The sequence below is a fragment of the Phacochoerus africanus genome, chromosome 12 (assembly GCF_016906955.1).
Source record: "Phacochoerus africanus isolate WHEZ1 chromosome 12, ROS_Pafr_v1, whole genome shotgun sequence".
Taxonomy (NCBI): domain Eukaryota; kingdom Metazoa; phylum Chordata; class Mammalia; order Artiodactyla; family Suidae; genus Phacochoerus; species Phacochoerus africanus.
Window position 1 is genome coordinate 46,273,256 of NC_062555.1, and position 144,179 is coordinate 46,417,434.

The window sequence follows — 144,179 nt, forward strand, 5'->3', positions numbered from 1 at the left end:
GGAGACTTCTTGCAGTTTGGGCTAAAAGGAAAGTATACGAGTTTCCTAGAATTAGGTACGTTTGTGGGAGGAGACAGAAGAAACTGAACTTCTTGCTCCTAATTTCTGAAGGAAATTTTTTCCTGGGGCTATTTCTAACCGCAAGCTCTTAATGAAATGCTGCTACTTCTAGTTTGACTACCAGTGGGAATGTGAATACCAGCAAGCCAACTTCTCACGTGCCAGGCTCTACACTAAATCCCATACACACATCAAAAAACTGTAATCCTCCAACTGCCCTCTAAGGTCCTATGATCTGGCCCTTTTTGCAGGCTCCCCTTCCTAAAAGTAGCGAGTCTACTCTGGCCCAGGAATCATCATGCAGACAGTGAGATGTGGCCAATGAGAAGCCTGCCCAGCAGGTGATAAGACCCCATTTCAGAGAAAACATTGACCTAGAGAGAGGACAGGCATGGAGCTATGTGCTGCCAAAGCTGCTGCAGGGGGCTCAGACAAGGCCCCAAGACTGAACAAGGAAGAGGCACCTGCAGCCATTGAGGAGCCTGGTTTTGTTTTTGCTTTTATAATACATTGACTTTATTTTGGACCATAATTCTGCCTATTAAAATATATGAAACATGAATCAATTAAGTCATATGACACTGAGGATTCACTCCAAAGTCATCATGTGGAAGATAAGGGGAGGAAATAGATGACCTAAAATTGAACTTGAACTAAAGGTTGTTGAAAGGACTCTGGTTCTGATCAGCCACCATGTTTTTAAAAATTAGAGTATAGTTGACACACAGTGTTGTGTCAATTTCTGCTATACAGCAAAGTGACCTAGTCATACCTATATATACATTCCTTTTCTTATATTATCTTTCATCATGTTCCATCCCAAGAGACTGGATATAGTTTCCTGTGCTGTACAGCAGGACGTCATTGCTTATCCATTATAAATATAATAGTTTTTATTTATTAACCCCAAACTTCCAGTCCATCTCACTCCCTCCCAATTGTTTATAGGCAACCATGGTGCCGAGGCCAGTGAGCTGGACTCAGAGTACAGGAAGACGTTTCCCGTGTGTGACCTTGCAGGTCTCATACCTCTTTGCTCCAGCTTCTGCATCTTTCAACAGTGGCAGGAAGGGAGCTCCCCATTTCCTCTGTAGATCCCATGGGAATGAAGGTGAAAAATGAAAGCTACTGTCTGTTATTTAGCACCAATGTAAAATTCTTTGTGCTCTTGTTTTTACATGGGCCCTAAGAATCACTACGATTTGGTATGACTGGGTCCTTGGTATTATCTTATTCTTCTTAATACTCTTTACTACTTCCAAGCCCCTGTTCCTGTCATCATTTAGTATTACATGACCTTAAATAGGAAGAGGGAGTATATTTATAGTTGTGGAAACATCTGTCATTTTCAAATTTCATTTTCATTTCCTTATTTATTGCATTTTTAAAATTGAAGTATAGTTGATTTACAATGATTCAGGGGAACAGCAAAGTGATTCAATTATTTATATATGTGTAAATACATATATGTGTATATTCTTTTTCAGATTATTTTCCATTCTAGTTATTATAAGATATTGAATACAGTTCCCTGTGCTATACAGTAAATCCTTGTTATCAAACATCCTTATTTTTTTTTAATGGCCATACCCAAGGCATATTGAAATTCTCGGGCCAGGGATGGAATCCAAGCTACAGCTGCTGGCCTACAATCCTTTAACCCACTGCACAGGGCTGGGGATCAAATGGTCACCTCCCCAGCAAACCAAGCCTCTGCAATCAGATTCTTAACCCACTGCACCACAGCAGGAACTCCCTTATTTTTTAGGAAAGGCAATTTTTTTTTGTCTTTTGTCTTTTTCTAGGGCTGCCCCTGCGGCATATGGAGGTTCCCAGGCTATGGGTCTAATCAGAGCTACAGCCACAGCAATGCCAGATCCGAGCCGAGTCTGCGACCTACACCATAGCTCATGGCAATGCCAGATCTTTAACCCACTAAGCAAGGCCAGAGATTGAACCCACAACCTCATAGTTCCTAGTTGGATTTGTTAACCACTGAGCCACAACTGGAATTCCAAGAAAGGCAATTTTGTAAAGAAAAACCTACCTGTCCTGGTATCTCCTTAGCATATTGACTTCCATACCACACCACATTCCCCTACACTACTTGTAGCCTGTCTCTATGCATTTACGATTTTCACATGGCTGTGACCGCAGAGGAGATACATTATCTGGTTCTGCTAATTCTATTTATTTAACACTGCTATAAACTTTTCCCAAGTTGCTACATTACCTTCATAATTGTTTTGGCTACTGGTTGAAAACTATTCCACAGGGTAACATGTCTTGCGATGAAACATAATTTAATTACTGTAGGACATTTAGATTATTTTAATAAATAATGCCAGAATGACTATCATGGGTTTATAGCCCTTTTCCCCCACATGAATTGGAAGGAGAAGTCTTTGCACATTTTTTTTCTAAAAGCCAGGCACAATTTTCTAAATCCCCTATGCATTTATCAGCCTTCGCTGACCCATCTCTGCTTCATTTGTTTTATCCTCGTGGGATGTTCTCGTCTGTGAGGCAAGGATTTAGTGCTGTTTCTAATCATGATTTTTTTCCATCAACAAGCCTCTTCGAATGCTGTTTCTTATTCTCTGAAAAGGCCAGAAGAGTTACGTAGCTGATAACACTTGCCTCATGGTCATCCACTTTAGAGACATGATCTTGTCCAAAGCAACAGGGAGAATTCAACGCAACGGGGTGAAGGTGCCGCCCAGGGAGTCCTACTCCAGCCCCAGGGGGTTGATGGTTCTTTGATCGGAAATGGAAGTGGTGCGGATAGCTGTATCAATCAGGGTCTGAGTAGGGAAATGAGAGCCAGTCTAAGCATTAAAATAGAGGACCTGGAGTTCTCTTGTAAAGCAGCAGGTTAAGGATCTGGTGTTGACACTGTAGCAGCCCAGGTCACTGCTGTGGCTTGGGTTTGATCCCTGGTCTGGGAACGTCCACATGCTTCAGGAGCAGCCAAAAATAAACAAACAAACAAACAAACAAACAAATGAAACAGAGGACTTGTAATGCAGTGAGGTGGTGACACAGATGATGGAAAAGTGGAGAAGCCCAGCAGAGATGTGAGGCCATCAAGAGATGAGAGGTAGCAGGAGGTCATTGCTACCAGGGGCTGAAGCCAGAGGCAGAATCACCCGGTAGGAGCTGGACTTGCCGAGCTGAAGCCACAGAGGGGAGACGCAGCCCTGCTGGAGATGCTACCTAAGGCAGGGATGGGGAGAAACACCCCCTCTGCTCCCTCCCTCCTGATGACCTGTCTCCCACTGGTACCTCTCCTGGGTTGAGCCAAGGTGTCACAAGAGCCTGTGACACACAACTTGCAGGGCTAACACACCCCGCTGAACACACACACATACACACACGCACACTTCCTATGATAGAAAGTGATGGAAGAAAAGGATAAGGAATGAGCCCAAAAGCAAACAAGCCAAGAACCACTACAAAGTCACATTCCTAAGACTCATTGCAAATAGCACTGGGGCAAGAGAGAAAAATCCTCTGGAGCATCCGGCCCAAGAAGCAAATGAGAGGAACTCAGTGGTTTAGTTTCAAGCATTCACACATACATCTGTGTTCTTCCTTGCAACTGTTATGTCTAGTTAGTTTGAGCCAAAAGACGATTTACTGAAAACTATGGCTAGATAAAGAGCATCTCTGAGAGATGGAAGTCAGACGTGGAAGCTGCAGGGCCAGGAGCACAAGACAAGTGAGGCAGTGGTGGTGGGGGATTCGGGGGAGGTCAGCTGTCCCCACAGAGGTTGGGCTGGGACCCTGGACTTGCCCAGCAGAAAATCTGTACCAGACATGTGACTGGCCCTTCCAGGGCTGCCTCTGAGAGTTGATGTCTCTCTGTCAAGTGGATTCAACCCCTTTCCTGGTTTTTACTGAATTGAAGGTGTCTGACTGCGCAGCCTGTGACATATGCCTGTAGCCCAGCTGCAAAGGAGGCTGGAACAGAGGGTTTGACTTCTACTTCAGGGAAGCGCAACTGTTCTGGGATGAACTGTGTCTCTCCCTACCCCACACCCCCAAATTCATAGGTGGAAGCCCTATCCTCGCAATGGAACTGTATTTGAACTAGAACCCTAGGTTCTAAGGGTGAGGTCCTAATATGACAGGATGGGTGGCCTTGTAAGGGGATGAAGAGAGAGAGCAATGTGTCCCTACACTAGCACCAAGGAAAGGCCATGTGAGGACACAGCGAGAAGGTGGCCTGTCTGCAAGTTGGGAAGAGTGTCTCAGCAGAACCTGGCCAAGTGGCTCCCTGACCTTGGACTTGTAGCCTCTAGAACTGTGAAAAAAATACGCTTCTGTTGCTTAAGGCACCCAGTCCGTGGCTCAACATGGGGGGAAGAGGGGTCCACATTCAGCAAAGGAATTCTGCTCACCAGACATGGGCGGCCATGCAGGTGATAAATATGACAAATGCTTCGAACCCCCAGATCGAGGTTCACTACAAAATGTTATCAGGTCTTATGACACTTGCCCCGATTGAAAAGGATATAAGTGAGGGCAGTCGTGGCCTGGCTGCCAAATGGTACAGTGCCAGGGCCACTTAGCACATGAAAGAGATGCTTCCCATCATGCTCCAGACTGGACAGGGGTGTGTCTGCATCCTTGGTCACGTGACAGCGCTATCTTCTGATGGGGCCACATCACAGAGGCTAAGATATCACCTGAGCATGAGAAGGACTTGGAAAAAATCCCGCCTCCTTCCCACCCAAGGCCAGACCCTTTCAAGCCTTCCAATAGCCCAGGCTGTCACAAAGATTATCATTAGGGGTGTTGTTGGCATTGATTCCTACAATGAGGAGCTTCTTCCGCAAGTTCAAAATGAGATGATTGAGGATAAACTACAAGGTCCTACCGTCTAGCATGGGGAACTCTATTCAATACCCTGAGGTTAAACATAATGGAAAAGAGTATGAAAAAGAAGGTATATATGTATAACAGAGTCACTCTGCTGTGCCGCAGAAATTAACACAACATTGTCGATCAACTCTACTTCAATTAAAAAAATGAGATGATCAACTAACAAAAAATGTGTAAAAGTCAACCCCACTCAGGGACAGGGACTAGAAGGCTCAGGCCAAGGTCATCCTTGAGGAAGGCTATTTTTTCTTCTTTTTTTGGGGGGGGGCTGCACCCTTCGCATATGGAAGTTCCCAGGTTAGGGGTCAAATCAGAGCTGCAGCTGTGACCTGCACCACAGCCACAGCAACACCAGATCCGAGCCGAGTCTGTGACCTACATCACAGCTCGTGGCAACACCGGATCCTTAACCCACTGAACAAGGCCAGGGACAGAACCCACATCCTCATGAATACTAGTCAGGTTCTTAACCCACTGAGCCACAACAGGAACTCCCGTTCTTTCTTCCAGGGCTCTTCTGGTCCCGTCCTCCTGTTCAAATTCAGCCCTGAACTGACTGGCCACATCCTGGCTGGCAGCTGCTAGGTCATTTTTTGTCCCCGAGGTGACTGCACGGGATAATTTATATTTTGGTATAAACGCACCTCAAGCTCCTTTGAGATGAGAGACTCCCTGTAAAGATGAGTTATGAGCCTGCTTAATGGGAGCACTGCTGAGTTTTTCCAAAAGTGGAGTTAAACCACTTTGGCACCTGTGAAGGGCTGGCTGTCAAGGACCACTGGCCATTTCAGCGACTCCGGGTTTTGCAGTGGATTGTGTGTGTGAGAAACCACGCTCCTTCTCCAGCCAGAGGCCGCCTCCATCCAAAAGCAGCCTTTGTTATTTGCCAAAACGCTAAGAAGAGTCTCCAACTGAGGTCCAAGCTGGGCTGGATCTGTGCTTTTTAAAAGTTGTTTGAGGAGTGAGGGTCACACACACACACACATAAGATATGCACACACACTCACACTCACCCTTACACACACACTCACTCACACATTAATCTTACATAACAATGAGTAAGATAATCCCCAAGAGTAATTCCCTTCCCCTATAACTTCCTTTGGATTCTCAAGACACTGCTTATTATTATTATTGTTATTATGCTTTACTGCAGGCCAAAAAAAATAAATACGTAGAGTGCAAAATTTAAAAGCACGAGACACTTCAATTTCACAATTCCACCATGTTTCTGTTTAAAAACAAAAATTAGTTCACTTTAACTAAGCATATGGTTAGTTAGTTACTTGGATTATTTCTAGAAGTTATGAAATTATACATGTATGTATATATGTGTGTATATATATATCATTCAAGGTATGCGTATGTATATTTATACACACACGTATATATATTAGCCATTTTTTTTATGGCCACACACACAGCATATGGAAGTTCTCCCAGGCTAGGGGTCGAATTGGAGCTACAGCTGCCGGCCTATGCCACAGCCACAGCAACGTGGGATCCCAGCTGTGTCTGCAACCTACACCACAGCTCATGGCAACACCGGATCCTTAACACACTGAGCGAGGCCAGGGATTGAACCTGCATCTTCCTTCCTTTCTGTCCGACATCTTAGCGAGGTGGCTGTTCTAGAAGTTGCTCCCCCCGGCTTTGCTCTGCTGCCCAAGGACAACAAGAAAAAGAAAGATCCCAGAAAGTCAGCCAAGGAAGACAAAGACCCAGTGAACAAATCTGGGGGCAGGGCCAAAAAAAAGTGGTCCAAAGGCAAAATTCAGGACAAGGTCAATTGCCTAGTCTTGTTTGACAAAGTGACGTATGATAAACTCTGTAAAGAAATTCCCAACTATAAGCTTATAACCCCAGCTGTTGTCTCTGAGAGACAGAAGATTCATGGTTCTCTGGCCAGGGCAGCCCTTCAGGAGCTCCTGAGCAAAGGACTTTTTAAACTGGTTTCAAAGCACAGAGCCCAAGTAATTTACACCTGAAACACCAAGGGTGGAGATGCCCTGGTTGCTGGAGAAGATGTATAAACAGGTCCCACCAACTGTACACTTTACATTTTGAAAAATAAAACTTTATTAAATCAAAACCAACCAACCAAACAAAAAAACCACCTGCATCCTCATAGAGACTAGTCGGGTTTGTTTCTTCTAAGCCACAACGGGAATTCCTATCAGCCATTTTTAAACTGCACTATACCTTCCATTTCATGTTTTCCTATAAAATCTAGACAACTAATTTCTAGGTTTTCATTAGAATGACTGGGTTAATGTAGGATAAAAGAACAAGTAGGAACCAGCATTAAGATCACCAAGGGTGCCCAGAAACCCATCTTGGTTCAGGAAAATAGGTGCAACAAGCAGGAAATAAGAAACACTGTTTTTCAGGACTCTGGTTTTGTTTTCTCACAAAAGACTGAACTCGGTCACGCCCCTGGGTCATTCTGTCCTGGAACCCCAGAAGGCACCTTTCTGTATGGAGCACAGATGTTCCCAGGTGTAACTTTCTCCCGCCCGAGGTCCAGGGCTCCCCAGGCCAGCTCTGAGCGGGGCTTCCCTTCGGACCATATCAGACAGGGCAGACCAACATGTCTTTTTTTAGAAAAGATCGTAAGTGCCTTATCTTACCCCTCTGGAATTTTCCACAGTTGTTTAACCTCTAAGTTTAGGAAAAGTTGGTTTGAGGGTTCTTCGAGCGTCCCCTGAGCTGTTACATCAGATCCGAGCTCCTTCCACTTGAGGTGGATGGTGCCTCTGCTTGCCAACCAACGTACCTCATTTCCATCTCTCCTCCTCCTGACTTGTGGTTAAAATAACACACAGCCTCTATTCAGAGCTCAAACTCAGAGCCGCTATTGGAGGCAGACGGGGGATTGCAAGGAACCCTCGGAAGATGCATCGGGTTGCTTTCTAAATATTCCATTTTAGACTTTCACGAAGAGATCAGGGCTCTCAGGTAAATGCTTTTTTTCTTTCCTTTCTCATTGTTTTGTTGAGAAAATGATTAGGGAAAGTGTGCCAGAGGGTGTTGGGGGAAGCCAGCTGCTTCCTAGCTTTTGACTGTTGAACGGGGCTCGTGTCTGTTTCTCCGAAAGAGGAATAAAGGGGTGAAACAAGGATCTTGGGGAGAGAAAACTGCGAGGCAATTCTCTCTGTTTGTTGCAGAAAGGGCTGGGGGTTTGAGCATTACTCATGCCACCCAAATGCCTTTTGATGCATGTGCTGGTCACAGATGCTGGAGGCTTCAGTCCCTTGGTCTTATTCACTCCCTGGTGCAGCTGCCTGGGGGTTGGTCATGTGACCAGCTTACACAGGAGCGGGTCCCAGCCCTCCCTTGGTATCGCCTTTTCTTGTGGAAGGAAACTGAACTGGTTCTGTCCCTGCTGATTCTTCCTCAAGCACGTGGGGGCCATTCTTTCTTCCTATCTATCCACCTATCATCTATCAATCTATCCATCATCTATCTATCTAATCTTCATACAGTTTGTTTTTGGTTTTTGTGAACATTTGTGCCTATGAATTTTTCAATACAGCTCACCTGGGCAGAACCAGGTGTTTGTTTGCCAATTCTAAGTCTCTCTCTCTCCTCTCCCTCCCTCCATCCCTCTCCATTTCTCTCTTTCTCTCCCTCTCTCTCTCTCTGTTCCCCCTCACCCCAGAGATAATTATTTTCTTTAAAGTTTGGGGTTTTTTGCTTCTGTTTCTGCTGAGATATGCAGTGGCTTGAAGTGGGATCTCAGTTCCCCGACCAGGGATTGATCCCTGGCTGCATGTTAGTACCAAATCCTAACCATTAGGCTACAGGGAACACCTTCCTTTAAAGAATTAATTTAAAAAACATTTCATTCTTATTTGATGATAGAGCCAAACCAATCCATCAATAATCAATCAGTCATCGGTCAGTCAAGCATCAAATCAAGTGCATTGTCTCAAATCTGTATTGGAAGGGTCACCAGGCCTGGGAGAAGGTTAGCTCAATAAATATAAATACCATCATTGATGTTTATCATAAATTTTGAATCCTACCTACATTCGTTAAATAATTAGCAAATGGGATCAGAGAGTACCAAATGAGGTGCTCAGTTTCTAGCTTCAGACTGTAGGCAAGGTTGAAGCCATAAGGTGACTCTCATGCCCAAGAGCTCACCAGGCATCAGGTACTAAGCTAAGCACCTGGCCATCACCTCCTCTTTCTCTTTCAACAGTACTCCTTTCACCTATGAGGGAAGAGCTCCTAAGAGAGGAGCTAAGTCCCTGCATCCCAGGGCTGATGTGTGAGCCAGGGCTCCCATCCTCCATCTGGGGCCAGTGCTCAGGGTCTGGCCGGCCTCAGAAAGCACGCCCATCAGAGGTGGTCTCTGGGCTGCGCCAGGAAGTGCTGTCTGGCATCCAGTGGGCAGAAGGTTGTGAGTAAGGGGCAGGGTGGGAGGGACCTCGGGCAGAGTCGTGATTTGTACTCTGATGAGAGGCAAGCAGGGACCTGCTGGTTGGGGGGTATGGGGCAGCGGGGGCAGGTGCAGGAGGAGCCATTTGTGGCATCTGGACCAAACCATGAAATAAGGAGTCTGATGATGGAGGCTGCTGCTCAGAGCCGTTGCTGCCCCCAGCCTGGAAGGCTCTCTGCCCCAGTAACTATAAACCCTCCAGCGTCAGGTACCTGCCTAAACCACGCCTCCCAGAGAGGCTTCCTTGACCCTCCTATTCAAGGGGCAGCCCTGGACTACCCCATTCACTTTATTTTATACTGCAGTAAAATTTCACCATTTTTGAAATGTACAACGAAGCAGTATTTAGTACATTCGCAAAGTTGTACAACCATCATTACCATCTAATTCTGAACATTCTTATCGTCCCCAGAGGAAATCCCATGCCCATCAAGTGGCTGCTCCCATTCCCCCAGGGCCCCAGCCTGTAGCGACCACTGATCTGCTCTCTGTCTCCATGGACTTGCCTATTCTGGACATTTCCTACAGGTGGAATCATAGAATGGGTGGACTTTTGTGTCTGGCTTCTTGCTCTCAGCATGATGTTTTGAAGGGTCTTCCATGATGTGGTGCGAATCAATATTTCTTTCCTTTTCATGGCTGAATGATATTCCCCTGTACATATAGAACCCATTTGCTCATCACTTGATGGCCAGTGGAATTGTTCCCCCTTTCTGCCTACTGTGGATGGTGCTGCTATGGACATTCACGTACAAATTTTTGTTGGCACACATGTTTCACTGCTCTTGGGTGACTCTGCAGGAGCAAAATGGCTCCATCACGTGGTACTTTGACAGTTAATTTTCTGAGGAACTGCCCAACTCTTCCACAGCAGGTACACGATTTTGCATTCCCAACAGCAATGGATGAGCAATTCAATTTCTTCACCTCCTTGAACACATGTCTTATTTTCTATGCTTTTTATGATAGCCATCCTAGCTGGTGTGAAGTGGTTGGTCATTATGGCTTTGATTTGCATTTCCCTAACAACATTGAGTATTTTTTTTATTGGTCATTGGTCCCATTTGCTTTTTATTCCCTTTATTTGACTCCCTTTCTCTTTATATGGAAGTGCTACTATGGTTTCATCACATACCCTCTTTATTTATTTACTATAATCGCCTTCTGTGAGTAATTAAGCTCCATGAAGACAGGAATTCTGTCTGTTTTGTTCATTATTTTACCTCCCTGCCTAGGTCAAGGTCTGGCATTGTAGGGATGCAATGTATATCTGTAGAATAATTGAAGATCAAATTATGGTTATTCCCCCAGCCCTGCACCTAGAGTGTCCTCTTCCTGAAGGTGGATCTACAGTGTGCAAACATTGTTGGGAGAGACCTGCAGGTGGTCCTTACACCAGTCCCTGACCTCATTCCCCACCTTCCTTAACCCCAGCCGATGTTGCTAAGGCCAAAGCATTGTTTTTTGTTTTTTTTTAAGAACAAGGCATTTGCCCTCTGCCATACACCCACGTCTTGGCTTGCTGGGAGAGAGGCTGGAACGGCAAAGAACTCAGAGAGATAATCAAGGTTTGAGGTCATAAAAGCCCGAGCCAAGGCAGCAGTGAGGAGAGCAGAACAGGAGGAGGAGATTTGAGGGGGATATTTAATGTCAAGTCAGTTAGACTCCATGACTGACTGGGTGTCAATCATGGTAGCTTCAGATTTCGAACTTGGGAGGTTGGGCAAGGGATGGCACCGTGAACTATAAAAGAAAGTGGGAGAAAGAGTTTACTGGGGAGCAGGGGGAGGTGGGGGCTTGTTTTATATTGAGTTTGAGACAACTAGAGATCTGAGCATACAAAGTCAGGATGCAGAGAGGCAAGGACAGTCCTGGAGCTTAAGTGGGAGCGCAGGATGTGCAGCGGTGAGCGCAGAGAGCCTGGTTTGAAAGGTAAAATTGGTAGAATTCAGAAATCAGTCAAAGTTTCTGAGATAGAGAGAAGGAGATGGAGAGAGAGAGGAATCAAGAGGGGAGAGGGAGAGAGAGAGAGAGAGGGAAGGGGAGAGAGAGAAAAAGAGAGATGGAGGGAGAGATGAAGGATAGGGATGGAGAGATGGATGAAGAGAGATGGGAAGAGAGAGAGAGGTATAACATAGAAACATTTGTCTGGTGAGGGGTTTGGGAGAAGAGGAGTGAGTGAAGGCAGGAGGGGTGAGTGGAACGGGATATAGGGAGAAACCCAGAATAGGGAGATGTTGGAGCACAAGGAAGGATGGGAGGGGAAGTAGGACACAGACAAGAGAGAGGAGCAAGAAGGAAAAGAGATGAGAGAGCAAAAAAGGGAGCAGGGTGCTGGGAAGAGAGGGGGGAGTGGTGGGTGGGGGATGCTCTCTCCACCTGCTCAGAAGAAAACAAGAGAAGGGAAGGAGGGTAGGTGGGAGGGAGGTGCTTGGTATCAAGCCTGGAAAACTGTGACCCAAGGAAGAGCATTTAGTGGCTGAAATCTCCCATGACCCCCGGGAAACTCTGGTGAGGGGACTCAGGCTGCCACCCTTCCCTCTGGCTGCAGACACTGGGCAGGATGCTCGTGTGTGAGGACCAGGTGCTGGGATGATGGGGGACCTTCCTGTGATCCTCTCACTTTGCATATTGATATGGCTTCATCCCTAGAGTCTTTCTGTCTGATAATAATTTCATAGCCAAGCAATGTTCCCCACTCATAAGGCTGGATGCCTACACTTCTCCAGCTCTGTGCCTGAATACAGAGAAAAATTCTGAGCCAAAAACACCGAAAGGATTCCATAACCATCCCCCTACCACCCCTGATACAGGCCACTCTTATCACAAGATAAGGCTCTTGACATAGTTCTAGAACATAAACTACTGACTACAGTGTCTGAGGCAGAAGGAGGGCATATTTTTCTTAAAAGGTATGGCCAAAACAAAAAAAGCTTTCAGGGGAGTTCCTACTGAGGTGCAGTGGGTTACTGATCCAGCTTGTCTCTGTAGTGGGGAGGGTTCAATCTCCAGCCTGGTGCAGTGGGTTAAAGGATCCAGTGTTGTGGATGCTGCTGTGGCATAGGTCGAAGCTGTGGCTCAGATTCGACCCCTGGCCTGGGAACTCCCATATGCCGTGGATATGGCCTAAAAAGGAAAAAAAAAAAAAAAACCTTTCATAAAGTGGCTTATGCAATGAAAAGCAGGTAAGAGTTGTATATCCATTGGGAAATGATGGGGATTCGGGACTATTCTTTGAGCAAAGTGTTTTCTTTTTTTGGGGGGGGGTCTTTTTTTATATCACGGCATATGGAAAGTTTCCAAGCTAGGGGTCAAATTGGAGCTGTAGCCACCGGCCTACGCCACAGCAACACAGGATCTGAGCCACGTCTGCAACCTATGCCACAACTCATAGCAACGCTGGATCCTTAACCCACTGAGCAAGGCCAGGGATCAAACCTTCATCCTCATGGATACTAGTTGGGTTTGTTAGCGCTGAGCCAAAATGGGAACTCCAACAAAGCATTTTCTTACTTGATTTGGTCACTGAGTCATTTATACACATATTACCTAACACGTCTTTGTGTAAACTCACTGTAAGCCCACTGACAGCCCCACTTGTGGGGGAGACACGAGACCTGTCCCCATTCTCCAGTCTTAACAGTCAGGTCTAACACAGAGGAAAAGAGCTACAAGCCCCTGTGCTGACCCAGCTTAACCTTTTGTGCTCCTGCAGGCTTCACAGTGACAAAATCCAACCCAGTGTGCATTCACTTTTTCAAGACACACCTTTTCCTGTTGTAAAACATCTCTTTAAAATGCTAGAGGATGTTGATGTTCCCGTCATGGCGCAGTGGTTAACGAATCCAACTAGGAACCATGAGATTGCAGGTTTGATCCCTAGCCTTGCTCAATGAGTTAAGGATCTGGCGCTGCCATGAGCTGTGGTGTAGGTTGCAGACGCGGCTCACATCCCAAGTTGCTGTGGCTGTGCTGTAGGCCGGTGGCTACAGCTCCGATTAGACCCCTAGCCTGGGAAGCTCCATATGCCATGGGAGCAACTCAAGAAAAGGCCAAAAAAAGACAAAAAATAAAACATAAAAAATAAAAACAAAAGTGCTAAAGGATGTTTAAAGCATTGTCTATAATAACGGTTCTATTGTTTGGGAATGGGAGTGAGACATGTATAAAGATTGGGGTCTTGGAGTCATATGATGTTTTTTGTTTGGTTGGTTTTTGTTTTTTTTTGGGGGGGGGTTCTTTTAGGGTTGCACATGCAGCATATGGAAGTTCCCAGGCTAGGGGTTAAATTGGAGCTGTAGCTGCCAGTCTACGCCACGGCCACAGCAACTTGGGATCCGAGCCATGTCTGCGACCTACACCACAGCTCATGGCAATGCTGGATCCTTAACTCACTGAGCGAGGCCAGGGATCAAACCCGCATCCTCAAGGATACTAGTTGGGTTCGTAACTGGCTGAGGAACAACAAGAACGCCCACAGGATGTTTTGTCCTGAAGGGAGAGGTGTGTTTCTTCCTAGATGTTGCCCCTAGGAAATAAATGATTAGAAAAGTTAGCATAAGGTTAATGCTAACGCCAAACCAATTCAGGATATAGGATGATGTAAAATCGCCATTCTGATTCTCACACATAAATGGTCAAATCAGCCTCTGAGCTTTTATATTTATCAAGAGTACTGATGTTAATTAATGTCAAGGCTAATCTACAACAGCAGATATCACAAAACAACTACCCTACTGGCCTTAGGCTCTGAAAAATATGATATGGGCTTATTCTATGAAAGCCTTGATTTCCCGATTCTTAATTTTCTTAAGTTAATATTAAAATTATGCTCCCGATGTGGCTCAGCATGTTGAGAACCCAACATAGTGTCCCTGAGAATGTAGGTTCAATCCCTGTCCTTGCTCATTGGGTTAAGGATCTGGCATTGCCACAAGCTGTGGTGTAGGTCACAGATGTGGCTTGGATCCTGTGTTGCCATGGCTGTGGTATAGGCCTGCAGCTGCAACTCTGATCTGAACCCTAGCCTTGGAACTTCAATATGCCACCAGTGGGACCCTAAAAAGAAAAAAAAATGTTTTAAAGAAGTAAAATTATGCTGTATGATTTCAGCATGGACAAACTGAAGGAGAGGAATTGGGCCAGAAAATAGGCAGAAGCGGCCCCTTAGGGGTTACATGTCACCCACAGTGCAGGGATGGTGACAAGCACAGTCAGGCTCAACTTTTGTCTTTGAATCATCCTTTTCAATGCCAGCCAGAATAGGGGTGTCTAATAATTATTTTTGCCTCTCCCCTCTGTATCCCCTTAACAAAATCACTGCCAAGTGGAGTTAGCATTAAAGGGCAGTATAGCAATGCAGGAAGGAGGGTGGGTTTAGGATAACACTGACCTGGCTGGTTCTCCAGTCCACCTCTTTCTAGTATATAACTTCTCTAAGCTTCAGTTTCCCCCATCCTAAAATCAAAATAGAAAAGCTCCCAGTCCACAGGGATGTTTTGACAATTAAGGGAGCTAATGTATGCAAAGCTCTTAGCACATTCAATCGACGTGAACTATTATTATCACGGGGAACACGTGAATCACAGAGCGGAGCTGTCGTTTTCCAGCCAACCTGCCTCTCTTCTCTCTCCTGGGAGTTTAATCACGAAGCACGGTTTGTGATGAAATGACTCCTCAGCTCAAAACCTTGATGGAGTCAAGTTCCAAGTCCCTTCCTGGGGCCTGGGAAGCCCCTCGTGAAGGAGCTTCCCTCCCCTCGTGAAGGAGCTTCCCTCCCCTCCTCCAACCCTATGCGCTCAGCACCCCAGGACCAGCCTCTGTGAACCGGCTTCTGATCCCCCACCCCCATCACAGGGGCTGGCTCAGGGGCTGGCTCCCAGCAGAACTATCAAGCCAGAGTGCGTGACTTTCACGGCTTGTTTTGTGCCTTGACATGGTGCCCCCCCACTGTGAACTCGATCTCCCGGCTTACAGAGCAAACTCCTCGAAAGTGGAAAGAAGCCCTTGTTGACTGTTATGTCTCCTGTAGTGCTTTGCAAGCAGTTTTGCCCATAACCCACCAGAAAATGTTGCTTGAGTTGAATTGCGAAGTTGACTCCGAATGTGTATTGTTAAGTCATTACAGTAAAGGAAGTCAAAGAGTTTGGGATCAAAAGAACTGGATATTTATGTGGCTGTCTATCTATCTATCATATCATATGTATCCATCATATTTATCTATCTTTCTATCATATCTACCATATCTATCTTTCTATCATATCTATCTAGCTCTCATATCTATATATCTATCTCTCCTATCTATCTATATCTATCATATCTATTTATTTATCATATCTATCATATCTATCTATCCATCCATCTATCTATCTATGTGTGTGTGTTTAAGCACATGTGTCTGTTTATATATGTGTAACAGATCAATAGATAGATTTCCTCATGTGAACCAGAGACGGGCACTTGCCATCTGGCTCTACACAGATTGAATCATGAGCCACCACAGCTGCCGACCCTCAATACCCCTGAAAGGAGCTCAGGGTGGGGATCAGGAGTGAGGCACTCTGTGCCAACTGGCAGAATAGGCCTTCAGATAGTTAGATATTTTGAGAAGAAGATTTGATGAGCCCAATTCTTACAACTCCTTGCATCCTGGAAAGCACTAAAATCCTTCATGGTGATGTCTGCGCCTCGTGACTAGCAGTAACCTTTGTGAGACTAGCACCAACTTTTTGTAAAATCTCTGATTGGTTGCATGTACCTCCCCCTTCCCCCAAATCACATACATACTGACTTTCCCCCCTTCCTCTTTGGAGTGGTTTTTCAGAGCTCTCTGAAATGCTGTCTCCCCAGCTCTAGTCCTCATTTTGCCCCCATTAAAACTTGACTCACAACTCTCATGTTGTGAATGTTTTTTAAGAAGTCAATACTCATCTGTGAAACAGACATCTGACATAAGTTTCCTGCCAACTCTAAGCCTGTGAATCTGAGTTACCGGTCTTCCTGTCCTTATAATACACCTCTGAACATTCTAGCAGCAGAGTAACCTGGGCTCCATCATCCAGAGGCACAGAAAGTTGGCCAGGCAGGGGATAAATCTCCAAGTGGGGTCTGAGGGTAACTACCGGCTCTCCCTCTGCCCCCAGTGGCCTTTCCCAGACAAAGGCCACTGTGAGTCTGCTGGTTATTTTTATTCTTTGAAGTCAAAATGTCCAGGTTTTCTCTTTATGGCAACACTTTGCATGTATGTTAGTACCTTGCCTGCAGAAGACACCCTATAAAAATCTCTTGAGTGGAGAGTTCCCATCCTGGCTAGTGGTCAACAAACCCAACTAGTATCCATGAGGATGTGGGTTTGATCCCTGGCCTCCTTCAGTGGCTTAAGGATCCAGTGTTGCTGTGAGCTGTGGTGTAGGTTGCAGACACAGCTCAGATCCAGCGCTGCAGTGGGTGTGGTGTAGGCCATCGGCTACAGCTCCAATTAGACCCCCAGCCTGGGAACCTCCTTATGCCATGGGTGTGGCCCTAAAAAGACCAAAAAAAAAAAAAATCTCTTGAGTGAATGAGTGGATCATCTTCCTTTTCATTAAAAAATAACAATGACAAGATTTTTTTTAAAAAAAATACATTTACCAGGAGTTCCCATCGTGGCTCAGCAGAAACAAATCTGACTAGCATCTGTGAAGACACAGGTTCACTCCCTGGCCTTGCTCAGTGGAGTTAAGAATCTGGCGTTGCCGTGGCTGTGGCGTAGGCCAGCAGCTACAGCTCCAATTCAACCCCTGGCCTGGGAACCTCCATGTGCCACAGGTGTGGCCCTAAAAAAGACCAAAAAAAAAAAAAATTTATGACAGGATACTGTGCTTAAAAAAAAGTCACCATCTCCACCAAGAATAATGACCTGTCCTGTTACATTATGTGTGCATTAGCTCACATAATTGTCACAACAGTCCTGTGAGCTAGGACTTATAAATTCAAATTTTTTTCATTGTAGATAGCATTTATCATACAGCATTATTTGTAGGGTTTATCACTATCTAAAATTAAATTATATGTCATTATGTTTATTATACATCTCCCTGTGAAATGCAATCTCCATTATGACATAGGGATTTTTTTTTCTTTCTTCTTATTTATTACTATTTCCCTAACACAGTGCCTGGTACATAATAGGGGCTCAATTAAAAAAAAAAAAAAAAACCCTGCTAAAGAGAATTGAAATGTATATCAAGAATCTGGTCTAATAAGGTCTGTGAGGAAGGGAAACATTTAAGCAGTTAAGAAATCTCATTCTAAAAAGGAGATTCAGGAGTTCCCGTTGTGGCACAGCAGAAACGAATCTGACTAGGAACCATGAGGCTGCAGGTTCGATCCCTGGCCTGGATCAGTGGGTTAAGGATCTGTCGTTGCCGTGAGCTGTGGTGTAGCTCACAGACACAACTTGGACCTGGCATTGCTGTGGCTCTGGTGCACCCAGCAGCTACAGCTCTGATTGGACCCCTAGCCTGGGAACCTTCATATGGTGCAGATGCGGCCCTAAAAAGATAAAAAATAAAAATAAAAAAATAAAAAGGAGATTCAATTCTGAGGCATAACTACTTGATTGGGTTTAGGGGGCACAGGACTAATGGGAGATTTTGACCCTGATTTGTTTTGGAAAAAAAAAAAAGGAATAAGGCAGAAAATGCAAAGGTGGGAATACCCTGGAGAGTTTGGAAATGATTAACTAAGACCCTTCCTCTGCAATGTTTCACAGGTAAGACGAATTGGGAATAAATGTAGGTTTCATTTCCCCCACTTTGGAATCCTTTTATTTAAAAGGGAAAGAAAAAGGGATAGAACGATGGCAACTTTAGAGCAAGTTCAAGGAAGAGATGAGAGAAAAAGATCACGTGGAGGATACGTGAAAAAAATCTCAAAAGACAATGCCGCTACCCTGATGGAGAGAAAGCAAGCGAGGGGTTGAGAGGCAATCAGGGGAATCAAGGGAAGGAAACAGTGGGACAAAGTCAAGAAAATTGCACTGCTGAGGAAAGAGCCACAGATGGCAAGAACCATCCGGCTTGCCAATAGGAGATCTAAGGGTTTAAAGGAAACGGGAAGTTTGGGGGTGATGGTAGTTACCAGAGAAAATGAGGGAGAAGTGGGTGGAATTTTAAGGTTGAAGATTTCATGACAAAAACGTAATTGGACAGTAAGAACTTTAAAATGGCACTTAAAGAGAAGATGAGTCATCCCAGAGACTAAAGAGACTTTAGAAAAAGATGTGAAAGTGTTAGGAAGTGGAGGACACTTGTCATCCTGGAAACAGGCTTAGAAACACACCAGAACTCATTCATCCTTTCATTCAGCCTTTCCTGAAGATTCCCCACTAGGCACTGGGGACACACAAGAGAATGAATCAGGCCCAACACAAACCCGGCTTTCCTAGAGTGTACATGTGAATAAAGCAGGTGAATCTCACTGATGAAGATATATTCAAGCAGGTGTGGGACCGAGATGTCCAGACAGAAGAGTGAATCCCAAGAACCGCTCTGGATTGGGGAAGAGGGAGTGGAAGCAGGTTTTCTGGGCAGTGGCGATTGAGCTGGGATCCAAGGGGGAGAGGGATGAGGATGGGTGAAAGAATCCCTCTAGGAGGAGGAATGGAGCAAGCACAGTCCTGTGGAGGAAAGATGGTGGCACCTGCTGGAAACAGATGGAAGGTGAGCACAGCTGGAGAACAGCGAGTTGAGAGAAGTGGGGTAAACAGGGCCAGGTGCCGTGGCAAGAGCTCCCTCAGGCTGTCCAGAGGGTCATGGTCATTATTGAGGGTTTCATTGTAAGAGCAGTAGGACTTCATAGGGAACTACAATTTCTTGCCTAGAGGAGGAATGGCACGTTACTAGTAGCTGGTCCCTCCAGATAACCGACACTCACGAATGCCTGTGCCCAAACCTTTTCTATTATCACCAGCTTTGATGGACAAAGGTCTGGAGGAAGCTTGCTTTTATTCTTTGTCCTTTCTTATGTCCTTAAACGCTTAACATTTTCTCGATAGCTGCAGGCACAAAATACCACACGTCTGAGGCTTAAAGGCTGTTTGTCCTATGTTCAGTGATCTTAGGATTATTTTTTGCTTTTGAAATCCTGGTCTGTTTTCAACCTTTTCCATCCCAGTTGTTGCCATTGTGTCTGCTTCCCTCTCTAACTGGAGAAGCAATCTCCCAATATATTGCGGGACGAAAAACTAGGGAGCCAAATGAAGAGGCTTCAGTTGAGCTGGAGGTCATGGGCTTTGTGGCTCCCTGGACACTAGGTGGGTCTCCTCCTCTGCCCCGTGGGTGCTCCAGATGGCAGTGCGCTTACAGGGACCTCTATCTGGTGCCTCTGAGCTGCAGAGTCCAATATGGTAGCCACTGGCCACAGGCAGCTATTTAAATTTCAATTCATCAAAATGAAATAAAGTTAAAAATTCAGCACTATATACAACAGCCAAGACATGGAAGCTGTTGATAGAGAAATACATATATACATGGAATATTTCTCAGCCATAAAAAGAACGAAATAATCCCATTTGCAGCAACATAGATGGACCTAGAAATTATCATGCTAAGTGAAGTTAGAAAGTGAGAGACAAACATCATATATCATTTACATAAAAAGGATACACATGAACCTATTTGTGGAATAGAAACAGACTCACAGATTTTAAAAAACTTAGGGTTACCAAAGGGGAGAGGTAGGGAGGGAGGGATGGATTGGGGGTTTGCGATGGAAATGTTCTAAAATTAGGTTGTAATGATGGTTGTACAACTATAAATATAATAAAATTCATTGATTTTTTTCTAAATAAATAAAAAATAAAAGCTGACCTGATCAGGTCAGGTTCACGCAAAAAAAAAAAAAAAAAAAAATTCAGACCTTAGTCACACTAGCCACATTGCAAGTGCTTCATGGCCACATGTGGCCAGTGGCCACTATATAAGGCAGCAGAATCTGAACCTTTGTATTGTCCCAGAAAGTTCCATGGTCTTCGAGTGATGGCAGAGACCACGGACCAAATGGTGTACACTATTGTCATTAATGATATTTTCAACATCCATCTTACAGTCACCCCAGACATGCCCCAGCCTTTCTCCTTCCTCTAAGTGTACAGAAATACATTCTGTGAGTTAGTCTTTCAGAATTGTCATAATTACTGTAACACTACTGAAGAAATGCTCAGGGATCTGCTCTTTCCAGCAGAGAAATGGCTTCCAAGCTAATTAAAATTCTGCAGTTGCTTCTTGGAAAATCTGAGCTCTTGATGGATTCACCTTCCCACAGTGGCTCCAAATAGATACCCGTCACTTATGTGCCATGCAGCCTTAATAATCTATTCGAGAAATTCCAAGACACCACCTGAGCTTTCTTTAGTTTGTATCTCAACCCCAGGAAACCAGGCACTTCAGGAACCTGAGGCCTTGGCACAAACAGATGCTCATTTTCTGGGGGAAAAAAAAAAATCAGCTCGTTGAACTGATGAGCTAGTTAACCTGTCTCCTGAGCTCAGAAGGGCAAATGAAAGAAGAAACAGATCGAAGATATTCCAGCTGAATGTTACATAAAAGTCATGTCAAGGTGTGATGAATAATGCATTTAGCGATTCCTTGATTTTCATTATGTGCCAGCTTGAGCATATGGTCTGAGCCTAGAGGTTTCCATAATAATCACAATAATAATAACACTCAGACATCACTCATCCCTGTAATAACTCTGTACGGTGGGAAGTATTTCCCACGTCTCTCAGATGAGGAAACCAAGACACAGCTGGGAATCTAGCACTAGGTCATGTGACTCTGCATCCCCCAGGGCAGGCCCCCCAGCTCTCTGCTCTCAGGTGCACATGCCTCTGTCTCCTGGCATCTCTGGAGGTGCGGAAGGCTGGGGAAGTGGCTCAGGAAAACACAGTAAGGCACAGAGAGGGGAGAGGAGGCCGTAGAGGTCCAAGCTAACTGTGTCTTTCTGGAAGCTCCTATGCCGGTTAGCTCCTTTGGTGATGGTGTGGTTTGTGTGCTCCAAACTTTGACTTTAACTGACAATGAAAAAAAAGTGGGATGCAGCAACTTTTTTTTTTTTTTGACTGTTGTGGTCAGCCAACTTAACATGACCCGAGTTTGAGAGAGAAGTTTTACTTTATTTAAAAAGGAACAGGAGTTCCCATGTGGCCCAGCAGTAAGGAACCCAACTAGGATGCATGAGGATGTGGGTTCAATCCCTGGTCTTGCTCAGTGGGTTAAGGATCTGGCATTGCCATGAGCAGTGGTGTAGGTCACAGACATGGCTCAGAACAGGCATTGCTGTGGCTGTGGTATAGGCTGGAAGCTGCAGCTCTGATTTCCCTTAGCCTAGGAACTTCCATATGCCATGGGTGCGGCCCTCAAAAGCCAAAAAAAAAAAAAAATGGAACAAATAAAACAGAAACAAACAAACATAACTACAGTAAGTCTCCAGGATGGGGAGTTCCTGCTGTAGCGAAGTGAGTTAAGAATCTGACTGTAGCGTCTGTGGAGGTGAGCATTTGATCCCCAGCCCAGTGCGGTGGGTTAAAGATCTGGTGTTGCCACAGGGCTGGCATAGGTTGAAGTTATGGCTTAGATTCAATCCCTGGCTCCAAGAAACTTCCACATGCCGCAGGTGCGGCCAAAAATAAAAACAAAAAGAAAGTCTCCAGGATGAAAGTCTCTCGCAGCCTGTCTCTTGCTAATTTGGTCATTTGTTCTTACCACTGCTTCTGGGGTAAAGTACTGTTGTTGGCCAGGCTGAGGTTTGAGGATTCTGTAAGGTCTCTCCCTTTGACCACCTCAGCCGCTAACTTGAGTGGGTCATAAATATTTTCTGAGCACTGTCTTGTTATTCAGAGGTGAGTGACATGCAGTTTTTTCTCAAGAGGAGCGTGTGGTCTGGCCTAGGATACGAACGGGTAAGCAAATACAAGCCTACTCATATTGTGCACTGCAGATACTGCATTTTTTACAAATTGAAGGTTCATGGAAATCTTGCATTGAGAAAGTCTATCAGTGCCATTTTCCCAACAGCAGTAACTCACTTCATGTCTCTGTCTCCCATTTTGATGATGTTCACAATTTTTCAAACCAGCAAAAAGGTTATAATTCGCCAAAGGCTCAGATGACGGTTAGCATAAAGTATTTTAAAATTAAGGTATGTCCATTTTTTTAAAACATAATGCTATTGCACACTTAATAGATGACTGTATAGTGTAAACATGACTTTTACATGCACTGAGAAACCAAAATTTCCTGTGACTTGCTTTAGTGCTACATTCGCTTTATTGCTATGCTCTGGAACCCAACCCACATTATCTCTGAGGCCTGCCTGTAATTATAACACAGAAGGATAAATGCTATGAAGCCAGGAAATGTGAGGTGTAAATGAGCTGAGAACTAAATGCAGACTTCCAAGCAAAAACTCCGAGTTATGGTGGGTCAGATGAGGATGTAAACTTGGGTTTGGGATGAAATGGAGAACAGGCTACAGGCTCAGATTAGAGCAGAAGCAATGCCGACAAGGTACCTGGAACACTGATAGTCATTATTGAGGCTACAGGGTCACTGGTAAGTCTGGCCCAGGGCTGAATTTAGAACAAGAGTTTTATGAGCCATGATTCATTCAGGGTTAGAATCAGTTTTAATCAATGACTAGTAAATATCCACCGGCAATACTGAACTAGAAGTGAAGAGATAGGTCAGGCATCAGAAAAAAACTTTGAGAGATGAGAGCTATGGACTATCTATCGGGGACAAAATTGGGAAGTGCAAGTTCAAGGCATGAGAGAAAAATGGGAACCTGGACCACAGAGGGACCCAGAGTTCCAGGGCACAGAGAATGGATGTCAAGTTTGTTTCAGGGCCACAGGTAATAGTAGGGAAAAGGATGAAGTGATCAAAGGGACTCAGCCAGACCAGCCTAAACCCACTGAGAGCTGCATTCCAGAGTCCAACATCCCACTCAGAATGTTTGAATGGAACTAATTTCTGGTAAGAACAGGATGTTCCCCTTTGCTCTCTTGAGTGGGGGCTCAGTCTGCTTGTTTCAGATGGAGTGTGGGAGGAGGAAATGGTGGGCAACTATATCACACCTCATGGGGATCAGGAAGAGAGAAAGCCGCGTAGGGTATCAGGTGATGAAGACGATAGAGAATTGGCAGGTGGTGTCTGTGAGGTGCGTGGGCAAGAAAAAAAAAGGTAGGAGTGGGTGGCTGGCCTTGGCAAAGGCAAGAACGGTGCTTTAGTTTTGAGCAGTGAGAACAGAGAGCTCTTCCCATAAGACCACCACCCACCTCCCCCAGGCTGCAAAGGGGAGCCAGGCAGTGGTGAAGGTCCTCTGCCTTCAATGAGCTAGACAGCCTTGCATGCAGTGAGAGCAACCTGTGGCAACTGGCATCTGACTCAGTCCTTTGTATCCCTTGTATTTCACAGTAAACTCTAGGACTCAGTTCCTGAATTTCCCTCTTGAGTTCAGTATGAGACATGACAAAGCAGGGAGGTGGGGTCTGGATGACTTCCTAGAGCATTCCCAAAACAAGTATCACCCTCCTTCTTTTTCTGTGGCAGCAACCATGTCACACTCAGCAAGTCCTTGGGGGCCTAGCAAAGTGCTGGGCAAGAAACACAGAATTCTACAGGGTCCCCAGCTCTTATGACAAGATGTCCAAGCTCTCAGGTGGGGGCTTCCTTACTGCAAGTGATATCAATAAACCAATATTCTACAAAACCAAAGCTTTTGGAGTTTACTTTGGAGGTACCTGGTTTTTTAAAAAAACTTTATGGCCACATTTGTGACATATGGAAGTTCCCAGGCCAGGGATTAAATCTGAGCCAAAGCTGTGACCTATGCCGAAGGTGCAGCAATGCTGGATCCTTTAACCCATTGTGCTGGGCCAGGGATCAAACCTTCACTTCTGCAGTCAGATTCTTAACCCACTGTGCCACCATGAGAACACCCTGGGGGTGCCTACTAAAGAAACTTGACTTCCAGGGAGTTCCTGATGTGGCTCAGCAGGTTGAAAAACCTGACTAGTATCCATGAGGATACAGGTTCAATCCCTGGCCTTGTTCCATGTGGTAAGGATCCCGCATTGCCACGGGTTGTTGTGTAGGTCGCAGTCGTGGCTTGGATCCCAAGTTGCTATGGCTGTAGTGTCAGCTGGCAGCTGTAGCTCCAATTCGACCCCTAGCCTGGGAAATTCCATATGCCACAGGTGTGACCTTAAAGAGCAAGCAAGCAAGCAAGCAAGGAAGAAAGAAAGAAAGAGAAAGTAGAAAGAAAGAAAAGAAAAGAAAAGTAAAAAGAAGGAAACTTGACCTCTAAAAATGTGCTGAATCTCTAAGCTATGCTCTATCCTGGGGGATCCCCTTGGCTTCCATGCTGCCAATTCTCTAGTTAAGGCTTGACTCTCAGAGTTATGCCCTGGTAATACAAGGTGCTGGAGTTCAGTATGTAGTTGCAGGGACTCAGGGATGCAAGGCATGGAGCAGTCCTATAAGCAAATACTCATCATTGGCTCAGCAGCAAATCCTCAGCCTCTTTCTGTTTGTTCTGCAGTGCTGAAGGGGGACAGCTGCAGGCCTTCTGTTTTGCCCACTTATCCAGGACAACTTGAATGCACCACCGATTTCACTGATGTGCCAATTCCAAATTACCCAAACAAACGTAGGTGCCCAGATGTGGGAAACAATGGGCTTGTAAGTGACTCTAATATGTGGACACCAGAAAGTTATCATAGAAAGATATAAGATAAAAAATATCATATTAGATATACGATCATTGGGATCCACATGGGAAACCTAGAAGATTGGGTGTTATTGACATTGAAAGCACACCCAACTTGAGTGATACTTAGTTTTGGCTGAAGACAGAGTGCTTTTCTTACTTGGTCTCAGGATCTACACGGAGAGCAAAGCTCCTTCACATCTCCAAATAGGAAGGTACCACAGATTCAACATCCAGGACTCTGGCATATCTGCAGATTTTGAACTCCATTTATAGTATAGCCTTGTCATTATTTTCTAATTTATCCCAAATTTCTATTTCCTGGCTAAAACTTTATGTAGTCGCCTCTCTTTGTGAACACCTTCCCAAAAAGAACATTTTCTTTTTCTGGCATCTCACAAGAGTTGCTGAGCAGACAAACAGTAAAACATGCATTGAAAGGTAAACACTAAGCAGTAAGCTAAGCTAAGCTCCTTCACCAGCTATATGGCTCACTCTCATGTGTCATAGGCTTTGGGGTTGTTCATAAATAGTCCAGCCAGAAACCTTCAAACTGCAAATGCCTAGCATGCAATGTGGTGGCTCACGTGCTGCTACTAAGGCCATGTGCAGAAGGAAAACGCTTCTTTGTCCAAGTTACTAAGCCGCTTACTATGGGGACCGTGTGATTTGTAGCCCTGGGGTATGAACTGGGAGGGGAGGCTTATGCCTGGGCTGTGGTCCACGAGAGCGGACATCCTTGAGAGAGCTCAGGTTCTTCTTCCCCAAGTTTGGTAAGCTAGGACCTTTTGGCCTGCTGGCTCTTGTTTGGATGGATGGGGGAGGGAGTGGTTCTGGCAACTATGGAAGCTCCCAGCTGCCCAGCTTGGCCTGGCACCCATATGCCAGCAGCTGCAGCCAGGCACTCCACCCATGTGTGTCTCCCCACTGCTACAGCCCTACTTGGACCCCCACATATGACAACCCATGGCACAACCCCCTCCCTGCCCCCATCCCCTACCTCCATTTCCATTCTCCACTCTTTCTTCTTCTAGAGAATCCCCATGTGTCTGAGGAAACATATCTTTGATTTTAGCCCTAAAGTGGATTACATTAAAGAACCTGCACAGACTTTAAAATACAGTTATTGGAGTTCTCTGGTGGCTCTGTGGGTTAAAGATCCAGCATTGTCACTGCTATGGCTCAGGTTGCTACTGGGGCATGGGTTTGATCCCTGGCCCGAGATCTTCTGCATGCCATTGAGTGCGAAAAAAAATTTATATGTATGTATATATAGTTTTTGCCACCCCGAGGAAACTCAAATAGCTGATAGAGTCATCTTTACACGTCTTTCTCCCTTCCTAACTCCCACGTCCCTCCCAGAAAATCTGATGCCAGTCACCGTGTGTTCCTGCTGCCAACTTTAACCACCGACTCAGCCCTGCTTCTGACAGGAACTTCCTTTAAAGATAAATTTAAACCGAAAGTCCATTATGCCATTAGAATCTCATCCAGAATTCCATCTATTTTGGTGACGTTTTTTCTTAGCTCTGTTTAGCGATCTTTTCATTACACCAAACGACTGTCAGAAATCCCACTGCAGACAGAGCTTCTCACAGACGTACCAGTCAGTTGCCTTGAAGTCACCATCTTGTGCCTCCCCCAGAGTTTTAAGGGTTTTGTTTAGCCATGAGGATGGAGAGAAGCCTCTGCACCTGCAGTTGGGATATGTCAGACCCAAAGGGGGATTAATGAGTGTGGCTGGCCATGGCTGTGTGAAGCCGGGCCAGGGCTCTCTGCGTTTTCTGAGGCTGGGTCTGCATCAGGCTGCCGTTTCTAATCTCGCTGTGGAGTTGGCTCCCATTCCCTCCCTCGACCCTGATAAATCAATAGCCTGTGAATTAGAGCAGAAGTCAACAGACGTTGAGCCAGCCAAGGCCCAGGCCTCTGCCTTGCGAAGACAGCCCTGTCCCAGAGGCCCCCATGGGCCGCCTTCCCTGCAGTGCCTTGACCTTGATTTACGGTTTCTGGGTTCTTGCAGCTCATGGTTCGAGAGGACCTTTGACTGAGTGTGACAAGGGATTTAGGAGTAGATGGGGAAAGATCTAGAAGGCTCACATTTTCCTTCTCTGGACCACCTCTTCTATCCACCGTCCCCTCCCAGTGGCTGCCCATCGTTGGTGCAAATATCTCTCCTAACAAGTGCCTCAAGCAGCCCGCAAGTAAGTAGGTAGGGAGTGTCCACAATGAGGTTGGGACCTTGATGTCCTCGAAGTTTTTTTAGTCAAACTGGCTTTGGACACAAAGGAATGTACAGAACACCATTATCCCGTAGCTGGGCTCAGCAGCTTTTGGGGTGAGGGCCCCCTAAACGAAAGATGAGTGTGATCACCTCACTAAGTGTTCTTAGTTAAATAGGCACCCATTAGATAGAGAAGGGGAAAGTCAACCGGGTTGTAGATCACCAGTGTTAACTACTGCAACACAAACATGCTTTGGGCCATTTTCATAAACATAATTGGGAACACAACACCCCAGTCATTTTGAATTTCTTTGGGTACAATTGTACTTCCATGAATTGTGAATAATTTTTACACAGCAGAGCTGATGAGCGTATGTGTGCATGTGCACTTTAAATGCCTCAAAATACAGAAAAGCCTGCTGTTCGCTAGACAGCTGGCGTCTGCTCCGGGCTTCCAGGTGATTAACTCCCACACAGTGACTCTCAGCCCCCTAGATAAATCAGATGGCGTCACCGGCTACAAAAATGGCAGTGGCCATCCCACCTTCTAGAAAACGACTGTCCGGTGCACACGAGATATTTTGTGTATTTCAGAAGAGGCTTCTGAAAAGGTCTTCCAACGTTCCAGTCCCTAGATAGCAACTGAAAAGCTGTGGAAGAAGATTCACAGTTCACACCCGCATCCCTGATGTCCCGCTGAGCTGCCCCAGATGGAGACGCAGCAGTAGTTTGGCAAGTGTCTGCCAAACAGGGCAGCCAGACGGGGCTGGGAGTGAAGTGCCAAGTGCCAAGTGCCATTCAAGATCCTGGGGACAGACGCTCCTTCCTGAGCCCTGCTCTCTCTCAAGTGGCCACACACGGCTACCTGGAAGGTCAGTTGCCAGGTAGAGGCAACAGGAGGCCGAAACCTCACCCTCACCATCAAGGGCTTCTCAAGTTTTCTCTGAAAAGGGAAAATAAAGCCTCTCCAAGTTTAAAGGGAAAAAAAGGTTATACAATTAGAAGGAAGGACACCAGTGACAGCAGAATACCCACTAGCATTTTAGAACTGAGATTCTAGTATGCTGCTAGGTCTCATATCAGGGAGGGGAAGGACAAACTGATCTGAAAACTATAGAAAACTGGAAAACAGAAGGAACATGGATTGGGTGACTGTGATGATTTTCAGAGTGCAAATAATTGCTATGTTTTTACATTAAGTTAATTTAATTTGCTCTTCCATCTCATGAATCATAGATGTTTTCAGATTCTTTAAATCTGCTTTGTTTATTTGTAGGTTTTCTTTCCCTTTTGGTTTAAAAGCCTGTATTTCTGTTCTGATTCTTGATTGACATGAGTTAGGGCTGATAGACATTTCATTCCATTCATGGACTGAGTTATTCAAACACAGATTTAATGGCTTAGTAAATAGCCATTTAAGCTTCCACTATTAAACCGAACTTCTCCTAGGTACATGTAGACCCTCATATTCTGGGATGTGCAAAGAACTCTGCTATATTCATTGAGGAGAGCGGGACACCCACGAATATATTTATCTTGAAAACTATTTCTGGTCATGTAAAATGTTGTCTACACCATTGTGGTGCAGCAGGTTAAGGACCCAGCATTGTCACTACAGCAGCTTGGGTCACTGATGTGGCATGGGTTTGATCCCTGGCTCGGGAACTTCTGCATGCTGCAGGCATAGCCCGGAAAAAACAAAGTTGTCTAAAAATCTTTTATTGAATCATTTATAGATCCACGTGACTAATCATAAACAGAAAATCTGATATGAGAAATGATATGTAGAAATAGCGCTCTAGGAATTAAGAGCATGTGATGGAGGTAGTAGAAAGACACTGGAGGAGATGCCTGGTTTCCAGTGCCTGCTCTGACTCTCAACTGTTGTCTGACCTTGGGCAAGTTATTTGCCTCATCTGGAATGACTTCTAAGGTTTCTTCAGTTCTAGAAAACTACTACTTTTTATGTAGGTATTATTATTTTTCTTTTTTTAATTTTAATTTTAATTTTTGGTCTTTTCAGGGCCACACTGACAGCATATGGCAGTTTCCAGGCTAGGGGTCATATAGGAGTTGCAGCTGCTGGTCACAGCCATAGTCACAGCAATGCCAGATCAGAGCCTCATCTGCAATCTACACCACAGCTCACAGCAACCCCGGATTCTTAACCCACTGAGTCGGGCCAGGGAGCGAACCCACATCCTCATCGATACTAGTTGGGTTTGTTTCTGCTGAGCCACAATGGGAACTCCCTTTTTTCTTTTAAATTGAAGTGCAGTTATTATATCTCTTAGTGATTCATTATTTTAAAGATTATACTCCATTTACAGTTACTGCAAAATATTGGTTATATTCCCTGTGTTGTACAATATATCCCCGCAGCCTATTTTATTTTATTTTTTATTTTTATTTTTTGCTTTTTAGGGCCACATCCATGGCATATGAAGGTTTCCAGGCTAGGGGCTGAATTGGAGCTACAGCCACAGGCCTACACCACAGCCACAGCAACGCATGATCCAAGCCATGTCTGTGACCTACACCACAGCTCAGAGAAAGGCCAGATCCTTAACCCACTGATTGAAGCCAGGGGTTGAACCCATGTCCTCATAGACAATAGTCGGATTGTTTCCACTGCACCACGACGGGAACTCCCCTATAGCCTATGTTATACCTAATAGTTTGTACCTTTTTATCTCCTATCCTTGTATTTATTGCCCCTCCCCAATTTCCTCCCCCCACCCCCAGTAACCACTAGTTGGTTCTCTACATCTGTGAAGCAAACTCTACTTTTGTCAACTAGGAGATTGGTTCTTCCTCCTTCTGACAGTTAACACGAAGGTAAAGAGATAAAATATTTCTACAGTAGGAACAGGAAAACAACGCATATTTGGAAAACCCTGGAAATTTGCAACATTTGATTTGGAATCAACAGCATCGTCTTTGAAAAATACGTTTTGAATTAGTTTCATTTAATCAGAGAAACCTTTTTTTTTTCCCTTTCCAGTTTGTGACCTTCATTAACAGGGAGCTGTTAGTCTTCCCACTGCAACATTTTTACAAAAGAATTCATATCCTGCAGTATTAGAATAAGTGAGAGCTTTTCTCAGCACTACCTGAGGACTGATTCTATTTTTCATCCTACGGGAAGCTGGATTTGACAGCTAATGGATCTGTTTTGTTCTAAAACTACCATCTGTTCCAAGGCACTTTTAAAGCTTTCTATCATCACCATTATGTGTGAGATGTATAAATATGTACTCATAATTACTCATTTCTAAGAAAAAGGTAAAAACAATTACACTTAGGCTTCAAGGATATAATATTTATACAAATGCAGCTAAGTTTAAATTGCAGCAAAGAAAGAAATTTGATATGCCCGCAGACCCTCTCGTTATATCCATTGATATTGCTAAAAACTAAAGGAATATCTCATTACACCAGAATTGCAGACAATGCTGGAGGTAGGAGTATTATATACAGCTTCCAAACAAGTGTCTCCTAATTCCAGGACCAGCTCTGCAGCAGCTGTTGGGAGGTCCTCAGGGGCATGTCTGGGTGACACTGGTTTCTGTTCTAGTGCTAAGGTGGTCGTCGTACCTTCTGTCATTTGAACTCCGGGTGTGACTTCAACTCCCTGCTTTAACTTACGCAATGTGTTTGTTCTACCCTTTCTTCCATTCTGTGATCCAATTAAAGCTTCCTGTTTAACCAAGCTAGTTCTAAGTTTTTGTCATTTCAGAAAAAAAAAAAATCCTGATATATAAAATATCAACATAGAGTAGCCCTTTTTCTAGCCCTTTATTCCTTATTCTCTAGCTAATATGGTTAACTAGTCCAAGGTATGAGTTCACTAGGTGCCCATAACCTCTTGTCCCTCCCATGCAAGACAGATGCCTCTTAAACTTGACCTTGGGAGGCAGGTGCCTTCATCTGGGGCACCACAGGTGGTCAGCAGTAAGGAGATTTGGGCCAGAGTAAGGATTGGTTCCATTGTTATTCAGTGAATTTGGAAAACAAAGATTACCTGGTATAACTCTACAATAGGGCTGCCCTGGCAAAAAGAGAATTGGTTTTCCTCTTTCTGGAACCCAAGAGCAAGTCTTGGTAGACTCCTAGTCCCAAGTGGGCAGCAGGCAACGTGGACAAGACGACGCAGGTTGAGCCACAAGGAGGACAGTTAAGAGAAGGTATAGGGGTATTAAGCCTGCAGTTCAAGCTGGGAGCTTGAGGCTGGACTTGCACCTGCACAGGGCCCTGGGGGTGATGATAGAGAGCATTCTAGAGGAGGTGATGGTCTTAGAAAGACTGGGAGGGGGAGTGGTGAGAGATGGGGTCATCCTGCAGACTGGGAGTGGGTTGACAATCCATGAAGCATTTGATTAGGATGCATGTGATATAGCATTTGAATTTGACAGATGCTGTGGCATAGGTTTGCAAACCAAGGAGTGGGGTGACCCAAATGAGATGTATATGGATTGTGCTCCAGGCTGTGTAGAAAGTCTGAGGGAGCAGAGGAAGGCCAAGGGCAGAATCCCAGATGGGACACCTGCCAAACTTGCAGGAGTATATTGGAAGGGATGGGTTGAGAGACTAGGATGACAGGACTCAGTAATGATTTACAGTTGAGGAAAGTGAGGAGAGGGGGGAAGGACTAAGCTGACTCAAAGCATGAGACCTAGAGACCAAGACAAGAGCACCCTGAAATCAGTTGTTTGCAGGTGGGGAGAGGAAAGAGGGAAAAACACCATGAATTTTTAAAAAGTAGGAGGCAAGCGAGGCTTTGACACTTGGTGGTTCTTCTAGGATAAAAATTTCAAAAAGGGAAACGAATTTCTTCTTTCATTCAATCACTGTTAAATAAAACTACAGGATAGTAGGAGAATTAATTCCATCTGGACTTTGGGAGACATCTAAACTACCCAAACTCAGATAACTCATTAAGGAAAGCTTCTTAAAGATTCTCCTTTCCTGCTAAGGGATGTATATGAATACTACTTTTTTTTTATGGCTGTATCTATAGCGTACAGAAGTTCCTGAGCCAGAGACTGAACCTGAGCCTCAGCTGTGACCTACACCACAGCTGCAGCAATGCTGGATCCTTTAACCCACTGCCCCAGGTCAGTGATGAAACCCAAGTCTCCTCAGAGACCTGAGCGGCTGCAGTCGGATTCTTAATCCACTGTGCCATAGTGGGAACTCCTGAATATTCTTTTTTATTCTTGTTCCCTCTTTGGGAAGGAGGTGTTGTTTGAGAAATTAAATAAATGATGAATAATGACAGAAATAATTGTGCAAGACCTGAGCTATATTTTTTTAAAATATAACTTATTCTCATAATCTGCAGAAACTGTTCCAAGCAGGGGAGAGAAAGGTAAAATCCTAATGTCTGGTTTCCATAAGTGCAGACTTAGGTAGGAATGTATTAGACCCAGCAGCCGGGTGCAAGTCAAGGCCCCCCGCTCCTGAAACTTTATTGCCCACTGAATTCTAGTATCTGAATGGGAGCAGCCATGTTGTGTGTCACGTGACTCGACCCCCAGCCACAGCTGACTGGAGCCTAGTTAATGGACTGACACAAGTTTAGCCAATCCACGGCCAGAAATCCTGGAAAAAGTTTGCTTAAAAAAAAAAAAAAAAAAAGGCCTTGCCTAGAGATAATGGAATTAAGCACACTCATCAGTTTCTATCTCTTGGAAATGTTGCCCCTTCGAAACTCAAAGAGCCCACCCAGAATAGCAATATCTCCATCACTCAGAAGTTCGATGTACCTTTCTGCACTCTGCTGCCAGTTAGCCAGGAGCTCCTAAGAGAATAAGTCAGATGCCTGGACTAGCATCACCTGCAGGGGTGAATTTCATTGGTATTGGCTGGAAGAGCCTCACTAGAGCCCAGAGCCTGACTTGTGGAGCCCTTACCTGCATCTCCACAACGTGAAATAAAGTTTCCCGCTTCAAGGACAGACAAAAGAGGATGACAGTGACCTCTGGCCATCCCATTCCCGAGGTGTGTTTAGGAACGCCGGCCACCATTTGCTGCAACATGGATGGACCTAGAGATGATCCTACTAAGTGAAGTAAGTCAGACAGAGAAAGACAAATCCCATATGATATCACTTCTATGTGCAATCTAAAATACAACACAAATGAACTTTCTGTGGAACAGAAACAGACTCACAGATATAGAGAACAGATGTGTGGTTGCCAAGGGGGCCCATGAGTGATGGAGGGAAGCATTGGGAGTTTGGGGTTAGCAGATGCAAACTAGTATATATATAGGATGGGAAAATAACAAGGTCCTACTGTAAAGCACAGAGAACTATATTCAATATCCTGTGATAAACCAGGATATTGAATATTATGGAAAAGATTATGGAAAGAATGCGTGTGTGTATGTATACACACACACACACACACATATATATACATATACATATACCTATATGTATATACACATATATACATACACATATGTATATATATAAAATATATACATATATGCATTATATATATGTATAAATGAGTCACTTAGCTGTACAGCATAATTTAACACAACACTGTAAATCAACTATACTTCAATTAAAAGACAAACTGGACACTGACCAAACCCCTTCCCTCCTGATTGTTGCCAGCATCCCTATCCCTGTGGCACTGTCCTCCTAAGTGTCATCAAGGAGGAGCGCCTGCGGCAGCTCTGCTATATTCAGTTCTGATGAGAAACGCCCTATCGTCCTGTGGACTTTTCATGTAGTGGTGTAAAAGGGCCCGCTGCCCTCAGCCAATCATTAGAGAAGGGATTTCTCTGACTGATCCTTTGAGATCCAGCTCTTTTCCATCACCACAGGTCCAGTTCACTCATCGTGTTGTTGGGTTAGAGCCATCACCTTTCTCCGCCACAGCAGCCCTTTGTCTAGCCTCTAGAGACTCGATTGCAACCATCTCCACAGGCTTGATGGGTGAAGTACCTGGTTTGCGTTTAACAGCTGATCTCTGATGATGCGGCATTAAAAGAAAAAAAAAAAAAAAGAAGGAAAGAAACCCTCCTCTGGCCCACTGGGAACACAAAGTGCCCTTTCTGATGCACACGTTTGCCTTCCTACAATTGCCATCAGTCTCTCTGTGCTATGTGGTTGTGACAGTTACAAGATGAAATCCCTGCAGAGCAGCTCTGAGATGTGTCAAGAAATGGACTTCATTCACACCCTGTTTGGTCGACAAGGGCAAGCTACTAGAATTTCAAAGGATAAGCCATCCTTGTCCTTAGTGACTAAATTATTAAGAACTTGGGGAGTTCCCATCGTGGCTCAATAGAAACGAATCTGACTAGTATCCATGAGGATGCAGGTTCGATCCCTGGCCTTGCTCAGTGGGTTAAGGATCTGGCATTGCCATGAGCTGTGGTGTAAGTTGCAGACTCGGCTCAGATTTGGCGTTGCTGTGGCTCTGGCGTAGGCCGGCAGCTGTAGCTCTGATTAGACCTCTAGCCTGGGAACCACCATATGCCGCAGGTGCGGCCCAAAAAGCTTTAAAAAATAGTATAGAAAAGTACATTTCTTTGTTCACTTCCTTGCCAAGGATGTAGGCAACTCAGTTCCACACCTGTGTGTTACTTTACCGCAGAGAACCCTAGAAGCGCTCGCTCTGGAAGCAGGTGGCCCTGGACCCTTCTCGCTGCCTTGCAGCCACACAGTTCTCCGCGATTTCAAAATGTCTTCTTCCATCTTCCCAAGTTCAATCAAATGCACATCCAGTCTTTCTGCCTGTCATTCTGGGCAAGTGAGTTCTGCTGGGGAATGTCCCTTTTCTTCTTCCTGAGAAACCCTCTTCAAATGAATAAAACATGGGCCTGAGCAATTCAGCCTTCACAGCTGGTTCTCACCAGCTTCTTATCTGTCTTTGTTTCCTTCCATTCTGGACAAGCACGATGACTCTGCTGTCACACTGACTTTGATTCCCAGGAAGCTGAGGCTGGCAGGGGATCTGTCGGTCCCATCACCCGAGAGTTCAATTTAGACTAATGATTAGCAATGCTATGCTGCCCGGGGCTACATGCATGTCCTGTTGTCCTAACTGCACAGAGATGGCCCTTCGTGACTCCACTGCATAATTAAAGAAGGGCTACCTGGGCCTTGCTGAACCAGGCAGCCCTGCTTCTATATCTGGCTGAGTGAGCCTGCCAGTCTTGGAGGACTTGACTTCGAAGCTCAGCCCCAGCTGTGGTTTCTGCCATCCACAACCACAGTTGTCACTATGTTGATACAATATACACACGGGTGTGCGAACTCTAGAAAGAAATCACTCTGTTGGATTCCTGGGTTGGGTACCAAATGCTCAAAACGTATCCGCATGAACCATATTTATAAATTAGAAGTGAAAACTCGTATGCCCCAGGAAGCATCGGGCTAACTCTGTTTGTCATCTGAGACAGTGCTAGGAAACACGTGTTATAATGTCATGCAGATGCAGGAGTGGCAGGCTGAGCAAACAAAGATGTGACAGCTCTTTGCTTTTTATTCCAATTCTTCCAAGGGACTTCTTCCCCCTTTAGCAGATATTAGTGAAACAAAGACAAACTGCCCTCGTTTCAAGTGCATTTTTTTTTTCCTTTCCACACACTCTGGCTTTTTCCACTGCACTGCTCTGCAATCTGATGGCATGTTTCTGACAGGTTGGCATCTGCCAGTGTTTGGTGTTTGGCGTTTGGCTTCCTCTGATGTAAGAATTTTTTAGCCAGAATAAATGTCAGTTTCTAGAGAGGGTTAAGGGGGCAGCTTGGCTTCAAAATCCAACAGAGTTGGAGCCAAAGCTTAGGCACTCTTGTCTCCTTAGCTGGTGGTCTGCTCATTTATTATATAACAATTACCCAGTGTCATCACTACTGACAGGAAGGTTAGATCAATTAGGCCATTCCCTGGAGCTGGGATAAAGCTGTGTGAAATGTCAGCAGGCTAACGGGTTGAATGAGGAGAGTGTGTTATTCTAAGGAATCCTACAAAAAGCATGAGGAAACCAGCATGTAACAGAGTTGGTTTTGCAGGCTTTTTCTTGGTGTGGAGGGAACTACGATTGCATCATAGCCTACATCCCCAAAACACACTTATTCCCTTCACAAAGTAGGACCATGGGAGTTTCCATTGTGGCTCAGTGGGTTAAAAATCCAACATAGTCTCTGTAAGGATGTGAGTTTGATCCCTGGCCTCACTCAGTGGGTTAAGGATCCAGTGTTGCTGTGGCTATGGCATAGGTTGCAGCTGCAGCTCTGATGTGACCCTCAGCCCTAGAATTTCCATATGCTGCAGGTGCAGCCACAAAAAGAAAAACAAAACAAAACAAAATGAAGTAGGACCAGCTTGACTCATTCCACTCTGGACTCCAAGACCTTTTCCCCCAGGGAGGAAGAAGATGGTGCTTAGAAGTCCATAGAGAGTTCCTGTGTGTATAATCAAATTTTAAATAAAATAGTTAGATCCTTTAAAGACTAGTTGGGTGGGGAAAATGGGAAAAAAGGGAGTATGCCTTCTAAGAATCAGCAGGGCATGGGATGGGTACATATAGGGACTGGTGGGTGTGACCTAGGTGACATACACCTTGTCGTCTTCCACTCCAGCCCTGCTCTGAGGACTGTGGCCATGACTTCTACATCCTTTCTGGATTCTTCTTCCCTGTGGGGATCATGGCAGCTGCAGATCCTTGGAAATCATGGCTGTCGTGTGTTTGGATGGGCGCAGAGGCATGCCCATCCTTGGTATCCCTGCTGTGACGCAACTGCATGTGAGATGGGACGTTATCCACCTGGGAAGGTTTCAAAGCTGGGCCAGATAGCCAAGCTGGGTCTTCTAAATGTCCAGACCAGATTCTTCAAGAGTATTTCCACTTGAAACTTTCCATGAGTTTATAGCATGGTTACCCTATTTTCATCTTGGTTGGGTACCCACTTGGCGCCCTCCTATTAAATTTGGAAGAAAAGGGTGAAACTGCAGTGATGTCCTAGCCACAGGCACAATACGTAGTGATATCCACAGGAAGAGTCATGTGAATTTACCCTGTTCTGGGGTGCTTCAGAGTAAACCTGATTTAGTATAATGGCAATTTGGTCCAATGTAAGTATGTCAGGATTTCTAACAGATTTCTTCATTCTCTTGTCATTGGGCTAAAAGAACTCTTCTGAGGGAGTTCCCATTGTGGCTCAGTGGGTTAAGAGCCCATCACAGTGTCTATGAAGATGTGGGTTCAATCCCTGGCCTCACTCAGTGGGTTAAGGATCTGGTGTTACTGTGGCCGTGGGGTAGGTCACAACTACAGTTCCAATTCCATCCCTAGTCTGCAAACTTCCATATGCTGCAGGTGTGGCCCCAAAAGCCAAAAGCCAAAAAAAAAAAAAAAAAAGATGGGAGGAAGTACTCTTCTGAATCCTGAAAGTAAGTTCGTTCACTGTCCTCTTCACACACATGTGTGCGCGCGCGGCACCACATGCTCTGATGAAGCTCTGAGACTTCTCATTTCACATTCAATAGGAGTCCTTTCATTAAAGTGTTCTCTTGGGATCCTATGATACCTGGGCTCCCCAGCAGCATGGAAGTAGCTCTAAGCATTCTGCCTTACACGGTCTTTTAACTGAATTCATTATGCTATTCCAGTAGCTTTAAAGAGCTCCAACCCTGTGTTTTAACTTGAAAAGGCACAGGCTCTTTGCGATCTCACCCTCTGGTCTGCAAAGAAGGAAGGAAGGAAGGAAACCACAGTCTTGCTTTTCAATTAAGAGCCTAAGTGGAACAGTACCGCCTTACAATTTGGTAATCATCTAATATCTCTGTATAGTCTTTCCAACAAAAAGCAAATAAATACAGGCAAGCCTCGGAGATACTGTGGGTTCCCTTCCAGACCACCTCAATAAAGTGAAGCTGGAAATAAAGTGAGTCACACACATTTTTTGGTTTCCCAGTACATATAAAAGTCACTTTTTCACTATGGTGTAGTCTATTAAGTGTGCAATAGCTTTACGTCTAGAAAAGGTAGATATCCCCCCCCCCCTTTTTAGGGCCACACCCCTGGCATACAGAGGTTCCCAGGCTAGGGGTCGAATCAGAGCTGTAGCCGCTGGCCTACACCACAGCCACAGCAACATGAGATCTGAGCCACGTCTGCGACCTACACCACAGCTCACAGCAACGCCAGATCCTTAACCCACTGAGCAAGGCCAGGGATCAAACCTGCATTCTCATGGATGCTAGTCAGATTCGTTTCCACTGAGCCACGATGGGAACTCCTAGAAAAGGTACATCCCTTAATTTTAAAACATTTTGCTGCGCAAAATACTATCATATGAACCTTCAGTGAGTTGTGGCAACACAGATCACCAAATAAATAATATAATAATGAAAACATTGGAAATATCGTGAGAATTATCCAAATGTGACAGAGACGCAAAGGGAGAAAATGCTGCTGGAAAAAAACAGCGCTCACAGACGTGCTCAACTGCAGGGTCTCCACCAACCTTCAACTTGTAAAAAAAGAAACACTGTATCTGGGAAGCACATGAAAGTGAAACACACTAAAATGAGGTCTGCTCCTAGAGAAATAACTTTCTCCCTTGGTTTTCAACAAAGGAGGGGTGCTGCGCTCAGAAGTTCCATTTAGTCTCAGGACTTGAAGACACTCACAGCGCTTGTTGGCAGAATGTTGTGATGACCGGGAGTTGACATCTCTTACTCATTCTCACACAAACCTCAGGCCAGGGGCAGCCTGAGAACAACTAACATTTACAGAATGCTGACTCTGTAATGAATGCTTTCATAAAAGATCTCTTTTGATCCTTGTAATCACTGTGTGGGTTGTTATCCTCTCAGGAAACTGGGGCTCAGTGAAGGAAGTGATTTGCCAAAAACAATTAATAAATGGCAGCCTGGAGACCCAGCCGGAGTTCCCATGGTGGCTCAGTGGGTTAAGGACCCACCGGAGTCTCTGTGAGGATGTGGGTTCGATTCCTGGCCTTGCTCAGCAGGGTGAGAATCCAGCACTGCTGCAAGCTGTGGGGTGGGTCACAGATGCGGTTCAGATCCGGTGTGGCTGTGGCTGTGGTGTAGGCCCGCAGCTGCAGCTCCAATTTGACCCCTAGCCTGGGAACTTCCATATGCCATGGGTGCGGCTGTTAAATAAGTAAGTAAGTAAATAAATAAATAAATGGCAGCCTGGAGACCTGACCCAAACCTGTTTGACCCCAGAGGTTCAGTGCTTCTTCTGTTAGACCACATTACCCGCCCCCCCCAACCCCCACCCGACCACAGGATGTTGGGGACATACTTCCTGGTGAAGGCATCCAGCTCCGCACATGGGCTGCCCTTGGCTTTGGAGTTGATGAGCTCTACAGGGCTAGCAAAGAAGCATTCCACGTTAATGCCAAGATAGGTCACAAGCTGTGGTGCTTAGACTTTGCTGCTCATTTGAACCAGGGAACTTGTTTCTTGTTTCTTTTGTTTTGGTTTGGTTTTTAGCTCTACCCATGGCATGCAGAAGTTTCCAGGTCAGGGATCGAACCCCATCACAGCAGCAACCTGAGCCACAGCAGTGACAATGTTGGATCGTTAACCTGCTGAGCCACCAGGGGAACTCCTCCAGGGAACTTCTTTAAAATGCAGGTGTCTGAGGCATTGCCATTGTGGGCTCAGCAGGTTATGAACCTGACATAGTCTCTGTGAGCATGCAGGTTTGATCCCTGCCCTCGCTCAGTGGGTTAAGGATCCAGTGTTGCTGTAAGCGGCGGAGTAAGTCACAGATGCAGCTCAGATCCCGTGTTGCTGTGGCTATAGGCTGGTGGCTGCAGCTATGACTTGACCCCTAGCCCAGAAACTTCCATATGATGCAGGTATAAAAGGAAAGAAAGAAACAAAAGGCAGATGTCTGAGCCCCACCTCTGAATTCTTAGCAAATGACAGCTACCCACCTCCCCTCCCAAAAAATGCCCCCCCCAAATTTAATACAAGCAGATGATGACATTTCCAGCCTTAATGGTTTATGTTGTGAATGGTAGTTGTCATCAGATATCTTGTCATTAAGAAGCTTACAATCTGGTGTGATGAAGGAGGCTTTTGTGCATGTAGGAATCCTTCAGGAAGGCATGCGCTTATTTTAAGATATTAGTTAAAAACAAACAGCATCTATTGAAGCATGGAAAACAAAATATAGCACGTAACCTGGAAAATGGGAATGTTCAATAAATATACTTTGCTGGGTAGCAGTGGGAATTAACTGTGCACTCAAGATGTTTCATGGCCTGTAATTTAAATGCCAGGTAAGTTTTTATGATACTAAGCTCTGGTCACCTGCCTTTAAGAGGAAGAGGAGAATATTTTGTTTTCCCAAAGCGATGTATCGGCTTCTGCAGGGATCCTTCTCATAGTCTTTATATTAACCTTTCAAACCTATATCTAATTCTCCAAAGAGGACATACAGGTGGCCAGCAGGCACATGAAAAGATGTTTATTATGCTACTTTTTAGAGAAATGCAAATCAAAACTACAATGAGGTATTACCTCACACTAGTCAGAATGTCCATCATCAGAAGGTCTACAAATAGTAAATGCTGGAGAGGGTGTGGAGAAAAGGGAACCCTCCTGCACTGCTAGTGGGAATGTAAATTAATACAACCACTATGGAGGACAGTATGGAGGTTCTTCAGAAAACTGAATATAGAACTACTGTATGATCCAGCAAACCCACTCCTGGACATGTACTCATAAAAGAAGAAAACTCGAATTTGAAAAGATCCAAATGCACCCCTATGTTCATACCAGCACTATTCACAACAGCCAAGACCTGGAAGCAACCTAAGTGTCCACTGACAGGTGAATGGATAAAGAAGATGTGGTATATATATGCAACAGGTAACTACTCAGCCATAAAAAGGATGAAATAATGCCATGTGCAGCAACATGGATGCAACTAGAGATTCTCCTACCAAGTGAAGTAAGTCAGACTGAGAAGGACGAATATCACATGATATCACTTATATGCGGAATCTTAAAAATATGAACCTATTTACAAAATACGAATAGACCCACAGACATAGAAAACAAATTTATGATTAACAAAGGGAAAAATTAAAGAGGAGGGATAAATTAGGAGTTTGGGATTAATATATATACACTACTGTATATAAAATAAACAACAAGGACCTAGTAAGATATAGCACAGGGAACTATACTCAATATTTTGTAGAAACCTAGAATAGAAAAGAATCTATCTATATGCATAGATAGATGCATATATACATAGCTATCTACGTATTGATTGATTGATCAATAGATAGGTATAGATATATGTACAACTGAATCACTGCTGAATACGTAAAACTAACACAACATTGTAAATTGACTATACTTCAATAATTTTTTAAAATCATATGTCTAAGAAAACCTACCTGTCTTTTAACTTTTAAATATAGTCTCCGAAACATAAGTATTAAGACTTTAAAATTTTACATTGCATGGGTAAAAGTCGGATTTACCCTCCTGCAATTGCTTCAGCATTAGACTAGTTTGTCCTCATATTTCTAAGCTATCGCCATCTCTGTCCCCAGGTGCTAGCGCCCTGTTCATACTACCATTCATTAGGAAAGCCGGGGAAAGTAAAATATAAAAATTAAAGAAAATAGTAATGGAACAACCTATTGGGAGATAGCAGCAGAGAATTAGTAACTAGGAAATGTTCTACATTTTAACTCTACCCTTCAACGTCTAAAGTCCATGATAACCCCACACATAAATTTGCCAACTGATAAGCAGGTGGACCCTCACCACAAATCAGGCCGTGTTCTCTGGAAAATATATTAGTGCTGTTTATGAATAGCATCTGTTCCAAGAATGTATAGTATTATAGCTCCAGTGCATGCTGTATAGAGAGGGAAAAAAAGGGGGTGGATTTAATACTACATCTGGGACTGGTTAGTTACGGTAACCTTCAGGTATTCAGTGGTTTTAGCAAAAAGTTTTAATACACATTCCAGGCATGGAGAACTATAGGGAAGGAGTTCCCATTGTGGCTCAGTGGAAACGAATCCGACTAGTATCCATGAGGATGAGTGTTCAATCTCTGGCCTTGCTTAGTGGGTTGGGAATCTGGTGTTGCCGTGAGCTATGGTGTGGGTCGCAGATTCAGCTTCAATCCCGAGTTGCTGTGGCTGTGGAGTGGGCTGGCAGCTGTAGTTACAATTCAACCCCTAGCCTGGGAACTTCCATATGCCGCAGGTGTGGCCCTTAAAAAAAGCAAAATAAATAAATAAATTTAATTTAATTTAAAAAAAGAACTATAGGGAAGACTGTAAAAATTTCCCCAGGGATGCCCCCATGTGGGGACAGAGGCTCTAGCTGTGACCCATGCTGGGAGTGGGAATCACAGGCCTTATCAGTGGTGACCTCGAAAAATCAGACTAAGTCTCCATTCATCCAGGGGAGGTCCATTCATCCAGGAGACAGTGAGCAACAAAAGAAACACTGTGGGAGTTATCCAGGTGCTTACTAACCAATTGTTCCAGGCAAAGGAGACACTGGGTTTGGACTTTTATTATTATTTTTTTAAACTATTGTTATTAAAAAGCTGGCTTTCACTAATGATTTATTTTCTTTTCTCACACTTACATTTGCCTTTCTACAAACCAATAATTATTCTCCTTGTTGCTCTTATTTCCATGATTTATATTATTTGCTTTTAGAAAATTTAATTTTTGTTGAATTAAATCAAATAGCATCCAATCTGAGATATACAAGATTAGATTATATATATATAGAGAGAGAGAAAATCAATCTATATGTATGTATGTTACCAATCAATCACCCAGGTACTTATGAAGTCAATAAACAAAGTTTGAGAACAGGAAGCTAGGTTAAAACACCACACAGAAAAAGCAGAAGTAAAATTCAAAACAGATTTAAAACAAAGAAACCAAAAAATTCAAGAAAACCTAGGTATTTTCTGAAAGTTCTGGTCATTTTTCCTTCAGTGACCCTTGGCTTTCTGCTCTCTGTTTTAGCCCATTCCTATGATGGTATTTAGAACTCAGGATTCTCACAGTGTGAGCTTAGATGGCCCTTTTTCACTTTAGAGCTATTCAACAATGCAATCCAACTAACAGCTGTTTCAGGTACTCGAGCAAAGTTATGGTGTTAGGTTGTGGTAACCAGAGGGATAGATTTGGGTCTTAATTTACAAAGATGAGTGGGTAACAACTCAGAGAGGTCAGTGTCTTTGAAGGGAAGTTTAATGTCACTCAAGGACAAACATGCCACACAGGGCCACGGGGAGAAGCACCAGTGCTCGTCGGGAGAAAAGTAAACGCACAAGCCCCAGCCTTTACTGGGGTCTCTGTGAGAATGGCAAGGCGGGCCTGGGGAAATAGGTTGGGATTGGCTGGTTTGAATAACTCTGGAGCATCAGGGCTGCCCCTAGTTGTCTGGGTTGATTTAGGGCAGGAAAAATATTGGCTTGGTGTGTGAGAGTTAGATAATGAGATGGTTTACAGCATGGGCTCCAGATCACAGAGGAGTTGTAAACAGCTAAGGCCAAGGGTTTGGCCTGTGATTAATGGATGTCAAAAAGATAAATATGGAACCTAAGAAAACACAGGATAGGGATGAACAATCCTTTCCTTCAGGAACTCAGAATCCAGGAGCTGAACTAAATACATGAGCCAACACAGCCTATGAACCCAAGGTATATCATGGTAAACACTATTCAATCACCTTAAACCAAATGCTATAGGAGTTTTATGGAGACAAAGATGCAGAAAGCTTCCTTATCTGGGGAGTTTATAATCTCTTCAGCACTCAACTCAAATCACTATTGCAAAACCATACAACCCTGATACTAAATTCTTCCCTTATATAAATAGAAGAACATAAGCTGAGGCCTAGCCAAGGGCCTGGCACACAACAGACATTACATGAAAGAAAGTTCTTACCTCTTCTTCCCACCTTGCTGTCATTTTTGTAATGCTAGCCATCACTGACTTCCTAAAAGCCTAAGATTTTATTCTCTCTCCAAATGGAATCTTTTTTTTTTTTTTTGCAGCTAATATTGATAACCAACTTGTTTCATAGTTATTCATCTCCCATCTCCCACCCAAGTCCTAACCAGGCCCCGACCCTGCTTAGCTTCTGAGATGAGAGCAGACCTGGCGCATTCAGGGTGGTACGGCTGGAGACTATCTCCCATTTTTTAAATGAAAAGTCACACAGGGTTAAAGAAATAACTCAACTTAACTTTGGTTGATTCTCCATCAGCTGGGGTGAAATGGTGGGAGAGGTGGCCCTGATGTTTCCGTGTCCGAGTCTGGATGCTTTGGTGCTGGCTCACATCACTGTCCTCCTGAAGCCACATCTATATCTCTTTGTCCCAGGCGATCCCAGCCAGCCACAGTTATTCCCTGGAGGACAGGAAAATGGGGCTTTCCATATGAATCTGGCCAAGAATTACAGACTGCAGTCAGGGAGATGCTTGAAATGTTCTGTCAACCACTAGTGACCAGCAACTCTGCTACAGTGGGTGGTGGCAGGGTTGGAGGCTGGGGGGAGGGGAGGCTTTCCCATTAATGTGTAGTCTAACAGAGGAAAAAGTAGACAAAGAGACAGCAAACAATGAAAAATGATTTTTCTCGGTCAATAACTGCGCAGATTCAGTCTCTTCAGCATGAAGATACAAGATTGAAATGTATTTGTCATCCTTTTGCTTAATCCCCAGGGTTGTAAATTTTCTGTTTGGGTTGGTGTCAGATCTTCTAAGTAAACAGTTAACAAACACCTAATGCAGTTTCCTCCCCAGGGCCTCGTCCAGCATCATGCAGTGACGTTGATGGCTTCTGTTTTGTGAACGTTGATTACATGCCAATCATTCTGTTCAACCCTTGACACACCAGTTCTGTTTCCTGTGCTCTATCCCCGCTTCTCAGACTTTCCTGTGTGTACGAATTCTCTGGGCATTTACTTAAAGCACAGATTCCAGGCTCTCAACTGTAAGAATGAGACATTCTGATGGTGTCCAGTGTGGGTGAGGCCCGGGGCTCTGACTTTTTGTTAGACCCCCCCAGTTGATTCCGAGGTAAGTGGTCCATGGAACAGACTTGGTAAAACAGATTTCTTAAAGTAATTAAGCAGCATAGCCTCTGAATGAATAGAAAGTTGAGTGGATATCTAAAAACCAGTTTTGGAGTTCCTGTCGTGGCTCAGTGGTCATGAACCTGACTAGTATCCATGAGGAAGTGGGTTTGATCCCTGGCCCTGTTCAGAGGGTTAAAGGATCCTGCCTTGCTGTGAGCTGTGGTGCAGGTTGAAGAGGTGGACTTGGATCCCAAGCTGCTGTGGCTATGGTGTAGGCCTGCAGCTGCAGCTAGGATTCAACTCCTAGCCTAGGAACTTCCATATGCTGCTCTCCGGGGCGGCCCTAAAAAGACAAGAAAAAAAAAAAAAGGTTTTATTCATACCTGTTGACCTAAAACCCTCTCTAGTTTTTGTATAGCTATTATTGTTTGACTTTCTAGAACAAGCCAATAAGAGGCACGTCAAGATCTTATCGAGAACATTCATCTTTTTTAGAAAATGAGAGTGGGGTAGTGTTTTTTTAGTCTAAGAAAAACATCAAAGAATATCTATGTCAGTTAAAGGAAACCCTCTGAGACCCTAAAGCAAGAAGGGAGAGGGGGTTTTCTAGGTCCTTGAAGATGCAGCAAGGCAGAGAAACAAGGGTTATTGGTTTGGTTTTTTTTTTCCTCCTTAAAAAAGCCATTAAGCATTCTTTCTCTGGTCATTGCACATCTGCCCTGATGACTCAACCATCCAGCTCCTTCCTGAGTCTGTGAAATCCCTTCTCCAGGACTCGGAGAGAGGCGGGGACCTTGGGATATCAGGGGTCCTGGGCAGCACCGGATTTCCAATGGCCTCATGCCTCAAAGTTGCTTTAAACCACATTTTCTGTTTTTTATCCATTGCATAAGCAGTAGCTAGATTTTTTTTCTCTCCTATGTTGAAATCTCCCAAAATCAAGTAGGTGAGAGAGAGGGGGTGAAGTCACACCCAAGTGGGAGTGGTGGGTGGGTGGGGGGAAGGAATAGGGTTCTCCTAATGGTCAACATAAAACCCAAGCAGGTGCTTTCTGAGTTACAAAGCCCTGTTTTAGGAAGAAATGCCCTTCCTTCTAAAAACATAGTAATAAACATGCATATAAAAGGCAAAAGAGGGAGTTCCCATCGTGGCTCAGCGGTTAACAAATCCAACTAGGAACCATGAGGTTGCGGGTTTGATCCCCGGCCTTGCTCAGTGGGTTAAGGATCCAGTGTTGCTGTGAGCTCTGATGTAAGTTGCAGACGCGTCTCGGATCCTGCGTTGCTGTGGCTGTGGCATAGGCCGGTGGCTACAGCTCCGATTAGACCCCTAGCCCCTGGGAACCCCCATATGCCACAGGAAGCGGCCCAAGAAATGGAAAAAAGACACACACAAAAAAAGGCAAAAGATCTCATGCATATATATGTATACACAGCTGGTTCTCACATCTCATGTCCACACTCCCAGGTCCCTGCACTCCCCAACTGTGATCTTCATCTGTCTTATTCCAATCAAAATTCAGACAATCACCCCCAAATACTCCTGTACATTTTCTGCCTTGCCTCCCTTGCTCTTCACAGTTGTATTCCCAGATCTGCAGAAAAGGAATTCCCTGGCGGCCTCGTAGTTAGGGATTCAGTGTTATCACTGCTGTGGTGCAAGTTCGAACCCTGGCTTGGGAAGTTCTGCATGGGCGTAACCAAAAAAAAAAAAATACACCTCATTATTAAAAAAAAAAATCTATCTAAAAGTCTCCCACTTTCCTCCTTGCATCCATCCCCGCCCTATTCTCATTTTTTTTCATTCTGCTTGTTCATCTGAAACCACCTTAGTCACGGCTAGAAAGCATTAGAGCCGGGCCAGGGTTTTATCAGTGCTGAAGAAAGAGGGAAGGCAAACATTCTGAAAGGAGGTCGTAACGATAAAGAGCCAGTGTCAGGAAACCATAAAAATCTTGGAAAGTGTGAAGTCATTTTCTCCGGAATCTCCACCATTGAAATGTTGCTACCTTCCTCTCGTGAAAGCTGCCTTGACCAGCCTTTCTGCTCAAATGGTTCCTGATTAAATCAGCTTTATGTGGCTTGGTTTAGCTTGTTCCTCCCATTGCTTCAGTGTAGTCTTCTGCCACAACTATACAGCATTTCAGCTACATTAGGGCACTTCTGTGGGGATGACCCAGAAACCCAACAATATAACATTGTTCTATGGGGATCCGTGTCCTGATCTCGATGCGCTGGTTGATGGACAATCTTGCAGGAGCATTTGCTTTGTGTGTGAAGGCGCGAGTGTGTGTGTGTGTGTGTGTGTGTGTGTGTGTGCACGCGCGCGCGTAAGTGCTGCTGGGCACAGTGAGAGGTTCCACAGCAAAAAAAAGAGAAAAAGTTATTTCGTTGAGTCAACGAATTGAGGCCAAAAGGGAATGCTGTGTCATGGAAGCAATCGATCCCTGAGTGATGCTCCTTTCACAAGAAGGGTGATTTCCCAGGAAAGCCTCTGCCTTCCATTTTCTTTTCTTCCCTCCCTCCCTTCTTTCCTTTCTTTTTCTTGCCACACCCGAGGCATGTGTGTGGCTAGGGATCAAACCCATGCTGCAACTGCCACCTGCACCACAGCTGCAGCAACGCCAGAGCCTTCACCCACTACGTGACAAGGGAACTTCCCAATTTCTTGTCTTTTTTCTCCTCTTAGTTTCCCAGCCCAGATATGATCACCTAGGTCTTTGCCTAAATTAAATGCAGTCGACCAGGACTGCAAGGTGCTCCCCACAAAGCCTGCCCACAGAGCACTGTGAGTCCACCTGCTGTTGACAGGAGCTAACATGTCTGTATTCTTAGCACATGCCAGGACCACACTGGGTGCTAAGAAGGTTCCCTTCATTCTCATGGCTTTCCCGTGAGGTGAGCACCGTCATTGTCCCCATCTTGTTAGAGAAGAAATGGAAGTGAACAGAAGTCACACATCCAGAAAGTGATGGATGCGCCCAAGATCAGGACCAGGGCCATCTGCCACCTGAATATTATGCTATCTGCTCCATCTCCCCCACCTGGCTTCCTCAGATGCATTATAGATAACCCACGACATAGCCCTTGGTGATATTTTCTTTCCCAGCACACTAGTGTGACTGGCTTTTTTGCTCCCTTTGACTGTACACTCCTTGTGGTTAGGGTTCAGATCAAGGATCTTGGGCCATTCTGCAACTTGCTAACTGTTGGGGCCTCCCTGAGCCCCAGTTTCCAATGGCACCATCTCATAGGACTACAATGAGAATTAAAAGAAAATGATGCATTTGAAGGGCTCAGACTGGGGCTGCCTGCAGTGACAGTGCCAACAACTTTAGACATCACTGGTGTGATGGCACTGAGCCAAGCGCTAAATCCTTAGCATGGCTGAATGGTTCTCTAAAAAAATTCCTTCTGCGGGGACCCCCAGGCTGCTCTGCTGCCCAGCTCTGCCTCCATGAACCTGACTTAGCCAATGCCCTCTCCCTCTCCGAGACTCATTGGCAAAGTTGAATATCTTATGTCTTCTATGTCCTCCTAAGTAGGAGGACTTGCCTTCCAGCAGACTTCTCATCACTGCCACCAGAGACACGTGGGGGGTGATGGGAGCCGATCAGTGCTCATCCCCACTGGCCTCCTCCTCCCGCCTTCAGTTTCCTCATCAGGCCCAAGATAGGACAGCGCATCAGGCCTGCGAGGGCTCCTGCAGCCTCCAGCTTAACGTCTGCTTCTAAAGGAGGTCTCAGGCCCTCAGCTGTTGTCACCGTCATCGTCCTCTGCTCGTCACACATTCCGTGTGTGTATGTTTTTGCGAGAGTGTGCGTGTGTAGCTGTGCATGAGTGTGTGTGAGCAAATGCGTGTGGCTGTGCATGACTGTGAGCAAACGTGTGTGACTGTGTGTGAACAAACTGTGTGACTGAGTGAGTGTGAGAGCAAATGTGTGACTGTATGTATGTGCGTGTGTGCATCTCTGTGGCTGTTTATGAGTGTGTGAGCAAACTGTGTGACTGTGCGTGTGAACAAACTGTGTGTGAGAGCGAATGTGTGTGACTGTATGTGCATCTCCGTGTGGCTGTGTGTGAGTGTGTGAGCAAAATATGTGTGTCTACGCATGGACACATTTTGTGTGTGTGTGTGTGTGTACCTTTTCACAGGGTGGAAGCCGCCCAAACCCAAGTGACAGGACGGACGGAAAGGTGGCCAGCTCACCTGTGCCTTCTGCGCGACCCACCCAGGCGGGGCCTGAGGAGGCCTGTGCCCAGGCTTCCAGAGGGCTGGCTGCCTGGTGTCTCCTCCTGAGGAGCAGAGCCTGCCAGGCGGGCGCGGCGGGGAGGAGCGCGGTGGGCGGGGCGAGGTGCGCGGTGGGGCGGGGCCTGGCGGTGGGCGGGGCGGGCGGCGGCGGCTCCGGGCATGCTCCGCCGCGGCGGCGGCGGCGAGCGGGGCGGGTCGCGCTGGTCCCCGGCCGGCCGGAGCGGCGGCGGCGGGGGCGCGGGGCAGCATGAGGGAGCCGTTCGGTAAGTCTGGCGTCTGTCGCCCCTCCTGACTCCCACTTTCCTTTGGTCCGCTCCCACGGCGCCTCGCGGGCCTCGCCCCTAGCCCCCGCGGTCACCCCCCAACTTCTCCAGCCGGACGTGGCTCGGGTCCGCGCCCTCCTCAGAGTAGGGGGATGTCCGCACCCCGCCTGGAGTCCACGCGAGGTGCCGGGCCCCGCAGCCTCGGTCGAGGGGCGCCCCTTTGCTAGGAGGGCGAGTCCCGGCCCTCAGGTGCCCAGTCCCGGGCGCGCGCTCCCCGGTCGGCGCCGAGGGCCGCGGCTGGCGTTGGCGCTCGGGTCGCCCCTCGGCGCGGGATGGGGGCCGGGAGTCGCTGCCCCTGCTCTCGGCTGTCTCGGCCACAGCAGGGTCCAGCCAAATCTCGTCCTTGCCTGCGCGCCCCCACTTCGCGGACATCTCCGCCCCGGGAACTGACAGCCGCTGCACAGGGTCCCCGAGGTCCCCGGTTCCCACGGGTCCCCTCCTGCCGCACTCCCCCGCCTCCGCCCCGGGCGGTGGGGACCTCCCCGCGGGACGTTGGGAGCTCGCGGCCGCGCCCCCGCCCCGCCCTGTTTCTGCCCGGCCTCGAGCGCACCCCGCCCAGGGGTCAGGGCCGGGATTAGGGGGCTAATCTCCGGTGCCTCCCAGTAAGTGCCCGCAGCGGCCCGGCCCCCGGCTGCTTGCGGTTTAGCGAAAGAGAGAAAAAGGAAGACAGGGTGGGAGAGAGGAAAGAGCCCCGCCTGAGCGCGCTGTAAATCTCGTCAATCACCTCGTTTATGGGATCTGGAGCCCGCCTTGCTGGTCCGGGGTCTCCGCGCGCACCCTCCGCCCCCACCCCTCGCCCCATCCACCATCGCCATCAATTCCCTCCAGAATACCTAGATGTCCCGACCCCCTTGGGGTTCAGCACCTACAGCTGAAAGCGCCCCTCTTCCTCCCTATCACTGATAAGAGCAGCCGAGCGCCTCGGATTCTTCTAGGGGTTTGAAAAAGAAGCTGTGATTTCACTACTGAAGAAAAAAAAAAAAAAAATGAGAACGGGAACTTGCCGCCAGCGCAACCAGGTCATTCATGCCCTAGCCCTTGCTCGTTCGCGCTCTCGAGGAGCAGAGGACTTTGGGGAATTAGCTTAGGCAGGTCACACCCCTGTCCCCATCACACTCACACACCCTACCACCCACTCTCCATGCAGGCCTCCTGCATCCCCTACCCCCGTACTGCCTCGCCCTCCCCAGATGCAGTTGCCGGCCTGTCTAGGGGAGAGGGTGGAGCTGTGTGGACCACACAACTAGTTGGTTTTCTCCCTTCCTCTGGCTTATTGTCTTTTCAGATTTGCAAGCAGATATGCTGGAGATTTGAGATGAAGGTTGGAAGATGGGAGGGGATTCTTGGGAGGGGGGTGGGACTGGGGTTCTGGCAGCGGGAAAAGCTTTGACAAAAATTGCAGACTCAGAAGTCTTGAGTGGGCAGAGGCTGTGCTGATAAACCTTGGCGGAAATGTTGCCTTAGGTCAGGTCGTTTTAGAATTGAAGAGGACTGGATTAAGACCATCCAGCAAGGCAGGCGAGTGTGAAGTTTTTCTGAATCTCATCTGCAGATTCTGTTTCAGAGCACTTGTAGTGGTTTTCAAGTGAAATGGAGAATTTGGTAAATTCGTTTGGTTTTCCATCTGTCCCGTGGGTTTGGACTTTCTCTTGACCTTGGTATTGGGTGTCTAATTCTTGGCCACCAGCTGAACTAGCTTCCTGAAGCTCTCTAAGTGTTACTCAGGGCAGGCAGCATATAGCAGACTGTGTCACTCCTGCTCAAGTGGGTGAGCAAATATTTGTTGAAGAGGCCTTAATCCACTGGGCCTTCCTCCCGCCAAACTTCACCCTCTGCTGCAGAGATTGGAAGGTCAAGCCCTTGGCAGGCCCAAGAGGTTTAGGGGGATTGGGTGGGTGGAGGAAGCCTGCGCCAGGAAAAGGAAAAAAAAAAAAAAAAAAAAAAAAGAAGAAGAAAAAGAATTTTTATCTTTCCACCTCCTTGGAACACAGCTTAAAATGCCCGAGCGTCCACATGCTCTGGAGGGCCTGACAGGCTAATCAGAGTTATCTAATAACGCATCTGAGTAGTCACAGATTCCAGAGGCATTTGGCTATAAAATTTTAGCTATAAAAGGTAACCGGAGTTGAGAGGTGCACAGGGAGAAGAAAGCAAGACCAATTTTTCCATTAAACAAAACAAGTCTTTTGAAAAGATCCTTGGAGTCTAATTTTTTCAATGCAGTTTAAAAATAAATCCTAGAAATGCTATCAGTAAAGAAAGCCCAGGAGTCTGGTTCCGCCAAGTTCTCATTGTCCTTGCGGGAGAGCCCTCACTTGGGAGGACAGTAAACAGCCGTACTCTAAGAGTCCCGAGTCTCTGTTAATGAGCTTGGCAGGACTTCACGCTAATTAATCTAGAGAGTTTAGAACCCTGAGCGTTGGATTGAAACAGTTTTTCTGTGGTGGTTTTTCTTTTGATAAGCAAAGGCTGTATCTCTGAAATCCTCTAGGCCTGTTGCTCTTGAACCCATTACTGCAGTTCTTTTGGCTTTTTGGCAGGTGGTGTTTTTCACCTTTTGGGATGGGAAGGGCTATCTCACTCATTAAAGCCTTGCTATTGTGCTTTGCTTAACAAAGAAAAGTCAAGTTAAAACTTAAAATGAGTGACTTAAGGAATGCTGAGGGACACACTCACTAAAGCCAGCAGTCCAGAGGGGGCTACATCAATCTCTAAAACTTTGATATATATATTCTTTCAACTCTGGACGTCATTTTAAAAGTTTGGTTTAGTAGATCCAAACTATTATGTTTAGAAAGGATTAATAAGGCCCTACTGAATAGACTTGGGAACTATATCCAATCTCCTGGGATAGACCATGATGGAAAAGAATATTAAAAATAATGTATATATAACTGAGTCACTTTGCTGTGCAGCAGAAATTGGCAAATCATTGTGAGTCCACTATAATTAAAACAATTTTTTTAAATGCAGAAACTGCCATGATGCTAAGACCTCAGTTGATTTGAATTTGTGCTATTTTGTTTTAAATTTATCTTATTACCTCTACCTTCTTTAACCAACTGTATGTCCCAAAAACTTTCCATAGAGAATATAATTGGGAACATCCTGGCCCAATTGGCAAAGACTTATTATCAGGCAACTAAACATCCTTGGAGTTTTGCTGCTTTTGGGTTATCTCTCTGTTACTTGTTCAGCTTTGTTTCTTCTGTAGGCAAATGTAAGAATTTAGATACTATCATGAAGACATACCAAGATATATATTTCAAAGAGGAAGAAAGGGGAGAGAGAGAAAGCACCCCTATGCATAGGAAGACTAGTTAAGAGAAATAGAAACCAGATGGTTATCTCTTACATTTTTCAGTGTTTACTTCTAGAATAACTATATGACTTTCTCGTAATTGGAAAATAAATAATATAAGAAATACATGGAATAATTTAAACATTTTTATAAAACCTTGGCTTTTTATTCTAAAGGTATTAAAAAACAAAACTAGTGTGTTATAAGTTTTAAAAGACTATTTTAGGAACCTTTCTATGTGGACTTTGAGATGGTGATAGTACAATTGAATTCTAACCCATTAAAGTTTTACAGTTGTTTTTGCAAATAGCCAAAAATTCCAGAAGCTTTAAAAAATCCTATCCAATTTTAGTTCCTTTTTTTTTTAATGACTGCTAATCCTTCAGAAATGTTAATGAGGTACTTAGGGTCTCTTTAAGATGCGTGAGGTCTCCAAAGCAGTAATTATGTGACAGAATTTGGAGGTGAAAGAAGACAGGAGAGTGTGTGTGTGTGTGTGTGTGTGTGTGTGTGTGTGTGTGTGTTCTTACAAGTTAGGGGTGGAGAGAAAGAAGTGAAGTTAGAAGAGATAATATTTATGAAAAATAACTAAAGCCCATAGCATTTGGCACTTTATTTTCTTCTCTTTTTGAATCAAAGCATTAACACTAACCCAACCCAGCAATGTTAGCGTTACAGGAGCCTTTTGATCTTAGACCCAAGTTTTCCATCTTGGGTTTTTTGTTTGTTTTTGTCACCTTAAAGAAACTTAACTCAGTGATAGTTTGCTTCACAGATTCATTATGCTTTTTAAGTCATAGGAGGTTGTAACCACTTGAGGGCCCTGGCATTACGCTGTGGTATGGTGACGACAGTGTGAGAACTTACCATCCCAGAATGTGAACTGGAACTGTTGAGTTCTTTATTTAATTATTAAGACTGGAAAGGGAAATGGCAAACCTCTTGCTCATCATGAAATGCATGGTTCTACCGTCAAAAAAAAAAAAAAAAAAAAAACCCACACACAAACAGAACAAAACTGTAGAAAGGATTAAAAATCCATGCATCGTTTAGTAACATGCTTCAGTCTGGTTTGTTTTGTGTCTTGGCTATACCTCTTGTTTAAAGAGAGTACTTTGTTATATATTTATCATAACATTAGACCGAAGAATTGTCAGTTGAAGAAATATTTATAGTCAACTGCCAGCAATTTGAGGGACTAATTACATCTCAAGTATGGAATGTCAGTGAATAGGACTGAGAAGTTTTAGGTTTTTCTAGACATTGTCTAACAAATCTAGTAACAGTGTCTCATTAAGACCTTTAGAGTGCTGCTTGTAATCTTGTATTCAATTTTATCAGCAGAATGTGATTTTAAGCCTACTAGAATCAGGTTAAGTATCTTTGTAGCAGATAAGACACAGGTACTGTATACTAGATCTTGCAGACCTTAGGTAATTTACTATTCATTTATTCTTTTCTTCCTTGTTTCTTTTATTCTCATTGAGTCTTTCATATATGTGATATGATTTCAAAGGTACGTTTTCCTAATCCTACTTAAGAAGCTTTTTGTTTTTAAGGTTTTTGTTTTTGTTTTTTCCTGATGATGAAATATAAAGTTAAAGTACAGGAGTTCTCTTGTGGCTCAGTGGGTTAAGGATCTGGCATTGTCACTGCAGTGGCTCAGGTTGGTGCTGTGGCACTGGTTTGATCCCTGGGCTGGGAACTTCCAGGTGCCAAGAGCATGGTCAAAATAAATATGGAAAGAAAGAAAGCATAAGAAAGTGCCAATATTTGACAATTTTTTATCTTCAGAATGACAACTTCATGTAGTTGAATCTAATACATTTCATGAGAGCATTATAAAATATAGTCAAGTATAAATAAGGACATTTTTAAAAACCCTCAGAATCCAGTGATACTGTTGCTATTTTGGCATATTTATTCTTGGTGTTTTTTGCCATACTGTGTATATATAAAAATTAAATATGTATTATTATACATTGAATCTAGGCTTCTGTATCCTGTCATTATTTAACAGGGCACCATGAGCATTTTCTCCTGTGCTATTATATATCTGAAAACATAATTTTACACATGTGTATGCATATTAGAGTCTACCATGAGGATGCACTGGAATTTTTTAGCCATCCCTTAAATGAACATTTAGCATAGTTTTTAAAATTATCATAATTAAAACTTGGGTAAGTACCTTATATAAAACTTTGTATGGGAGTTCCCATTGTGGTGCAGTGGTTATATGAATCTGACTAGGAACCATGAGGTTGCAGTTCCATCCCTGCCCTTGCTCAGTGGGTTAAGGATCCGGTGTTGCCGTGAGCTGTGGTGTAGGTGGCAGACATGGCTTCGATCTGTCATTGCTGTGGCTGTGGCGTAGGCTGGCAGCTACAGCTGCTATTAGACTCCTAGCCTGGGAACCTCCATATGCTTCGGGAGCGGCCCTAGAAAAGACAAAAAACAAAAACAAAAAACAGAAAACTTTGTATGTATCTCTGATTATTTCATTAGGGCCCCAAGAAGCGAGATTATTAGTCCATAGGGTTTCAGATTTTTAAAGATTTTATAACAATCATTTTTAAGAAAAAAATTAGCCATTTACCTCCAGACCCTCCCCCCCGCCCCACACACACAGACACACATTCAAACACTCACAGGTGGGAGAATCCTTGTAGTTCACTCACCAGGCCCTCATCAACAACAGATACTGCTTTCTAAAAGCTTCAATAATTTGAGAAGTGAATAATGGCATTTTGGGTTAATTTGCATATCTTTCTTTGATGACAGGCGAGGGTGCACATTTGTTTCATATTTTTAATTGGATGTTTCATAGTTTTCACTTCTAGGCAAATGTTATAAAGGAAGACAAGTTCTGGTTGATTTAATGAGTTTATTAATATTTTGTTTCATTTCTCTGTCTTGGGGAGTCTAATCACCATAAATATGAAAAGAAAAATATTTTTACAAATGGGAAGGGAGGAGGCAGGGGTGCCTATTAGGTAACATTCACTTGCCAGTCTCAAGCTCTAGCGATGAGAAGACCATGGTGGAAATAACACCTCCCTGACCAGGGTGTTGATGGGGGCTGGGTGTCTTTATGTCCTCAGAGCCCAGGGCCTGTGCATCCAGAGCAAAGCAGGTTGCAGTCAGGGGGCACTGCCCCCTCTCAGGGCTCTAGGATGGAAGATGCTGGACACTGCACTCCCTGGCCTCCCCTCGTCTTCCTCCTCTCAGCAGTGTGTGGCCACTTAGCTCTGCTCTCTTGGTTGGCCTTGATATGGGTGTGACTAATGAGGTCAAGGTCAGAGGGTCTATCTTCCTATGACCCAGTTAGCTTTGCTCTGTGTCACGGCCATGAGCTGTTTTCCCTTCACTGCGGCCAGCTGACTTGAAAAGGCATGCTGTTCATCACAGGGCAGAAACAGCTAAAGAGGGGCGATTTCTCAAGCCAGAAAGACCCTGAAGAAACTCTAGTTCAGCCTTCTTATTTGGCTTTTTCAGGAGAAGGCTGAAGCCTGTAGATTCTCCCCTGTTCCCTTATGCATCATCTAGGCTCAGTTCAACGCAGCACACATTTGTGGAACAACCTGGAGGATGGAAATTCATCCCTCCAGTGGCAGGTGGGCAACTCACCACCATACTCAAATGCGTGTGGTTTGTTAGCAGTGGCTTCCTAACTCGCTCATCCCTTCACCTGAAGGATATGGCTAATGCTGACAGGACTTAGGAAGTGGCCACACAGCGGCGAGAGGACTTTCCATGGGCTCATTCAGGGGTCCTTTGGAAAGGACAAAAGTTCTGATGAAAATCTATTCGAAAATGACTTGGGCACAAGAACAATTTTGCAGGAATTAGTTGGTTAAATCCAAATCACATGATCTCCCGTCTCCCACCAAGAGTTTTTTCTGATTTCTGTGCTTCTCGTAATGAATGGACCATTACCTCAGTCACCAAGACTAAAACCCGCTGTACGTCTTCCCTTGAAAGTTACTCTTGTTAATTCCTTCCCCAACCTCCCCCATGCTACCACTCCTGCACGTTACAACAGAGGGGACTTAAAAGGACTTGTCTGCCTCTGCCTTGTTCTGACCACACTCATCCTCCACTCTCTGGCCAGATTCACCATAAAGCTCCTTTTCCTTATCTGCCTAAACCCTTCTGTGGTTCCCACTGTCCCCTTATTTAAGTCCAGACCCTATTAGTGTTTTTTCTTTTAGAATTTAGGTTTTTTTTTGAAAATTACAACCTCCTCCTTCCATTTCTCATACATGTAGTTTGTCTGCTTTTTTAGCTCTACACAGCAGGTTTTATGATAACTCCAGATCACTGACAGCCTCAAATCCAAAATGATTGAAGAGGTCTGCTGGGTCACAAAGCAGCACATGGTATATTCGTGAATGAATTGTATTACCGAGTATTTGAATATTTAGAAATCAATGCTGATATTGCCATCAAGACATTGCAGTCAAGTGAGGCATCAGCCATTGTGTGTGTGCGTGTACATGTGTGTGCATGGTGCGTATGTGCTTGGAGTGTACAAGGAAAGAATTATGTCATAGGGCCATCCTAATCCAAGAGAATAAAGAAGTTTTTACTTTTAAATATACAGTTTTTTGGGGAGTTCCCTGGTGGCTCAGTAGGTTAAGGATCCGAGTTGTCACTTCTGTGGCTCTGGTTACTGCTATGGTGGGGGTTCCACCCCTAGCCCTGGAACTTCCCCAAGCTGTGGGTGTGGCCAAAAAAGGAAAAAAAAATACAGTTTTTCATCTTCATGCCCCCATATCTATCCTTTCTTGTTTATATTTATGCATTATTTTATAAATTAGGAAACTTCTGTTGCTATTAAGGAAGGAAATATGGAGCCTAAAATAGAAGCACAGGCTTTGAAGCTAGATGGACCTCAGTTTGACCCTTGGATCTGTGCTTACAAGCTGGGTAACCTTGGATTCTCAGTCTCGGTTTTCTTGGCTGTAAAATGGAGACATTTATACCTACATCAGGACGTTTACTGGGAGCAGAAAATGAAATAAAGTGTGCCAGGCAGCTAACAGAGCAGCTGGTCCATGCTGTCTTTCATGTGCTGCTATTCTGGGATCGCAGAACAGCTCTTCCCTCTGCTCTGGCAAGAGAGTTTATTGGGGCGGTGGCCGGAGGGGCAGGGTAGGTGGACCACGGATTGGAAAATGTTCTTGGTGAATTTGTTCTGCATCTACTGGTGAGTTTTTGAGCATCTTTCCACCTCTCACAAGCATTCTCAAGGGGGAAAAAAGTAATGAAACAACCTAGTGATGTCAGGAATCAATCAAAAAACCCAGCCCAGGAGGAGTCCCATCATGGCGCAGCAGAAACGAATCTGACTAGGAACCATGAGATTGCAGGTTTGATCCCTGGCCTTGCTCAGTGGGTCAAGGATCCTGCGTTGCCGTGAGCTGTGGTGTAGGTTGCAGACATGGCTCGGATCTGGTGTTGCTCTGGCTGTGGCGTAGGTTGGCAGCTACAGCTCCCATTAGACCCTTAGCCTGGGAGCCTCCATGTGCCGTGGGTGCGGCCCTAAAAAAAAAAGACAAAAAGACTGGAAAAAAAACAAAAACAAAAAACCCAGCTCAGGCAGCCTGGCCATTCAGCATTGTTATTCCTCTACCCTCACCCCCTTTAAACCACCTAAATTAGAGCCGGTGTGTGTGCAATACGCATTTCTTTTTGGGCCTCATCTCATGAATTTAATTTAATTTAAACCAGTCCTGTCCAGCAAGCAAGAGAATTGTGGGTTGAACCCAGACTTCTGTAGTCTTTAGTTTTTTGTTTCCTTCACTGTTCAATTACTTTATGAGTTTTGATGCTTGTAAGTATGCATTTTAATAAGAGAACATGAGGGCGAAAAAGCAAACGTTTGCCTTTAGCTTAACTATTTGGGGGTGTATTGTACACTCAGCACAAATGCCCTCTGTATAAAGAGACCTGTTCTAAATCCAGGCTTACTTCTTTCTAGAAACTGTCCTACAGAGTTTGCTTTAATCAAATGGCTCATCTCTCTCAACCCGAGTTGTGTAGCTGGATGAAAAGTTCTCTGAGCTGGGGGCTGGGTGGAGCCCTGATTTCTCTCTGGTAAAATCCAGCAACGCCACAGATTCTGATGGAAATCACGGTCCTGACATCCTGATAGTTACTGGAAGCCATGTACTTTTCTTTGGAATAAGTGGCAGCTCCATCTCTTTTACAGATTAGAAGACTGAGGCCTGAAAGTTGCGTCACTTGGTAAAGGCCATTTGCTGAGCAGCAGGCAGGATGGGAAGCTGGGCTTTTTGGCCGTGACAGCCCACAGCCTTCTGACTGTGCTTGCGTTCTCGCCGCTATGTGGCAGGAGAAAGTCTGCAGGCAGCTTCCTCCTGAGATGAACCAAACAGCTGCCTCTGGGCCACCCAGAGAAAGAGACTCCCCCTGACCCCCCCGACCCAGGATTTGTGTCCCTTTACCAGGCTGTCAGGTTTTATTGGGCAGGTGGTTTTCATTTTTTTATTTATTTTCATTTTATTTATTTATTTTATTTTTTTAGGGCTGTACCTGCGGCATATGGAAGTTCCCAGGCTAGGGGAACTTCCAGCTGCAGGCCTATGCCACAGCCATGGCAACAGCAGATCTGAGCCACATCTACGACCTACACTGCAGCTCACAGCTACATGACATCCTTAACCCACTGAGTGAGGCCAGGGATGGAACCCGCATCCTCATAGATACTAGTCAGGTTCATTTCTGGGTGGGTAGTTTTTAAACGGCTTTCTAAATTGTGTCTTTGAAATGATGGACTTACTTTGAGGAATATATGGGGCAAAGAATAGTAGGGGGGACCCCATGTACAGGACCCCATGCCTGACTCCGAAGTTTTCTCTGATTTTTGGTGACCCGGGTGTCGACACTTCAACCCCTGTGTTGTTCAAGGGTCAACACATATCTCTCGACATTGTGAGATTTCATGTTATGATAACTTGCATTTCTGTCCAATTTGGGTGTGTGATTGTCGTAACAGCACCCCTTGGGTAGGCGGGTGTGTTGAATGATGGCTTTGAATAACTGTCGATTTGGAATGCTGCCGCTCAGGGTTGAGAAGAAGCTTTACAAGGACCAGCTTTTCATCCGGCAACTCAGTGGATGTCCATCTGCTCTCCGAGCGTTGGTGTCCCCTCCAGGTGGCCTCAGGGATGGATGTTTGATTGACTGCTTGATTGATTCCTTTTTTTTGGCCGCCCCGCAAGCTGCGGCAATGCCAGATCCTTAAACCACTGTGCCAGTCCAGGGATCAAACTTGAATCCCAGTGTTCCCAAGATGCCACTGATCCTTTTTCACCACATCAGGAACTCCACAATTGATGTTTTAGGGACGGGCACGCCCTACCTCTTAAGGCACCTGTCCCATCTGTGGGAGATAAGGATGCTACAGAGAGGAAGCAGGGTACAAACAGGATTGGAAGAGCTGTGTGGCTGTTGAGAAATCCGTCTGGGGCGAGAGGTAATGTGTGGCCTGGGTGTGGATGCCCAGGCTCAGCATCGGGGTCGAGGAGGGGTCGAGTGTCTGCCTGAGGGAGAGAGGTCTCCTGAGAGTTGGACAGGGCTGGGCGCTTCGTCCAGTGGTGGGGCCTGTGGTCATCCCCTCCCAGGGCCCTTGTGCTGAAACTGGAGTACTCCTGCTCCCCAGAAGCTGCAGGCCTCTGCGAGACCAAGCAAGTTAGGTGCCCCCCCCCCCCCCCCCCCGCTACCGCCCCCCAGATCAATACACTTTTGACCTCAGACCTATAAAGTCAAGTTACAGCTCTTCCAAGTTTGAATGTTTTTCTTTTCCCCTTTTGGCCACCCTGCGGCATATGGAGTTCCTGGGCCAGGGACCAGATCCAAGCCACAGTTTCAACCTAAGCTGCAGCTATGACAACACCGGATCCTTAACCCACTGTGTAGGGCTGGAGATCAAGCCTGCATCCCAGCACTCCCAAGATGCTGCTGATCCCCCACAGTGGGAGCTCCTGAATCTTTTTTGAAAGATGTTTATGGCTGGGCCTACTTTCATGCCACTTAGGGGTTTGCTGAATATACTGACCATGCAGACCCTGCCACCTAACTAGGACAGTGACCCATGGATGTTTTTCTTTCTTTTTTTTTTTGTCTTTTTGCCTTTTCTAGGGCCGCTCCCTTGGCATATGGAGGTTCCCAGGCTAGAGGTCTAATCGGAGCTATAGCCGCTGGCCTACACCACAGCCACAGCAACGCCAGATCTGAGCCGCGTCTGCGGCCTACACCACAGCTCACGGCAACACCGGATCCTTAACCCACTGAGCAAGGCCAGGGATCGAACCCGCAACCTCATGGTTCCTAGTCAGATTCGTTAACCACTGAGCCATGACGGGAACTCCGCCATGGATGTTTTTCTTAAACGTCATTACTACTTGCCATTCTAACAATGGATTCTGTGGTGGACTCTGGGTGCTCCTCTGTGAACTGGGTGGCTATTTGGGATGCAGTGCTCTTTACTTTGCTTTTAAAGAGCCTGATGTGGTAACATAGAGAAACCACATGTCCTCAAACCTAAACTCTCACTTTCAATAAATGTAGTGTTGACTGGGTGTGTGACATTGAGCCAGTGAGTCTTGGGACTCTGGTCTGTGCTACCTGGATTCTGTCGCATCATTTCTTTACCCATGAGATAACCATATCTATTTTATTTTATTTTATTTGTTTGTTTTTCTTTTAAAGGCCACGCCTGTGGCATATGAAAGTTCCCAGGCTAAGGGTTGAATGAATCAGAGCTGTAGCTGCCAGCCTACACCACAGCTACAGCAACACCAGATCCAAGCTGCATCTGCAACCTACACTGCAGCTCACAGCAACACCAGATCTTTAACCCACTGAGCAAGGCCAGGGCTTGAACTCACATCCTTATAGACACTATGTCAGGTTCTTAACCCACTGATCCACAACGGGAAGTCCCCCAAATCTATTTTAAATGCCAATTCCCTGTCTCATACACATGCTCATGCAGTTTAGGTAGTAAACTCCTAGTCATTCTTCAAAACCTTCAGATGTCCCTTCCTCCCACCTTGCTTTCATTGAACAGTGATTTATTGAGAGCATACTATGTGCTGGGTTTGGGGGACAGACATAGCACAGAACCAGACAGAGTCCTTACCTGTATGTTCCCCCAGTCCAGGGGCTTGCTCAGGGGAATTAAGGAACAAATGCTTGCCTCTCTGGTCCTTCCATTTGTGTCTGTCACATAAGCCCCTGGGGGACGCATAGGAGGAGCTTCGGGAATGGCCAGGTTGCCATGGAGACCGCTCTACTAGTACAGACACTGTAGAGCCCGTGAAGTTCCCCTAAGATGTCAAACCTAGTGGAAAACTGTAGATTTCCAAAGTTTGATGCCCTCCGTGCTGACCATGGAGACTTTGCCGCTGCCGGAATCAAGTGTATGATGAGGTCGAGGACATGCACAGTCAGCAGGACTGTGAGCTGTCAGGAAGCACATGCACCCGCCTTTCACCTGCACCCAGGCCGGCAGGCATTTCCTGGCCATTGTTTGCAGGGGCTGCCACTGGGCTGTTTCCGTCCAACAGCCAAGTGGGGCCAGAGCTGGTCTGGCTCTTCTAGGCCCACCTTTCGTGTGCTGCTGGCCCAGGCCAGCATCGTGGCCCCCGAGGAGGCAGCAGGGTCTGTCTGCCCACACCGCCTCCCACCTTCTGAGCAACAGGCGCAGGAAAGAAGATTCTCTTGAGTAAAAGTAAAAATGGTAGCCTCACCTCTTGGCACACGTGTGCTCTCCAGTAGGTTTCTGTCCCTTTGTCCCTTTGCATTCTTCCTGGTTGGTGCCATTGTCTTAGGACAGTTTGGGGAAGTTGCTGCTGTTGAATTAATGTACTATGGCAGGATTTGGACGTGGACACCCTTGGCTCAGAGAGGCAAACCATTTCCCCAAGCTATATTGGGGGAAGTTTGACTCTCAAAAGTTTTGAGATTATTATTATTATTTTTTCTTTCTAGGGCCACACCTGTGGCATATGGAAGTTCCCAGGCTAGGGGTTGAATTGGAACTGCAGCTGCAGGTTTACACCACAGCCACAGCCACTCCAGATCCAAGCCACATTGCAACCTACACCACAGCTCACAGCAACGCCGGATCCTTAACCCAGTGAGCAAGGCCAGGGATCAAGCCTGCATCCTCATGGATACTAGTCGGGTTCGTAACCCACTGCCCCAGCAGGAACTCCTTGAGTGTTGATTAAAAGCATAATCCCAAATAAGTTCGGGATTGTGCTGGGGGTTGGGTGTGGGGGTTTGGTCAGCCTGTCTTATCGTGAACCTCAAAACTTAAGTTCTCTTTCCATCGGCCGGTTACCCACCCAAATTGCTTCCACCAAAGCATGTCATGGCCCCTTGTCGATGAAAGACCTCACTCTACCCTTTTGAAGCAAAAGGTTTGTTGCTGAGATGAAAGCAGGGCTGTAGAATTATGATTCAGCTGGACGCTGGTTGTTTCTCTTTTTAGCAACACGGAGCAATCATTGCGGTTTCCTATCTGTGTTTACTTTGTCCACTGTCCTGTGTGTGTTGTCTTCAGATGTCTGGGTGGGGGGCTGGGGGACACCCTTCATTATGTCTGGCTAAACACTATTCCGGACTCTCCTGTGAGAGGCAGCCACCTGAGGGGGCGGGGTCCCAGAATGGGGCCACTTCCCCCAGAGCCTCTCCTGCACCCTCTCCTGGAATGAGACGGGGAAGCCACCATCAGTAGGGCCTGGGGTCCAGAGGGGAGGAGGTGCCAGCTCACAGATGGTCTCCTTGTCCCCGCAGCCTGGGACCTTCCACCACAACAGTCGCAGCGGCACGTGGAGGCGGCCCATGCACCATGTACAGCGTAGAGGACCTCCTCGTCTCTCACGGGTACAAGCTATCGAGAAGCTTCCCAGCACCACAAGAGGAGGACGGCGAGGGGCGCCAGCAGACGAGGACCAGGGTGCGAGCAGGCCCCGCCCTGCCCAATGGCTGTGAGGATAGCCCTGCCAGCCTCCCCCGGGGCCCGGCCTCCCCGGGGCCAGGGCGACTGAGCGACTCCGAAAGCCACCGCCGCAGGCTGAGGGTCCACGGGGAGCCTCCGAGCACTGCCGCTGCCAGGATTGCCGAGCCCGGGTAAGCTCCCTGGTGACGTCACCAGCCCCTGTGACTTGAGGGCATGGCAGTGGGTGTGTTAGCACATCCTGGGGCCTGGGACAGAGAGGAGGTGGAGGGACCAAAATGCTCTTTTTGGTGGAGTATCTGGAATGTTCTAGAAGCACTTAGTGCAGGGCCTGGTGCAGCAAGCCTTTAGGAAGTCGTGGCGAGTAAATGAATTCTGTGCCCCCAATGCAGCGTTTTAATCTCAGCTGCTTTGTTCCCTTCTAACCTCTTCATATCTCCTCAGCATCCAGGAATCACTTAAAACTTCTGCAGAAGGTAGTTTAGATCAGGCCCATATTCCCAGCACGCCAGGCTTTCTTATTCACATGTTTCAATATTTTGCACACGACAAGAGTTGAAAGAGGTCTGTATTTGCCTCCACTTGTGCAAAAGAAAACCTCACATGCTCCTATAATTCCATTGGCCTCCAACTCATCTTTTCCTTACGCTCACACACCAGCCCGAGCGTGGGGGTCCCATCTGAATACAGCTGCATCTGTGGGTGTTTTCTTACAACAAAAAAGGGGACGGATTGGCCTGGGGGACAGGGAGGGAGGTAAACAAGGGAATTTAGGCAGCTGGCTACAGAGCCAGCACAGGAGAGGACTCCCCCCCCACCCCCCCACCCCCGCCCCCGCCCCAGCCAGGCAGCTTCAACCCAGAGGAAGCCTTTGTCATCACTTCATAAAACTGGGTTTGTCTTCAGTGCTGTGCTGGGACCCGGCTCAGGCTGGGGAAGGGGGCTCTGCCTGCTCAAGAGCATGTGTAACTGGCACAAAACGGGCCAAGGAGACCAATAGGAGCAGAGACCTCTCTTTAGGGGAAAGCAACATACCAACAAAAAGGAGTGTGAGTCCAGTCCAGAGAAAAGGAATGAGTGCTCCCCAGTTCCACAGTCAGCTTTTCACAGGGATGGTCGTCCTTGTTGGTCGACAGCTTTCAGGTAAAAACAGGAGGGATTTTGCTCTCATAAGACAGAGCATTCAACACCTTGATTATCGAGGGCAAGCAAAGTGAGGGCCTGCTTCATGCCCAGGGCGGTAGAGGCTGGTTTGTGGCGTCCAGTCAGAACCACTGCTCTGGTGGGACAGGGGTTGTCATGGGCGGAGCAGGTTCCCCCAGGATGGGGAAGGACTTGAGCGGCCTGCTCCCTTCACAACTCCCCCTTGTGTCCACTGCTGCCTTGGTCCCTGAAAAGCATGCCCACCATGGATTTTGGAAGAGGGCACTTATAGATGAGATGGTTGGAGCATTAGGGCAGCCTGTGTTGCTACCGAACAAACTCGTGCCTGATCCTACGGTGCCTCTGTACTTCTAGTCCCTTGGCTTTCAGAGAACGAAGGCTGTGCCTTGCTGCTCCCCCTCCTGTGTTCCCTACAGAGCTTGCTGCAGAGCTGCTCACACAGCGGGCTCAGTATATGCCCGAGATTCATTCATTCATTCATTCATTCCTCCACACTTGTAACAGCTTTGAGAGGTAGAGGATTTAGTTTCTGATGAGGTGAGTGGCCATGGAATCCTGGCGAATGTGTCACATAGGCTGCATGGGCTCTGTGCCAGTCTTAAAGGGCTGGATCAGGAGTTCCCGTTGTGGTTCCGCGGGTTAAGAATGCTGCTAGTATCCATGAGGACGTGGGCTCAATTCCTGGCCTCAGTGGGTTAAAGATCTGGCGTTGCCGCAAGCTCTGGTGTAGGTGGTGGACACAGCTTGGATCCTGCGTTGCTGTGGCTGTGGCTAGGCCGGTGGCTGTGGCTCTTATTTGACCCTTAGCCTGGGAACCTCCATGTGCCATGGTATGGCCCTAAAGGAAAAATAAATAAATAAATAAAGGGCTGGATCAGAGATTGGAGTTGGGTCCCAGGTGGGAGGCAGTAGAAGCCACTTTAGAATTTCCTATGGGCAGTGAGGCTCCCAACCCATCCACAGCTCGCTGGGCCCCCAGACCTGTGAGCAGCTTGCTTTCCGTCATCAGTGAAACACTCAGATGGGTTAGGCGCAGCACTGGGAAGTCTGCATGCACACGACAGAGTTCTGACAGATCTGGCCATACCCCCCTACCGCCCGGAACTTCTGGCTGGTTAGTTGGCTGGTTACTTTGGGAGCTAAGGAGAAGTTTTGGGGACGCAGGTCACCTTGCAGGGTAGAAAGAGAAACTGCATACATGTTTGCAAGGATCCATGCCAGCACCTAGAGCTTCAGAGACCAGATGCCCTGTGACGTTTTCTTTCTTTAGTGACCAGTAGATGACTGAAAACAGGAGGCAAATGGAAAGGTAGATGGGAGGAGAATTATTTTTTCCCTTTTAGAAGAAAAGTGCTTTGAGAGGAAATAAATAGCTGCTTGCAGTTAAAGCTTAAAAATGTAAAGAAAAAGAAATCTGCCCAATTCTTTGGCTGGTGGGGTTTCTGACTCTGGATGAATCTGTGGTACTTGGCCAGGTCCCAGCCTTCCATCACTGGACAGGGCGGCCGTGGTCCTGCAGCCTGGCCTGGCCCCCACAGTGACCCTGCTGGCTAGGCTCTAGGTCTGGAGCCAGACATGCAGGGTCCACATGTCCTAAGTGGGTGAAGAGGCTGCGCTTTGATCTAGATGGGGCCTTGGATGCCCTATGCAACCCAGCACCCTGGGGTGACTGGTCTTGCCTGCTTGGTGGGTTAAGATCCACCCTTGAGCGTGTCTCCTCACCACAGGCCAGCCATCAGTGCCCTGTGCACACCCGGGCAGGGTGGTGGTCAGAGCAGTTTGGAAAGCCACGGGGGCCAAAAGGGAACTGGCTAGGATGGCGGGGTGGAGGGGGAGTGCAGGGGGGAGGGGCAGCAATGTCCTTATTTCATAGCCAAGAGTGTGAAGCCCAGAGGGTGGCAGTGACTCTGTAAGGGCCACTTGGTGCCACCGTGGAGAAAAGCCCAGCCCACCTGCACTCTCCTGCCCAGTTCGAAAGGGGTGCCTTTTTTCTGAGCTCCTGTCCTGCCTTCGCTAGGACCCGGTCACTTCCTCCCCACCCTGCCTGCTTGCGTTTGCACCTCTTCCTGTCTGGGGAGCTGCCTAGGAACCGCATCTGTCCTCCCAGATCAGAGCCATGTGGTAACACCGACGCTACCCAGTGCACGCTGGCCAGGGCCACACAGATGGGGCAGTGTCATACATCATCTGGGGCGTGGCTGGAACATCAGGATTCCTGGGTGAGAATGATAGGACTTATTTCCCACTGATAATTATCATCACCTTAGAACAGAGTACCTTAAAAAAAAAAAAAAAAGAATATGGACTTGGAGCCTTGACTCGGTTCCCAAACTTGCAGGGTCCACGTTTCCTAAGTGGGTGAAGAGGCTGTGCTTTGAGCTCTCCTGGTGGTCAGGTCATGTGACTCTGAGTTCTAGGGATGAGAGAAGGGGGAGGACCAGCTGACCTTGCTGAGAAGCCTTTTGGCCCAAGTGGGGAGACCATTCTCGTTTTGCATAGTTTATCTGAGTTGATGATTAGAGGGATCATTTTCTAAAGCTCTGTCTGATGTGTGGTGCTGTCTGTCTCAGGGCTGGTAACTTGATGAGGGTGCAAGGCCCAGATGATGGGCTGGGAACCCTGACTGCAGCCCTGCTGCCTGCACCATCGACCCCTAGCTCTCTCATGGGCCCTGCAGGCCTCCTCCGGCCCCATGCACACCCCCTCCTGTCCCCAGGTGCCATCTACATGGAGCCACCGCGGCTCCCTGATCTGACCCACCAGGAAGCACCAGATTTCTCCCCCATCCCCACAGGAAACCCCCCTTGCCAGCCGGCTTCCTTGGTTTCCAGTTGAGATGCTCTCTGCCCCAGGCTCCTGAGCACCTTCTCCTGGTCCCCAGGGCTTCCAGCTTCCTGAAGCTGACACCACTGCTAATTCAGCTCTGGGTTTGCTCAACCTATTAGAGAATTTTGCATTTTTTAAACACTTACACATTTTTGTAACGTGAGTTCATTGGAGCAGACCTAGTACTTGTCAGCCAGGGCAGCCTGTGGGTGCTGAGCATTCCGGGTCATTGGCTGGTGTGGGATGGGAGAGGTGGTACAGGTTGAAACCTGCTGACCTTGGGGGAGCAGCGAGGAGGGGGAGGAGGTAAAGATCACAGGCTGTGCAGACCCTCTGGGCTGCCTGGTCCCTGCAGGAATGTTTCCCCCCTTTGTGGGTTCTCTGGGTGTCACCTACATGAGGCCGCAGGCTGTGTGGGGCTGTCACTGCGCCCGAGCCCAGCCATGGGCAGGACATGGGAGCCTGGGGCTCCTCCCAGGTGGGGATAATGAAACTGAGCAACAAGGTGAGTGGGTCAGCTGAGGCCTTGGGCTGTGAGTTGTCCCCTGTGGGACCCTCTCGATCTCTGTCCACATTGTCCCTTGTCATTGCATCTCCCTGCACTGCTGCTCTGCTGACCAGCCTCTTCCTTCACCCACAGGTCCCACTTCCCAGTAACTCTGGCTCACGGGGACTTTGTCCTGCTGTTGCCTCTACTGAGTGGTCCAGCTCCAGAGCCCCCGATGGCTCCTGCCCATGACTTAGTTACATTTTTTTTCTTTTTATGGCCGCTCCTACGGCATGTGGAAGTCACCAGACTAGGGGTCTAATTGGAGCTGCAGCTGCCAGCCTACGCCACAGCCACAGCCACACCAGATCCGAGCTCTATGTATGACCTACACTGCAGCTCAAGGCAACACCAGATCCTTAACCCACTGAGTGGGGCCAGGGATCGAACCTGCATCCTCATGGATACTAGTTGGGTTGTTAACCCTCCCAGCCATGGTGGGAACTCCCCTTAGTTTACATTTTTGAGAGAAAGAACCCATGGTCTGGAGCAGCTCTGGATGCTTGGCCATGGTGAGCATGTCAGCCCTGTTCCGGGCAGTGTGGGGAGGGCTGGACGGTGGGGGTGTCTGAGCCTCACTTGCTCTGGGTAGAGGGACTTTGGGTCAGGGCACTTTCCGGGCCTGGGGTGGGGGTGGGGGCAGACCGTGCACCCCAAGCCTATTTTCTCTTCCCAGACCATTCATCTCGTGTCCCTGAAACCTTGGCATTTCTCCCCCAAAGTCATTCACTCCACAGAGGGTTCACCCAGGTGCTAAAACCCTCCTACACAGTCTCAGGTAATCGACATTCATGGTCAGACCATTGCAGGCTTGCGTGCACATCACCCACATGGTACAGAAGAAAAGTCACAGGTCCTGCCAGATGTCACTACAGTGTTCATAGGTTTATAGCAGGAAGATGGAGAATGTCTATAAAACTGCAGGCAGCCAGCATTCTGGACAGAAGATGATTTAATGCTCGGTTTTTATTGTGTCCTAACTTTCGCCGTATAACCAACAACAGATACTAACTCTGGTCGTCTTCTCTGTGGCCTCTCCATCCTCCCTGCAGCCACGTAAAAAGGGTGTTTCTGAAAACTTGCGTTTGCATTTGTGTTCAAAGCTTGTGATGAGAAGTAGACTTTGAGTTCATCTCTTTGCACCATGTTCAATTATTTCTGCACATGCTGTCTTGTTCCAAAGTGACTTGCCAAAATACACACACACACACACACACACACACACACACACACACAAACACACAGACGTACGTATTAAGGGGAAACAAAGGAAACAGGCAAAGGAGAAAAGCTGGCCCTTATCTATAAGTGGAGGAAACTGCAGGCTTAAAGGCAAGTAGCCCTTACTGAATAACACTTAGCTCCCATTAAACATGTAAAGCACTGTTATCAGGCATTCCGCGTTTCCTTACTGGGTTTCCTTTGAAATGTTATAATCAGAGGAAGCTGTAAAATAACGTAACACCACAATGGTTTGAATCTGAAAGTTGTCCCACAACAGGCTCCTCTCTGCTTAGCCCCAGAAACCCTGGGTAGAGTTTGTGCAGGTTTACCCGTGAGAGGAGCTTGTAATCATCTCCTGTCATCAGGGTGGTGGTAACTAATTAGAGGCCTAGCAGTCTGGGCACAGGGGGTCTGGGCCCCCCTCTTGGGAGGTTGACGTCTGATCGTGAGTATTGTGCAAGATGGTGCTACTGGATACAGTAAACAGGTCCTTCGCAGAGGCTTTTTCAGTGTCTCTCAAATCATATCCTGCTCATAATGGTTTTCCCAAAAAGAAATGCTTCAAGTTTAACATCTGTTTCCATGTAGCCCTTTCTCTGTACCGAATTATACTTCCACAAACAGTATCTGTCTTGTCACCGCTTGCTCCATATCCTAAGTGATAGGCACTGGGATCTGGACCTCTTCACAGGGAAAAGTGTGGATTAATTGTGTGAGCCAGCCTGCTCACCAACCCACGTGAAGATCCAGGCCTCCTATTTCCGCATGGTCTCATGGGAAACCCTTCTTCTCAGCTGCCTCATTCTGTTCATCAGTGGTATAAGCTTCCAGAAACCTGAACACTGGTCCTCCCTCCTGCACACACCCCCACATTGCTCTTCCGTCACCACGTTCCCCCCCACAAGAAGCAAGTTGGGCTCTTTGAACCTGAGGCTCCAGGAAGGACAGTGGTGAGGAGGTGCTTCTAGAATCCGTGGGCAGATGTGAGCAGCACAGCCTAGACCCCATCTGTCTTGGCAGCCATGCCATCACCAGGAGAACCGTTGGTGATGGGTTTCTTCTTTTAGCTAGAGAAGCGGGTTAGTTAGCACGCTGGGAGACACCCAAGTGAGAGACGCCGGAATCTGAAACCTGGGCCTAAAACAGATCTGTGTGTCTTGGGTTCTGGTCACTCTGTTCCTGCTCTGCATTCTTGACAAGGACAAAGGGCCAGGACCAGAGTTGAGTCGACATCTTGACAAGTCCGGGCTGTGTCCCAGGTGTCAGGGCCCTGGTTAGCCCTGCTGCAAGCAGAGAGGCCCCTCAGGCCCCATGCCACTGTCCCTGGCAGCTGCCCCTCCTCCTCCCTGCGCTGAGCTGAGCTCCCACAGAACACAGGGTGGGGGGCCCAGGATGCATCCACAGGTGTTTGATGAATGACTGAGTGGATATAGGAAAGGGAATGGTGGTGATGGAAGTGTGAGGGCAAATGAGGCACTTCGGATGGGTTGTTTGTTTGTTTGGGTTGTCAGTGGTGACTTCATGGACAACACCAGTGACAGGATTCTAATTTCGTAGAAATAGAATGTATCCTTATCACTGAGGCAAATAGGCAAACACTGAAATAATCTGCCTTACCCATTGGATTCATGCAGGAGAAAATGGGTCCCAGCTTGCTCTTTCTGCTTTGTTTGAATAAACTCAACATCGGTGGACACCATTGTGATGGAAAGGGGTGTGACTCCTTCCTTAGCCACCGGCCTCCCGGGTAGGGGGCTGGGGGGGGGCAGGTCTCACTGTGACAGTCCGTACGTGGTGACTTCCTGCTATTGTGCAGACCTGTTGAGTACAGCTTAGAAGACAGCACAGGCCCAGGATAATCCCCACATGAGGACAGACTCTAGCTCTTTCCTGCCTGCCCCTCACCCCCTTTCCCTGAACAAGGTGAGGAAGGGTTTCTGAATTTCTCCACTACCCTGAAAATTTATTTTAATTGGGTTCATAATACTACTCATAGCTAAAAACGGGATTATTCTGTGTTAAGACACTCTGCCAAACAGTTTACATGTATCACCTCATGAATCCCTTCCAACAAACTTGGAAAAGAAGAAATTATGGGGTTCCCATCATGGCTCACCATGGTTATGAACCTGACTAGTATCCATGAGGACGAGGGTTCAGTCCCTAGCCTCACTCAGTGGGTTAAGGATCCAGCGTTATCACAAGCTTCAGCACAGGTCATGGGTGTGGCTTGGGTGTGGCATTGCCTTGGCTGTGGTATAGGCCTGCAGCTGCAGTTCCAACTAACCCATAAACTCGGGACCTCCATATGCTGTTGGTGCAGCCATTAAAAAAAAAAAAAAAAAAAAGCCATCCAAACTAAAACATATTATGCTTAACTTAAAAAAAAAAAAAAAGTCTCATAGTTCCTGTCGTGGCACAGTGGTTAACAATCCAACTGGGAACCATGAGATTGCGGGTTCGATCCCTGGCCTTGCTCAGTGGGTTAAGGATCCGGCGTTGCCGTGAGCTGTGGTGTAGATCAGCGGCTACAGCTCTGATTGGACCCCTAGCCTGGGAACCTCCATGTTCCATGGAGGAGCGGCCCAAGAAATGGCAAAAAAGAGACAAAAAAAAAAAAGTCTCTTGAAGTCTTACCCCAAAGGTGGTGCAGGAAACCGCTGGCAACCCCAGAGGAGCAACCCGTGTCCTTTTTTTTTTTCCTGCTTTTTAGCACCAAACCCACAGCATATGGAGGTTCCCAGGCTAGGGGTCTAATCGGAGCTGTAGCCACCGGCCTATGCCAGAGCCACAGCAACATGGGATCCGAGCCGCATCTGCAACCTACACCACAGCTCACGGCAATGCCAGATTGTTAAGCCACTGAGCAAGGCCAGGGATCGAACCTTCAATCTCATGGTTCCTAGTCGGATTTGTTAACCACTGCGCCACAATGGGATTTTATTACATTTATAGTTGTACAACAATCACCACAACCAAATTTTACAGCGTTTCCATCCCAAACCCTCAGTGCATCCCTCCACCCCCCAAACTGTCTCTTTTGGAAACCGTAAGTTTTTCAAAGTCTGTGAGTCAGTATCTGTTCTGCAAAGAAGTTCATTGTGTCCTTTTTTCAGATTCCACATGTCAGTGATAGCATATGATGCTGGTGTCTCACCATCTGACTGACTTCACTTAGCATGATAATTTCTAGGTCCATCCATGTTGCTGCAAATGCCGTTATTTCTTTCCTTTTAATGGCTGAGTAATACTCCATTGTGAATATGTACCACATCTTCTTTATCCACCCCTCTGTTAACCATTGTTCTTAAGTACAGTAATTTGTTATGATTCATCTTCCAGATCCTTTGTTAAGTGTGTGTATTTTTATTTATTTTTTGCTTTTTAGGGCCATACCCACGGCATATGAAGTTCCCAGGTTAAGGGTTGAGTTGGAGCTGTAGACACTGGCCTGCACCACAGCCACAGCCACGCAGGATCCAAGCCACATCTACGACCTACACCACAGCTCATGGCAATGCCGGATCCTTAACCCACTGAGCGAGGCCAGGGATTGAACCCACATCCTCATGGATACTAGTCGGATTTGTTTCTGCTGCACCACAGTGGAACTCTGTGTGTGTGTGTGTGTGTGTGTGTGTGTGTGTTTAAGTAGCAAAGCAGTAACCTCCTGAAATAGTCTCCCTGGTCCTTTATTTCAACCAAATCTCTGTTATGGTTTGTACTCATTTACAGTGACATGGTGACGAGCAGGTACCTCAGCAGTCTGACCGGATCATTGTGTGTTTCCTTGAAGCTTGCTGTTCTTGCTCAGATTGAACTTGGCGGAAGCGTGGTCTTCATCCATCACGTTCCCAGGACAGCTTTATCTTTTCTGACGGATTTTAATTTATGCTAACCTCTAAACCTTAGTCTTAATCTCCTCTGGACCTTATAATTCCCCTTTCCAAAATTAGCCTTTTTTGTTACCCTGTGCTCAAGGGGTTATTCACTCAGTGTCGTGTATTGAACAAACCCAGGCATGCTGAAAAGCAAAATCGTAGAGGCTTCCAGGCCCAAAAAGGATCAAGAGCAAATTCTGTGGCTCCAGATGGCTGACCCCAACCCAGACACATGTCACACACCTTTCACCAGGCTGATGGCTCTGGGTGATTCTAGAGAGATGCCCCCGTCCCTCTGCCAGTCGAGGAAAGAGCTTCCCCCTCAAGGAGTGGGGTCCTTGAGTGACACATCCTGCCTTTGCGCTCAGATCGCACTCCTGGGTAAAGACACATCGCAAAGAGGGAGGGGTTTCTGGAGAGCGTGACACCAGGGTTCGAAGGTGATGGGCATCTGTGAGCCTGGCAGCCCGGCCCATGGGAAGAAACCTCTGGATCCAGGGCCTCCTGCTCTCTGCAGGCACAAAGATACTTTGGAGGCTGCCCCCAGGGATCAGCCTTGGGATTCTGTTGGTGAAGGAGGGAGGGCCTCTCCTCCTGCCTGTAGGGCAGCAGGCGTAGAGCCAGGCTGTACTGAACCTGGTTGGTGGGTCGCAGGTGGTGCAGCTCCTGAGGGCCTTGGGGAGGATAACCCTGCAGCGGACATAGCCATCCGTGGTCGAAAAGCACAGCAGATACTGCCCTTCTGAATAGGCTTTACCTTTCTTCTTTTTTTTTATTTTATTTTATTTTTTGTCTTTTTGCTATTTCTTGGGCCGCTCCCTCAGCATATGGAGATTCCCAGGCCAGGGGTCCAGTCGGAGCTGTAGCCGCTGGCCTACACCAGAGCCACAGCAACGCGGGTTCCGAGCCGCGTCTGCGACCTATACCACAGCTCACGGCAACGCCGGATCGTCAATCCACTGAGCAAGGGCAGGGACCGCACCCGCAACCTCATGGTTCCTAGTTGGATTCGTTAACCACTGCGCCACGACAGGAACTCCTCTTCTTTTTTTTAATTTTTAAATTTAAAAATTTTATTTTTTAAATTTAATTTTTATTTTACAGTGGAATATAGTTGCTTTACAATGTTGTGTTGGCTTCACGTGTATGGCAAAGGTTCTGTTATACATATGTCCATTTTTTTTCAGATTCTTTTCCCATAAAGGTTACTATAGAATGTTGAGTAGAGTTCCCTGTGCTCTACAGTAGGTCCTTGTTGGTTATTTTATGTACATTAGTGTGTATATGTTAATCCCAAACTCCTAATTTACCCCCCCCCCCCACCTTTCCCCTTTGGTAACCATAAACTTGTTTTTGGAGTCTGTGAGTCTCTTCCTGTTTTGTAAATAAGTTCATTTATGTTATTATTTTAGATTCCACATTTAAGTGATATCGCATGATATTTGTCTTTCTCTGCCTGACTTCCCTAAGTGTCATCATCCCTAGGTCCATCCGTGATGCTGCAAATGGCATTATTTTGTTCTTTTTTTTGGCTGAGTAGTATTCCATTGTATATACATACATATGTACCACATCTTCTTTATCCATTTCTCCGTTGATGGACATTTAGGTTATTTCCATGTCTTGGCTATTGTAAATAAGGCTGCTGTGAACGTAGGGGTGCATGGATCTTTTCGAATTGTGGTTTCCTCCAGGTATATACCCAGGGGCTTTGACTTTCCAAAAAGGACGTTGCATGAACAGAAAGGTCCCCTAATATTTTCATCATCAGCTTTCATACATTTAGCAAATAGATTTGCCTCCTTTCCTTTAGATATATTCATGTTTCAGAGATTTCTCAAACACTGTTTATCAGTTGTTCTGTTGTCATGCTGTCTCTTTTCTGATATGCCAGGGAGCTGCTTGCAAGTGTAGCTTCTGTCTCCTCTGTGACCTGTTCTCCCAGGAATTCTGGAATTCTGCACAAAGACCCTGTTTGTCTCACTGACCTTGGCAACACAGTTTATTTGTGCTATCACCCTCCATTTGGCTTTCCTTATCTTTTTCCCACCCTCTATTAACTTGTTCAGCATGTTTTTGTAAAATGCCCCATTGTTAGCTTTTTTTTTTTTTTAACGTGAATTATTGGTCTCATTTTTTTAAAAAGAAAAATTTGATCTCGGCTTATTTCCTCAAAGATACTAGAAAACATATCCTTGGCTTTAAAGCCATATGAAGTAGCACACATTTTAGCTGCTAACAGACGTCATACACTGAAGCCAGTAAATACTCCCCTTGGTAACTTGTCTGAAGGAGAAATTCACCAGAACTGTCAGCGAGCAGGTCCACTTGTCAGAGCCAGGCTCATAGTATGCACAAACTAGACGTTTGTGAAATAAATGCTTTATAGTTTTCTGTGTCATGTGGACCCTTTTAAAAGAAAATAGATTATTTAAAATTCCCCAGGTGGACCTGTGTTTTCCTTAAATTGGGATTTGGGTGTATTGTGCAAATAGAACAAAATGTACCCAGAGTGCCTAGCTGTTTGATCAGTTACAAATGGCAGCTTTGACAAAGTTAAGGTGATAACGTAACATTTTTGGGTAGATGGGAAAACTGACCCTGTGACTGGTGCAGGCAGCTATGGACTCTTTATAGGCTTGTCCTGTTTATGTCATCCTTTGTTTGTCTCCGACGGTGCTAATGGCACATACGTGGACAAATAGCACCTTGGGGTTTCAGGACCTCTTGGCACTTAACACACCACACATTTACCCTGCGAATGACTGTCTATTGAGAAAAAAAAATGAGTGAAAGACACACAGTGGGGTTCCTCCTGTGAAGCCAGGCACCCCAGGAAGACGTTCACAGATCTGTAAGGAGGGAGAATGGTATGTATTAAGCCATGTAGTGGATGAAGCCTGCGCACCATCAGCTGCAGAACACACTGGGCGCTGCTGAAGGTCAGTTTCTTTGTTGCTTTTGTTGTCATCAAATCCTGTTTTGAAGGCTGACAGAGCCCTCTTTGGGTCAAGTTCTACGAGGGTCCCCATGGAAGCCACAGCACTGGCCTCTGAGACATCTCCCAACCCCGCACCCTCCAGCCGGGCCAGCACCAGCCACCCAGAGCTGCAGAAGCCCACGTCCCTCCCCCAGAGGAGGTCCCTGTGGCTGCCCCTCTGGACGTGATATAGATGGTGAGCTGTGTAAAAGTCCTGCTGGCTTTAAGGTTTTAGACTCTATGTCAAGTCCGAGGGTAAGACTCAAAAAGTGGAGCAATTGTCACAGACCCAGTTAGAGAGAGTGAAATAAAGCGCTTGAAATACATGGCAGATGCCCAGCATCAGAATTTCCTTCTTCCTTTAATCTTTTTTGGCCATGGGGTTCGTGGGCCAGGGATCAGATCCGAGCCAAAGTTGTAACTTACCCTGCAGCAGTGGCAACACCAGTGGCAACACCAGATCCTTTAACCCACTGTGCCCAGCTGGGAATTAAACCTATGTCCTGGCACTGCAGAGACATCACTGATCCATTGCACCACAGTGGGAACTCCAGAATCCCCTTTCTTGCCTCCAGACAGTTTGCCCTGTGTGTGCAGAGTAAATGCAGAAGCGTGTAGGCTGCCCTGTGGCGAAGGCTCTGCCTCCAGTTTATTTCAGACATTCTCTCCTCCTCAACCCATGACTCAGCTTTGCTTAAGTGGCTGCTTAAGGTATTGGAGTGGAGAAGCCAGGATTTGAAGAGCTAACCTCGATTTTTCAGGCAAAGAAGTAATTCCAAAATAATAGTTAATAATAATAATAGATGCTTGCTCTATATTTATTTACTGTCAAGGCTCCTGTAGAACAACCTTTCTTTCTGCTGGTGTGTTGGGAATGGTCCTCCTTCAGCCCAGCCCCCACGGTTGCTTGTCACTAGCAAGGCCTATACCTGCTGTGGCCACGCAGGAGTGGCCCAGAGCCCCTTCCCTTTCCACACCATGCTGATGCTGCCATCCTGTCCTGAACAGTGGTCTATGGTACAGCAATTGTTTGAAGCCACAAAGTGGGGTTTAATGATGCCACAGCACACAGAGAAAAATAAACCTTGCTAGTAATCAAAGAAATGCAAATGAAAACCAGTGAGAATTATCTAATACGGAAAAAAATGGACTGTAAAACCAGAGACTGGAACAGTTCAGCAGGACCAGCCTTTTTTTTTTTTCTTCCAGATTCTTTTTTTCTTTTTAAGTGAAGTATAGTTGACTTACAGTGTCGTGTTCCAAGTTTATAGCATAGTGATTCAGTTATAGATGTATATCCTTTCTCAGATTCTTTTCCATTGTAAGTTATTACAATGTATTGAATATAGTTCCTTGCACTATACAGTAGGTCCTTGTTGGTTATCTGTTTTATGTATAGTAGTGTGTATCTGTTAATCCCAGACACACACTTAACTATCTGTTAATCCTAATTTATCCGCCCTCCCCTTCCCCGTTGGTAACCTTTAGTTTGTTTTCTATGTCTGTGGGTCTGTTTCAGTTTTGTATGTAGATTCATTTGTGGAGCTCCTGTCTGGCTCAGTGGTCAATGAATCTGACTAGCATCCATGAAGACTCAGGTTTGATCCCTGGCCTTGCTCAATGGGTTAGGGATCCAGTGTTGCCGTGAGCTGTGGTGTAGGTGGCAGACATGGCTTGGATCTGTCATTGCCGTGGCTGTGGCGCAGGCCAGCGGCTGCAGCTCTGATTAGACCCCTAGCTTGGGAACCTCCATATGTCATGGGTGTGGCCCTAAAAAGCAAAAAAAAAAAAAAAAAAAGGATCTTTTTTTTTTAGATTCCACATGTAAGCGATATCATATGATATTTGTCTCCACACTCTGGGCGGGAGTGTAAATGGGGCCCGGTTGACCTGAGTCAGATTATACAATAGGGAATCACATGATCCCCTGATCTGCCAATTCCTGTCCGAAGGGTTTATTCTAAATAACCTGAGACATGCTTAGAGTTTGTAAACGACAGCGTCTCTCAAAGTGTTTTCGAGTGCAAGCTGTGTTGATGTCGACAGCAGCATGATGGTTAAAGAAATCATGTACAGGAGTTCCCATTGCAGCTCAGCAGAAATGAACCCTACTAGAACCCATGAGGACTGGGGCTCAATCCCTGGCCTCGTTCAGTGGGTTAAGGATCTGGCGTTGCTGTGGCTGTGGTGTAGGCCGGCAGCTGCAGCTCCAACTCAAGCCCTAGCCTGGGAACTTCCATATACTGTACCTTTGGCCCTTAAAAGAAAAAAAATTTGTGTACACATGGTAAAATACTATTCTTCATGCTTGAGGACCTTTTCATTTCACTGGAAGAAATAAAACATCTAACTCGGCTTTACAGTCCCATTTGTCAGGTTTGAATTCTTTCCCTACCACTTACAAGCTGTGTGCCTGGGTGAGGTCTTCAGCCTCTCTGTGCCTCAGTTTCCTCCTCTGTACAGTGGGACCGACAGCAGTTCCTACCTTGGAGGGGTGCTGGTGAGGCATAAATGAGTTAAGAAAGTGCCGAGTAAGGACCCAGTGTGCTGTCACCACTGTGTAAGTGTCAGTTGTGGTTTGTGCTACTCGAGTCAGGAAATGTTCATGTGAAACCAGATCCCCAGTAGACTAAGCACTAAGATTCTGAAAATCCACGTATACACGCACACACAAGACTGGAAGAAATGTTTCAAAACGACTCTTGGGAGTTTCTGTTGTGGCTCAGCAGGTTACAAATCCAGCTGGTATCCATGAGGATGCGGGTTCAATCCCTGGCCTCTTCTCAGTGGGTAAAGGATCTAGTGTTGCCATGAGCTGTGGTGTAGGTCACAGACAAAGTTTGGACCTGGCATTGCTGTGGCTGTGGTGTAGGCCGGCAGCTGCAACTCTCATTTGACCACTAGCCTAGGAACTCCCATATGCCGCAGGTGTGGCCATAAAAAGCAAAAGAAACCTGTCTCTTGGTAGACCACAAGTGATTTTTTGAGTTTTGTACTTTCCTGTATTTTTTCAAATTTTCAACAAGGCATACATATTACTTTTATAATTTAAAAAACAAACAGTGCTATGACAGTTGAAATCTTTTTTATTCAGCTCCTGGTTAATCAAGATTGTTGAGTGCCCCAAGCTTCCTTCCACCTGATGAGTTTTCTGTGTTATGGTCCTAGTCCCTGCTTATTGTAGGTAATAGCTTTATTTCTGCACAGTTTAGCAGCATTGTTCAGATTCTTCCTTTACTGCTTTAGCGTGGTGATTCTAAACTCTGGAGGGCTGCTAGAACCATTTGTGAAGATTGGGAAATAGACTGGGACCGGGCTGGACTGATTAGATCCAAATACCACTTGGGCCCCAGGCATTGGTATTTTTTAAAGAAGTGCAAGAAAATTCTGGTGTCCAGCCAGGCGGTGGACAGCAGCCTGGAGTTGGCAGGCCTGAGGCTGCCGTCCCTTGCCTGGCAGAGAGCTCTGTCTCTTGGAGCTCTGTCAGTTCCCAAAGTCGGCCTGAGTGGGGTTTCCCATGTCGCCTGAAGACGGGATGTCCTTGAGAGCTTGTTAAATATATGGACACCCGGACCCTAACTCACACCTACTGAGTGTGAACTTTTGGGGCAGAGACTCGGTGATGTGCATGTTTAATGAGCCCACGGAGCACCTCCTACCTTCAGGGAAGTGTGGGGACTCTGCTAGGGCTCAGGGTCCATCTCGGCTGCACCCTGGGGATAGCTGAGGGGGCCTGGAGAAGCATGGTGCCTGGCTGCCCACCTGCCTCTCCCATCCTGAGCAGTAGTGGTTGACACCCACCCACAGTGATGGTCCTCAGGTGGGTGCTGGGACCAGCAGCCCCCTGGGGGATGGGTTCGGGATGCCCCTGCTGAGTCAGCACCCAGGGTGGGACCCATGTCCGAAGTCACCCTGCTGAGTCCTGCACACCCTCTAAGCGAGTTTCTAGACTCCCAAAGACTGCATGTTCTTCTTGCCTGAGTTGGGTGTGGACTCCCGGGCCCAGGACCACCCTCGGGAAGCACTGGCGTCTCAGGCTCTTCCTGTTCCCTGGGTCCCTGGGGCAGTTCAGGGTTCTCAGAGCCCTGGCATCCAGTGACCCCTTGCTGTCACTCCTAGGCCCTGGTGGCAGAACACTTGGCTCCCTTCAGCTGTAATTAGTGGGCCACATTTCCTTTAAAGTCAGTCAATACTATGGGTGGGAGCCTGTTTTTCCCACTGGCTGAAGTCGGGCTTGGAATGCCAGTCACAGAGGCAGAGAGGTCTGTGTGTGTCCTCCCTCTGTGTAATCTTCGTGCCTCTGTCTCGTAGGTTTTATCACCAGCCTGTGCTCGCGTGGTCCTCTCAGCCCCTGACTGGCCGCAGCCACGCCTATTGGAGGAGAAGAGAGCAGGAGGCGGGCCCGAGGGCCGCAGAGGACCTGCCCCTGCACGCGAGGGAGGGTCCATGGGAAGTTGGAGGAAGGACAGAGCACGTGATGAAGAAGGCCACTTGGGAAGAAGAGCTGGGATCGGCGGGTCCTGCCAAGTGGCAGCACCCAAGCCTGGGAAGCTGGAACCAGCCGCGGAAATTGGAGAGGCAGATGTCCGATGGTGTCAGGGAGCAGTTGTTTCAGGACCTGTACCCATTCATGCTCGGAGAACACGTCTTGACGTCCCAGAGCAAAGGGAAATCCCGGTCGTTGCCTCGAGTTCTTTCCCCCGAGAGCCTGAGTTGCATGGAAATTCCCATTCCGTTAAGCGATGGACATTTAGCAGGTGTTCCTAAAGTGCTGCGTCATCCTCCAAAAAGCGCTCATGACTTGGAGGCCACCAGGAACCCCGAGAAGGGCCCCTTCCCCCGGCCCAAGTTTGGGAGACCCCTCAAGCCTACAGCCTATGACTCCCACCAACACTCCAGGCCGGGAGAACAAAACAGCAGCTATGTGGACGGCCAGCAGCCAGACCCCTGTGTTTCTTACTTGACCAGAGCGAGTGACACCAGGCAAGAACTCTGCGGGCCCGACCCTGGCCTGGAGCCCCCGGTATATGTGCCTCCGCCCTCGTACAGGTCACCCCTGCAGCACATGTCAAGCCCTTGCGTGGAGGATGCATCGCCTGGGCTCGAGGGTGGGGGGCGCCGTGTGCAGCAGCATCGCATGGAGAAGGCCACTGCCAGCCATCAGCTCCCCACTGGCTCCCCAGTGGCCGGGAGTGAGTGTAGTGCTAGCCCCCGCTCGCCACAAGGACTCCCCCAGCAGCTCCACCCCAGCATTGCTTATGACGGCTCCATTGTCTACATTCCTTTTGACGACCCACGGATACGACATCTTAAACTGGCCCGACCCCAGGGGTTCTGGGAAGAGATGAAGCTGGACAGTCAGCCTTGCAGGTCTGGTCCTGTCCCTGCCCCAGAGCCAGAGCATGGAAGTGGGCAACGTGGGGGTGCCATCAGGAGCCCTCAGGGCCTGCTGGGCCCATCAGGGAAGGAGAGGGGCCCTGCCCCTGCAGACCCCAGCCCCCCATGGCTGTGGGGCCAGCTCCCTAGGGATGGAGAAAATGGTGGCCTTCCCGACCCAAGGGACCACTGTATTGTCACACACAGACAGTGGCCTGACACAAGGGGACACGCAGAAAGCCGTGCAGCCTCCACAAGCCCCCAAAGCGAGAGTGCCTGTGAAACTCACACCCAGCTCAGAAAATTCGAAACTGGGGTGCAGACCAAGAAAAGTTCAAAGAAAAAACTGAGTGAGACGATATTTTGTTTGGTCTCCATCCCAGTTAAATCAGAATCACAGCTGCCAGACACAGATACAAACAACAATGACTTAAAACAGGGCACAGATAAAAAGAATGGGCCGGATAAGAACGCGGCTTTGCAAGCGCACAGCCTGCTGAGCTTGCCTTCCACCGACCTAGAGCTGCAGACGCTCCCAGGAAGCCAGGCCGGGAGAATGGGGCTCCTGAAACCAGACCCGGGAGGACCAGGAGGAGACAAGCACACAAATGGCCTCAGGTTCACTCACCCTGCAAAACACAGCGAGCTCCCCCCATGTCCTGGCTGGTGGCCCGGGCAGCAGTACAGAGACCAGCAGACACAAACCAGCTTCACTGAAGAACCCCAGAGCCCACAGCCCCTCCCCGAGGGGAATGTAGCAGGGTCCCCCCACGCCCCGCTGACTCCAGGATGCTTGGACCCTGCCCCCCGAGAAGTTCAGATGCACATGGCCTTGGCGTCCAGTGACCAGAACCAGAGGCCTGGGGCTCATCCCATGAAAGGTCAGGAGTCCCTCAGCCCATCAAGCAGCAGTGCTTTCTCAAGGTCTTCCTCAGCCATAAACCCGGCCCCCGTGCCAAGGGCCGGCCTGGGCCAGCTGTGCATGGACAGCCCTGTGCGCGGAGCCAGCCCCGTGCCCAGGGGCGAGGTGGTCAAGGGGGAGACCACGGGCCCCTGCAACAGCAAACAGCTGTTTGGGCAGTTCCTCCTGAAGCCTGTGAGCCGCCGACCCTGGGACTTGATCAGCCAGTTGGAAAGTTTTAACAAGGAGCTTCAAGAGGAGGAAGAGAGCAGTCCTGGAAGTGATGGCAGCAGTGAGGGCAGCGACAGTGAGCTGCCCGGGGAGGCCCCAGCTGGCCCCACACCCAAGCGTCCGGGCTTCCTGGAGGACAGAGTGGAGGAGGCGCCAAGGAGGCCAGTGCCCGAGGCCCCTGGATTCAGGTCAGGGAGAGTCAAAAGTAAGTCTGAGAGCTGGAGTGAGGAGCTGAAGCCTCTCTCTCCCTGCCCCGTGTGGGCAGAAGACCATGCAGGTGCTGCCTGGCTGTCCCCACGTGGAAGTGTGATTTCCGAGCAGGGGGCCTTGGGGGTCCAGGATGGAGTGACCGAGCCAGCAGTCAACCTGAGGCCTGGGAAACCACTGATGTCTTCTGGGCTAAGTGAGGCACGACCAGTGCCCCGACATGACCCAGCTGCACCCAGGGAGCCCCCACAGAGTCAGGAGCTCCCAGATGGCCCAAGTGCTGTGCAGTCAAGTGGAGCCAGCCCTCCAGAGGCCAGCTCTGGGGAGCAGGGGAGTACCGGGGTACCCCCCTTTCTTGCCAGCAAGCCCCGAGGCCTGTCGGCGCCAGACTTGCGGTCCGTGGGGCTGACGCTGGCGCAGGAGCAGCGCGCCAGTGAACCAGCGGGGCCTCCCACTGGAGCCACTGCAGTAGAAATCCCCCTAGGCGAGTCCCTCCAAGCCAGGGCTGCCAGGATCCTGGGCATCGAGGTGGCTGTGGAGTCCCTGCTGCCGGGCACCAGGAGGACAGGGCTGAGCCAGCACCCAGAGCCTGGTGGGGGCGCCTGCCGGCCCGAGTCCCCTGGGCAAGAGTCAGGGTCCGGCCCAGCACAGCCAGATGACCTCACCTCACCCGCTGACGCTTTCTATGGCAGGAGGAAGTGCGGCTGGACCAAAAGCCCTCTGTTTGTAGGCGAAAGGGACAGTGCCTGGCAGGCTCCCCAGGCCTCCGAGCCCTCGGGCATGAGTGGCCCCAGCAAAGCCCCTGAGCCTCAGCCCAGCCCCCTGGAGTCACAGCCCTTCCATCACAGGGACGTGGAGACAAAGCCGCCATTCAGGTCCACCTTGTTCCATTTCATAGAAAGGACCCCCAGTGTAGCAGCCTCAGAAAAGAGGCTCCGAAGCACCTCCAAAGTGATTGAAAGTTTACAGGAGAAACTGGCTTCCCCGCCCAGGAGGGCAGACCCCGACCGCCTGCTGAGGATGAAGGAGGTGAGCTCCGTGTCCAGGCTGAGGCTCCTGACCTCTCGGGGCGTGGACTCTGCAGAGGAGGCCGAGGAGCCGAAGGCTGAGAGGGGCCCTGGGGCGCGGCTGGGCTGCTTGGCAGGCACAGGCTACAAGCTCTCTGACCCTAAGGGCGCCCTCTCTCTGGAAGAGGGCCATCTGGCAGCAGGAAGGGAGGAGAACGGCGGCCAGGACTTCTGGTGTCCAGGTGAGGAATTGGGCAGATGGATGGGCCCTGGGCATTCTTCTGATGCCCTGAAAGCATAAAAATGCCAGGTTGGTGGCTGGTGAAACCTACAGGTTCAGAAAAGAAAAGGTCGACCCTTTGAAGTTCGGTGCTAAAAAGCTTCTTCATTTTACCAAGAATTATTCAGAAGCTTCTCTTACAAAGCTAAGGTCTTGCAGGGGTTTTTGTTTTTAACTTGGGTTTTTTTGGCCACTCTACAGCATATGGAAGTTGCCAGGCCAGGGATCAAATCCAAGCTGCATCGGAGACCTTTACCATAGCTGTGATAAGGCTGGATCCTTAATCCACTGTGCTGGGTGGGGGATCGAACCTGCACCACCACAGAAACAATGCCAGATCCTTTATCCACTGCACCACAACGAGAACTCCCTCTTGTAGTATGTTTTAAATTTTGTAGAAATGATGTAAGCAATTAGATGGAACTCTATGTAAACAGCCCTGGGGTCCCGTACTGGGAAGAGGTACATCAGTGCAATATGTTCCAGCTTTGCTGCAGCCCCTTGATCAATCTCATAGGAGACCAGAGCAATTGTACTGTATGCTCCCTTCCCAGGTAGTAAGCGTTCACCCAAAGAACCGACAGTACTCCACTAACCTCACGAGAAAAGACACCAGGTTGATTAAAATAACTACCTACCCCAGGATACCTCTTAATGTTTTTTCACTTTTCAGAATCCTTTGTCCCTCATTTTTGTCTGCTTTCACCTCCATCCCGTTTATGAGATTTGAGAGGTTTAGTAGACAGAATGAACAATTTGCACTTTCTCAGCTCCTAGCCCTAAAAGTTCACCAGCCAAAGCCATTTCTTTGTTTTGTTTTGTTTTGCTTTGCTTTGCTTTTTAGGGCCACACCTGCAACATATGGAAGGTCCCAGGTTGGGGTTGAACCAGAGCTGCAGTTGCCAGCCTACACCACAAGCCACAGCAATGCCAGATCTGAGCCGAGTCTGCAACCTACACCACTGCTCACGGCAACACTGGATCCTTAACCCACTGAGCGAGGCCAGGGATTGAACCCTCACCCTCATGGATACTAGTAGTGTTTGTTTCTGCTGAGCCACACTGGGAACTCCCCACTGCTGTTTCTTACAGCCCCTGAGCTTTGATTGCGAAGTCCCAGGGCAGCCGGTTCAGGCAACGGCGCCCTGCTGGCCCGTGCCCACCCCACCCCCGCATCCTCTCACCTTCACTCGTCTTCAGCGCTGCCTTCAATGAAGGCGGATTCCCGAGACAGTGATTTTTCCAAACACCACTTCACGTCTCGGCTCTGACACAAACAGGCGACAGAGCTCTCGCCACCTCTGGTTCAGGCGCTGGGGATTATCAGTTATATGTCCTGGAAACGATTGGAAGAGATGCGGGTACACATCAGAAGGTCCGAGTTACAGGTGAGGCAGGGGCGGTGGGGGGAACCTTTTTACTTTTTGTTTTTCAATTTAAAAAAAATTTTTTTTGTCTTTTTGTCCTTTTTAGGGCCGCACTCAGGGCATATAGAGGTTCCCAGGCTAAGGATCAAATTGGAGCTGTAGCTGCCGGCCTACACCACAGCCATAGCAACGCCAGATCCAAGCCGCATCTGCAACCTACACCACAGCTCACGGCAACACCAGATCCTTAACCCACTGAGCGAGGCCAGGGATAGAACCCAAAACCTCACGGTTACTAGTTGGATTCGTTAACCACTGCGCCACGATGGGAGCTCGAACTTTTTGTTTTTATGGCCACATTTATGGCATGTGGAAATACCAGAGCCAGGGATTGAATCCCAGCCGCAGCTGCAACAGAACCGGATCCTTTAACCCACTGCACCAGGCCAGGGGTCAAACCTGTGCCTCCATAGCAACCTGAGGCACAGCAGTCAGGTTCTTAACCCGCTGCGCCACAGCAGGAACTTGGGGGGATCTTTTTGCCAGCAGGAGGAAACTGCGTCCCTTGTTGAGTGTTCCAGTGCTGCCCCGGACCCCAGACCCAACCAGCCCTGCCGCTCTGCTTCCTAGTTTGAAATCCAAGGGTTTAAAAGTAGATGGAAAAGATCACTTGTTTCAGCTGGAAGAATCCACAAAAATTTGTTGAACAACAACAACAAAAATCTGCTTGACACTCTTTAAGTTTTCCCCTGAATGCAGAGTGATTCTTGGGAACCAGTGTTGCTGCATCCCTGATGCAGAATACGTGATTGAAAGAACCCATTTGTCAGGGCCCTCCTGGACCATCTGAGTTGATAGAGCTGGTCTTTGCTGAGGAAGAGAATCCTAGAAAGCTGGAAGCTTCGTCATGACAGTCAAAAAGTGCTACATGGCCCATTTGTTGGGCCGTTGGAATTTACCAGGCTGCAGCATGAAGCCTCCCCTCCCCCGACCCCCGAAATGCTCCCTGGCTGGTTAAAGAGACGTAGGCAACATAGACTTTTAAAGTGAGTTTCCTTACCTATAAAATCAGGATGATATTGTCATTCCTCCTGAGAATTGTAAGGATTTGAAAATAAGACACATCCTGTTATGATAAAGACACCAGTTTGTAAAAGTTCCTATGCCTCCGTCCGTGACCACGTGTTTCCAGGACTGTCTATTACATGAAACCTCTAGTTCACTTAAGCACTCCCTCAATTCCTAGCCTGACCATTTGGCTCGTGGATGGGGTCAGATAATTATCTGAAAACACCTAGTTGATTAAAATCCACCAAATGTCAATTTTTTTTTTGTCTTTTTGTCTTTTGTTGTAGTTGTTGTTGTTGCTGTTGCTATTTCTTGGGCCGCTCCCGCGGCATATGGAGGTTCCCAGGCTAGGGGTCGAATCGGAGCTGTAGCCGCCGGCCTACGCCAGAGCCACAGCAACGCTGGATCCGAGCTGCGTCTGCGACCTACACCACAGCTCACGGCAACGCCAGATCGTTAACCCACTGAGCAGGGGCAGGGACCGAACCCGCAACCTCATGGTTCCTAGTCGGATTCGGTAACCACTGCGCCACGACGGGAACTCCAAATGTCAATTTTTAAGAAAATTTTTTTTATTAAAGTATAGTTGATTTACAACGTTGTATCAATTTCTGCTGAAGCAGATTAACCCAATCACACACGTATATACACACCTAATGTCAGCTTTAATTTTAGCCAGCCATTAAAAACAGCTCCCGGGAGTTCCCGTCGTGGCGCAGTGGTTACCGAATCCGACTAGGAACCATGAGGTTGCGGGTTCGGTCCCTGCCCTTGCTCAGTGGGTTAACGATCCGGCGTTGCCGTGAGCTGTGGTGTAGGTCGCAGACGCGGCTCGGATCCAGCGTTGCTGTAGCTCTGGCGTAGGCTGGTGGCTGCAGCTCCGATTCGACCCCTAGCCTGGGAACCTCCATATGCCTCGGGAGCAGTCTGAGAAATAGCAAAAAGACAAAAAAAAAAACAAACTTCCGTTACTTCACATTTTTTTTTAAACCATAGCTTCTAACACTTTGAAATTTTAATTACTCTTTGCCTCTCTGTCTGGTACACACAATAAAATGACCAAAACCCTGGAGCTCCTATAGTGGCTCAGTGGTTAGTGAACCCAACTAGCATCCATGAGGATGTAGGTTTGATCCCTGGCCTTGCTCAGTGGGTTAAGGATCCAGTGTTGCCGTGAGCTGTGGTGTAGGTCGCAGAGTCAGCTTGGACCTGGCATTGCTGTGGCTGTGGCGTAGGCTGGCAGCTGCAGCTCTGATTAGACCTGCAGCCTGGGAACCTCCATATGCAGAGGGTGAGGGCCTAAAAAGACAAAAACAAAAAACAAAAACCAAAATCCTGAAGGCAGAGAGTGCCTCGAGGTGACAGCTCCCCAGGCTTCCTTAGGTGGCCGCATAAGAGGACACCATAGGGACAAGGTCTTACACATGCAGTGGCTCAGAAGACCCTCAGTCAGTCTTTCATGTGATGGTCACCAGACCTCAATATCCAAGGCCAGTCCTTCTGAGAGTTCTTCCATAGAGGTAGCAAAACGTTTGACCTCTGTTAACCTTCTCACTCATTGTTTCTTCACAAATTACAATATAGCCCAGTAGCTCGTAAGCTTTTGGCTTTTTCCTTTCAGCATATTTTAATCATTTTTAACACAAGAGTTGTCAGCTCCATCCGCCCCCACCCCCGACCCCTGCACCTGTTGTCCCAGGGTGCCGGACCCACTTCACTGCTCCAGAATTCACAGACCACTCGAACCTTGGACTTTGTTCTGAAATTTTAAAACAAGGTCATAGGAGTTCCCGCTGTGGCACAGCAGGTTAAGGACCCGATATTTTCTCTGTGAGGACATGGGTTTGATCCCTGACCTCGCTCAGTGGCTTAAGGATCTGGCATTGCTGTGACTGTGGTGCAGGCCAGCAGCTACAGCTCCAATTTGACTGCTGGTCTGGGAACTTCCATATGCCACAAGTGTGGCCCTAAAAATGAAAAAAAAAAAAAAAACCCTAAGACTTCTCAGTAACTTTCATATTGATTCCCTGTTAAAATGATAATATTTTAGATACATTTGGTGAAATAAAATTCATCAAAATTAATTTCACCTGTTAACTTTTGCTCGATTTGTCATGGCTCCCTTCAATTTTAAACTAACAGAATGTGGCTGACATCATATTTTTACTGGACCTAGACCACCCCCCAACCCCATATCTCCCTGGGATCTGAAGAGGGTGCCCCTGATTGTACAGAATTCTCTCCCCAGCTCCCTGTCTTGGGCCCTTAGCATCAGCATCCGTGTCAGGCGGGCCCGTTCTGTGCAGGTGTCTCTGTACCTGCCTTCATGTGGGTCCTGGGTGCCCAGTGTCTGTCCCCCAAGGCTTAATAGGCGCTCAGTCTCCTCCAGGCCGCTCCCCAGTCGACAGCGTGCCCTTTCCATAGATCCTCCTTCTCGGCCCAGAGAAGGCCATTTCTGCTCACAGGAGGTCCCTCAGAATCTGCACAGGCTGGCCTGATGGAGCACAGAGTTGTCACCCCAGGATGACACCCTGGGTCATCACAGCGGGTGGTGGTAAGTGTAGCCAACGCCGCCTGCTTTTATCCAGGTGGGCAATTGGTGCACTAAATGTCTTAGGAGGAGGAGAGCCTGTCCCAGCTGGTGTAGGACGTCTGGCAGAGCACAACACGCATTGCCTTGGTTGTCACCTGTGTGGCAGCCTGTCATACATGCATTGTGGGGATTCAAGGCGGGGAGGGTGCAGTAAAAAGTTTTGTTGCCAGGGAACTGGGACTCTGTGTGGCCTTCAGAATGTACCACCATCCACGAGGCTTTGAGAAGACATGGTTCTGGAATAGTTTTTTTTCTTCTTTTTCTTTTTTTAAGGCCACACCTGCGACGTATGGAAGTTCCCAGGCTAGAGGTCCAGTCAGAGCTGCAGCTGCCGCCCTACAGCACAAGCACAGCAATGCCAGATCCGAGCTGCCTCTGTGATCTATGCTACAGCTTGTGACAACGCCAGATCCTTAACCCACTGAGTGAGGCCAGGGATCGAACCCACATCCTCATGGATATTAGCCAGGTTCTTAACCCCTGAGCCACAACAGAAACTCCCGAGGCAGAAAATTCTGACCATAGGAGGCACACATGCCAGAGGCCCCTGACTCCTGAGGTGGCCAGATTCAGCCACAGCCCTAGTGACAGTCTAGGGACCATTGCTCTTTTGCATGGTGTCCTGATTTGGAAACACTGGCCATCTGGGTCCAGTGTCAGGGCTATAGTATGGGTCAGTGTGGCAGCCCAGACCCACACACAGCTGCATGCTGAAAGCCTGCAGCTCTGGGCCCCCTGGCCGCGGGGTCAGAAACAGGAGGGCTCTGGTTGCCAACCCAGCGCTGGGTGTCTCAGGGTCCTCCCGCCCTTCTGGGACATCGCTGCTCTGAGGGATGCACCTTCTATAGCCAGCTTTCCTTAGAACTGCAACTGACTCTCTCACACACACAATACCTCCTTTAGCATCAGCCAAATGCGTCACTGCTGGTTTACAAGAGTTGCCTTTAAAGTTAATTATGTTCCGCTAGGAACAACAGGAAGGGACTATCAAGATACTAAACAGCTCACACTTTTCCATCTGTGATTAGGTAATGGCCATGCATGTCCCTTTAAAACAGCCTCTTGGAATTCCCGTCCTGGCTCAGCATTAACGAACCTGACTAGTATCCGAGAGGATGCAGGTTCGATCCCTGGCCTCAATCAGTGGGTTAAAGATCCAGTGTTGCTGCAAGCTCCGATGTAGGTCACAGAGGTGGCTTGGACCTGTGCTTGCTGTGAGCTGTGGTGTAGATCGCAGACGCAGCTCGGATCCCGTGTTGCTGTAGCTGTGGTGTAGGCTGGCAGCTGCAGCTCCAATTTGACCCCTAGCCTGGTAACTTCCATATGCCTTGGGTGTGGCCCTAAAAAGATTAAATAAATAAATACATAAGTAAAAATAGCTTCTTAACCATAGCTTTTCACTCTTCAGTGAAAATTAGATAGATGGAAATGTCTGAAAATGAACATCTCTATGTTCATGGACTTTGTTCCCTATGCATATTTATTTCTTGTCTGAGGATTCAACGGAAAACAGACCAGCTGAATGTACTGCTCATTCTCTGCCTTGCTTTCTTTTTTGCAGATTCGTATGACCCTAGCAGAGTGGAGAGGGTGTGATAAGCTGCCGGTGAAGTGGGGAGGCTGCTGTGGTCTGCCGATGGAGTTACCGCTGAGCTGGCCCCTGGGCCCCACTTGCCCAGGAAGAGGCTGGGAATGGGGCTGTGACATCCTTTCTCACTGCCACCAGGAAACTCATCAGCCCTCGCAGACTCCCTCTCTGGAAATAAAAGCCGTAGTTCATTGACCCCCCCCTCTGTTTTTCTAGCACAAAGAGTTAATACCTGTATATAGATAGACAAGAGTCACAGAGCTTCTCTTTACTCATGGTTTGGGCCCAGCTGGTAAACGTTGATCTGGCTGTGATGATATAGTAAGTGATGCTGAAAGGACCGTGAATGTCAGAAATTACCCTCCGGGTCCCCGTGGCCTGTGGCCCCCAGTCGTGTTCAGGAGTTTGGGGTGTAGGCCATGGCTCAGTGTTTTAGCACCTTGAGTCTCGGGGGAAATGTGAATGCTTATATCTGATCCATTTCTAATCCGTTTGGCCTTCTGCTGCTTGAAGTCACTTTACTTAGGTGTAACTCGCCATCTGAGAATAAAAGCAGCTGCTTTTGAGTTCCTGAAAGATGAAACACTTGTACTATAATGTACTAAGAGTATTATTTATCTGGCAGTGAAATACTATGAGCATTTGCAAATATGCCATTGTCTGCTTTGCACTCAGTATTATCTATTTTTATTTCCTATATGGATGTCTAGAAATTCTTTATATGAAAAATAATTGCTGGTTTAAAATAGACCATTTTAACAAAGTAACTATATTTCTTTTTACAAAAATGCTATTTTTCTATGATGTAAACAATTGTTGGGTGGCAGATTTTTAAGGAAGTTTATAGTATTTAAGAGTCTGTATCCCTTTGTGTAAGAGGAACCCAGAGAGGGTTCACATCTGCTTTAAAGCACACACCCCTTCCCTGTTCATGACTCAGCTACTTTTATTTTATCTTAGAAAGAGATGTCAGTATAGTCATTTTTCAGGGTTAATAAAATTAACTTCTTTTCACCAAGATTTTCTTTTTACAAATGTAGCTGTAAGGTTATATTGGAAAATAACCCTCTCAAAACCAGCCAACATCCTTACGACAAATTTTTGCTGCCATATCCACTAGAATAACCAAAAAACCCATAATTTCCTCTTTGTACGTCCATGGGGGTCTGCCCTGAGACCATACCCTTCTCCCTGTCCCTTTTAAAGAGATACGTATTTTTATCTAGAATGATCCTTAATTAGTGTCTGTATATTTTTAAAAAGCACTAGAGACATTGTATTATGCCATTACAAGAAGTATTATGAGGCCTGTGTATTCTACTGTTTACTATTGCATTAACCTGCACAAAGTTTATGCATTTTCTTATGCATTTATCCCTTCTTTCTAAGTAAGTCGTTCTTATGAGCTAACATTTCCTAAATGTTTTCTTGTTTTCTTCCTCCCTCAATCCCCCCTTCTTTTCCTCTCCCTTTTTTCCCCTTTTCTCTCTCTCTCTCTCTCTCTCTCTCTCTCTCTCTCTCAGAAGCCACCTAATCTATTTTTTAGCATTTCAGATGCCTAAAATGTGAACTGTTGGGTGGTCTGCAGTTTGGCCCTAAGACGACTCTGGGCTTTCATGGCCTGTTTTTATCTGTACCATATGATCTTATTTCATCAGAACTTCATGTATTTGGATGGTAATAAACACCACGGAATCTAAGCAGTTCTGAAAAGTCTTTTTGAAAACACTTCCCTGCAGCCTTGGTTCTTACCTGTTACAAAGAGGCACTCCTCTGCAGCTTTTGGCTTCTGGGAAGTTTAGAGGATCACCCGCTTTTTACCACACCCTGCGATGGGCCAGCTCCCTGCCAGGAATGGCTGACACAGTTTTTCCCAGGAAAAATGTAGTGGGAGGAGGTCACTTTCTCTGTTGTGGTTGGTGAATCACCGGCATTGTCTGGTGGAACCAAGGGAGGGCGGCTGGTTGGGGGGGGTGTCTCTGGAGGGGCTGTGCCTCCCTCTTTAAGTACCAATGAAAGCAGGTATATCTATGTATACAGATAGTCACATGCTTATGTCATATATGTACACACAGATGAACTGTTCTGACTTCCTCTTATATTTTGTTGATCCCATCTACAATTTTTTTTTAGTCAAAAGAATTTAATTACAGTTAGGAGTTCTCCGGTGGCTCAGCAGGTTAAGGCTCTGGCATTGTCACTGTAGCAGCTATCGACTGACCTGGCATTGTCAGTTTCCTGCTAGGGCACGAGTTCAGTCCCCCACCCAGGAACTTCCACATGCTATGGGCACGGCCCCCCCAAAAAAATCCTTATTAAAAAATAAGTAAATTGCAGCTCATCTCTGAAGAGAAAGAGAAGGACCATAAAGGGAAGAAATTATTGTACCTTAATGTATATAACAAACAAAGTAAAATATGACACTCTTGTTTTATTCTTAGTCATTGTGTCATATCTCTGAAAGTGTTCTGAAAATTTAGCGGAAATTATCAGTATCTATACTTTTCACTTTCATTTCTGGATTCCAGTCTGTGCATAAGTCTTTTTGGGTGAGTCGAGGGAGGAAGGTAACTTTGAAAATGTGACTTTCAGAAGTCCCCGCTGTGGCTCAGCAGTACCGAACACAACTAGTATCCATGAGGATGTGGGTTCGATCTGTGGCCTCTCTCAGTGGGTTAAGGATCCAGCATTGCCATGAGCCGTGGTGTTGGTCAAAGGTGCAGCTTGGATCCCAAGTTGCTGTGGCTGTGGCGTAAGCCCCCAGCTGCAGGTCCTATTGGAACCCTAGCCTGGGAATTGTCATATGCTGCAGATGTGGCCCTAAAAAGCTAAAAAAAGAGAAAAGAACATGTGACTGCCAAACTTGCATATTTCAAAGTAAATAATATAGTCTAATCAAAAATAGCTTTTGCAGAGGTTTTGAATATAATACTATTTATTATTTCTCTGCATACACAATTCTCCATTATCATTTGTGGCTGGAAAAGAAGCTTTCGTTATTTTGTGTTGGTCATTCTTTTTCTCATTCATATGACTTAGTGTTTAATAATTGGGGGCTTATAAAAATTAAAAGTTCTAATTTTGACTATTTGGGCTAAAAATTATATGAGGAGTCACATCTGAAATGTATTTGTATTTGTATTTCTTGATTGGCAAAAAGAAGGGGAAAATGTTGGAGTTCCCATTGTGTCACAGCAGAAACTTGAATCCGATTAGGAAACGTGAGGTTGCAGGTTCGATCCCTGACCTCGCTCAGTGGGTTAAGGGTACGGTGTTGCCATGAGCTGTGGTGTAGGTTGAAGACTTGGCTTGGATCTGGCGCTGCTGTGGCTGTGGTATAGGCCGGCAGCTGTAGCTCCGATTGGACCCCTAGCCTGGGAACCTCCATATGAGGTGAGGAACTAAGAAAAGAGCAAAAAAAATAAAAGGGGGGAGTGTGGGGGAATGTTGGTCACATAGCCCTACTTACCTTTCTTTGAAGACAATTTCTGAATGATTGAAAGCCAGATAATTTTATGATCCTTTTGAACCTTATGTTTCTGTAAATCACAGAAAACTTTCTCCAGGGATGTACAGCCCCCAATCGCATCTTCAGGGTTCTTTCCACGTTTCTCATAATTTGAGTTTCTTTAAAAAAAAAAAAAAAAATCCCTTAAAGGAGTTCCCACTGTGGCTCAGTGGTAATGAACCTGACTAGTATCCATGAAGATTTGAGTTTGATCCCTGGCCTTGCTCAGCGGAGTAAGGATCCAGTATTGCCGTGAGCTATGGTTTGGGTTGCAGTCACAGCTGGGAACCCACATTGCTGTGGCTGTGGTGTCGGCCGGCAGTTACAGCTCTGATTCAGTCCCTAGCCTGGGAACTTCCATATGCCGTGGGTGTGGCCCTAAAAAGACCATAAATAAATAAATGAATGAAAATCCCATCAAAATGTGTGTGATCTCTGAGATCCTGGTTTCCTTCTGAGAGTTATAGGTTGAGGTTCTGATTCATAATGGCAATTCGAAGTAGATCTTCAAGTCACGTGACCGTTGGTGAAGGGCTGCCATTTATGGAAATTCAGGTGTTTCAACTCAAAAGACTCTGAAACTGAACCCCCACCTCTTTTTCCAGCAGCAAAATGACTTGCTCCGAGAGCACCTCGGTTTAGGGCTTCTGGAGGAAAGAGATGAATTTGATCCACTGTTGACACAAACCACTTCCCTGCTTTGAGCAGCAAGAACTGATGGAAGATAAGATTAACCCACCATCTCCTCTGTGACCCTCAAAGATGACGTTTGTGTGTTTTGGCTATTCTTTAGTTTTGTTTAAAAATACACAATGAAGTGTCAGGTTTGCATCTCTGGAAACTGACCAGCACAGCAGAGTTCATTCCCTCTTTCTGAATATCTGAGCTTAGAGATCTGGAAGCAGTAATATTTGTGTTTGGCCCCCATTGATCTGCCAGACTCCTCTGCTGGGGAGATGGCGCTTGAGGGATGGGGTGAAGGGTGAGAGTGTGTTTCTTAAGCTGAAGCTATTGCAGGTCCTGGGGGATTTTTGCATTTTCCTTTTGTTGTGTTTTAAACTGCAGATTCTGTACATCTGTTTGTGGGAGGAGAGTTGCTACTCAGGACAGCATTTAAGGGACAGATTCCAAGTGACCTTTAAGAGTCTGCCTGGTGGGAGGTCCTTTTCCAGGAGTGTGGGCTGATCCACTCGGGGACTCGCCAAGCCAAGAAGGGGGAGATGATAAAACAGCATTAAAGATAGAGTGGTCCCCAGCCTGCATATTTTGTTCCAAAAACAAAAAAGGAGTGGTGAAGACTATAATTCACACTGCAGCCTCTCAACAAGGTTGGCAGGGTCTAGCTAACAACCTCCCAAACAGTCTGGGGCTCACAGGCATTGCAGGGGGATAGAGGGGAGCGTCTGCAGAGCCCTGCCCTTGGCTTTGAGTGCCCGTCACAGTGCTGTTTATTACAGGGGACAGGGAGGTCCTTGCTCTGTGACCTCCGCTCTGCCACTGAACTTGAACCACAGGCAGGTCCAGATGGTCCAGCGACTCATCCCGTTGCCTGGACAGGGGGTGGGGGTGGGGTGAGGGGGAGGGAGCTTTCTCCTAGGATGACCCCCTCCCTGTGGGGAAAGCCAGCCGCCACGGGCCCTGTTGCTCAGCCCAAGGGGCAGCACCCCGGCTCCCCCTGCCCTTTACCCCACACACAGCAGGGCCAAGATGCGGGGCATGGCTGAGCTGGGCCGTGAGGGGGACAAAGGCAAGTCCACACCAAGAGCAAATGGCAGCAGTCAGAAAGGAAGAGCAGGAGGCCCAGCCACAGAGCGCAGCACAACCTACAAGTTATGAAAAGCAGCCAAGCTTGGGTCAGCTGGCCGGTGAGGATGGCTGGGCAGAGCATCTCAGAAATACAAAACAGGGAGTTCCCATTGTGGTGCAGTGGAAACGAATCTGACTAGGAACCCTGAGGTTCGATCTCTGGCCTCGCACAGTGGGTTCAGGATCCGGCGTTGCCACAAGCTGCAGCGTAGGTTGCAGACACGGCTCGGATCTGGCATCGTTGTGGCTGTGGTGTAGGCCGGCAGCCTGGGAACCTCCATATGCCGTGAGTGCGGCCCTAAAAAGACAAAACCAAACAAAACAAAAACCAGGAGCTCCCTTTGTGGCTCAGTGGGTTAACATCCCAACATGGTGTCTTCGAGGATGCAGGTTCCATCCCTGGTCTCTCTAACTGGGTTAAGTATCCGGTATTGCCATGAGCTGTGGTGTAGGTGCAGACACGGCTAAGATCCTGCATTTCTGTGGCTGTGGTGTGGCTGCGGCTGCGGCTGCAGCTCTGATTCAACCACTAACCTGGGAACTTATGCCACGGATGCAGCCCTAAAAAAAGACACAGTGGTCATGGCCTGTTGCCAGTCTGTCAGGCCACCTCAGAGACGCTGAGTGTGAGAGGGGGCGGGGGGTGGGGTGGGGTGGGGGTGGGGGCGCTGCGGTGAGCAGGGAGACTGAGCTCAGCTCTTCAAGGGGCTCCTGTATTTCCCTGCACGACGTAAAGACTTACTCTTTCAGGATGGTCGACCCGCTCAGTAACATGGAATCCAAATAATGACTTTGCCTGAAAGCACCTATGTACCATGTCTTGGGCTGTGGGGTCAAGAGCTGATCTGTGAGCCTAAAAGGCTTGTCCCCTGAGGGTAGCAGGCTGCAGAGGGAGCTCGGATGGAGTTGGCATTGCAGGCCAGGTGGCCCAAGGCGTTTGGCGCCTCTGGTCTCCACCGAGAACTTCCTGGGCATTCAAGTTCCCCATGGCGTCTCCTGCCTAGAGTCAATTTGGGGATGGAGTTTGGATGTTGACTCCCTTAGTAACCAAGTGGCCTTGCCCACGTCCCTTCCTGACTTCTGTTTCCCCATCTGCCTCTCTTATTCCTTGAACATGATAATCAAGTATATTAAAGAGGCTTTGCTGATCTTCTCCAGTGGCCTAGATGTTAAGGATCCGGCGTTGTCACTGGTGTGGCACCGGCTCAGATCCCTGGTCTTGGAACTTCCACATGCCACGAGCAGGACCAAAAAAAAAAAAAAAAAAAATCCCAGCCCCTTTGTGGGCACAGAAAATGCATTGCAGGGGAGTTCCCGTCATGGCGCAGTGGTTAACGAATCTGACTAGGAACCATGAGGTTGCGGGTTCGGTCCCTGCCCTTGCTCAGTGGGTTAACGATCCGGCGTTGCCGTCAGCTGTGGTGTAGGTTGCAGACACAGCTCGGATCCCGAGTTGCTGTGGCTCTGGTGTAGGCCGGTGGCTACAGCTCCGATTCAACCCCTAGCCTGGGAACCTCCATATGCTGCGGGAGCGGCCCAAGAAATAGCAACAACAACAACAACAAAAAAGACAAAAGACAAAAAAAAAAAAAGAAAAACACACACACACACACAAAAAAGAAAATGCATTGCAGACCTACGGGCCTGTCATGGGCAGTGGGAGGTTTTAAAATACAGGACTTGATCTTTCAGAAACAGGGATTTACCTCCTTGTTTCTAGACTCTCGGTTCTGGAAGTTCCCATTGTGGCTCAGTGGTAACAAACCCAACTAGTATCCATGAGGATGCAAGTTCAATCCCTGGTCTCGCTCAGGGGGTTAAGGATCCAGCATTGCCGTGATCAAAGATGTGGCTCAAATCCTGCATTGCTGGCAGCTGTAGCTCCGATTCAATCCCTAGCCTGGAAACTCCCATGTGCCACGGGTGTGGCCCTTAAAAGACACACACACACACAAAAGTAGAATCTCAGTTCTGCAAAGCCCATCAGGCTCTCAGTTTGTTTCTAGCAGTCTAGTAAATGTATAAGCTGAAAAAACCGTGGTCCCTTCTCCTACCTAAGCTTTTTTTTTTGGGGGGGGGCATAGGTATGGCATACAGAAGTTCCCAGGTTAGGGGTCCAATTAGAGCTGCACCTGAGCTACAGTAACTGTGGCTGTTTTTCCCTAGCCCAAACCCGCTGGCATTTCCAAAGTAATAAAAGGGTAATAATAGTAATAATAACTAATAAAAAGAATAGACAAAACTATGTAGCCAGTTTGGCAAAGGCTCAAAAGTGGTCCGATTTCCTAGGACTGGGAGTTTCTGCTCAAGCAGGCACTTCCTTTTGTCCACATGGGGTTGCCTTTGGAGGTGGATCCCTCTGTGGGGATCCTGGTTCAGATACAATCTGTGTACCTATGAATGTACCTTGAAGAAAGAAAAGCTCAGGTTTGTAGAATTTATTTCATTTACCCTAAATGATCTTTATTAAGTTTGGATACCTCCAATGGATGGTGTCTTTGAAGGGGTTCATTTTTTTTTTTCTGAATCCAGAGACATTTCAAGTCACAGAATTGCTGCCTAGATCCTGCCATCACATACAGTAGTGAGAAAACATTCTGTGAAAATAAAAGATGGTTGCCTAGGACAGGTTTCTTCAATATGCCTTGTTCATAGAGTATTGAAGAATCTCTACTGGGCCACCAGCTTCAAGTGAGCTCTGGGATAGGAACCAGGATTCCCACAGAGCAGCCACCTCCTCAGGCAACTCCATGAGGACAAGAGGGAGCACCTGCTTGGCAGAGACTCCCAGTCCTGGGAAATTGGGCCACTTTGAGCCTTTGCCTGCACATAAATTGGCCAGTTTGGTGGGACTCAGTACATCAATGACCAGGCAGCCAGCCCAGCATGTTCCGCCACAGGGCTCTGTGTGTCTCCTGTCCTCCTCTTGATTAGTTCAGAGGCACATTGGGGTCCACAGGGTGTGATGTTTGGATTACTCCTATTACTATGAAAATACCCCCCCCCCCCCCCCCGCAACCCTCATTCTGGAAAAACGAATGACCTTCTTACCCCAGTCAGTCCAAAGACCTGTGGCTTGAAGAAGGTTCACCCCAGCTGACTCAGGAGGTGTGAGTGGGAAACAAATGCTTACTGTGTATATTCTTGAAATGTTCACGGTTGCTTGTTACACAGCAGTACAGTGACAAAGCCACTGACTGGGACATGTGCTAATTCCATTGTTCATTTATTTTATCTTATTTATAACTTTTTTGGGGGGGAATTCCCATTGTGGTTCAGTGGAAATGAATCCGACTAGTATCCATGAGGATGTGAGTTCAATCCCTGACCTCACTCAGTGGGTCGGGGATCTGGATTTGCCATGAGCTGTAGTGTAGGTGGCAGATGTGGCTTGTGTCCTATGTTGCTGTGGCTATGGTGTAGGCCAGCAGCTGCTACTCCAATTCTACCCCTAGCCTGGCAACTTCCATATGCCACAGATGCAGCCCTAAGAAAGAAAAAACAAAAACAAAACAAAACACAAACTTTTTTTTCTTTTTCAGGGCTGCACCCATGGCATATGGAAGTTCCCAGTTTAGGGGTCAAATCGGAGCTGCAGCTGCCGGCCTACACCACAGCCACAACAACACAGGATCTGAGCTGCATCTGTGACCTACTTCACAGCTCATGGCAATGCTGGACCCTTAACCCACCGAGCAAGGCCAGGGATCGAACCCACATCTTCATAGACACTGTGTCCAACTCTTAACCCATTGAGCCACATTGTTCACTTATATGCTGCTACATTTACAGGGAGAATTGTGTACTGTCAAGGTATCCATGAATTTGTATAACTTGTAGATGTCTGAGGTCAGCGCCTTCAGGGGTATCAGGAATCCCCTGGAGAGGGTGAGTGCTCCAGAGATTAGCTCTCTGTCCTTTGACCCCTGTCTGCCCTGCTAGACTGATCCTGGGCCGGCCTCCTTGGTAAGTTTTCCTTCTTGTCCTGCCGAGTTTATACCTGAGGGTCAAGCTGACCTCAGACTCTTCCTCTTACTCATCTTCAAAGGCTAAAAATCATTAGATAGTATGAAAAAAAGAATGTATATATGTGTATGTCTGGGTCACTATGCTGTTCAGCAGAAATTGACACAACACTGTAAATCAACTAGACTCTAATGAAAATAAAATTAAATTGTAAAAAATCATTAGAGGGCACCTGTCCTTTTTTCTTTTTCTCCAAAACCATCACACATGAGGAGGGGCTGTTTCTTAGTGTTTCAATGGATGTCTTTGGAAATACCCTTGGTCTCTAAAAGGATAGTCACTTTGGAGAGACTAGGAAATACATGTGAGGTTTGTGGATTCTGAGTTGGAATTCCAGCCAAATATCAACACTGGCCATTCAGTAGCCATTGGGATAAATGGCTCAGGATGACAGACAAGGTGTGTCCCGAAGTCCTTGCCAGTGGAAAAAGTCCCTTCTTCTAGAGCAGAGCCTACCGAAAGATGTAGAAGCCCTGCCCGGCACAGGGACATGAGGGATTTGCAGGCAGGGGAGTGGCCCACCTTCAGAGCAGACGTGGGCTCTGCGCTGTGACTCCGGGAATGAGGATGGCAGAGGCTACTGTCCTGCGCATCCTAAGCTGAGATGTCCTACCAGCATTCAGGCACTAGAGGGCAGCGTCTGCTCATGCCAAGGAAGGATCTGGTCCAGAGCGCAGATTCAGCCTGGCTCAGGCGAGGGCTGGCAGCTTTTCCTGCAAACAGAAGCCCAGACATACTCATCTAAGATCTGGATTGAAGTACTTCGCTGCCGTACTCGTGGGCTGGCACGAAAGAACAGCGCCGAGGGGATTCTGTCCCTGGACCTGACTTGATCTGTGAAAACAGGCAGATGGCTCACAAGCTCTTTGCTGGAAGCCTCTACAGGCCTTAGAGCCAGTGGGATAAAGCAGATACAGTACATATATACTATGGAATATTATTCAGCCATAAAAAGCATGAAATAACACCATTTGCAGCAACATGGATGGACCTAGAGTTGATCATACTGAGTGAAGTAAGCCAGACCAAGAAAGATAAATATCATATGGTATCACCTCTATGTGGAATCTAATAAACAAGGATACAAAATAACTTATTTAAAAAACAGAATCAAACTCACAGATTTCAAAACCAATCTTGTGGTTACCATGGGTGAAACTGTCGGGGGAAAGGAAGAACGAGAGGATGGGAATAACACACACACACTACTATATAAAATAGATGATTAACAAGAACCTACTGAGTAGTACAGAAAAATCTACTCAACAGGTAAACCTACATGGGAAAAAAGAATAGATATATGTGCATGCATCACTGATTCGCTTTGCTGTACACCTAAAACTAATACAACACTGTACGTCAACTATACTGTGTGTATGTGTGTGTTTGTATGTGTGCAGGTACTTGTGTATTTGTTTTTCTGTGCATCTGTGTGTGTGTGTGTGTGTGTGTGTGTGTGTGTAGAGAGAGAGAGAGAAGGAAGGTAGGTGTGCACGCTGGAAAAAGGAAAAGAAATGGGCTCAGCTGGCATTTGATATTTTGGTGACAGCCTCCAGTTTGGGACAAAAACAAAATCACACTGTGGGCCCTGGGTACATATGGGCTCCTCATCCTTACTCTCAGACTCTGGGGCTTTGTCATAGCGCCCAGTGGATTGTCACAGCTGCCAGTCCTGCCTTACACGAAGGAGCACCTGCGACGGGCCATCCCCACAGAGATGTCCTATCAGTGTAGACAGCACCCCAGCTTTGAAGACTTTGAACAATAGATGCAAAATAGCTCAGTGGTTTTATATCACACATTGAAATACTACTTTAGAAGTTCCCTTGGTGGCACAGCGGGTTAAGAATCTGGCTGTGGTTACAGCTGTGGCATGGGTTCGATCCCTGGCCTGGGAACTTTCCCATGCCTTGGGTGCTGCCAAAAAAAAATTTTAAATAAAAATAAAATAAAGTTAGCAACAATATTAACCATATAAAAAATACTGCTTTAGTATTTGGGTTAAATTTAACACATTACTAAATTAATTTCATCTGTTTCTTTTTTTTTTTTTCTTTTACAGCCACACCTGCGGCATATAGAAATTCCCGGGCTAGGGGGTCAAATTGGAGCTGCAGCTGCAGGCCTACGGCACAGCCACAGCAACATCAGATTCCAGCGTATCTGCGACCTACTTGCCACAACAGCCGGATCCTTAACCCTCAGGCCAGGAACCTAACCCTCATCCTCAGGGATACTATGTCAGATTCTTAATCCACTGACCTCCAGTGGGAACTCCTGTTTCTTCTCCTTTTTGAAAGGCACTACCAGTGAATTGAAAGTCACCAATGAGGCTTGCATGTGAGGCTCACATCCCACGTCTACTGTATGGGCCATGGGCTCTTCCAGAAAAGGGGCAGGGATGTAGCTCGCCCAGCATCACACATCACAGACCGCCAGCTGCAGGGCTGGATCAAGGGAAGGTACCCTTCCTGTTTGTGCCAGGTGGCTGCAGACTGGCTTCTGCTGGAAGCCTCACTCTGGGGAGGTTTGGAAGGAAGATGAGATGCTCCTATTTTCTTCATCACTGGCTCCGAAGCACCAGGTTACTGATTCCTCCCAGCTCATTGCCTCTGATGCCAAGTCCTGGTCCTCCAACGCCTTTGCAAGGCTTCCCCCTACTGGCCGATTATCGGAAGTGCTCAGCCAGGTCTCAGGAGCACCGGGGTGTGTGGTGTGTCATGTGTGTTGCATGAGCATGTTACACATGCATGCGCTGTATATGCACAACTTCTGCCCTTGCTTAAACACTCCACATCTGACAGTGATCCTCAGTCTAACTTTTCTCCCAGTCTCCGGAGCCACAGCTACTGGAAGCAGGCATCCTCAAGCAGCTGGGGAAAGAGTCCAGTGTTCAAAAATCAGGATCCCTGCATAGTGTCCACTGCTGTGCTAGTCTTTGTCCCACGCAAAATTATTCTTGAATGGCGATCCTCTCTGGGCCCCCCAGAAGTCTCAAGTGGGAAATTCTAGTTCAAGCCGGTTGTAGCTCAGATGTTCGCTGCTTTGGGCTCAACAGCTTGCTTCCAGCCTCCAGGGTAGGTGACTGTGAGAGATTGAGATGGGTTGGAGGAGGGCTGGATTTTCCAGGGCGGAGGGAATCCTCCTCCTGTGCATGATAAGCACACAAGCAAGCAAAAACAAGATGCGATGTCTCAGCCTAATGGCTGAGCTCTCTGGAGATCCCTCGCGGTGCAAGGATATCCAGCTAGGGGTCAAATCGGAGTGTGCATGCATGGGAAACACATTTAATCCTATGACTGAGTAACCTTACCTGCTAGAGGCAAGTTCACCAGAGTGGGGCAGGTGGAGAACACAATAGGGCCCTGGGTACTGGGAAAGCTTTGCGTCACTCACTTCTGTGAGAGTAAAATTAAATCACACCATCTCTAGGAACCACAGGGCAGGAACGACCTACGAATCCCCGCCCAACGCATTCTCTTTTCCCTCCGAGGGGCAATTAAACTATGATTTCTGGATAAAAATCGAATGAGGAGCCTGCTGGTGATCTTATCTGGTCTTCTCACCTTTGAGGTTGTTCCTTTCACCATTAGATGCCTCACTTTCTCTGTGGGATAACCTAGAAGAGGGCTGTGGGTCAGTGCGTCTCAGCCCAGGCTGCATGTTTAGAAAGACTGCAGCTCATGTTCCCATCCAGACCCATTACATCAGAATTCCTGGGTGTTTGGAGCAGACTCCGATGGTTTTGTTGTTGTTTGTTTTGTTTTTTTTACAAAATCTCTCCCAGGTGACTCCATTGTGTGGCCACAGCCCCTTCTAGGATCATGGCACGCTCTGCAGGGAGGAACGGGGTTCCCCCTGGATAGAAAGAGCCAGTGACCAAGTATTCCAGCCCAGGGAGGCTCCAGCTACGCCTGGCTCGTGTCCATCACATGGTGGGCATATCTGTCCTCCTGGGGGCTTCCAGTGACAGATTGGGTGAGGGGCTGCCTGGAGAGAACAGTGACAGGCTCAGTGACGTCTTCCTTAACGTGGGATAAGGGAGCCTTGGCTGTAAGTGGAACTGAGACTGACGGTCTCCATAGGAATCCAAGCCTCAGGGGCAGAGCGCCCAGCCCTAGGTCCCTCTGGGCTTGTGGGTTTGGCTACAACCCTCTGACTGACGGCTGGTCTGTCCTCTGTCCCCTCCCAGTCCTCTTCCTTGGGTAACTCTTCCTGAGGTTGCCCAGGAGGTCAGTAGGAGGGCTGATTTTGTTCCTGTGTCCAGCCCAACAGGGTACTGGACCAAAGACCCAGGTTTTTTTTTTTTTTTTTCTCTGTTATTTTCCATGGGCCTTTGGTTAATGCAGTGAGCTCCAAGTGACTGTCAGAGATGGAAGAGGAAGAGGTTGGGAGGATGATTCCTTTAGCACAGAAATTCTCCAGGGAGGTAGGAAAAATGTCAGTCTGCCCATTTTTGGCTTTCTCACTGCCCTACCCCCCACCTCAGCCTCCAACCAGGAGCATCCCAAGTGTTGCTAGGGAAACCCTAACCTGCCATCAGTGAGAAATGCTTCCTCTCTGCTCCCAAGTAACCCACACCCTTGGATGGATGGCCATCTCTTCCCCCAGGCATGGTGTTTGGGGAATGATAGACCCCTGTCCTCACACAGGGTTTGGTCCAAAGTCAAGGAATGCGTGGAAAGTTCAAGGAGATCAAGCATAACACGGAGGGATTATGAAACACACATGAATCCTTTTTGGAAAGAAGATTCACCACTTTTATTCTGTCTGGTGCTAGAGGTCCCATCTAGTGCAATAAGGCAAGAAAAATAAACGGATAAACGAATAGCAAATGTATAAGAAATAATGCTGTGACTACTGACAGGTGCTACAGTTTTGCACAAAGAGATTAAACTGTGGGAATTAATAAGTGAATCTGGGAGTTCCCATCGTGGCTCAGTGGTTAACGAATCCCACTAGGAATCTTGAGGTTTCGGGTTCGATCCCTGACCTCGCTTGGTGGGTTAATGATCCAGCATTGCCATGAGCTGTGGTGTAGGTCTCAGATGCGGCTCAGATTCTGAATTGCTGTGGCTGTGGCGTAGGCTGGCAGCTACAGCTCTGATTAGACCCCTAGCCTGGGAACCTCCATGTGCCGAGAAAAGACCAAAAAAAAAAAAAAGGTGAATCTTTCATGGATTCAAGGTCAATTTTAAAAAATGCAATTGTCATTATAGCAACTAAAAATTAGAAAATTCAATTTAAAATGTCATTTACAATAGGATTAAAAGGCAAATATCTAGGAACCAAAGGTGCTCAGTATCTCTACATTGACAACTGTAAAATATTTAGAGAAATTCAAGAAAACTTAAATAAATATTCTTATGTTCCTACTTTGGAAGGTTGACTATCATAAAGATTTTAAGGGTTCCCATTTTGGCAAAGGGGAAACAAATCCAACTAGTATCTCTGAGGACACAGTTTCCATCTCTGGAAGTTTCAGTCAGCCGGTCAAGGATCTGGTGTTGCCATGAGCTGTGATGTAGGTTGCAGACTGGGCTTGGATCCTGCATTGCTGTGGCTGTGGTGAAGGCCAGCAGCTCTAGCTCTGATTCCTTAGCCTGGGAACCTCCATATGCTGTGGGTGTGGCCTAAAAAGCAAAAAAAAAAAAAAGTGAACACTCACGAAGCCTGTGACCCAGTCATTCCACTCTTCAGTATATTCTCAATATATCCAGCTAAAGACATGTGGAAAAATAGCCCCAAGCTAGAAACAACACTGATAACTACATTACAGCCTATGCATACAACGAAAAATAACACACCTGATGTAAGATGAAAAGGAACACACTGTATCCTGTGACAACATGAATGAATCTCACAAACAACATTACATGATAGATCCCAGACCCAAAGAGGACATATTTCACAATTTCATTTGTAGGAAGTTCAACAACAGGCAAAGTTAATCAATAGTGGCAGAAGTCAAGAGGGGGATTACTATGGGGAGAGAGCTAGTAAGTGTGGAATTTCTGGGGTTCTGGAAATGCACCTGGTCTAGATCTGGCAGTGGCTACAGAGGTATTACATACATAAAACATGCCAGGCTGTGCTCTTAAGCATAGGGTCCTCTACACACTTGGCTATGAGGCATGCACTGCCTCAATTTAAGAGACTGACTCATTCAGAGTTTCCATTGTGGTGCAGCAGAAACAAATCCGACTAGGAGCCATGAAGATGCAGGTTCAATCCCTGGCCTTGCTCAGTGGGTTAAGGATCCGGCGTTGCTGTGAGCTGTGGTGTAGGTCGAAGATGCAGCTTGGATCTGGCATTGCTGTGGCTGTGGTATAGGCCAGCAGCTGTAGCTCCAATTAGACCCCTAGCATGGGAACCTCCATATGCTTCGAGTGCAGCAGCAATCCCCCCCCCCACACACACACAATATAGAGATTGACTCATTAAGTAAACTCATAGGTTAAAAAAACACTTCACCAACATATTCTTTGTGGAAGTGATATGGGGGGTATGTGGGGATGCAGAGGGACTCCTTTATGGATCTACAAGTTAAAACACCTGATCTTTTATAGCCATACACACAGCCTCCCCCTCTGCCTCTCCTTGAGGGAAGGGAAAAATGCCTGGTGATGACTTAAAATTGCTCTGCTAACCAAAAACTGCAACTGACAATATCCAGAGTTATTTCTGGGGGAAACCGATACTCTCATACACAGCTGGTGAGACTATAAATTGGAGGACAATTTGGCAGTTCCCCTTCACAGCTTTTAAGATGCATAACTAACTTTCTTTTTTCTTTTCTTTTCTTTCTTTCTTTCTTTCTTTTTCTTTCTTTCTGTCTGTCTGTCTGTCTGTCTGTCTGTCTTTCTGTCTGTCTTTTTTTCTTTCTTTCTTTCTCTTTCTCTCTTCTTAGGGCCACACCTTCAGCATACGGAAGCTCCCAGACTAGGAGTCGAATTGGAGGTGTAGCTGCCGGCCTACACCACAGCCACAGCCACAGCCACACAGGATCCAAACCACATCTGTGACCTCAAAGAATTAGTATGAAATAGAGTCCAAAATGTCCCATTTATGATGTTTACATTGATCACATATGAAAATAGTATTCTAGAAAAAACTGCATCAAATAAGATCCATTGAGAATTAAGTACACCCATTTCTTGCTACTTTTTAAATGTCAGTACTAGGAAATCTTATCATGTTCCTGTCAGTATCATATTCCTATTGGAGAGCATCGCCCTAAAGGAAGGTTCTATTGGAAAAGTAGCTGATAAAATGGATCTGGGAATGGTCTGGGCTTTGGCACATTTTGCTGGCACTGGGTCCTGGCCATCCAGGGTTCCTGCTAAGGTGTGCCTTCCAAGCATAATCCAGGTCAGGCCTAAAATCCCTTCCCTCTGATATCTCATTTTTTTTTTTCAGGCCTTTGCTCTGTGCCAGGAGACAGCCACCTGACCTGCTAAGCTGGTGGATTAATGAGTTCTTTCTTTCAATGTCCAAGCTCTGCAATCCCACATGGCCTTCTGATGTACCTGGTGGTTCACCCTTCATTCGTTCAACAAATACCCATTGACGACTAGCTGTGGGCCAAATACACAGTTAGTCCCCAAGGCCAGAGACATCCATGTCTTCAGAGAGGCAGAGACAGAGACAGAGAGACACGCAGAGAGAATTTCAGTCATTTCGGTGCAGTGAGCAGATTCTAGAGTAGCAGAATAGAGGGATCTATAAATACGTGGATTTGGAATCAAGGACAATGAAATGGTTTGATGCTTGGGGAGGCCCAGGGAGGCTTCTCAGAGGAGCAGAGTGTTTGGGAAGCATTTTGGATGGTGAGCAAGTGCTCTCCAGGAGAAATGATGACAGAAGCTGCTACACAAAGGAACAGTGTACAGGGAGGCACAGAGCATGGGATGTCTTGACTCATTGGTGGGTGGAAATTTCACGTCCCTCTAAATCCAAGTAGGACACTCTTCAACTATGGGCTTATCTAAAAGAATTCTCCCAACTCGTGCTTTCAGATACTAGAACCACTACCTCGGTGACACGTGGCCTTCCTACTTCTTTGCATCCTGATCCGCGTAGGGTCAGTTTGTGAGACTTGTATGAGCTACGAGCTTGACATTGTTCCAGGGCAGGAGAACCCTGAGCAATTTCACCTGCTCAGCCCAGATGTGAGTAAGACACTTGAGAGGTTGGCATGTTTCCAGTTATTAATTAATAGAGATAGATGCACAAAGGGAAATGAAAAGTCCTGTTCTTTGGGGGGATCCTAACAGGGATGGAAAAGGATTCACCTCTCTTGGTTTCCTTAGGTTCCCAATTTGAGGGGAATCGTATGTTAATCCCACCCCCCTTGCTGCCTCCTGAGCTCATTTGAATGAAATATTCTCCCAGCACACAGCCCTGCCTTCGCAAATGCTGGCTGCTGGGGTTTTCTCTCCCCCCTGGAGAGCCATTTGCTTCCTTGCACATGTGGGGCTGAACTTTGCTTCTCCCCTTTCATTCTGCTTAGTAAGCAGACTCTGAATAGGGACACCTGCATCCTATTCATTCTGCAACCTGAGCCAAGGGGTAGAGAAGCTGGTGTGAGGGGCTGAGGGAGGGAGCAGCAGGGCCTCTCGTCCTCCATCCTATCAAAGGAGGCAGTGGGGAGGTTTCAGAGACAGCATCACAGGTCGATAGATAGTGATGCTTCTGGTTGACTGATCAACACACATTCAAGCTGTCACCCGTGGATGGTCAGCCTGTCTGTAGCCCCTGTTTCCTTGCTACTTCCCTTTTCATTAAACACACATTTAACTCTTTCTTGGGGCCCTAATAAGACAGACAGTGGAACAGAGGACCAAACAGAAATGCACTGCTTCCTTCCCCAATGATTTAGCACTTTGAACATTTCCATCTTAAAAACATTTACATACCACTTGTAAAGACAGTGGTTATTCTTAAATAAACTCACTTCTAATTTGAAGATAGAATCATCAACATTGACACTAAATATCCCTGTCATCACTATTAGTGGTCACAGTTTCCATATAGGCACATAAACATTTGCCAGATAAGTGTGCACCATGGCTCCACCATTTCTGGTATTTCAAAATGCTGTGGGTGGGAGCTCCTTGACAGAATGAATATGAATGGTGATTCATAGTACCCTGATCATATTTGTTTTGCTATGAGTGGACATTTAGGTCACATTTTCCATTCGTTTCTCAAGCTGGCCATGAGCAGTGAGGTCTCAGATGAGCTTGCCTGGGGTAATGACTTGCCATCTAGCCATATGCCAAGTGTTTTGTAGACACCCCATTAATTTACACCTTTTCAGGTGGTTAGCTTATAGGAGGCTGAAAATCAAAATACTGTCCATAACAGATGAACTGATAAGCAAAGTATTATATAGACATGCAATGGAACATTTTCCTTAAAAAAGGAAGGACAGGAGTTCCTGTCATGGCTCAGTGTTAACCAACCCAACTAGTATCCATGAGGATGTGGGTTTGATCCCTGGCCTTGCTCAGTGGGTTAAGGATCCAGTGTGGCCATGAGCTGGGGTGTAGGTCGCAGAAGCAGCTTGGCGTAGATTGGCTCTGATTCGACCTCTAGCCTGGGAACTTCCACATGCTGCCGGCTGGCCCTAAAAGAAAAAGAAAAAAAAAAAAAAAGGACATCCTGACCCATGCTACAAGGTGGATGACTTTGAACTTGAGGACATAATGCGAGGTGAAATAAGGCAGTCACAAAAATAGATATATTGTAAAGTTTCCTCTTCTATGAAGTACCTTGACTAGTCAAATTAATGGAAACAGAAGGTAGGATGGTGGTTGCCAGGGGGTGGGGGAGACAGATTTCAGTCCAAGAAGATGAAAAAGTTCTGAAGGTGGGTGGTGGTGATGGATGCACAGAAGTTCACATGGACTTAAAGCCACAGAACTGTATGTACGCTTAAAGATGGCTGAAATGGTAACTTTTATAAATATGCATATGTATGTATTTATATTTATATATTATTTATTGCTCCAATAAAAAAGTTTAAATTCTGTCACGTGGTAAATTGATATTACAAAGAGACTTTCTTTGATCAGTTGGGGAATTTCTATCCTAAAATTCCTTTTTTCCCCCTCAAACTCCACTGTAGCCGTAGATTGAACACACTGGTTTTTAATGATGGGGTGATTTTCTACAAACCAGCTATGACATCTTTTCCGCAGGGTCTTACAAAAAGCAAGCTTCTCTCTTCTATTCGCCACAACATATTTAATTTGCCTCTAAGGAGATAGGGTAACTTTCCAAAGACCTCCTGAGTATTTCTCGTTTGGATTCCTTTCCACTCCCTTCCTAGGAACTCTGAAGAAAAATGTTCCAACCTGTCTGGCCCGAAGCAAGCTGGCCGGGCGCCCACCCCCGCTGGGCCAGGGCCTCTGAAGGTGAGGAATTCGGTCCACTCCAGACGCCGCATGCAGATGGTGCACCATTGCATCAGCCCTGCTGAGGATGAGTGATGGGTTTTAGCATGATGTGCGTATTTAAAATATGGTTTTGTACAGGAGGCACCTCTTGGACATTTTCTGTGATGAAGACCATTCCTGAAATGGAAAGCCCTAATCATTGCCAAAGGGTGCTCTTTGAAGCTTTATGCTTTGCATTGGTGATCTTTTTCTTTTTTATTGGTCTTTTTAGGGCCACACCCATGGCATATGGAGATTCCCAGGCTAGGGGTCGAAAGAGTGCTGTAGCCACTGGCCTACACCACAGCCGCAGCAACAGCAGACCTGAGCCGTGTCTTCGAACTACACCATAGCTCATGGCAAGGCCGACTAAGCGAGACCAGGGAGCGAACCTGCATCCTCATGGGTACGAGTCAGAATCGTTTCCACTGAGCCATGACAGGCACCCTTTAACTGTTATTATTTTTTTTTAATGGAAGTATAGTTGACTTACAACATTGTGATAGTTTCTGGTATATGGCAAAGTGATTCAGTTATATATGTATATATTATTTTTCAGATTCTTTTCTGTTATGGTTTATTACAAGACATTGAATATAGTTCCTTATGCTGTACTGTAAGATCTGGTTTTTTATTGATTTTATATACAGTAGTATGTGTCTGTTAATCTCAAACTCCTAATTTATCCCTCCCCTCCTTTCCCCTTTGGTTACCATAAGTTTGTTTTCTATGTCTATGAGTCCATTTCTGTTTTGTAAATAAGTTCATGTGTGTTATTTTTTCTGATTCCACATATAAGTGATATCGTATGATATTGGCCTTTGTCTGATTGACTTCACTTAGTATGAGAATCTCTAGGTCCTTCTATGTTGCTGCACATGGCATTACTTCATTCTTTTTTAGGGCTGAGTAATTTTCCATTGCATCTTTTATTTTTATGTTAAAGTATAGTTGATTTACAATGTTATGCCAATTTCTGCTGTACAGCAAAGTGACCCAGTCATTCATATGTATGTGTGTGTGTGTGTGTATACATACACTTTCCCTTTCTTATATTATCTTCCATCATGGTCTATCCCAAGGGACTAGATATAGTTCCCTCTACTATACAGTAGGACCTCATTGCTTATCCATTCTAAATGTGATAGTTTGCATCTGCTAACTCCCAACTCCCCGTCCATCCCACTCCCTCTCCCCTCTCCCTTGGCAAACATAAGTTTGTTCTCTATGACTGTGAGTCTATTTCTATTTGGTAGATAGGTTCGCTTATGCCATATTTTAGATTCCATATATAAGTGATATCATATAGTATTTCTTTCTCTTTCTGACTTAATTCACTTAATATGAGACTCTCTAGTTGCATCTATGTTGCTTCAAATAGCATGATTTCATTCTTTTTTATGGCTGAATAGTATTCCATTGTGTATACGTACCACCTCTTAATCCATTCATCTGTCAATGGACATTTAGGTTGTTTCCACATCTTGGCTATTATGAATAGTGCTGCTGTGAACATTGGGGTGCATCTATCTTTTTGAATTGTACTTGTGTTGGGATAAAGGCCCAGGAATGGCATTGCTGGATCATATGGTAACTCTATATTTAGTTTTCTGAGGGCCCTCCATACTGTCCTCCACAGTGGTTGCACCAACTTACATTCCCACCAACAGTGTAAGAGCATTCCTTTTTTCCCCCACATCTTCTTCAAGGTGACAATTTATTGCTGTCCTTAGTATCTATCAAGTGCTTTGATTACTTGAATCCCATAACTTAAAGGAGTAGATTGGATGTGCAACTTTTCCCACTTTGGGGGCTCAAGAGATGTGCTTAAGGCCATGGTTTCACTTTATGCATGTTTCGAGACCACCTAGAAGGCTGTGAAAACACACTTTTCTGCACCCTTCCTGGAGCTTCTGATTCAATAGATCAGCAGAGGAGCCCAAGCTGGCATTTCTCATAAATTCCATGATGCTGGTGGTACCTCCCATCCGGGGTCACACTTTGAGGAGCATCAACCTGAGGTCACCGAGTTACATTTGAGCAGAGCCAAGCCTGTATCCTTTCCATTCCCAGACCTGTCTACCAAGGGACGACAGTGTGTGGAGAAGGGGTGGGGTTGGTTCATAAAATCGATTCCAAACCATTCTTCAAACAGTATCATTATTTCATTATCAGGCGCTTATCCTACTAGCCCCTGGAAGGCGAGAAGCCTATGGTCCATCCCTTTCCCCCAGAGCTTCCAGAAAAATAAACCACAAGCTGTTGGTTAATAATGAACATATAATTTTCCAAGATGAATAATCCATCCCATCCAGCTACTGATTTTATTTATTTATTTATTTGTGTATTTATTTATTTTTTATTTTATTTTGTTTTTTTAGGGCCACACCAATGGCATAAGGAGGTTCCCAGGCTAGTAGTCCAGCTTACACCATAGCCACAGCAACTCCAGATCTGAACTGCGTCTGCAACCTACACCACAGCTCACCACAATGCCGGTTCTTTAACCCACAGAGCAAGGCCAGGGATCGAACCTACATCCTCATGGATCCTAGTTGGGTTTGTTAATTGATGAGCCATGAAGAGAACTCCTACTTATTTATTTATTTATTTATTTATTTATTTATGTATGCAGGAAGTTTCCCAGCCAGGGGATGGAACTGAGCCACAGCAGTAACAACATCAAGTCCTTAAACTGCTGAGCCACCAGGGAACTCCGGTCTGCTGATTTCTAAGATGTGCTTTTCTATCCTGGAGGGTGGAAGAACAAAGGCTTCCTATCCGGGCCACCTCACCTGCTGGCACGTCCTTCATCATCACAGGGCTGGACTTGGACGTGATGCCTCCAGCGCCTCCGTTTGTCCCACCTGCAACACAGAGGCCTCGGTGCCTGGAAGCAGAACATACAGCAAAATGCTGGGGCACACACAGATCTCCGTCTATGGAACTGGGCCTGGGCTGAGTCAGAGCATGTGGAGACTTGCCTGGGGCTGTTCCACTGCCACCACCGTGGAGGCCGCTCACGGCCACCGGGGCCTCAGGCGGCTGCAGGGGACTCACCCAGAACCCCACACCTGAGCTGGCTCAGCCACGGGGATGGCTCCGTCAGGATCCCCAGTGCTCCGGGGAGGGTTTTCTTTAACACACACACACACACACACAATTTATTTGTTCAATCTTCTCCATCTATGTTTTTCCTCAATGTGACACAAATGATTTCAACTTTCGTTGTTTTAACTTCCTAAAAGGGTGAGCTTTAGTTTTCTGGCAAACACAAATAAATAGCCAACATGTATGTGCGTGTGTGCATGTGTGTGTGTGTGCTTGTATGAGTGTATATGAGTGTGTGTATGTGTGGGGGACTGTGACTATGTGAGAGGGTGTGTCTTGGGTGTATGTGTGTGAGTGGTTGTGAGGGTGTGTGTGAGTGCATGTGACTGTGTGACTATGTGTGTGCACATGTGTGTGTCATGTGTGTGAGTGTGAAGGTGTGCGTATGTGTGTGAGTGTGTGTGTGTGAGAGGAGAGAGTGTGTGTGTGAGAGAGAGAGAGTGTGTGTGTGTGTATGTGTGTGTGTTACTGATGAGGAAGCTCCCCGGGAGGCCCAGGGATCTGACAGCAGGAGGCTCTTCTGCATCAGGTCTGGAGTCTGGGCTCAGGCTGGCCAGGCTGTGGGGTCTGCATATCCCCCTGCCCAGCCCGCAGGCCTCCGAGGCTGCCTGTCTGGATGGATGGCGTGCCATTCCAATTATTTATGTGTTTTCCTTTCGTAGGCCCTGCCAGTAACAATTGGAAGCGCTCTGGTTTATGTTCTGGCAAATGTCAACAAAACAAAAACAAAACAGCCCAAACTCTATTTCTGAGGCCTCCAGAGAGGGGAGAGGAAAAGGAGGTTTCTGCCCGTAGGCTTGGCCTTCGGGGTCTCATCTAATCGTGATGCTTCAGAGAGAAGTGAGGCCATGTGTCTATGCCCTGGGGCTTGTGTTTGGGTTAGTGCAGCTCCGTGCCAAACCATCTTAGACGCTGAGGCCAGAGGAAAATTCAGCAGTGGTGATTCCATCTTTATTTAAAATTTCCATAGCTTGTTCCTTATGTATTCCCTGGCATTAGTTTTCATTTTTAGGATGTGGCATCCATTGGACTTTTTTTTGGTGTCGCCTTAAATTTGCACCTGAGATGGTTGTTTCACTCTCTTACCCTATAGTCTAGCTTGTGAACAATTCACAGACAGCCATGAGCCTGGAACTTTGGGTTACTACAGAAGGTCTCGGAGATGACAGGTAAGATGTGGAGAGATGGGTAAACCTTTTTCAAAAAAAATTTCATTGACATATAGTTGATTTATAATAGTGTGTTAATTTCTCCTGCACTGCAAAGTGATTCAGCCATATATACATACACATGTCCATTCCCTATAGGTGATTACAGACTATTGAGGAGATTTCTCTGTGCTTTAGAGCAGGTCCCTGTTGATCATCTATTCCATAGACAAAAGTGGGCTGGTCTCTGCTTTTAGGATTAAAACCCAAGTCTGCCCCGGGACCCCCGTGTGCCGAGGGTCCAGCCCAGCCCCCTTCCCTCTCCCACCGCCTCCTCGCTCTCTGCTCTCTTGGTTCTAGATACACTGACGGTTCGAGGTCCCTTGGATCCCTGGCTCCCACCCACCTTGGACCTCACGTCTTCCTGGAATTTCCCCCCACCCGCATCCATCTTTGCTTTCCATCAATTTCCTCTGCGTCCACCTGAAACACTGTCTCGAGAGCATATCCCAACTCCCAGATGAGATCAGGATCCCCTGCTATTGACTCACTCCGTTCCCCAGAGTTTTCATTCACAAGGAACGTTTCCACGGAGAAATTAGTGCCCACTCATGTGTCAAATGCTTGGCTCCTGTTAGGCTTGCAGCTCCATGAAGGCAGTGACAGCACAGCCTTATTCACCCCATGCAGCGCCTGGCACACAGTGGGAGCTCCAGAAACATTTCATTAGGACCCACATGGAAACAAAGCAAGGCACGAGGTACCCGGTGGAATCAGCCCTGAGCCCAAGGCACCATCATTATGTGAGGTTTAATAGAAAAGCAGTAGTTTGAGGAGATGCGGGTGACTAGGACCCTGAGTGTCATTCAGCCCCAAGAGAGGTGGGCAAAGGGTGACAGCTGTGTGCAGAATGGAAGAGGTGGCTAGAAAGCCTGGACCCTTGGACCAGCAGGACAGCCCGGAGGACAAGAGAGCAGGTGGACTGCTCAGGATTGGGAAGCGGACACATATTGTACCAAGGGCCAGTTCAAAGCCTTTTTCTTACCGTTTCCTGACTTAGCAAATCAGAAGTCGTGCTGCTCAACTCCCCGTGACCTTGGTATATGAAGTTCCAAAAGCCACTGAGTTCCCTTTACACCAACTTTCCCAAACACCCTTGGAGGGGGCAACAATTGAATACAAGGCTATAGGTGAGGTTCTAATAGAAACTTATTGGAGAGAGAATTGTTTTTTTCTTTTTTTAGGGCCACACCTGCCGCAGATGGAAGGTCCCAGGCCAGGGGCTGAATCAGAGCTGTAGCTGCGGGCCTACACCTCAGCCACCGCAACAGCAGATCAGAGCCGCATCCTCAACCTACACCACAGCTTGTGGCAGTGCTGGATCCTTAATCCACTGAGCAAGGCCAGGGATCAAACCTGTATCCTCATGGATACTAGTGGGGTTCTTAACCCAGTAAGTCATAATGGAAACGCCTTATCCAGAATATTGAAGTTTCAAAACTTGAGTTTCCATTCTCTGCCATGTGGAGGCAATGTGGCATAGTGACCGTTGTGAGGTCTAGAGGCGGACTCCAACGAATGAAGCCCAATTCCACTGCCTCTAGCAGTGAAATGATCTTATGAATGTTACTTAACCACACTGTCTCCATTTATAGAAGGGGGACTATGGGAGTGCCGGCCTCAAAGAGCAGTTGCGTGGATGAAAGGGACACTCCAGGAGTTCCTGCCATGGCTCAGCGGAAACGAATCTGACTGGTATCTATGAGGATGCAGGTTCGATCCCTGGCCTTGCTCAGTGGGTTAAGGATCCGGCATTGCCATGAGCTGTGGTGTAAGTTGCAGACTCGGTTCGGATCTTCCATATGCTGCAAGTGCAGCCCTAAAAAAAAAAAAAAGAGAGAGAGAGAGAGAGAGAAGAGAAAAGAAATGAACACTCCACATGAAGAGGGATGTGGGCCTTGCCCCTCATGAGCTCTCAGAAAGTAGAATTGCTGTCTTGACATGGGATTCAGACTGTGGGGGCATCCTGACTCGAGGGAATTGGAGGGATGTAGAGGCCATGCTACGAGCTGGGATTTCCTCCCTCCTTTGGGTGTGAGAAGGTCCTTGGGACCTTGACCCCCCCGGCCCACCCTGGTTCTAGGACCACGACCACCCAGGGCCAGGGGAGTGGGATTTGGTGAAAGCCAAACCTTTCTTCCTGCCATTGAATTGTCAGCGTCCGGAAGAAACCAGCCCGCAGCGCAGAATGGCAGGCTTCCTTTTAGGTTCCAAAGGGACATATTAACAAAACACGGCGTGGGGGTAGGGCGCAGAGGGCTGCTTCTTTGATCTCTGTCCCACCCATTCTTCTTAAAAATCACATACCCAGGCCCTCCCGCCAATTTCTGATCTTTTGTTCCAAGTCAATTCACGAACACTCATAAATTGCTTTGAAGATAAAAGCACCACATCAGGGCACCGCGATACCGCTATGATTTTAATGACGGGGGCCTGTACACGTCTTCCTGACATATGAGCTGTTCAAAATATTTGTCTTGTTTTTCAGTTCAGCTGCACGGGAAAAGAACTTGCATGGTCTCTTGTGTATACTCCCACTTCTCCCGCCCCATGGAGCGAGCACTGTTTTCCTAAAAATGTTTGCCTTTCCTCCAACAAAAGAAATGGATGCTTCTCCGGGGGTTCCTCTCTGTTAGCCAAAACTCCAGTAATTATTTTCAGAGAGATGTATTTTTTAAACATCTAATTTATTGCACTGCTTACCCACGCCAGTAAAATGTACGAGAATATTCACAAGGCCAACAAAGTTCAATGCATGGTGGAAAAATTTGGTGCACATAGGGAAGAAAGAGATACGGGATCGTATTAATGGGTTCACACAAGGATGGATTCCACTGGGAAAAGCAGAGGAACAGAATCAAGTTATTTGAGTCTCTAGATCCATACTTAATCGCTAGTTTCCACTCAGGCTCCAAAGAACCTTTTTAAGGGTTTTCTCTGGAATGGTATCCCGCTATGTCATGGCACATTGCTATGGCCACCTTCGCTAGTTCCTTTGCCAGCCTCACCAACATCAGATGTTTCCATTTGCTCAGCCTTGCTGGCCACTCCCATATCAGGCTCTAGCCCTGTGCTGTTGGCTGGGACTGGGCAGAGAATGAGGAAGGCTGCTGGAGGGGGATGAAGAGGGGCCACCGGCTGGCACTGGGAAACCCAGAGTCGGTTCAGAAGCCTGGGATCTGGGGACACCTAGATGCATCCCTTACACCTGCCACAGGCTACTGGCTTTGTCATCTGGTTTCCACTGCTCCAAGGCTGAGCATGACATTCCTTTTAGCCTTGTTTCTCCTCTCAGCCATGATGGAGGGCGTCCACAGTGTGGTGTGATGGCCATGTCTCAGGGAACTTAAACTCCTTAGAGAGAACCGGTCCATTGCACAGACCTGGCTCTCTGGGGTCAGCCAGGGACCCTGACCTGATAATCAATTGCCCTTGAATCCCAGAAACCCCACTGACCACTCACCCTACTGCAGCCCTCCCCTCCTGCCAAGTCCCTAAACGCCACTGCCTGTCCCTTCTCTGGGATCTGTCCATTGGCCTCTTTGGCATTGTTCAGTCTGTATTATAATTAAATGTTCCACCCATGTCGTGTTTTCTTCACTAATTAGTACAGAGCAGGAAAGGAAAAATCTGATTAGTTCCACCTCCAGGAATTCCAAGCCCAGGATGCCTGCCCGGGATGGGCACCCACTCCAAGTCAGCCATCGCCCCGGTTTCTCAGCCATATGGCAGATCAGACGCATCCTGGAAGGGTTTGCCACCCCCCCAGGAGGCAAGAATATGTTCCAGGACTTTCCCTCCGATACCCACCCAGGGAGATGGGCTCCACTCAGAGCGAAGTAAAGGAAAGCACTGAAAGGCCTTTAATCTCTTGCAAGATCGAGGAGTCACAAGACTGTGATGAGCTTGTCCCCCTCCTGCTCCACCCTCATCACATGCACTGAGGACTGAAAACCAAGACCCTTACTTCAGGGCTCGGGTATGTGGACTCCCTTGGAGCTTCGACCTCTCCCAGCCCTGGGGAGCATCAGAAACTTCCTACCCCAGAACCAAAGGAGTGCTTTACTCTACTGACAGTTTCCAGAAAGTGCCAGCCTCACTGTGGGAGTGACTTACCCTTCAGTATGCCCCAGGTGATCAAGGCCACAAGTGGGCTCTCCCCAGGCCTGTGGCTGTCTGAAGGGTGGGGGACAGGGTCGGGGGGAGTCTGATACAGGCTCTATTTGCAGCTGTAAAACTGCCAAGGTTGCCTTCTGTATGGAACTGCCTGCTTCCTCCCTATGCACAAACATGCAGAGGCTGGATGATTTTTTTTTTAAGGGCCACACCTGCAGCATATGGAAGTTCCCAGGCTAGGGGTATGGAATCGGAGCTGCAGCTGCTGGCCTACACCACAGCCACAGCAACGGGGGGGAATCCTAGCCTCTGCGACCTACACCACAGCTCGCAGCAATGCCAGATCCTGCACCCAGTGAGCAAGGCCAGGGATCAAACCCCCTGTCTTCACAGATACTAGTCCGGTTCATTATTGCTGAGCCAAGATTGGAACTCCCCTGGATGCTTTTTATTCTCGGCAAATTGAGCTCCGTGCATCTGGCTTTGCTGGTGGTTTGGAACACAGGGCAGGAAATCTCTTAACAGTTCCAAGTCTGGCGCCACATGCCACGGTCTGAGCATCTGAGCGGCTCTCCCAGGGAACTGAGTTCTCATCTGGAAGGACCCACCCCAGCCCCGGGACGACACACACACACACACACACACACACACACACACACCCCTTCCTCCACCGATAATGAATGACGAATAAGACCTGCCCTGCTTGGGGAGGAAATATGATAATAGCGTAAATCACTCTGCCAGGGCGGAAAACGAAACTGAGATCCAGAATTTAAAAATAATGACGGCACTTTTGTGCATTAAGTCATCATCAGATAAGGGATCTGAACGGGAAGGAGAAACCATCCTTTTGTGCCGGGGCCGGGGGTAGGGTGGGGGTGGGAGAACAGGGAGGCGGAGGGAGGTCGCCATTGGCAGGGTATCTCCGGTGGGCGGGACACAGCACGTAAGGATGGGGTCTCCTCGTTTGATACACCCAACCAGCACCCAAGGATGGTCCTGACTGTGACAAACTGGGCGAACCACTGAGGCGCATGTAGTTCTAATCTGAATCCTAAACTCGGGGACCCCTTCCAATATCACGGGGCAAAAGGGAAGGGCTCGGGGGGCCTGATGAGAGCAAAGAGGGTCTGAGAGAGGAGCAAAGACCTGCAGAACCTTTGCCATCGGACGGGGAGGCGGGGACTCCAGCAGGAGGCTGAGAGCGAGCACGTGATCTGACCTCATGCTTCTCCAGGTGAATGTGTAACTGCATCCCCAAATTTGGAAGCATCCTCTTTGCTATGGCAACGCACAGAGGATGATGCCCAGAGATGGTCTTCATGTCCCTTCCCCTCCCATGGTGCCTAACAGAAGGCTTTGCCTACAGTAGGTGCTTAATTAATACTCAGGAGTGTCTTTCTTGGGTCCAGCATGGCCAGCACTCCTTCTTTTGCCCTCCGTGTCCCTCTCCCTCCCTCCGTTCAGTTCGCTTACCCTGTGTCCACATTTCCAGCTCATTTTACAGTGATAACATCCGGGGAGAAGACTTCCTTGGAAAGAGCCACTGAACCCTTCTCTGAGTGTGGTGCTTCTGAGAAGCGTCTCCAGGGTGCTTCCAGAATGGACTCGAGGGCCCTCCAGATGGTGTGCATTGCACACAATCAGTGTTTGTTCCTCTGCTGACCTTTTCCCCTTCCAAAGGCTCTCCTTACTTGGACCGTTCACCTCCTAGAAGCTCTGTCGCTGAGATGCACAAAAGAGTTGGACTAACAGTAGTGGCGGATTTTGCACAAAGTGAGAGACAATGGTCTTTTTTGCACAGATGATGCACCTGCAGCCACCCCGCCCCAGGACCAGATTTGGGCCACCCATAGGCAGTTCCTTGGCAGCCCTGGCCTGCATAGAGAATGCAGGACCTCAGCCTCCTGCCTTTCCTGACTGCCCTGGGAGAGAGGTCCAGGCAAAGAAGGGATGTGGGGTAAGGAACTTAGTGCCAGAGATTCCAGGAGGTGAGCTACATGATGGGGCAGATGAAGAGAACTAAAGCCCCCAGAAGTAATTTCCTTGGGATGGCACCGGAAGTCATAAGCCATTCCAAAGAAAAGTCTCCAGTTGGAACCATAGAGTTTTCCCTCTCCTTAGCCAAGCCCAGGGAGTCACACCCAAGGACCTGCTCATCTCCAGTCTTAGCAGACTTTAGAAAGGATAAGAGGGAGGGGTCAGGGATTGCAGCCTCCACAGGCTCAGTGCCTGGAAATTTACAGGAAGTCTGTCCCCAGGAAGTTTAAGAAAGGGAGGACAGGGGAAGGAACTTGAATGAAAGGAGACTGGATAATAGGGGAGCTCCTGTGGGTTCTGGCAGCTTCGGTTCTTTGCGGGTTGTTGGATTACCGGCTTCAGTGCCCAGCTGGCCGTGGCCTACAGGCTGCCCCATGTTCCACAGGCTGCCCCACGTGATGGCTCACTTCATCACAGCCAGTGGGGAAGGGAGTCACCAGAGTGGCCAGGAGGACAGAAGTGACACAGTTGCAAAAGTGACATTCTGTCACCCTGCCTGTATTTCCTGGGTTAGAAGTGAGTCACAGGTCCCACCCACATTCAGGGAGAGGATTACAGGTGTGGACACCAGGAGGTGGGGATAAGGAGGGGAGGCATCCTAGGGTTTATCTGTCTTACATACTGGGTGCCAAAGAAAGCAATCATTAGAAATACTAGCATCAGAGACATGTCCTATTTTGGGGGCAGGGGCCCCTGTAGTATATGGAGTTCCTGGGCCAGAGAGTTGTGATCCGAGCTGCAGTTGTGACCTAAGCCACAGCTGCGGTAATGCTGGATCCTTTAGTGCACCGTGTCAGGCCAGGGATTGAACCTGTGTGCTGGCCCTGCCGAGATGCCACCGATCGTGTTTCGCCACAGCAGGAACTCCGAAAGATATCTTGTAATGAAGGCACCGTGACTCCCCTAGCCATCTCATCAAAGATACTTTTCCAAAAAATTTTCTTACGTTCAATAACTATTTTGATCATAACCTGATACAGAATATTTGTTCTGATCAAATGTGGACTAATGTTAAAATAACTAAATCCAGAAGAAGTTATTTTTTTTTAAATTTTAACTTTTGTACCTATTTCTGTAACAAAGATGTATGATGTGACATCGATGAAAGAGGTTCAATCATAAAAATACTTTTTCTGGGAATAAAGTCCTAGGTGGCAAAGGAATGGAAATACAATTTAAAGATAATAAATTTCCAACACCTAAGAAAGAGAAATTATTTTCTTTTTCTTCTTCCTAAGGAAGAGGATTTGATGAATTTTCTAAATGGGTGACAGTGGACATCAAATCACTATAGTGTTTCCCTTCCTTTAGATATTTTTAAAAGAGTGATGACATCATTTTATTGTAAAATGCCAACATTTGCATTATGCTGGAAATTCTATCTTTTGCAGCAATTTAAACTTATGAAGAGAGGAATTCAACTGTTAACTTAAAAATGCACAAGGAAGAGTATCATTTTTTGAAAACTTTGAGGGCATAGGTTAGTAAAAAGATGGGAAGACAATGGTTGCCTTACAGAATTCAGGGTTTCTGGATCTGAGATGCTAAAGGGTGAAAATGCATCACTGCCAGGGGTAGCGTATTAAGAAAAATTCCCAGGATTTTAAAATCAAATTCACATCTATTTCTGCACACTCTTCAACCTTTACACATTGCACATGCTCTTCCACAACAAAATGAACCCCTTGGTTCTGCTGGTCCCTCCCAACTTTTTTTATTTTAACCCAACTGAACATGGAATTTCCCAGGCCAGGGGCTGAATGGGAGCTGCAGCTTCTGGCCTACGCATCAGCCACAGCAACGCCAGACCCAAGCCACATCTGTGACCTGCGCTGCAGCTTGCCACAGCATGGGATCCATAACCCACTGAGAGAGGCCAGGGATCAAACCCACATCCTCATAGAGACTATGTTGGGTTCCTCTGAGCAACGGAGGGAACTCATCTCCCAACTTTTTGATCTCCTTATACTGTTTGGGATTCAGGCTGAGCTGCGAGTGGGGACATCAGGTGGGCTCTGATAAATTCAACAACAGTTGAATATAAATACATATAGGTATTTATATATACACACCATACCACCACTGAATATAACATACTCCTATTTATTATAATGTGAATTTGCATGAATTTATGTATTATATTTCAATTATATTATATTTATTATTAATTTATTGTGATATGAAATGTATATTTAGAAGTTATTTATGTTATTTATCATTATAAATACATACTTAAATAATTATAATTTATTATAATTATACATATATACTTACTATATGGTTATAATTTATTATAATTATATATACATAATTATACATATAATAATTTTTCCTATTAAAGACAAGTGTTTGGCTGTCCCCTCTAAAAATGTATACTATGGTCTTGATCACCATGGACGGAATTGAGGCAAATATTCTACTGGTAGCTGGTTTTTCAGGAATTTGATGGGCTGGTGACAGATAGCTGCGTGGAGGATAATGTTAGATCAGGGCTGAACAGCCTGTCCACGCTCTGCCTATGTTTTAAATAAAGTGGACAAAGATTTGTAAGAAGGAATCTGGAGGCTCTGGTTTCTCTTGGGCCACCACGCCTCATTCCCAGGATCCCAGCGAAAGGAGGAGACAAAGAGGCCTGAGGGACCGAGCCCGAGTCCCAGGATTCCCGCTGGCCCTCCAGCGGCGCCCTGTCTGTCACCCGAGAGCAGACACAGCTGCAGAGTCCCAGGACTTGGCCGCACCCACCGAGGGTTTGTGACCCAGCTTTGGTCTAGATGGGGTTCCGATCCGCTCCTGGCAAACAGAGTCACAGCCCCGATTCATACTCTCTACACAAAGGCGAGGCTTTGTTCCTGCACCACAGACTCGCTGCGACCTCAGGGATGGGAAAAGCCACACAGGTCTCATCTCTTACGTGCTCATCCTTTTGATATACCGATTGGCTGGTGGCCAAGTTCCTTTGCACTCATCACCTTTCAGTATGTTGATCTGCTGACAATACTCAGGAAAGGGGGGCTTCAGACCCACATTTCTAAGAGAAAGAAGGAAAAGAAAAGGCCATCATGCTATAGCAAGCAGACCAAGGGCTGATGAAACTTCAGCATATAAACCTAAGACAATAGACTTCCATGCTCCAGAAAACAAACAAGATCCACAGAACCTCAGTTTACTTATCCCTGCAGGCGGAAGGATGGCACTTCCCAGCCCCTCAGGGAAGAAATTGATAAAGATGTCATATCTTGGAGATGAATGAGAAAAAAATTTGGAAGGGGCTGAGACTTGAGATGTAGTATTAAGATATCGTGAAATGTGGAGTTCCCATTGTGGTGCAGGGGAAACGAATCCGACTAAGAACCATGAGGTTTCGGGTTCAATCCCTGGCTTCGCTCAGTGGGTTAAGGATCCGGCGTTGCCGTGAGCTGTGGTGTAGGTCTCAGACATGGCTCAGATCTGGCATTGCTGTGGCTGTGGCTATGGCCGGCAACTATAGCTCCGATCAGACTCCTAGCCTGGGAACCTCCATGTGCCGCAGGTGTGGCCCTAAAAAGACAAAAAGGCAAAAAAAAAAAGATATAGTGAAATGTTTCCATTAAAATCAATCTTGTGGAGTTCCCGTTGTGGCTCAGCATTAACGAACCCAACCAGTATCCATGAGGATCCGGGTTCAATTCCTGGCCTCGCTCAGTGGGTTAAGGATCTGGCATTGCCATGAGCTGTGGTGTAGGTCACAGACAAGCCCAGATCCTGCATTGCTTTGGCTGTGGTGTAGGCCAGCAGCTACGGCTCTGATTCAACCCCTAGCCTCAGAATCTCCATATGCCTCATGTTCGGCCCTAAAAAGAAAGAAAGTAAGTAAGAAGGAAAGAAAGCAAAAACCACAAACCATGTCAAATATTCTATCTCCATATCTTAAACTGGACATACACTTCAGCCAAGTTTTTCTGCAGAACAACGTTTCACGGAGGGGGCGGGGGTGAGTGCATTTCACGAGTGGGGCAAAGGCTTAATAGTATGCTTCATAAACAAAGGTCAAAGGTCTAGGAGAGATTTTGGTGAGATCAGCTGAAGTGCTTTGCTCTGCTTGAACCTGGAACTAGCTGAGGTCTCAAATTTCACAAGGGAAACTCTGCCCAGCAACAAGGTTTATTACGGGTCATTTAGAAACTGGTCTTCTAGCCCCAGGCATAGGGCTGTTGCTTGAAGCTGCTCTAAAAACCACAGGGAACATTTTCCCAGTGAATCACAATCTGTCTGGGAGGCAAGAGGAATCTGTCAAATGTACCCCCATTTTTTTTTCTTGGACCGTTTGGACAATTCAGAGAACAAGCCATGGTGGCCACAGTCCATGTTTTGTTTTGTTTCCAGGTCTAAGGAGGAGTTTGTGATTTAAATGTGATGGAGGCAGGGAGTGACTCTCGGCCAAGGTACCTGAACAGGGAACAGACTGCGGCTAACAGAACTGGGATGCATTTTCTGAGGGATTTTTTCCAAGATTCGTGGACCCCATGTCCAAATCCGGCTCAGATGAGAAACACCCACATTCCTTTGGCCCGCGTGGTGCCTGGATTCCTTCTACCAGTGCCAGAGGAAGAGGATCATTAGCCCAGAAGAACCTCTCAGGTTGACCCTCCAAACAGCCAGAGGTGGATTTCCTACTGTGGCGCAGCAGGTTAAGAACCTCACTGCAGCTGGGGCTGCTGCGGGAGGCACAGGTTGGATCCCTGGCCCAGGACCTTCCATATGCCGTGGTGCGACCATAAAAATTAAAACAGGAGTTCCCGTCGTGGCTCAGTGGTTAACGACCCAGGTCAGCATCCATGAGGATGGGCGCTTGATCCCTGGCCTTGCTCAGCGGGTTAAGGATCTGGCATTGCCGTGAGCGGTGGTGTAGCTCTCAGACAGGCTTGGATCCTGTGTTGCTGTGGCTGTGGTATAGGCCGGCGGCTGCAGTTCTGATTTGACCTCTAGCCTGGGAACCTCCATATGCCGTGGGTGCAGCCCTAAAAAGACCCAAAAAAAAAAAAGAAAAGAAAAGGCAAAAAAATTAAAACAGTAATAAATAGATAAATGTTAAGCTTAAAAAACAAATCAAAAACAGCCAGGGGCGAGGAACTGTGAACAGACACTTCTTTTGGAAAGCTCCCACTCTGGCGGCCACATGGTGGCCAGTGGAATTGTGTTCCTCACACCTCATCAAAGCCAGACCAAGCCCAGCCCATTCAGACCCCGTCTACTGTTCCCAGAGCTGCCTGGGCTGGTTTCCTTTGGCCCAACCCGAGAAACCTAAACAGCAGTTCTGCACGTAGAATTTCCCAGGAGGGGAAAGCTACTGTCTTCCAACTGGAGAGAAATCAGTGCACAGAAAACCCACTAGGGGAGCTCCCATTGTGGCTCAGTGGGTTAAAAACCCGACCTAGTGTCTCCGTGACGATGGTTTTGACATTGCTCAGGCTGCAGCCGCAGGAGGAAGAAGCAGAGAGGGCAGGCTGTCCCCCTCGAGGGCCTTGTGAAACACGGGCTCAGGTCACCTCCCTCAAATAGGCCCGTGAATCATGCTGGCCGCCTCCTGGGCACGGACGAGGTGGCAACAGCTGGTGTCCCCTCGGTGGGGCAGCCCGGGTGGCAGAAGCCAGGCTTCTTTCTTGGGCTGGCTCGACTGGCCTCCATCAGGTGGGTTCCTGGTTTGCTCACAAGAAAATTCCTCAGGCTGACAGTTAGCAATGAAAACTTGGGGTGTGGACCCCCTGACTCTATCAGGTGGCTTTCGGGGCAGTCTTTTACTGAGCATTGTAGGTAAGAACCAAGCTCTTCCGCCTTTCATAATCAGGGCTCCGGCATAGCTATGCTTGTGCTGGAACATTCTGTCCCACGCCAACAAACTCCTTCACCTCAGCACGGTGACTTTTGCTCAACAGAGGGATTTTGCTGCCCTATTCTAGGAACACGACTTAATTCTACACGCCCCTACAGAGTCATGCTCCTTGGAAGGTTGACAGTCAGTAAGCCCTTCCCAGGCAAAAGAATGCGAGCTGCAGGTTTGCTCAAACTGCCATAGTGTTTGCAAAGCAAGACATTTCTATTTTGTAAATAAGTTCATCTGTATCATTTTTAAAATTAGATTCCACATAGGAGTTCCCATTGTGGCTCAGCAGAAACGAAGCCAACTAGTATCCATGAGAATGAGGGTTCAATCCCTAGCCTCACTCGGTGGGTTAAGGATCTGGCATTGTCATGAGCTGTGGGATAGGTCGCAGACACAGCTCAGATCCTGTATTGCTGTGGTCGTGGTGTAGGCTGGCAGCTGCAGCTCCCATTTGACCCCTGGCCTGGGGACTTCCATATGCCTTAAGTGCAGCCCTAAAAAAAGAAAAGAGTTAGATTCCACATAGAAGTGATATCACATGACATGTGTTCTGTCTGACTGATCTCACTTGGTCTGATCATCTGGAGGAAAAGAATCAAGAAAAGAATGGCTAAGTGCATATGGAGAACTGACTCACTTGGCTAACACCTGAAACTAACACAACAGTGTGAGTTAATTAGACTCCGAAAAAATTTTTTTTTAAAAGAAAAGCATTTCCATCTCTGACCCTCACTGGGGATCCCTGGTCTTGTTGATAAGGAGGCCGGAGCCCATGTTCCAATTTTACTTGTACGTTTTTTCCCCTATGACTACCCATGTAGCAGAATTTTCTGGACAACTTTAGAGAATGTGAAAGATCTCACAACACCGCCATGCTTCAGCAGGAACACACCTGAGGGTGTGAGATAGACTGAGGCCTATTTTTTTGGTTTGGTTTTGGTTTGGTTTGGATTTTTTGGCCACACCTGTGGCATATGGAAGTTCCTGGGCTGTGGGTCAAATTGGAGCTGCAGCCGAAGCCTATGCCACAGCCACAGCAACACCAGATCTGAGCCACATCTGTGACCTATGCCACAGCTTGCCGCAATGCCGGATTCTTTTTTTTTTTTTTTTATTTTCCCACTGTACAGCAAGGGGGTCAGGTTATCCTTACATGTATACATTACAATTACATTTTTCCCCCAGCCTTTCTTCTGTTGCAACATGAGTATCTAGACATAGTTCTCAATGCTATTCAGCGGGATCTCCTTGTAAATCTATTCTAAGTTGTGTCTGATAAGCCCAAGCTCCCGATCCCTCCCACTCCCTCCCCCTCCCATCAGGCAGCCACAAGTCTCTTCTCCAAGTCCATGATTTTCTTTTCTGAGGAGATGTTCATTTGTGCTGGATATTAGATTCCAGTTATAAGTGATATCCTATGGTATTTGTCTTTGTCTTTCTGGCTCATTTCACTCAGTATGAGATTCTCTAGTTCCATCCATGTTGCTGCAAATGGCATGATGTCATTCTTTTTTATGGCTGAGTAGTATTCCATTGTGTATATATACCACCTCTTCCGAATCCAATCGTCTACTGATGGACATTTGGGTTGTTTCCATGTCCTGGATATTGTGAATAGTGCTGCAATGAACATGCGGGTGCACGTGTCTCTTTTAAGTAGAGTTTTGTCCAGATAGATGCCCAAGAGTGGGATTGCGGGGTCATATGGAAGTTCTATGTATAGATTTCTAAGGTATCTCCAAACTGTTCTCCATAGTGGCTGTACCAGTTTACATTCCCACCAACAGTGTAGGAGGGTTCCCTTTTCTCCACAGCCCCTCCAGCACTTGTTATTTGTGGATTTATTAATGATGGCCATTCTGACTGGTGTGAGGTGGTATCTCATGGTAGTTTTGATTTGCATTTCTCTTATAACCAGCGATGTTGAGCATTTTTTCATGTGTTTGTTGGCCATCTGTATATCTTCTTTGGAGAAATGTCTATTCAGATCTTTTGCCCATTTTTCCATTGATTGATTGGCTTTTTTGCTGCTGGGTTGCAATGCCCGATTCTTAACCCACTGAGTGAGGCTGGGGATCGAACCTACAACCTCACAGACGCTATGCTGGGTTCTTAACCCCCTGAGCCATGATGGGAACTCCCATATCTGTTTTAAAAGTACACTTTGGGGGAATTCCCATCATAGCTCAGTGGTTAATAAACACGGCTAGTATCCACAAGGACATGGGTTTGATCCCTGACCTCGTTCAGTGAGCTAAGGATCCAGCATTGCTGTGATCTGTGGTGTAGGTTGCAGATGCACCTTGGATCCTGTGTTGCTGTGGTTGTGGTGTAGGCCGGTGGCTGCAGCTCCAATTCAACCCTAGCCTGGGAACCTCCATATGGCCCTAAAAATATAAAAAATAAATAAAAATAGTCTTTTGGACTTATTTTTTTATCTATAAGCACTTTGGGTTTTTGGATATATTGTTAATTTACAATATATAAGCTCTTTTTAAAAAGTGTCAACTTAGGAGTTCCCGTTGTGGCGCAATGGTTGGCGAATCCGACTAGGAACCATGAAGTTGCGGGTTCGATCCCTGCCCTTGGCTCAGTGGGTTGGGGATCCGGTGTTGCTGTGAGCTGTGGTGTAGGCTGGTGGCTACAGCTCTGATTGGACCGCTGGCCTGGGAACCTCCATGTGCCGAGGAAGCGGCCCAAGAAATGGCAAAAAGACAAAAAAAAAAAAGTCAACTTATACCTTTCTCAAAATAAACCACTTCCCAAATTTAAAAATTAAAAAAAAAAAAGCTTCTGGAGGATGTCTTCAAATGTTTGACTGTGTCCCCATCCACGTTTCCATGCCTATCTCTGAACAAGTAAGTGCTTTACTGTGAATATTTCCACAATGTGCACTGGACACAGAAGGTATTTAACATTTTTTGGGGGGGGGAGAAAAAATGGTCTCAATGCATGTGATCTGTGCTGTGACAGACAAGGGTGGTGGGACCCAGAGCAGGACAGTCCTGGCCGAGGGCAGAGGGCACGGTGTGGGAGCCTTCTCAGAAAATGAAGGCTGAGGAGTTCCCGCTATGGCGCAATGAATCGGTGGCATCTATGGATTGCTGGGATGGGTTCGGACCCCAGCCAGGCACAGTGGGATCCGGCATTGCTGCAGCTGTGGTGTAGCTCACAACTGTGACTCGGACCTGGCCTGGGAGCTCCATATCCCATGGGGACAAAAGAAAAAGAAAGAGCGGGAGAGAGAAAGAGAGAAAGAGAGGAAGGAAGGAAGGAAGGAAGGAAGGAAGGAAGGAAGGAAGGAAGGAAGGAAGGAAGGAAGGAAGGAAGGAAGGAAGGAAAAGAAAGAAAATGAAGGCTGGAAGCCGTCTTGGTGGATGAGGGAAACTGACTATTGGGGGCGGTAGGGGGGTGTCCATTGAGATAGGACTTTTGTGCTTCAGATGGCAGGACCTACAACTGCAAAGGCAAAGCAAGGCCAGATTTTACAGGTTGAGGAATTTAGGTTTTATCAAGTTCCAGGTTGAGCAATTTAGGTTTTATCTGGTGGACCCCCGGGCTTTGTGGTGAAGGGTTTCAGACAGGCAAGTAACATGAGCAATCCTGCATCTGGAGCCTCTTAAAGAAATGGTTGGAGAGAGGAGAGGCTGGAGGCCAAAAAAAAAGAAAGAAAACCAGCTAAAAGCCTTGGGCAATGGTCCAGATGAGAGGTGGGGAGGGCTAGACCTAAGCGGGAATAGCAGGGGGTAGAGAGAAAGCAGTAAAATCCCCTTCTACTTAGGAGGTCAAATTAACAGGAGTTCAGGAGTATTGGGTATTAGAGGTGAGAAAGCAGCGGCATCAAGAAAAACATCCTTCTGGAGCTGCCTGGTTGCTCAGCAGGTGGAGGATCCAGTGTTGTCATTGCAGTGGCAGAGGTTTAATCTCTGGCCTTGGGAACTTCCGCATGCTGCAGGTGCAGCCAAAAAGAAATGAAAAGAAAAACATCCCTCTAAGAGAAGGCAGCCTGTCTTAAAGCATGCAGCAGATTCTGTAGGGCAGATCTCTCCTGAGAAATTAGGTTTATTTCTTGCTGTGTGTCTGGAGGCTCTGTTGAGGCTGTGGGGCGGAGCCAGGAGAAAAGAGCTGGCAGGTGGGTGGGGGGGAGGGCAGGAGCATGGGGCTTCCTGGTCCAAACTGAAATATGGTCGGGAGTTCTGCCTGCACGGGGGTTGAAGAAATGGGCCTATGGGGGTTCAGAACACACTCATGTTCAAACCAAAGCCCAGGATAATCCTGGGCCATTTTTCCACCTGGCTTTGACCAGGAAAGATGCTGGAGAAACAAACCAGAGTCCCTCCAGAAAATTTTGTCCAGTCCCGATGGGTTTCCTTCCAAAGAATGAAGCTAGGCGGTCAGATCTGAGAAGTCCAGGGATAGGAGGGCCACAGGGAAATGGGTTGGTCACCGCGGAGGTCCCAAAGGCTAGGTCACCAACTGACATGACTGCCAGGGAAGGGGTTCCCGTGCGATCCTCAACACTCCTGCCTCCTTGGAAAACTTACCTCATGGGAATGGTTCCATAATAATGTGATGCATCCCTTGGGTGGTTTGGCAGAAAAGGAAGTTCCAGCTGTGTGTCTGTTGGTATGGGGGACATGATGAGCTTGACGGTCAACTTATTTAGGGAACTCGTACAAAAAGAGATGTGAGGCTGAAAGAGTTTTCTTCTTTTTCTTTTTCTTTGTTTTGTTTTGTTTTGTTTTGGCCTTGCTCTGGCATGTGCAAGTTCCCAGGCTAGGGACTGAACCAGCACCACAGCAGTAATCAGAGCAGAAACAATGACAACCCCAGACCCTTAACCCACTGAGCCACCAGGAAACTCCTGGATTGATCTTTTTTTGTGTGTGTGCTTTTTTCAGGCCACATGCAGGTGTGGCATATGAAAGTTCCCAGGCTAGGGTTCCACAGCCACAGCAACACTAATACACCGCTGAGCCACAGTGAGAATTCCATATTCCTTTTTCTTTTTCTTTTTTTTAAGGAGAACCTGGAGTTTCCCTTTGAGTTACCTAGCAGTTAAAGATCCAGCATTTTCACTGCTATGGCTCGGGTTCCTTTCCCTGGCCTAGGAATTACCACCTGCCACGGGCATGGCCAAAACTAAAGAAATAAAGGAGAACCAGTTTTACCTACACAATTTATTTTGTAAGTTATTCTTGCCCAATGAGTTGGAGATCCACCCCTGTTATATATTAAATTCTCAGGATTTATTTATGTCTGTTCCACTGAGCTTCTTGTATATTCTTGTAAGTTCATACTGTTTTCATTACAGTGGCTTTAATATCTGATATGTTAATTTTTCTTCATTGTGTGTTTCCATCTGTTTAATCCTATGGAGAGACACAAGAAGTTTGACTTTCAGAGGGTCTTCTATAAACAGCTCTTCTGTTTCACTGGACAGGTCTCAGTTGGAATAATACTTTACCCCACCTGGCCGTGCTGGCCAGAGCAGGCAGCAGGCTTTGGAGAGGCCTAGGTTTCCCAGGGTACCAGCCGGCATCCTGTTTTCCAGGAGTAACGCTTTTGAAGAAAGTATTAAGATGCTTTGTGTCTTCTCCTGTTCCTCCTCTCTCGTTCCTTTTTTCATGCTATCCATTTAGAATTCCCAGAAGTCTGACGGCTACAGTGCTTCTCTGTGGATAACTCTATATGTCTGTGATACCTGCGTAATGTTTTAAAATAATAGCAGGAGTTCCTGTTGTGGCTCAGCGGGTTAAGAACATGACATAGTTTCAGTGAGGACACAGGTTCGATCCCTTGCCTCACGCAGTGGGTTAAGGATCCAGCATTGCCACAAGCTGCAGCATAGGTCACAGATGTGGCTTGGATCTGGTGTGGCTGCGGTGTAGGCCGGCAGCTGCAGCTCCAATTCAACCCCTAGCCTGGGAACTTTAGGTGTGGCCTTTAAAAAAAAAGAAAAAGTAACAGTAAACTTGTGTGGAGTTCTTACTATATTTTAGACAGTGTATTGGATGCCTTTATACATCAAAAATACATATGTATTTTATATAATATATAAACATTTAATCTACATGAACCTCCCTGTGAGTTGTATACTATGCTTATGCCCATTTTATTAACGAGAAAACTTAATCAAGCAGAGGTTTGGTCATGTTTCAGGGGTGGACGAAGAGGAGCTACGGAAAGAGGGTGACAAGGGGGGAAGCAGCTGAGTCAAATGAGGCCAAGAGGGGAAGGAAATAGGACCAGTACATTGGGGCGGTGGGAGATTTTGGCAGTGGCGAGGTAGGAGAATAAACCAGATTCCTAAGAGTTGGAGAAAACATTAAGGATCATGACATTGCAAAAGTTAATGCAACCTGCTCTGTCAGAAAGTCTGGAGCCGTTCCCGCTGTGGTGCAATGGGATTGGCGGCATCTCAGCAACACCAGGGACACAGGTTCGATTGCCAGCCTGGCACAGTGGGTTAAGGATCCAGCATTGCTGCAGCTGTGAAGTAGGTCCAAACTGAGACGCCAACCTGATCCTTAGCCCAGGAACTCCCTATGCCTCGGGGCCGCCAAAAAGAAAAAAGTCTTGAAAGGAAAAAAATAGGATTCTCTCAGTCTGCAAAGGGAAACCTTCCACAACCAGGACACTACACCGTTTGGGCATTGGGGGAATTTACGAGATTAAAAGCACCTTCCCAAATGTTAACGGTTTCAGCAGGAGCTGCCCTACACTTATTTTTCAAAGTGTTATTTTTATTTTTTCTTTTTAGGGCTGTACACACGGCATATGGAAATCCCCAAGCTAGGGGTCAAATCAGAGCTACAGCTGCCAATCTACACCCACAGCCACAGCAATTGCCAGATTCGAGCCGAGTCTTCGACCTGCACCACAGCTCATGGCAATGCCGGATCCTTAACCTATTGAGCAAGGCTAGGGATTGAACCCGCAACCTCATGGTTCCTAGTCAGATTTGTTAACCACTGAGCCATGATGGGAACTCTGTTTGTTTGTTTTGGGTTTTTTTTTTGGCCATGAACCTTTAAAGCTGCTGCCTGGTATTCCCACAGGAGAAGAAAGCTGACACCACCACCCCCATTACTGGGCAGCACCTTAGGCTCCTAGAAAAGACTCAAGTATCAACTCCAGGGGACTGTGGAAGCCAGGCGAGCTTGAACTCTGGAAATGCTTGTTACAAAAGCTGGTAGGATTCACCCCTACCTTTCCAATTAAGCATAGCACCAAGCTGAGAAAAAAAAAATTTGCTAAATTAAGCTTTATTTAGCCTGTATTGACTGCCTTTGCTCTCTGCTCTATTTAAAAAACATCAAAAACAAAACCAGTCAAACTACTAAAACCTCTCATCCTATCTAGAATAGGTACTCAAGTCGTTCCTGCCGTGGTTTGGTGGGTTAAGAATCTGACTGCAGAGGTTTGGGTCACTGCCGAGGCATGGGCTCAATCTCCAGCCTGGTGTAGTGGGTTAAAGGATTGGATTTAATCCCTGGCACTGGAACTTCCATATGCCCCTCATGCAGCCATAAAAATTAAAATATGAATAAATTAATTAAAAGCCAAAATATTAGCACCAAAATTTCACCTTAAAAAAAAAAATAGGTACTCTATAGAAGATACTTTGGGTGCCTGGTGGCTCAGCAGGTTAAGGATCTGGCATTGTTACTGCTGAGGCTTGGGGTCAATTCCTGGCCCCGGAATTTCCCCATGCCGTGGGTGTGGAAAAAAAAAGAGAAAGAGAGGAAAAACATGGGTGGATCTTACAATCAGTGGGCTGAGCAAAGAAGGTTTACATGAAAGTGTATGAGCAGTATTGTTCCACTTACACAGCTTTCTAGAAGAGAAAAACACTAACCTACGACGGAAAATCAGAATTGAGGCTCTCCTTGGAGTTCCTGTCTTGGCTTATTGGTAACTAATACGGATGGTATCCATGAGGACATGGGTTTGATCCCTGGCCTCACTCTGTGGGTTAAGGATCTGGCATTGCCATGAGCTGTGGTGTGGGTCATAGAACCAGCTTGGATCCCACGTGGCTGTGGCACAGGGCGGCAGCTATGGCTCTGATTTGACCCCTAGCCTGAGAACTTCCCTATGCTGCAGGTGGGGCCCTACATTAAAAAGAAAAAGAAAAGAGCCTCTTCTAGGGGTGGAGCAGGGACGGGACGGGACTGGAAGGGGCACAGAGCAAGCCCCCCTCCCCCTTGGCGTGAAGGCAAGCTGCTCTCTCCTGCTGGGGGTTTGGGTAACAAGAGAATATACCTACGCTCACACTCAGCCAGGGCACACAGAAGATTTGCGCATTTCATCATCTGCAAATTCGACATCAAAAGAAAAAAACCGCAATGGACCTTGAACGCTCATTCATGGTATGCATGCTGAAATACGTAGGGGATGGTGCACTGATGGCTATAATCTACTTGGCAGTGCGTCCTATAGAACAAGAAAGATTGGTAGGTAAATAGGGAGTTGGACCGATCGGGTGCAAAACAAGTAAGGGAAACCATTAACTGCAGGGTCTGGGTGGAAGGTGTCCGTTAAAAAGACCCTTTCTACATTGTCATGTGTTTGAACATTTTCATAATAACATGTTGGAAGGAAAAGCCATGTAAGAACAGAGCAGAAGAGAACAGCCATCCTCATCCTCCACCCAGAACACTTAGAGCATCGGAAAGAAGCGAGGATGCAGGGCCAGGATGCAGAGCTCAGCCCTGGGGCATCCTGTGGACTGTTATGGTACCCAGGAGTATTTCTATGGCAACGAGACCAGAAAGACTGCTGAGAACAAAAGACGTTTTCCTGTCCCTGCTTTGGGAAAAAACAAAACAAACACCTGGGGAGGGGGGAGGCACAAGAAAAGCACAAATGTGCCCCCAACCCCACACGAGATTAGCCCATTTTATCAGCAGAGACAAGCTGTGTTAAGGAAAGATAGTGCCCGAGCCAGGACTGGAGGCTAATCTCTCTGGGAATTAAAGCTGCATTAACTTGTTTTCAGTATTTCTCAGGAAGAATCCACAGATTCTGAACTATAACTGTTTGCATATTATTTCTTCTTATCTCTTAGAAAGAAAAAAAAAAAAGACAGTTTGCCCACAATCTCCAGTGATTGGTGGAGAATGAAAGCGTATGCTGACTGGTATTCGGAACTTGTCACTTACTGGCAGCTTCCTTCCTTCTTCACCCCCTCAAGTCAGTCCCTATCTGAGCTTAGGGCAGAAACCCTGTTTTTCTACCCACTCCCACCCACAAAGTTCCCGTTCCTACTTTCTCTTCTATTTGCCTTCTGAGAGGCTCAGCAGTCAAGGGTGGGATTTCTGGGAAGCACCCCTTTCTCCTCGGATTGGCCTTTCTGGGCTTGTTGCCTCCCAGGAATGAGGAGATCACTGCCAACTCCTGATTGTTCCAGGTGTAACAGGAAGGGAAGCAGAGACCAGAGGATGCTCAGGGGGCCTCAGAGCCTCTCCCAAAGCAACGGTGAATTTCCTGGCCTTCTTGTGTGACGTTCTGTGGATGCCGGAGGTCAGATAAAGACCACAGAGAGGCAGAAACCCTGCTTTGGCACTCACCCCTTCCCCAGCATCTCCTGCAGGCAAGGCCCCTCCACCCAGGGTTCTAACCCTGGGGTCTAGTGGGTAATTTGATGAAACTGCCCCTTTCTGACACCCCTCCTCAAGCCGTTGACAATTGTCTGCAGTTCTGCAATGTGCAGAGGAGAAAGTGTGTGAAATTCGGAGTTAGGAAAACCTGGGTTCTGGTCTCCATGCTCCCTTCTTGCCTGGGTGTTAAGACCTCAGGCAGGGGAGTTCCCATCGTGCCTCAGTGGTTAATGAGCCCAAATAGTATCCACAAGGATGTAGGTTCGATCCCTGGCCTCCATCAGCGGGTTAAGGATCCAGTATTGCTGTGAGCTATGGTGTAGGTCGCAGACATGGCTCAGATCTCGAGTGGCTGTGGCTGGGGCTGTGGTGTAGGCCAAGGCTGTAGCTCAATTTGACCCCCAGCCTGGGAACTTCCATATGCCATGGGTGTAGCCCTCAAAAGACAAAAAAAAAAAAAAAAAAAAACACCTCAGGAAGGGGGTGTCTCTAGGTGTGCAGTGGCCGTGACCCCAGGCACCATGGGCAGGATGCCTGGGAGGCTATATGGGCCTCCTGGCATGTAGCTGTGCCCAGTGAACATTTGGGGTTTGGGAGGGGGCATGATGGTGCAGAGGGGAAGAGACGGAAGGTATTTCCATTCAGAAGCAGGGATCCCCGGGGCAACACCATGCCTCAGTTATCCATCACTGGGTGAGGGGTGCTGTGTGACCAAGCCAGCTGAGAGCTGTGACAAAGGGGTGAGGGGCTTTATATTCAGCTTCTGGGCTGCGTAACAGCTCACCATGGACGGTGGCTTAGAACAACACGCAGTTTTCATCTCCCAGTGTCTGTGGGTCAGGAGTCTGGACATGGCTCAGCTGAGGCCTCTGCTCCAGGGATCCCCAGGCTGAAATCAAGGGGCTGTGATCTCATCTGGGGCTCAGGGACCCCTTCTGGGATCACAGGTGGTTTTCAGAAGCTAGCTCCTTGCAGACAAGATGAGGTCTTATTTTCTCGTTGACTGTCAGTGGGGGTCACTCTTAGCTTCTAGAAGCCTTCCTTGGGTCCTAGCCACTGACCTCTCCCAACAGGGAAGCTCAAAGCCAGCAGAATGGCTCTCCCTTCAAATCTCGATTTAATCAGCTTTGAAGGGTACTTATAACATGGAACAGACAGAACGTAACCAAGCACCCCATCACTTTGCCAATCGGATGTCACCTAACCCAGGGACAGGCCAGCCATCCTCTTCATGGGCCCCACCTATACTCAGGGGAAGGGATTTTACACGTGTGATTGCTGGGGAGTGGAATCTTGGAGTCCATCTTTGGAATCTTGTGGTTCATCTACTAAATCTTGGAATTTGGTTCCTGGGAGAAATGGGCTCAGAGGATTAGTCCTGCAGGGAGGGGAAAGGGCTTTGCTTTCCACAGTCAGTATGAGGCCCCCAGCCTTCCCCAGCTTTGGGGGAATACCACACAGTGAGAAGGGCTTCAGAAGGGAAGGTGAGAGAAAGACAGAGTAGTCCCATCTGGATTGATTTCCTGAGTTTGAGGGCTGCACCTGCAGTGTATGGAAGTTCCCAGGCTAGGAGTCGAATCAGAGCTGCAGCTGCCAGCTTATGCACAGCCACAGCCACAGCAGCTCGGGATCCAAGCCACGTCTGTGACCTATACCACAGCTCACAGCAACGCCAGATCTTTAACCCACTAAGTGTGGCCAGGGATTGAACCCGCATCCTCATGCATACTAGTTAGGGTCATTTCTGCTGAGCCACAACAGGAACTCCTGTTTTTGTCATTTAAAAAGAAAGTCTTTATATTGGGGGAGACAGTTGTTTTTGCTGCTGCTTCTCTGAATAATGTGGGTCCAGGTCTGAGTCCAGATCTCTCACTGAGACACATGGCATCATCATAAAGGAGTCAGGAATTGGATGCAGACAGACATCGTGCCAGCTGGCAGAGAAATCACCTCTTCTTTGAAGATCTCCTTAGAAAAGTGTCATGGTCTGTGCACATGGGTCGGAAAAAGAATTTTCCATTCGAAGCAAGGTGAAGAAAAGACAAGTTGGAGTTCCCATCGTGACACAGCAGAAATGAATCAACTAGGACCCATGAGATTTCGGGTTTGATTCCTGGCCTTGCTCAGTGGGTCAAGGATCTAGCGTTGCCATGAGCTGTGGTGTAGGTCGCAGATGCAGCTGGGATCTGGCATTGCTGTGGCTGTGGCTGTGGCCCACAGCTACAGCTTCAATTTGACCCCTAGCTTGGGAACCTCCATATGCTGCGGGTGCACCCTAAAAAGACAAAAGCCCCCCCCCCCCAAAAAAAAGTATGAGAGATGCCTCAGGTCATTAAGTGAAAGATAACATGAAGCCTACATTCAAGTTCAGCAAGACCACGATCTTTAGGACTTAGGACAGGAATTTAAGGGAACGATGACATTCCAAATCAGGACAGCCTCATTATAGGACACCTGAGATGACGCAACACATTTTAGCATCTGTTACCACCCTTCTGCTGATTTGAATAAGCACCAAGGCAGTCCTAGTTTGTCCTCATAGGGTCAAATAGCTCTTACTAGATACAAAAGAGGAGCCAGTGATGTAGGCTTGACGTCTACTTGAAGAACGAGGAGGAAGGAGGTCTTTTCCCCTTCCCCTTTTTTCCTTGGATTATATTTTGTTTGTTTGTTTGTTTTTGTCTTTTTATGGCCACACCCATGGCATATGGAGGTTCCCAGGCTAGGGGTCCAATCGGAGCTGTAGCTGGCGGCCTTTGCCAGAGCCACAGCAATGCCAGATCCGAGCCACATCGCAACCTACACCACAGCTCACGGCAACACTGGATCCTTAACCCACTGAGCAAGGCCAGGGATCGAACCTGCAACCTCATGGTTCTTAGTCAGATTCGTTAACCAATGTACCACAATGAGAACTTCCTTTCCTTGGATTATAAAAATGTAGCCCGCCTAATCCCCAGGGCATTGCTTCTTTGCCTGCTCGCTTGTATCCCTCACAAGTGTCCTAAGTGTCCTATCTTAATAAACCTATTTCTTGCCTATCATTTTCTCTCTTTGAATTCCTTCTGCGCTGAGATACAAAGAACCTGGACCTCAGTAAGTCCAGATGCCAGGTGAGTGATTCTAATTTTAAAAAACCATGGTTCAAGTCCCAATCTGGCTTTGGCCTTGGTTCAAGTCATAAATACTGTCAGTTTCACCAGGGAATAGCGGAGGCTGGGAGCAGGTCAGATTAGCGGTGGGGCCACCAGGTAGACGCTCAACCTCTCTGACCACCGGCCCACTCTGGCCCTTGGTGATCTTTGCAACCCTGCCCTGAGCTGTTCAAAGCCTTTCCTATCCACTTTTTTGGTAGAGTTGCTTGGAGCAAACCCATGCTGTGGGAGCTATTTATTGCGTGCTTACAATGTGCTGGGCTCTGTGGGAACCCAGTAAGAAGCCAAGGAATAAACCTGTGAAAAATTAAATGGCAGGACCCGGTGCAAAGAAGATAAGAGACGAGATAGCGGGGGGTGGGGGGGTGGGGGGGTGATTAAGGGCCAGATGGGGAAGATAAAAATCTTCCAGGAGGTCAGAAGAAGCAGTAATCACCTCTTGCTGATTGCTGAGTCAGAGGGTGACTTGATTAAAAATTATAGTCTGGATTCAGCCCAAACTATTTCTTTCTTTCTTTCTTTCTTTTTTTAAAGCCCAAACTATTTCTGTCTCCTTTCACCATCCTATTCTCCATGTCCCCCTCCCCCCACCACCCCCAGGTCTTCTGGATGTTTGTAAGTAGAGGCGTTTTCCAAGCAAAGTTCTAAGAAGAGAGGTCCAGTCTCAGGCTTTGGAAAAGAACAGCCAGAAAGTCCCACAAAGTAGCAAAGTCTTAAAGTAATCCTGCTTTTTCACCTGTTGTGGTAACTTAGTTCCAGCAAGAGTTACAGAAAGCCTTAAATTGCTACCTTTTCTCTCAAGGAATTCTGGGCAGGAAGAAACCAAAGGCTTCCTTACCACTTGTTTGATGCAAGCTGAATTTGAGTGGTTGGGTCTAACCTAACCCAAGGCTCAGGAAAAATTCTTCCAAAAGTATCAATTGAGCCTCTTCTTAGAACAAGGCAGACCCGAACTTATCTCCCTAGAATTTAAGAGTTCATTGGCAAAGAGATGTTGCCGAAACTTGGCCTCTGTCCACCAGTTGACTTCAAGAAACCCGGAGTCAGAGTTTGGGACAAAGGAGGAAAAAAAAAAAATAGGTTTATTGCTTTGCCAGGTAAAGGAGGCCACAGCAGACTAATGCCCTCCCTTGGGAGGAAATAGGAGCTGGTTTTATATTTTGGGAAGTCGAACGTAGGGCCACAGATAAGGATCTGGGTAGATGCAAGATGTATTTTTCTTCAAAGTTGGTGTTTGGTGGCCACGGACCGGTCCTGGTGGGCTTCCTCTCTGGTTTTCATTTGTTGGGGGTTTTCGTTCTGCAGAACAGCTCGAAGATACTGTTGCATATATTCCTTGAAGAGGAACCAGGGCCTGCCCCAAGGCTGCGCTATTGTCTCTGGGCTGTTCCTTTCTGGTTTCTGCATCCCCTCCTTTCCCTGATTAGCATCTGTTTGAACCTCCCCTTCAGAATTTAGCAAAGCTCCTGGAGGCTGAAGCTTATTCCCTCAAACCAAGAATCGGGGGCACAGAAAGGCTTATGCCCAGGATCCTCACAGGGTCCTGCTCAGTTTTAGAGAGAAGTAACAAGTAATGATAACACAGTGTGTTTGGGTTGTCTATTGCTGTGTAAAATGCCATCCTAAGACTGAGTGGCTTGGGAGTTCCTGTCGTGGTGCAGCAGAAACGAATCCGACTAGGAACCATGAGGTTGCGCGTTTGATCCCTGGCCTCCCTCAGTGGGTTAAGGATCCGGCGTTGCCGTGAGCTGTGGTGTAGGCCGCAGATGAGGCTTGGATCTGGCATTGCTGTGGCTGTGGCTTAAGCTGGCAGCTGTAGCTCCATTTAGACCCCTAGGTGCAGCCCTGAAAAAGACAAAAGACAAAAAAACAAAGCAAAACAAAACAAAAAACAGAGTGGCTTAAAGAAAACAATGCAAAATTTCTTACAATTCCGTGGGTGGACCGGGCTCTGCTGTATTCTTGTGCGTGCAGCTGGGGCAGGGGCTGGAAATCCAGGAGGCCTTGTCATCCTCCAGGGTCTTAGATCGTCCGGCAGCCTGGCCTTGGTTTCTCGAGGGTGTGGTGGCTGGCTTCCCAGGAGGAGTGTTCCAAGAAGAAGGAGAAACCCCGGAGTACAGGTCCTAGCCATTGTTTGCCTATGTCACTTGAACTCCTGTCTCAGTAGCCAGAGCAAGTCACATGACCACACCCACAGTGGGAGGGGCCCTGGAGGGTTATGCAAATATGTGGCGTGATTCTTTGGGGGGCCGCCAACATCATCATCCTCTCCAAGATGTGGTAAATATTGTGGGAAACATTTAAGGAGCACACAGGAGGGACAACGAACCCAGATTCAAAGGTCCGGGTGACTTTCTGGAAGAAGAGACGTGACGAATGGGGAGGCACATCAGGAACAGCTTGTTATTTTGCCTTGTTATTTCCTTGAAAGCCCCTCATAAGATCTGTTAGGTATACTATGCCTATTAGGTTATTAATTTTTTTCATTTGCAAGAATTAATCAAACGTGAAGAGACAGAGCCATAGAGACACTTTGCCCATGGCCACAGCTGCCAGCAAGATCCATTGGATTTCCAACCATGCCTCTCCTACTTGCCTTCATCCTGGTTCCCAGAGATTGGCCCTAACTTTTAATTCTACCTGTTGGCATTTTCTGCTCACACTTTCAATTTGGTGGCAGTGGATTCCTCCAAACTGGTAACATTTCTCTGTTGACGGTTAAGCTTTAATTCTTATGAGATGACCCTTTCCTGATTTCTCAATGGATTTTTTTCTTGGGACTCTGAAAAACATAGCTCTCCCAAGAATGGCCGAGAAGGAATTCTTGGCCAGGGAACACTTGTGTTGTGGCTGAAACAAAGAGGATGAGGGGGCGAGACAGCGGGGATGAGGTAGGAGGATAGAAGTCACGGAAGAAGGAGGGAGCTGTTTTAAGTTAGAACTTCATCCTAAAGGCCACAGGAAGTCACTGAAAAGTTTTCGAAAGGGGAGTGACATGATCGGAATTGCATTTCTTTTCTTTTTTTTTTTTTCTTTTTTGGCTTCCCCACAGCATATGGAGTTCCTGGGCCAGGGATCAGATCTGAGCTGCAGTTGCAAACTACGTCCCAAGTGTGGCAACACCAGATCCTTAACCCACTCTGCTGGGCCTGGGATCGAACCTGTGTCCCCAGGCCCCAGAGATGCCACTGTTTCTACTGCACCGCAGTGGGAACTTCCAGAATTGCATTTTAGAAAGAACTCTGAGGCTGAGGTGTGGACAATGGATTGGAGGCAGGGGAAGTTTCTAGAAAGCTGAAAAAAATGAAAGGGGGGTGGGATAATGGTGCTCTGAGCTGGGTAGGGGCAATGGTGATGGGATAGGAAGGAATGTTTGACCAGCCTTCTTTATTGACCATGTGTAGGGCATGGGAGGTTTGGGTAAAGCTTGAAGTCAGCTTCTGGTCTCATGCCTGATGACCTGCCCAGGAAGAGAACCCAGAAGCTCTTCTTTTTTTTTTTTTTTGTCTTTTTGCCTTTTCTAGGGCCGCTTCCTGCGGCATATGGAGGTTCTCAGGCTAGGGGGCTAATCAGAGCTGTAGCCACTGGCCTACACCAGTGGATCCGAGCCGTGTCTGCAACCTACACCACAGCTCACTGCAACGCCGGATCCTTAACCCACTGAGTGAGGCCAGGGATCGAACCCGCAACCTCATGGTTCCTAGTCGGATTTGTTAACCACTGCGCCACGATGGGAACTCCAACACC

At 47.1% G+C, this 144,179-nt stretch overlaps 1 protein-coding gene across 1 annotated transcript; it reads left to right on the forward strand.

The window, feature by feature from the left end:
* The first annotated feature begins 49,891 nt into the window (after positions 1 to 49,891).
* JCAD (junctional cadherin 5 associated) lies at positions 49,892 to 93,255 on the forward strand. The gene is made up of 4 exons (XM_047754828.1): positions 49,892 to 49,961; positions 64,153 to 64,488; positions 81,249 to 84,901; positions 91,529 to 93,255. Exons 2-4 carry the CDS (start codon positions 64,208 to 64,210, stop codon positions 91,561 to 91,563), a joined length of 3,969 nt encoding a protein of 1,322 aa, XP_047610784.1. The 5' UTR covers positions 49,892 to 49,961; positions 64,153 to 64,207; the 3' UTR covers positions 91,564 to 93,255.
* The last annotated feature ends 50,924 nt before the right edge of the window (positions 93,256 to 144,179 follow it).

Excerpts from the sequence above, each read along its gene's own strand:
- JCAD (XM_047754828.1), top strand. The coding sequence starts at position 64,208 with ATGTACAGCGTAGAGGACCTCCTCGTCTCTCACGGGTACAAGCTATCG. Across the intron at positions 64,489-81,248 it reads GCCAGGATTGCCGAGCCCGG|GTTTTATCACCAGCCTGTGC; the intron begins GTAAGCTCCCTG and ends TCTGTCTCGTAG. Across the intron at positions 84,902-91,528 it reads CCAGGACTTCTGGTGTCCAG|ATTCGTATGACCCTAGCAGA; the intron begins GTGAGGAATTGG and ends TCTTTTTTGCAG.